The sequence below is a fragment of the Nothobranchius furzeri genome, chromosome 3, assembly GCF_043380555.1.
Source record: "Nothobranchius furzeri strain GRZ-AD chromosome 3, NfurGRZ-RIMD1, whole genome shotgun sequence".
In the NCBI taxonomy this organism is placed as follows: Eukaryota; Metazoa; Chordata; class Actinopteri; order Cyprinodontiformes; family Nothobranchiidae; genus Nothobranchius; species Nothobranchius furzeri.
This window is the reverse complement of record NC_091743.1, coordinates 47,339,467-47,472,027: the sequence shown is the minus strand read 5'-3', so window position 1 is coordinate 47,472,027 and position 132,561 is coordinate 47,339,467. Positions and strand designations below refer to the sequence as shown.

The following is a 132,561-nucleotide window of genomic DNA, read 5'->3' as shown; positions in this document are numbered from 1 at the left end:
TTTGAGAGGCTGGCTGGCTTTACTCTCTCTCTTGAATTAAAAAAGGCCATCTGCTGAAAAGGAAAGTGGAGATGAATGGAGAGAGGAGAGGCATTGTTTTTATTTGAAGTGAACGTGCAGACCCAATCCTGGGTGGGAGGTTGCATCTAAAGTGTAAATATTGCTCTCAGCAGCTGTCACTTATGCACACACACACACACACACACACACACACACACACACACACACACACACACACACACACACACACACACACACACACACACACACACACACACACACACACACACACACACAGCAAGAATATGGTGAAAGCCTAAACCTTCATTTTAAAGAATTGTTTTATCTGCTTAAAGTGGTGGTGGGTGGGTGGGGGGGGGGGGGGGGTGTGGGCTTCTAAATGATGTCAAACTTCTCCTTTAACTGTTTAAAAGTGTATAATTAGTTTCAGCCGGAAAACTCGTCACGACGCTCCGCTGACAGTGTATGCAGTCGTGGAGTAGTAGTAGTGGACAACGATGGAGGAATGGAGTCCACGTGAGTGACTGAGACCTCCTGTGGGAAGGCTGGATCAGGTGCCTTAGCCAGAAATCCTTTTGTCACCATTCTCTCTGGAGACTGTGGGTTTAAGTGCTTTACTGGTGCTGTTTCCAATTTGTGGATTTTATTTGTACCCCCACGGCTAAATTTTATTAATTGGGGTTTTATGATTTATGTGTTTCACCCAGCTGCAGAGCTGCGCTCCAACAAGAACACAACATTAAAACCTGCTTGCTTCTCCCTCACTTTGCCAGTGAGGCTGACTGTGCATTCACAGGAAGTAGGTGTGACTTCCCCATGTCTGTGCTGTGCAGAGGAGTTTCACTTGTTGACAAGCTGCTGAGGGAGCAAAAACAAAGGCTGCAATCTACACAATTCATTTTGTGGTGAACAAAGAGAGGCGTCTTTTAAGTTTACCTGACAAACCTGGAGCCTGAACGCACCGCATCGCTTATTCCTTACTGAAACCTGACGCTTTTCTGCAGCTTTAATGACGTCTTAGAGAACAACCGAACAACCAGGTCGAGAAACAACAGATACAAATTAAAAGTTGGCTCTTGCTGTGTTGAAGATACTATCTAAGCATTGCTTTAATTTGAAGGTTGATGCTCTCAGAAGACAGACAACACCTTTTCCTGCTGTCTGTTTGAGGTGGTCAGCTCACAAAGCAGGGGCTCCCAGTTCTCCCACTAGACAGAGCACCATGCATGATCGGGCTGGCTCACTTGTCCTGCTCCGTCTTCCACTTTCTCTTCATCCTTTCCATCTCCTGGCACGTTTCCATGGAAACAACAGTAGAAAGGGCGGGGGGTTGGAGGAAGACAGGGACAGAGAAATCCCAAAGAATGTGTTCTGCAGTCTGACTCCTGCTGAGAGCTTTGTATTGTTTTAATAGGTGAGGGAAAGAAATATGGGTGTTAATATCCCGCTGCTCTGTTTTCATAATCTCCCATCAGTACAGTTAATTACCACGATGTCAGTTATCGTGATGCACGTGTCAGCCTTCTTTACACGTGGAGATGATGGATATGGGACAGGTCCTTCCAACTCCATAATTTACTTGGATAAACTTCATCAAGTATAAACGCCACACTTAATTAAGCCTGTGGGATTTGTGGGACCCACACAAGCGTCTGCAAGCAGAAAAGCTCAGCAGATCAACAAGTAGAACTGTGCCTGGTACACACATCCCTTCAGCAACATTTACAAAACCACAAGTATGCCTGTGGACGTTAGAGCATGTGGTGATGATACTTCTACAGTCAAAAATCCCTGAGTATCTTTTTATGCATTAATACAGTTTACCATAGTAGTAAATGGCTTTAATGTAGTGTTACAATTTTACTGTAGTAGTAATAATAATAATAATGCATTGAACTTATGTAGCGCTTTTCTAGACACCCAAAGACGCTTTTCACACACTCTCACATTCACGCACTGCTAGTGATGGTAAGCTACTTGTAGCCACAGCCGCCCTGGGGAGGTCTGACAGAGGCGAGGCTGCCATTTGGCGCCGTCGGCCCCTCTGACCACCACTAACACAGGCAAGTTGGGTGAAGTGTCTTGCCCAAGCACACAACAGCAGGATACCCCTGGCGGGAGCTGGAATCAAGCCCATGACCCTCCGATCATGAGGCAACCTGCTCTACCACCTGAGCTACTGCTGCCCCAAGTATGCAATTTCCCCACAGCTTTATGGTTTTATCTTAATAGTACCAAAGTTTACTGTAGCTCTACACTTTTACTGTAGTATACTACTACAACTACTATGGTGTTCTGGTTTTACAGGAGTAGTATAACATTTTACCATAATTTTATGGTTTTGCCATACTAGTATGTGATTTTGCACTAGTTTTACAGCTTTAACATAATACTTTACAGTTTTACCGTTGCAGCATATGGTTTGACTGTTTTACCGCAGTACATAACTTTACTGTACTTTTATGGTTTTACAGTAGTAGTATACAGCTTTACCATAGCGTTACGGTTTTACCGTAGTAGTATATGACTTTACTGTACTTTTATGGTTTTACTGCAGTATACAGCTTTACCATAGATTTACGGTTTTACCGTAGTAGTACATGACTTTACTGTACTTTTATGCTTTTACCGCAGTAGTATACAGCTTTACCGTAGCTTTACGGTTTTACCGTAGTAGTACATGACTTTACAGTACTTTATGGTTTTACCGCAGTAGTATACAGCTTTACCGTAGCTTTACGGTTTTACCGTAGTAGTACATGACTTTACAGTACTTTTATGGTTTTACCGCAGTAGTATACAGCTTTACCGTAGCTTTACGGTTTTAACATAGTAGTACATGACTTCACAGTACTTTTATGGTTTTACCGCAGTAGTATACAGCTTTACCGTAGCTTTACGGTTTTACCGTAGTAGTACATGACTTTACTGTACTTTTATGGTTTTACTGCAGTATACAGCTTTACCATAGATTTACGGTTTTACCGTAGTAGTACATGACTTTACTGTACTTAATGGTTTTACCGCAGTAGTATACAGCTTTACCGTAGCTTTACGGTTTTACCGTAGTAGTATATGACTTTACTGTACTTTTATGGTTTGACCGCAGTAGTATACAGCTTTACCGTAGCTTTACGGTTTTACCGTAGTAGTATATAACTTTACTGTACTTTAATGGTTTTACCGCAGTAATATACAGCTTTATCGCAGCTTTACAGTTTTACCGTAGTAGTACATGCCTTTACTGTACTTTTATGGTTTTATCGCAGTAGTATACAGCTTTACTGTAGTAGTACATGACTTTACTGTACTTTTATGGTTTTACCGCAGTAGTATACAGCTTTACCATAGATTTACGGTTTTACCGTAGTAGTACATGCCTTTACTGTACTTTTATGGTTTTATCGCAGTAGTATACAGCTTTACTGTAGTAGTACATGACTTTACTGTACTTTTATGGTTTTACCGCAGTAGTATACAGCTTTACCGTAGCTTCACAGTTTAACCGTAGTAGTACATGAATGAACTGCATTGTTACGGTTTTACCATAGTAGGCAAAGCAGCTTTTATTTATAGAGCACATTTCAAACACAGAGGCAATTCAATGTGCTTCACAGTTATCATGACATGATTTAAAATACACATAGATAGAATTATAGCTTAGAGCTAAAGGAGAAGACAAAGTTACAGCGCAGATTACAGTGGAGATGACGCAGCATAAGAAGCAATACTTTTAAATAGCTGATGAGTACATTAGTGTTTTTAGTTTCGCTTTAAACAACTCTAGGGTTGGGGCAGATCTGGGGTCATGGGGAAGCTGATTCCACATGTGAGCAGCATAGTAACTAAATGCATCTCCACCATGTTTTGTTCTGACCTGTGGTTCTACCAGCTGATTGTATTTTGATCCCATGGCATTGAGTGATTTATAAACTAGTAGGAGCACTTTGAAATCTATTCTGTAGTTTACTGGTAACCAGTGTAGGGATCTAAGAACACGAGTGATGTGCTCCGTTCTCTTCGTTCTTGTTAAGACTCTGGCAGCAGCGTTCTGAACAAGCTGTCGTTGCTTCACAGGGTTTTTTTTTTTTTGAAAGAGCAGTTAGGAGACCGTTGCAGTGGTCCAGCTGACTAGAAATAAAAGCATGAATGATTTTCTCTATGTCTGGTCTGGTTATGAGACCTCTGACTCTTGATGTTTGATGAAGGTGATAAAACGCTGATTTAGTTATAGCCTTAATATGTCCAGAGAAGCTCATGTAAAGCAAGCTGAGTTATGTTGTCTGTGAGACGACAAGATCAATAGTAGTCTTACAGATGTTTATTAGTCTGTGAACAAAAGCTGCACTATGAAAAGCTCAACATCAGGAGCAGAAACAGGGGTTTTAATCAAATAGAGCCTGAAGCACTCATTTAGAAAGAGGTTAAAAAGGTCGGACCATCAACGTTTTATTACTAAATTCATCCCAGCCTACTTCTACTGTTAAAACACGTCAATCTTTATAAATAGGTTTTTAAAACATTTTAAAGCACGGAATAATGTATTAATTGGTACTAATTAGTAATTAGGTTCCATGATTAAAGCTGTATGTTTTCTCTTTGTGCCATTTGACTTTTTATAACAACTGTCCAACTAATCTGATTGCATTTACTGGGTCTGGTCTACTGGATTTATTGTTAATTAATGATAAATATTGTATAATTGTTTTTGGATTAGATTTGCTTACTTTGCTCAAAAATGTTTTTGTTTGGGAGATGGCAAAGCAGTTTAAGTCAAGTCAATGACAGATCGTACTCATAATAAAAAAGTACAATTCAGTCAGGCAAGTTTAAACCTCGTTTTAAATTTAAATCCGTTCATTCTAACATATTCACAAAGTCCAGCTCAGTTTATAAATGTCTGTCAAATGCCAATCAGCAATGAAGGACAATAAACAAGAATAAAACATCCCAGTTTTAACAGTACACCATGATGGTCATCAAACACGTCGTCAGTGAAGAACTCAGGTTCATCGGATATTTTGGGTCTTTGATCTTCGGACACCCTCACCTGGGCGACGCAGTCTGGGGTGATCAGCCTCCAACTCGTGTCCAAGCAGCACCCTACACCACGGATCACCTCTTTAGATCCACAGCCAAGATCATTTCTCTGCCACTTAGCCAATTTCTTTGGTGGCTTTCCTCTTCTGCAACCCTCTAATTCAAAGAAGTTTAGGTGAATGGTGCACTGATATTCCAGGGAATCCCCTTCAGCCAACCTTAATGAGTTCACAGTGGGCCTTCCACCCATTCCCTCTGCAGATATCAATGAGCTGCTGCTACTTTGCCTTTGTCTGCTCGTGGACCTCCTTGGTCCTGCCTTCCCAGGTGACTTTGAGCTTCATGAGTACTACCTTCTTAGATGATGATATTAAATTTACATCTGGTCTGAGCGTTGCAGTGGCAAATGTACTCTGGAGAAATCAATTGTGACCCAATCCCAGTACTCTCACTGCGCCCTACGGTCTTCAGCAAAGTGCACTTGGAGGAAATGTGCAGTTAGGCTTTGAGTGTGTTGTACATAAACGTGCAAACAATTACCGAACTGGGACAGGGGGCATTACGTCATTGGACGAAACTCATGCCGGTCGTTGTTTGTGCTACTTTAAAAAACTTTATTAACAAATAAACTAACTAACTAACTAACTAACTAACTAACTAACTAACTAACTAACTAACTAACTAACTAACTAACAATTTCTAGACAAATTTTACATTCATTACTGTTCACAAGAGCATGAATAAACAATTCACCACTTTTGTTAGAAAATGCATATTTTCTGAAAAGGCACTTCAGCCATTGCTCTGCTTTCTTCTCAGTGCAGCAATGTATTGTGGGTAATACTTAAGTCTGCATTGACGTGGATTTGGACAAAGTGCAGATCAAGGGTGAAAAAGGGACGTTGTCAACTTCCGCACTTGAGAATCGGGACACCCTACACACCGGGAATGTGCAATTGAAAGCCGTTAGGGTGGAAGTGCAAGTATTGGGATTGGGCCTGCCTCCACAAGTCCTCCTGGAGCAGCCAGTCTTAAGCTGAGGCTAGTATGTCTCTGCTGGTTTGGAGGTTTCTCTTCAGTCCAAACAAAGCATATGCTTGACTGGGAGTTGGTGCTTTGCCCGTTGTATCCCCAGATGGACTCCACTACTGCCTTCAGAACCTGGCTGTGATGCTACATATACCTTCCCTCTCCTAGGGCTTTCAGCTTAGTATGTGCCCAAGGGAACCTTGACTCGTTGGGCAGGTTGGATGGACTTTGCAAAACATCATATACTGATGTAGCCTCAAGAAATGGTCAGTTTTTCATCTGCAGTGTGACCTCTTCAGTATCTGGTCATTTGGAGACAGGAGTCTTAACTGGTGCCTTTAATCTGCAAGAAAGATACTGTTGCTTGACCAAGGTCTCTCTCCAGCTTCCTCTTATCTAAGACTGCTTTGCTTCACAGAACAAGAAGGATGAACTTTCATAATTAAATCATACAATGAAATGAATAATATGAGTTAACTAATCACATAATGAAATGGACAATATGGTTAAATGAAATGTTTTGATTAATCTGTGCTTAAATTACTGAAGTTGAAATGAATACTATTATTACATTGAAAGTTTAATAAGGATAAAATGAAATAGATGTCCCATATATTTAATCAGCGTATGTGACTGGACAAGACACACTCACCATACCTCTATGATGCAAGTTAAAGTTAACATCACTGCACATAGATATTTTCTTATCCACAAAATCAGCATCTTCAAATTGAGGGAGGTGTGCATCTGAGTTTGTTGGCAAAGCCCATTTTCATGGCAAGTTCTGATTTATCATTAAACCAAGATGTGGCCATTATTAAAACAGCATCACTTCCTGAGTGATTCAGTTGAGCCTAACTCTGACTGGCCACTGGAGGAAACTCTGCTCCCATCGCATCTTTTGACAAACTGTCAAAAACTGTTGCACGCTACAGCTGATACCGCAAACGGTTCCTTCAGAATAAAGCTGAACCAGCTCCAACTCCTTAAAGCTGGGCGTACACTGTGCGACTTTTTCACTCGTAGCACTCAGCTTCAGCTCAAACTGTACGACTTCCTCGCAGGGCAGATCTCACGAGTCATGCGCTCACACTGCACGACCCAGTTCTCGGATGCGACCTGACTGCTCACACTACGTCTGGTAGCAACACATCGGACCTAAAAATATGCTAAAAATAGCAGTTTTTACTCAACACGTCAGACTTTTTGTCTTGTTTTGCCTGTTGTCCTTCGGGAGTGCTGCAGGAGGACACACAGGGATTTATGGGGGTTGGATGAGGAAAACGAAATAAAGAAAGTAAATCTGTGTTTTGTGATCAGTTTAATTTGACATGAACACGACAAACACACTTTCTTGACAATCTTTGTGAGTAAAAAAAACGTGTAGAAACAAAAACGAACAACGTGTGTTATTAGGGAAATAGCGAGCGAGCGGTGTTGATGCAGGATTGCGCATGCGCCGTGAGCGGTTCTGATACATTTTGGGTCGCAGCTGCTCGCAGCGCCACTTCAACAGTGCGATACCCTCACGAGGGACGAGCAAAATATTAAACACGCCAGAAGTCCGTGCGAGCTCACGATTGCTGATCGGTAGCTGGTCACGTGGTGTTAATCGCCTCTCGTAACCCCCTGTACACTACACGACCGCTCGGCGCAAAACTCGCCCCAATCTCGTGGATTCTCGCACGAGTGGAAAATCGGCTCAAAAAAGTGAAAAAGTCACACAGTGTACGCCCGGCTTAAGAGTCCTCCATAGATGCAAATAACTACCTGTCGTGACCTGGAGACATCTCGAGACCGGTATAGTGGCACTGCGGTTTCTTCTACGGACTTCGGCACCTTTGGGGTCCACGGACTTCCACACATTCTGGATCTACCACGGGGGTCTCCGAGCTGGTACGTAGACTCGACAGATTGCATCTGATGTGGTTTTACAAACCATCACTTATAGTTTATAGCAGACCAAAGTCACTCCCAGTTTCTCCGGATACGAAGGTTCTGATAACATCACATCCACAGCTCACAATCCATCCACTTAGATCCATTCATCATATAAAGTTTCCTAGTCGTCATGTTTTTAATTGTTTAGAAATACATTTCTTACTTTTTATAAACTTGACTCTGTCTGAATTAATATGAAATATCTGACAATCCCTGAATAAACAAATAATTCTAAATCTTCTGGTTAAACATTCAAGACCAGTCAGACTGGATTTCCATATTTATATAGATATTCACATCATATTGGTCAAATGTAGTGTAGTATATTCAAATTCAAATTACAATTCAAAAATACTTTATTAATCCCAGAGAGAAATTAGAGTTTTGAGCTTAAAAAGCAACCAAAAATAAATACGTATGCTAACCCTACACTGACATGAGAAGAAACAGGAGTCTTACTGGTTCCCACCTCCAGATCTCTGTCCACGTGATTTTAGCGGCTGGTGATTGATCTCAGTTCTTCCCGGCCCTTGCTGACACATGCCCACTGTCCAGTTATAGCACTATTCCTCCACATCCAAACGGATTTCTTCCTAATTAAGGTACTGCTTTTCTTTTCTCTGGAGTCTGTCAAAGCGTGGTGTCCTGAGAGAAACCAGCCAAGCTCCACAAGGCCCACTTCACCACTGTGGCTCACCCTGGCCTCTGCTTGCTTTACTGCCTTCTGCACCCATTAATTCCATCCAGTCTTCATCATGATGCCTGCAGTCTTTGTAAAGCAACACCTCCCTGACTCTGGAGACAAACTCCTCTGTCAAACTTGAGCGTGTTGGTGCTACAAAGACTCTTTGACTGACTGAGCCAATAGATTTCTCCAACCCTTCCTTTCCTAAGAATTAATTTAATTTGTTAAGACAATTTTATTTATTTATGGGTTGCAGTCTGTGATTATTTACTGGACCAAACATCAGTTTCAAAGGTAATGGTGTCAAAGTAGTTTCCTGCGAAGAACAACAACAGATCTGGACGGTTGATCTCATTACATGCTAACGTAACGTGCTAACGAATTGTCCGGACCAACCAGAAACATCATCATGCCAACGTCCAGCCAGTCATGTAGCGTAACGTCATCAGCGAGCCCAGGGCCCTGAGCAGGTCTAGTACCTACAGTGAATGATATTCCATGGAAAAAGGTCTGGCTACTACCTAACAGGTAGATGATTAATAACAAAATAAAATAAATATCCTTTAAACTTCATCATAGATTCTATCCAGCTAAATCTTTTATTAAATCTAGATTCAAGAAAGATATTGACTTGAACTGTAGCTTCTGCAAGGCATGCCCTGAAACTGTTATTCATTTCTTTTGGCACTGCCTGACAGCTAAAACCTTTCGGCAGAAACTTTGGGATTTTATTCATGTCCATATTGTTACAAATTTAGTTAAATTTTGGGAGAATGTGCTGTTTGGTCTTTTTGAAACTGGTTTGAGCAAAAACTCTCTATACATGATTGACCTCTTAATTTTGATGGTGAAGTTTTACATCCACTGTTACAAATATTCTGGTAAAAAACCACGCTTTGCAGCATTCTTTAATACTTTCAAACAATGCATATTTTCTATTAATAGTTCTAAAAGGCAGAAGGCTCTTAAAACTATTAAACTATGTACATTTGTAAATGTTTTAATTGGAATATTAATACCCCTATAATGATCTAGCATTATTATTATTTTATTTTTTATTTTTTGTAATTCTTCTTCTTCTTAAACATTTTTTATAATGATCTTTCTATCTTCTTTTTTTCCACCCTCTTTTCCCTTTTAGGCATTATTCTAGATATAAGATTCACATTGTAACTGTTACCAAAGCTCAACTATGTGTATTTGTGAATAACTTCAATAAAAAATTAAAAAATTAAAAAAATGAAGGTCTAGTATCGACACCATCCAGAGGGATTGGAGGGCAGGATTCAGGGAGGAAACGTACACAAGTAATTAAATGAAAATGACCTGTAAAAAGGAGGCTTCTCGTTTCATTTTCAGATTGTTCTTCTTATAATAATAATAATAATAATAATAATAATAATAATAATAATAATAATAATAATAATAATAAATCTTTATTATGTATAAAAATGTTTATAACCCAAGAAATACATGAACACAGATTAATTGTTTTAAATAAGTGAATCTGTTGTAAATGCTAAGTCAGATCTAGTGTTTTTTTTATTTTTTACATAAAACTTCATTCTCGACTTTTTCACCCAACAGAGAAAATAAAAACACACAATCTAATCTATGAGTGTGTGTTCTACTGCTCCAGACAAATCACACCAGCTCAGTCGGCTGGGAGGAGAAATGGTGCATATTTCTGTTCTTTTTATCTGTATCTTTCCTCCGTTTTGTATGGAGTGTGTTTTTGTAGGTCAGTGAACAGGTAATGTGGTTTGACAAAGTGTTCCTCGGGGATGCGATTTGTTATCTCAGCAGACTTTTGGTGTAGCGGAGCATTGTCACGCGTGATTATAAAAGAGCTGTGCAATCATCCACCTTAGAGGAAACGTAAATGAGGCCACGCAGGTAAGAAAGCAGAGAGGAAAGAGTTCAGTGCACATGCTAAATGACAACGAAGATTTCCAAAACCATTGGGTGATTTCTTTGGTGATCTCTGTCCTCAAGCTCCAGTCAAAAGCTGAATAAGATCAAGATCACTCGCAACCGTCTCCAACATTACAACCGCACACAGCTTTAGTGGCGTGTGTCCTTGAGATGAAGTGGTAGTTACCAAACGAGCAGCCTTTGTTTGTCTTTCATTCAAAGACAAACAACTAAACAAACATTTATTTCCTTGTGCAGATGATGTCAAATGTTTCCCCAGAATGAGCTTGTCTCTGGCAGACACAATGCCTGCGAGACAAAGGGATCATTGTGCTTCAACTCCAAAGCTGCGACTGAATTTCTCTGTTTGATCTGCAGGCTGTAATCTACAAACGCTCAGAAGAGGAGAGGGATGAAGAGCACGGAGACGATGCTGTACATGGCCTCAGTCAGAATAAAAACACTGGAGCTCTGAGGTTTGCTGGAGCCGCTCCTTTGTTTGTGTGCTGCTGTCGTCATCCGAACCGAGCACGATCTACAGGCGGGACAGTTAGTTTTTGGCTCAGGGATATGTCACTGGGGAAGTCCCCCGCTTTGGGGGTACGCCCTGCGCCCCGACCCCTCTGGCTATCCCACCTCGGCCTGCTATGCTTGAGCGTGTCTCTGTTCGCCCAGGCTCCCCTGGGTTTGCCTGCGGTGCCCTACAACACAGACTCAAAGAGAGAGATCACCCTGGAGGGAGACTTGATGATTGGCGGCCTGTTCCCCGTGCACCAAAAGGGTGAGGGGATAGAAGACTGTGGGAAGATCAACTCTCAGAGGGGCATCCAGAGACTGGAAGCCATGTTGTTGGCTTTAGATGAAATCAACAAAGATGAGCGAATCCTTCCTGGGATCACACTGGGAGCCCACATACTGGACACCTGCTCCAAGGACACTTACGCTCTGGAGCAGTCTCTGGAGTTCGTCAGAGCGTCCCTCACTAAAGTGGACGACAGCGAGTACACCTGTCCTGATGGGTCCTACGCCATTCACGATGAGGTCCCTCTGGCTATCTCTGGGGTCATAGGCGGTTCTTACAGCGATGTCTCCATCCAGGTAAATCAAGTGTAGACTCTCTTTACCACATCTAAGTTTTCTTTCCATGATTTCCTGCTGTTAAAAGGCAGCTATGACACTACTGCTCACATGCGTGTCTGTGTGAACCAATTGGTGGACTTCAGGGAAACTTTCAGAAAGTCTGAATGAGCATCCACAACTGGCCCAGTCCCAATACTTGCGCTGCGCCCTACGGTCCTCAGGAAAGTGCACTTGTAGAAAGTGCGCAGTACATCTTTGATTGCGTAGAACGCAAGTGTGCAAAACAACTGCTGAATTGGGACAGGGAGCATTGCATCATCGACTGCAATGCATGCCGGGATGCTAGTCGCTGTGCTACTTTTAAAAATAAAAACAAACTTTCAAACAATTGCTGTCCACCTTAAATCTTTGTGTAAAACATTCAGAGCATGAATAAATATCATTAGTCATCCTAAAATGAACTACTTTCAACTGAAAATACATATTTTCAGGAAAGGTATTTGAGCCATTGCTCCGCCTTCTTCTCACAATTCCCACTCAGCAATGGGTTGTGGGTAGTACCCTTTGCCCAAGTGCGCATCGATGCAGACTTGGGAGAAGTGTGGATCATGGGTGCAAAAGGGGCGTTGTCAGCCTCCCCACTTGAGGATCGGGACACCCTACACACTCGTACCCCTGGAGGAAATTATAACGAAGGGCACAAAGGTGGAAGTGTGAGAATTGGGATTGGGCCACTCATTCACTTTTCGAGTCAACTCAATTCAAGATGGCTGCCACAGCAAACACACGATTAGCTGTGCCTTACTTAACTTAACTGCTACTAAGACAAAAATGTACGTATAGCTGAGAGTAATCCCCAGCACTAGGATCTAAGGGATTGTGCTACATTTTGTGTTATTTTCGTAACATATGATCAAAACGGCTGTACCTCCATCATTTCTCAGCGTAAGTTCTGGCTGGAAAGGGGTCAGGGAAAATAGAAGCTCTTAATGAGTTGCTCAGATTCATTGTGTCATATGAAGAACTTGCACAGTGTTCATTTTTCTCTGAACTGCCACAACAAGAGCCAGACAGAGAAAAGCACTCAGGCACAAGAGTGGGAGGGATGCACACTCATTTAACTGCCCACTTAGACCTGAACACCACATGCAATTACCCCTTGTGAGATCTTAACACCGGGGCTTAATGAGTATCGGTTCCACAAGTGGATCTGTTTACCTGAAGGCACAAATGCTTGGGTGATCTAATTTAGAGGATCTTTTACTCCTTCCCCAGTAATTCACACTTTAGCGGCGGTCCTGTCAGAGGGAGACAAGCTACAGATGTTGTGCTCAGGATGGGCTGACTGGATGTCTAGCGACAACGTGATTACGCTCCGCAGCAGAGCTCGTTTTGGCTCACTCGAGCTGATACAAGGAGATCTCAGCTAATTGGGCCCCCACATCTTCCAGCATCAGTGTAATTCCAAGTCGTTGTGAGGAAGAAGCTTGGTGTTCCTTGGAAATGTGATTTTGTAAATATCCACAACACTCATGCTCTGAATCATGAACGCCAAGTCATCGTTCTGACTCGGCCTGCCAGAGGACAGGGACTTGTTCCAGTGTGGTTCAGCTCACTTCAGATATGCAGGCTCAAGTGCAGATCCAAGATTATTTAAAGAAAAGAGCACTCTTCTGTCTTTCTAGAAATATAATTGGATTCAGATCACTGGTGAACTATAGATTCTGCAGCAACACCGCCTGCGGCAGTCCTCTTTTCCCAATCAGTACTTGTCACGTTTAGGAGAGGAGGTTGGACCCAGGATGCAGAAGTACCCAGAACGACTCAAAGGCAGGAGAGGTTTTAAGAAAAAACAATTCCTTTATTTCAGGAGGATGAGCTGAAACGTTCAAAGCACAAAATAAGCCCAACACTCAAAAACTTGAAAACTCAAAATTAACAAAGCTCACACACGAGCATGGACTCGGAGAGACTCGAGAGGGGAACGAACAACGCAACACATACGACAATGACCCAACAAACACTGAAGGACAAGACAGGCTTTTAACACAGAGGGAAGCCATCAGGGGAACAGGTGACAGGTGTGAGGAGTGAGGCCTAGAGGGAGGACAGGTGAAATCAATTAACTAAATGGGAAGGGAAAACCAAGCAGAGGGGAGGATAACATAACCTATAAAAACACTAAATGACTAAACCTAGAAACTAATAATGACAAGAGGAGTAAGGGAGACTATTTAACAAGTGGGGAAGGACACAAACACTAAAGGGAACTAATAAAATGAAAAGCTGAACCTATAGAAAATAAAACTACAGAGGGGTGACTAGGGGAGACCTGAGAAGGTGGGGAACACCAGGAGACACGTGAGGAGAACGCAGAGGACAAACAGGAGGGGGCTGGGGACCAACAGTACTTGCGTTTGCAGGATGGCAGGGGCATGCCTATTTACACTCTGCCAGCTGCAGATCAGTCATCATAATTACATTATTGATGAACATCAAATCAGGAAGATTATGCACAACCATAACTTAACGCTTTTTTTGGTCTGACAGGATCAGACCCACGTTTTTGATTTAAAGGGGAACTAGGCAGTTTTGGCTTACTTTTAGCACCCCCTAGTGTCAGTTTGTAGAACCAAAAGCAAAACTCCTCGCTTTGAGTTTGTCTTTTTAACCCCTTAATCCAACCGCTGAAATGTCTCCCCAGCCTTTCTCAGTGTCTACAGGACACTAAATTCAACCAATCCGCTGTGTTCATGATCTAAAACATGCAGGAAATGTGCTGGGAGGATCATTTTAACACAAACTGGCTCAAGAAAATGGTTTAAAAATATGAAAATGTTGCATAGTGTCTCTTTAAAACATGATCATGTAGTTTCTGTGGTTTTTATTACTTTGAATCGTGACCAACCCTGAGGACGAGCTGGCTTTGAAATAATATGTAAATGCTTCCCTTAAATGCATGTTCAGTAACCCTTGAATGTACCGGAGCTCGTTAAAAGCCACTGTTTACTGTAACTGTGACGGAACGGAAAGCCAAATGTACTGTACTGACATGAGCTGGCCAGATTGAGAGCTCCCTGGAAAATTTCCTAAGAGGAGGACTCACAGCGACCGGTAACAGGATTCCCATGGAAAGGCGACAGTTTGGAAATAAAGGATTTGATAAACGAGGTGTAATTTTAGCAGAACCCTGCATCTGGGGCTCCTTAGAGAGTGCCCTTGTCGTGTGGTAATTTATGGATGTGCTATTACCAGCCTGAGGTCTGCTCTAGCTTCTCACTGAATCGTCCTCACCCGTTGGAGTAAAGTCATCTTTCTCGCCACGAATAAGTCTCCGTGTTGTAATGAAGTTCAGTCACGGCAAGCTGTCGTGAATTTACTCACAACGGTAAAAACGCTAACTTCTTACCTTGCAAACGTTTGCAACGTGAACGGTGACCACACATAACAGTTCTCCTTATGCCTAATGTTTGGAGGATTTGCTGTGTAAGCAGTGCCCTTTAAAAAGGATGAGGTGTATCCATGTTGACATGTTACTGCCCTGTTGATGATGTTCTCACACAAAGATATGCATTTGGGGAAGGGTGTGTGTGTGTGTGTGGCATTTCTGGGCTGCCGCTGGATACCATTCTCCACATAATCTCTCTGTCCTTTGTAGCTGCCTGCTCGGTGTGTAATCTATAGTCTTTCAGACCTTTAGGGCGAGCCAGCTCAGCTGTGAGAAAGGTTAGCAAGTCTGCCCCTTGGTGACAAAGGCAGGTGGTTAACACAGATGTGTGTGTTTCAGCCCAAAGGCTAAGGCAGTTACAGGACATGTAATGATGTTACTCTAAAAGCCCACATCGGCCCAGTGACACGGCGGGGCACGGTGAACTGACGGGTGGTGAAAACGTCTAAAACTGTCACAATGAAGGACTGTGTTTCTGTGCTGCTGGTGTTGCGGTGTGACAATCACAGTTTTGAGGGTGGATCTGGCGTCGTGCCTGGCCTTGCTGGCGCTACTTGGGCGCATATTGAGTTAAGTGTGGAGGCGAAGTTCTGTGACGCTCTCGCAGGCTAATGCCCCCATCTTTCCCATCTGTGGTTGCAGCCGGTCTGTCTGGTAACTTGGAAGAGGTGTGCATGCGCGGCGGAGGATGTCGAGCGGTCGCGCAAGAGATCATTTTTCACAGTAACGCGAAGACGGCGACGGACGGAGAGAAACCGAGGAAGAGGGGAAGAGGATGGAGTGAGTCAGATGGCGTCAAAGCATTTGACAACCAAAGGCTGGATCTTTAACAGTTAGGCGGACGTCTGTGATGCCATCTGGGCGGTTCGAGTGCACGTGTGCAAAAAAAACTTGATGCGACTCAAGTACTCAGCCTTGAACATTTACCCCGTGGTTCATTTAAACAGCGGGTCGTCAGAGGAAAGTGAGTAATGACCTTGTGATGACAAGCTCACTACATTCAACGTCCTCATTCATGTGTGAAAACCTGGAGCACCAAAAACGTGTTCTCATGATGCAAATCTGAGCTGTAGGCACATCAAATATCACGACTAAACTTCCATAAAATGGGTGTCCTTACTGTGCAGGTTGGTTAGAACTGTACTGTTTTCTTTAACGAGCAGCAGAAACGTCTAGCCTCTGGATGGGCTGCTGTTAGCACACGGCCGGGACTCCACTAGTGTTGTTCTGACAGCTAAATATGGTTCACTGGGTAAAGAGGCTCCCCAGGCAAAATATGATAATCACCAGGGCGTGCAAGGAGAACAACACCTCTGGAATGTCAAACACTCAAATCCTCTAAAAGGAGCAATTGTGCGTCCCGAAACACGTGAAGGAACAACTGGAAAACAAAACGAATCCACAGTTCTTTTCAGAGCACCCCTCAGAAAATCAGACGCATGGTGAGTGGACTTGATGGCTGATTTTTACTGATCAACACGCTGAGCGGACACACGTTCAAACTGACGCGTGTCAGCATTTAAAGGCGTAATAAGAACGATCCGCGTGACTAAACTAAAATACGTGAGCAGAATGAAACTGTTTAACAGTTTTCTGTGCAGAAGCTGTCAGTCTGTGATGCGTAGGTGAGTCATACGCAGGGTTCAAACATAGACACACACGTGACAGGATTCAAGGCAGGAAGGAACAATACCGATGATTGGTCTGAGTAAAACCATGCAGTGACAATCAATTATTCATGCATAAAGTGAATAACGTGCTTTGAAATGGTAAATTATTGACAATGATTAGATTATTTGGTGGCTTGACAGAATCCAATATGTGTGGATTTCAAACAGATATCACATCCAACCCCACAATAAAAGTAAATCAATGAAAAACACGTTCCAATTATCAGACATGAGCTGAGGACTTTAGAAAAATTGCACCCCAAAACCATCACACTTTATATTTCTCCTGGTGGTTTGTAGCCAGGCTGTTTCAGATGCACACTGAAGCATCACAGAAAAGTGAACAACAGATGGTGAGTAACCAAAGCACGACTAGATGAGATGGTAAAAAACTACATTTTCTAATACAGGCTGTCTTCACACAGGGCTAAGACCTTGCTATGCTAAGGGGCCATAAGAACCTGGCGAGATTGTAGTGAAGTTGTAAAAGTCATGCTTTCCCTATTTTAGTTTTTTTAATGCAATTCTCTGCGACCCCCTCCCCCGTCAACGCCGTCATAATCCACCTCTGTGATAAATGACTATAACCTTGCTTTAGAAACTTGGTGCAAGCTCACACAAAATCACACATGGTGGGGAGCCCATGTTCTTCATATGTGCCTGCAGACCTGATGAAGGCTGCAGAGGTCATGCACATTCCCGCTATGTTTTTGTTCCATTTTAAATATCTCATTTTGTTTCTGGATTCCTGGCTTATTTTGTCTTTTTATTTCTTTTATCACTAAAGTTTATTCATCTTTTTTCCCCCAGTCTTCTGCTTGCTCGGTCTTGCATGTTTAGGTTTTCTTGAACTGTAACAAACAATTCCCATTTCCAGCCCATTAAAGCCACAGCCGAGCATCAGATATTAAGAGTGAACCCAACTGGATAGTGTAATAATCACCGTGTGTGCTGCATGTGCATGCACGTCCACTGCAGATGCCCGACGTTTCGCAGTGCTGCACCGGACCCGACATGTGTGATGGAGAGGAGATGAGGACTGCTGCTGTGGGAATTCTGTGTTACTGCTGTAGAAGAACACGGACACAGTCTTCCGGGAAGAACAGATGGGCTTTTCATGTAGAAAAAACATGACATTTCCACAAAGTAGGCCTGATATTTCTTGTGTCTGGTCACTGTGAAAGGGTTCTTCTAATGTTTCTGTGCATCTTTACCACTTGTTTCAACGGGCGTTAATCCGTTCTTGTATTAGTGGATAACACATACATGTGATGCTGAAATAAACACAATTTAGAAAACTGGAAAATGCTTGCAAAACACCAGTTTTAGCTGAATTTAATAATTCATGAAATAATTCTGATACATGCTGAATTTTGTTATTCTGAAGCCAGTTTGAGTCACTGTCATTACAGTATTAGGATGTATCAGTCATCTTGTCAATAGAATATGTACTAAGCTAACTATTGCTCTGTATGCATGGCAAAAATACAATTCAATTCAATTCAAGTTAATTTATATAGCGTCAAATCACAATAAGAGTCGTCTCAAGGCACTTCACATAATAAACATTCCAATACAGGTCAGTTCATTAAGCTAATCAGTAAAAAGTTTCCTATATAAGGAACCCAGCAAATTGCGTTGAGTCACTGACTAGTGTCAGAGACTATACAGCAATCCTCATACTAAGCAAGCATGCAGCGACAGTGGAGAGGAAAACTCCCTTTTAACAGGAAGAAACATCTAAAGGATCCTGGATCAGTATAAGCAGCCATCCACCACGACTCACTGGGGATCAAGAAGACACAGCAGACATACACACACACACACACACACACACACACACACACACACACGCACGCACGCACACACGCGCGTGCGCACACACACACGCACGTGTGCGCGCGCACACACACACACACACACCATATATACCAAGTAATGTTTCTATGGTTACATTGTGATTTCTTAGTAAATATTCTATTTGGCGAGAGAAAAACTTTATTGTATTTATCCTAGTGAATCTATAATTAAATGGGTAAACTAGTAGTAGCACATTCAATGTCAAAGAAAGTAAAAAGTTATTATCAGGAGCGGGAGAATGTTTAAGTGGTTAGCAACAGTGTTCAAGATGATGGCCCCCTCCATGAGGGCGCTACAACTCAGCAGAACATCATTGTAGCTTCTTCTGGGGAGAAAAACACTTAGAGAAAAAATAAACAGCTGAAATAGCAGGAAATAATACAGTTAAGAGAAAAATTGTAGAAGAAAGTAGTCGAGTGAGGAAAGTGGTCAGTGTGTCCTCCAGCGGTCTAAGCCTATAGCAGCATAACTACAGAGATAACTCTGGATAATCTTTCCTATTTAGATGGAGGCATGTTGGGGTCAGGGCAAGGGAGAGCCGTCTTTACCGACTGTACACTCCACCTCCCTGTACTCCCCCACTTGTCCAGATCTGGGCTAACATCAGATTTTAACCATAGGCCCTATCAAATAAAAATGTTTTAAGCCTAGTCTTAAAAGTAGACAAGGTGTCTGCCTCACGGACTAAAGCTGGGAGTTGGTTCCACAAGAGAGGAGCCTGATAACTAAAAGATGCCTCCCATCCTAATTTTAGATATTCTGGGAACCACCAGTAAACCTGCAGTCTGAGAGCGAAGTGCTCGGTTAGGAACATATGGAACAATCAGGTCACTGATGTATGATGGAGCTTGATTGTTAAGAGCTTTATATGTGAGAAGTAGGATCTTAAAATCTATTCTGAATTTAACAGGCAGCCAATGTAGGGAAGCTAAGACAGGAAAGATATGATCTCTCTTTTTAATTCTCATCAGAACTCTTAACTGCAGCATTTTGGACAAGCTGAAGACATTCAATGCTGATTTAGCATTAATAGGTTTTGAGGACAGAACAAAGGTCTGAAAACACAAATATCATGGGTTCATAATGAGATACCACTTCAAACATGCATGATGATTAACACAGCCCACATAAAATACAAGTGCATGGATTTTAGTAACTCTGACAAGGACCAATGAAAAATAGTTGCACATGAAACTAATAACCACATTTGATCTGTTTTTGCACATGATGCTAGTATTTTGTGCAGAATCAGATAAATGCAATGATCATTTAGTACAATCCAAAAGAGATGAAGGTTTGAAGATTTGCAAGTTGAAGGAGTGGAACACTGAAAAAAACATTTTAAAACTACTTTTCTAATTATAATCGGTCAATCTATGTTTTTTATGCAGGCTGAAAATGAAAATAGTCTCCTACAGCTATCTCCTGCATTAGCTTCTGATGAAAAATAGATGGTGAAACTCTAGGATTAGAAAAGCCTGACAGATCTACGTCACTGTCAATTAACATTCATGAACTTACCCATCTTGATTCACAACAGGAAAGGCTGTTGTTGGTTTAGCATCCAGGAAAGAGAACGTCCATGCTAATGGAAGCTAACCATTAGCATTAGCAACTCCACCACATGGTGAACCTCCTTCAGGCTTGTGTTATTTGTAGAGATAAAACATTAACATTGCAAGTTAGTGGTAGAGCAGCGTTGCTGGTATCAAATCTGAAGCGCAATGTCCAAATATCAGGAAGAAAGACTAAAAAACTTGCCATCTGAAGCTCCGCTGTGATGTGGCTCATTTCTGGTTCCTGGAAACGGTGCACTGGTATTAATTAATTATTAGTTAATGAAACGAGTGTCCCAAACCCTTAAGTTAAGTTAACTTGCTTCAAATTTGCAGGCTCATGCTGAAGGTCACGACATCAAGAGAAATGACTAAACAGCAGTGAGATGGTCGTCTTTATGCACGGCACATCTCTACCTTTCTCCTGATACCAGAATTATTCCTGAAGCTCTTCCCATTCTCGCCGATCTAATCTCCTTTGAACTCATCAAAGCGGGGATTATTTACAAAAAGAGAATATTTGCAATGAAGCGGCCGGTTGGCTGATTCTTCCCTTTGTAAAAATATATCATGATATTTGGCAAAGTCATTTTATCTGTCAAAACGACACAGTGATTTTGGAGGACTCCATTTCCATGTCCTCCAGTTGTGTTCACTCATATCAACCGGTGGTATTCAGACTCCATCTTCAGCATGTTGCTGATGGGCTCTGGCAGGATGGAGAGCTTTGGCCTTTCACATCAACCTTGTAGTCATGCATCTGAGCATTTCCAATGAGTCTGTTGTATCAGCGTCATGACTGTCACTTTGCTTTACAACCTTTCATAAGCCTGTAAGTGGATCAAAGCCTTATTTAATAAACCACAGAGGAATAATTCATTCACTTTGAAAGCCACTGAGATATTTATGCAGAACGGATGAATAGCTGGTTTACAAACACATTACCTCTGATATTATTGCAACATATATTTATTCTGAATGCTTCAGGTATTTAGTGAGGTTTAATATCAACTTGTGCACCTAAGATGGAAATGCTTTGACTTCGTTAAATAGACCCCCATAAAAACATTATCTTTAGATTCATATTGTCAGTGAGCTCTTTGTTGTTTTTCCTCATACAACGTATGTAAAACTGGACATTAAGTAGAAGGAATGGCTGTGTTCTTTCCCTTTGAAATGTTCACCATCCCAATGACACGTGACAGCACTATTTTTCCCATTCGTTCCCTTACAGACCTCCTTCACATGGGATCTCAACCCCACTAACCCTAAACCTCACGAACAACACAATCATTTAGAACCTGGATGCACAATGTCAATGTGAAATAATCTCCGTAATGAAGTTGCTACACTCTGAGTACACAACAGAAAGGTTTTTTTTTTATCTTCTGTCAGCATCCCTTATGCTCCTCTGCATCCTTGTTGCCCTCTATCCATCACCAGCATGTTCCTATGTACATCCTTCCATATGCTCCCTAAGTTGCACCATGACCTGTCCTTGTCAAGCTGCAGCTAGGTGCAAGGAGATCGTGCCATGGCCACATGATATCAACATGTCTTGGGGTCCGAGCCTAGACACAAGGTCATCATGGCCAGTCTGGCTTCTAAATCTTCACGGTTAACCGTCTCAGGCTCAAAATACGTTTTGATAAAAGGACGAACAACTAAGTCCTTCAGGGGTACTTCTGAGTTAAAAAATGCTCATGAAATACGTATGTGGAGTAACCAGGTAGGTAGGTTTTAATGTTGCAAATCTGCAACGCCTGCCTCCAGAGGGTTAATGTTCCCCGTACCCACCAAGACAACACAAAGACCATTCGTGTTTTGCGAATTTTTATGTCATATAAAGATTTCTGTCTCATGTGAAGAGTGCCTTAGCTTAGCTGCTTTTAAATTATATCATCCCTCACTGGTTTTTATTAGTTGTTCAAATTATTGCAAAACTGGGATGATGGAAGCAGAGGCGTTAAGGTCTTGTCTCGTAACTGGAGGGTTGTGGGATTAAGTTCTGCTCAGGCTGTTGCAGTTCTCGTGTCCTTGGGCAAGACACTTAAAGAGAGAATGTGTATTTTTACCGTTAATCTCTGGAAATATCCATCGAAATGTTGTTGAGAATGGATAAAACTGATGTCCAGTCGTTGAAAATTTCTTCGTAACAAATAACCATAAAAATCGGGTCTAAAGTACATAAGGTGCAGGTCTTGCGTCTTTGGGGGACGCCATATTAGACACCATGTTTCCTTCTGGCTGGCTCTGCGTGTTATGGGTTACTCCTCCTGATTGTTGTAATGCGTGTTTTTCTTTCTCTGTGTAGGTTGGCTGTGGCTCTTCCTGCTGTTCCTGCCCCTCTTTGGAGCATCAGGGAATGCCGCAGCTGACTGCAATTTCCTGATTGCCACACCATGTATTTAAGCAGCTGCTTCCTGTGCATGGTGTGGCGTTGTTGTGAAGAGTTTCTGGTGTTTAGAGCATAGCTTTGTTTCGAGTCTGTGGTAGTTTTGTTTTGTATTACCCGTGAAGTCCTTTTCCCACTTATGTGGTGACTTTTTGTTATTAAAAGTAATCAGTATCGGATCTGGTCATCCTGTCTCCTGCATTTGGGTTTATTCCTGTGTACCCTCGCGTGACATTACAACGCCACCATGACCAACCCAGCAGGAGGAATACCAGCTGCCAACGTTCCCTTACCTGGGTCAGATGAGGACGCGGCAAGTGGAGGTGAACTTGCTGTATTGGCTCGGGAGTTACGCGGCTGCCTGTCCGGAATGCAACAACTCCATGGACGCCTCTCTAGGCTGGAGCAGGCTCCCACTCCGCAGGCTCCCACTCCGCCTCGTCAGGTCCGCCTGGGTTCCCCCGAGCTCTTCAATGGCACTGCTGTGGACTGCCGGCCGTTCCTCGCCTCCTGCAGGCTGCATTTTGACTTTAACCCCGGTGAGTTCCCCTCTGAAGAAAGTAAAGTAGCCTTCGCCATGAGCTTTTTAACTGGACAAGCTAAGAGGTGGGGCCTGGCGGAATGGGACCGAGGCTCGGACCTCCGCCGCTCTTTTCGGGAATTCTCCCGCCAGCTGCTCATGGTGTTCGATCCATCCACTCCTCACCGAACTGCTGCTGCTGACTTACTCTGCCTTAGGCAGGGCGGACGTAGCGTCTCTGCCTATGCAGTGGAGTTCCGTACCTTGGTAGCTAACACTCGCTGGCCGGAAGAGGCGCAGATCGACGTCTTCCTTCGAGGTCTCTCCAGCACTCTGAAGGACGAGCTGGCTGCACGGGAGGTTCCGGAGGATCTGGAGGAGCTAATCGAGCTGGCTACCCGCATCGATCGTCGGAGGATGGAGCGAAGCAGAGAGGAACGCAGTCTACCGGATTTTAACCACGCACCCCTCAGGGCCTTGTCACAGCCTCCCGTCGCTCGTGAGGCTCCGTCTCCTGTGGAACCCATGCAGCTGGGAGTGGGACGGCTCCCCGCATCTGAACGACGGACACGGATGAGGGAGGGGCTGTGTCTGTACTGTGCTCGTCCCGGTCACCAGGTGCGTCACTGTCCGGGAAACGGGGGGGCTCACTAGCGGGGGGGCACCTAGTGAGTCAGTTTTCATCTTCCTCCCCACCCTCTCGACCCCCCGTCAATGTGCTGGTGACCTATGGCCAGATGCAGAATGCTTATGAGACTTTGATTGACTCTGGTTCAGATGGTGATCTGATATCCCAGGAAGTGGTAAGCGCACTTTTTATTCCAGTAATACCCTTATCCCCTGCCTTGCTCATCCGTGCCATAAACGGTTCCATCATCCACAGAGTAACAGCACGCACGGTTCCTATTAAGGTAACTGTTTCTGGAAACCATTCTGAACTTATGGATTTTTATGTGGTGGATTCCCTGAGGCCTCCGGTTATTTTAGGTTTTCCTTGATTGTGTAAACATTCTCCTCACATTGACTGGTGTTCAGGCCGTGTGCTCTCCTGGAGCTCTTTCTGTTTGCTGAACTGTTTAACGGCTGCTGCTACACGCTCCTCTGTCTCTAACCCTCCTGTTGAACCTCCAGACTTAAGTTCGGTGCCCCCCGAGTATGCAGACTTGGCCGCTGTGTTTTGAAAGGTGCGAGCCAAGGCCCTGCCCCCTCATCGTCCTTATGACTGCGCCATTGACCTCCTGCCTGGAACGCAGCCTCCTAAGGGCCACATCTACCCCCTCGCCATCCCTGAGCGTGCGGCCATGGAGGAGTACCTACAGGAGAGCCTGCAGGCTGGGATCATTCGCCCTTCCTCATCGCCAGCTGGGGCGGGATTCTTCTTTGTGGGCAAGCGGGATGGGGGCTTACGGCCCTGCATTGACTACAGAGGGCTGAATGGTATTACAGTCCGGAACACTTACCCTTTGCCTCTGTTACAGTCTGCTTTTGATCTTCTCAGGGGAGCTCAGATCTTCACAAAGCTGGACCTGCGGAGCGCTTACCATTTGGTTCGTATCCGTGAGGGAGATGAGTGGAAGACTGCTTTCAATACTCCCAATGGCCATTTTGAGTATTTGGTCATGCCGTTTGGTCTCACCAATGCGCCCGCAGTTTTCCAATGCCTCATAAATGACGTTCTCAAGGACATGATCAAAAAATTTGTGTTTGTTTATTTGGAAGATATCTTGATATTTTCCCCAGACCGAGACACTCATGTGCAGCACGTCAGAGCCGTATTGCAGCGTCTTCTCGAGAACCAGCTGTTCTGCAAGGCGGAGAAATGTGAGTTCCACACAACACAAACCAAGTTCCTTGGGCATGTGGTTTCTCCTGGTTCAGTGCAGATGGACGAGGCTAAGGTACAAGCTGTTCTCGATTGGCCTGTCCCCGCGGATCGTAAGCAACTCCAGCGCTTCTTGGGGTTTGCTAACTTCTACAGACGTTTCATCAAAGGGTTCAGTGGCGTGGCTGCACCTCTCCATAAACTCACCTCAGCTCAGGTACGTTTTGTCTGGGACGTTGGAGCCAATAGGGCTTTTACTGAGCTTAAAAGACGTTTCTCTACGGCTCCTATCCTGACACAGCCTGACCCCTCCAAACAGTTTATTGTGGAGGTCGATGCGTCTGAGTCTGGGGTGGGGGCCGTGTTGTCACAGAGAGCGTCTGATAACAAAGTTCATCCCTGCGCGTATTTCTCCTGCAAGCTCAATCCTGCAGAGAGAAACTACGACAGGGAACAGAGAATTGCTAGCTGTTAAGCTAGCCCTTGATGAATGGCGCCACTGGCTGGAGGGTGCAAGACAGCCTTTTCTGGTGTGGACAGACCACAAGAACCTAGAGTACATTCGCACGGCTAAGCGACTTAATCCACGCCAAGCCCGGTGGGCTCTGTTTTTTGACCGTTTCAACTTCACCCTCTCTTATCGCCCTGGCAGCAAAAACATCAAACCTGACGCCTTGTCCCGACAATATCAGCAGGACTGCAGGTCGACAGAGGTCCCGGGTACCACCACCATCGTTCCTCCTGTCCTGGTACTTGGGGCTAACCGCTGGGCCTTGGAACGTAGGGTCAAGTCTGCAGTGTCAGGCACGGTCCCAATCCCTGATGGATGCCCCCCTAACTGCTTGTTTGTACCTTTGAGTCTACGCCCCGCGGTGCTGAAGTGGGGGCACTCGTCACGCCTGGCTTGCCATCCCGGGATGACAAGGACTGCCTTCCTGGTGGCTCAGCGTTTCTGGTGGCCCACCATGTCCTCTGACATACGAGCTTTCGTCTCCTCGTGCCCTGTGTGTGCCAGTGCTAAAGTGCCCAGAACCCCTGCTGCAGGTCTCCTACAGCCTTTACCTATCCCCTCAAGACCATGGTCCCACATAGCCATGGACTTCATCACGGGTCTGCCCCGTTCAAGAGGTAACACTGTCATTCTGACTATCGTGGACAGGTTTTCGAAGTTGGTTCATGCTGTGCCCCTACAGAAACTGCCTTCGGCAAAACAACTGGCCGAGATAGTGGCACGACATGTGTTTCGACTGCACGGGCTTCCTGAGAACATTACCTCTGATCGGGGTCCACAGTTCTTGGCAGCATTCTGGAGGGAATTCTGCAAGCTCCTCGGGATAACGGTCAGTTTAAGTTCTGGTTTCCATCCTCAGACCAACGGGCAAGTGGAGCGGTTTAATCAGGACTTGGAGACCACCCTACGAGCTATGTGCTCTAAGAACCCCCCGACCTGGTCCTCACAGCTCCCTTGGGCAGAATATTCCCATAATTCTCTTGTGAACTCTACCAGTTTCTCCCCTTTTCAGGCTGCCTATGGTTATCAGCCCCCACTTTTCCCCCATCAGGAGAGGTCTGCATCGGCCTCCGGCCCCGCCGCGTTTGTACGACGCTGTCGGCGCACTTGGGTGGATTACCGCTCTCGTCTGGTCCAGAATCAGGAACGGTTCACCGCAGTGGCGAACCGTCGGAGATCAGCCACACCCGACTACAAGGTGGGAGACAAGGTTTGGCTTGCCTCGACAGATGTGCCATTGAAAGGGGGTTTGAGAAAGCTCCTTCCTCGGTACATCGGCCCCTATTCAGTGTCCAGGGTCATCAACCCGGTGGCGGTCAGGTTGGACCTTCCTCGCTCCCTGCGGATCCACCCTGTTTTCCACGTGAGCAAGCTTAAGCCCTTTGTGACTAGCCCCTTGCATCCGCCCCCTGCGGCTCCGCCTGCTCCTCGCCTTGTGGATGGTGGCCCGGTCTTCAAGGTGAACAAGCTCCTGGCCTCTCGGAGGGTGGGTCGGGGCATCCAGTACCTGGTGGATTGGGAGGGTTACGGCCCGGCGGACCGCCAGTGGGTCCCTGAACGCCACGTCCTGTGCCGTGACCTGATCACCCGTTTTCACCGGGACAACCCTGATCAGCCTCGTCGTCCGTCTGGAAGCCGGACCTTGTGAGGGGGGTTATGTTATGGGTTACTCCTCCTGATTGTTGTAATGCGTGTTTTTCTTTCTCTGTGTAGGTTGGCTGTGGCTCTTCCTGCTGTTCCTGCCCCTCTTTGGAGCATCAGGGAATGCCGCAGCTGACTGCAATTTCCTGATTGCCACACCATGTATTTAAGCAGCTGCTTCCTGTGCATGGTGTGGCGTTGTTGTGAAGAGTTTCTGGTGTTTAGAGCATAGCTTTGTTTCGAGTCTGTGGTAGTTTTGTTTTGTTTTACCCGTGAAGTCCTTTTCCCACTTATGTGGTGACTTTTTGTTATTAAAAGTAATCAGTATCGGATCTGGTCATCCTGTCTCCTGCATTTGGGTTTATTCCTGTGTACCCTCGCGTGACACTGCGTCCTGCGCCTGTTGATGACATCACGCAACATGATTGGCTGGACGTAAGACTTGCTGAAGTTACGCTACCACATTCAAAAACAGTAAGAAACACAAATTTAATAAACTCTTTCCAAAACATATGTAAAAGAATAGAATCAAAAAAGAAATGCAATATTTTTTGGCCGAGTGGTATTGCCGTAGTATGATGACGTCATCGGCAGGCACAGGACTCCGAGCAGATCCGGAAACTATGGCAAAAAACTACAATATGGCTTTGCATTCTTTTGATGGAATTAACTGAAGGACCATCAGAGACTGAGAAGAGGTTGCATGCTTTCTGCTCCACAGGTAACACTAACCAAAATATTTTTTAAAGAGCAAGTCACCCCCTACCAGAGTCTTACTCCACTCCCACTTCCTGTTTGAAAAATGCAACAAAGGCTGCTGCCTGGCAGACCGAGAGGGCGGAGTCGCTAACAAATACACACACACAGGCTCTCAACGAAATTGTGACATCATAATATACCAGCTAACATCATAGTGTACCTCTTAGCCAATAGCAACGACAGATTTAAATTCAAATGTAGTGCACAATTTTTACCTGAAGATGGTGCAACACTGACAGTTTTAGGCAGACTATTTAAACTTTAACTTAGATGCACCAAACTGCAAAAGTATTGACTACACGTGTCTACAGCACAATTAGACACTCGTTTTTATAGTTCATCAGCAAAAATAATGTTCATTTGTGGCTCTTCACCTCTTACATCAGGAAGAATCTGTGTGTTTCCAGCGTTATCTGTTCTTTCATAATCTGTTGTCGAATTGTGATTGGCAGAAGCTTTTCCGATTCGCACCTCACTTTTTTTTTACAGCAGCGACCCAAAACGATCTTCTAACACATGGATTTTCTGCTTCCTGATCATGTGACGTGTGACGTAAGCGGATGAAGATCGGCTTTAGAGCTGGGATGTTTTCACAGAGCGGGGAATCGTTCTGATGCCCACACAGTAAAAAAATGCAAATGATGACTTTAGTCTCCAATAGCAGTTGTAGTGTTGATAAACTACATATTTAGGAATTAAAGGCTGTTGCTATTCAGCTTATGTTTTAATTCCTAAGAGATCAAACATATTGACAAATGAAATTATATGCACACATGTATATAGATATCTATATATATAACGGATAGAATTTCATACACCAACTTGCTTGGCCTATGTGTAATCAAAAGATTAATATTTAATTTTAAAGATTTAATTTAATAGCAAACTTATTTGTTAATTCAGAAGATCTAAAGATCTTTGTTCGTTCAGTGATCAATATACACCACTCTGTTTATTTCAATGAAGTCAAGTTTAAAAAGTTAAGAAATTTATTACTAAATAATTTAAAACATGACAATTTAAAAATTTTTTTTTATAAAAGCTTTGGTATTAAATACTTGGGTATTAGATAGCAACCCTGTGAAGTGATGTTTGTTTGTGGGTGAATGCGTGATCAGAACATGTATCTTGGAGAGAGGAGTGCGTTCTGGGTGAAAAGGAATTTAGTGGTAGATAACTAAAGTTGTTCTTATTAAAGAGCATTCAGACGCAATCTTGTGTTCTACCTCACCGTTCAGACGACCCTCTGTCCAGATCAAGGGAGGTTGTTGATCAGCCTCTGGGTACCCAGTCCGGTAGGGAAGACCAGTGGTACCAACTCTCTGGTCCTAGAGATGCCACAGGCACACAGGTGTGGAATTGGTTTGTGTGTGAGCAGATTCTTAAGGAATCTGTTAGCGTCAGCTTTGTTCTGCAGGTGTCGTTTGTTGTGTCGTAGCAATTCTGCCAGCGTGACTGAGATTGCTTGTTGGTTAAAGAGCGTTGGGCGGCCGTCCCACTTCTCTAGAACTCACTCGCTAAATGCAGAGAGTTCTGTTTTATAAGACGGGCATTTCCTGGTCTACGAATCAGGTTTTGACAGGAAGATTTAACATACCTCAGAAACCTGCCTTCCCAAGACAGAAAGCTCTGGTGTTGTGGAAAACGTCATGTGAGTGCAGTTAACCTTAACCTGATTTACTGTGTCCTGCATGATTGTGTATAAGTGCACATGATCTTCTTGTCACTGTTAAACATTACTGATTATCATAAATAATTATTATTATTAACCAAAGAGTAATAATTCATTTCAGTAATCAAACACCGTTAAAATGAACCATGATGATTATTTATGAACATTGTAATAGACAGTGAAAAGAGTTTATTAAAAATGATTCTTTTAAATCTTGAAGTGTCCTTCGTCTTGCGGATGGAACAGCAGTCAGACAAAGGCAGTCAGATTAAAGGGGTGGTAGACCGACATTCAGTCTCCTGTGAAAGAAACACTGTAGATTGTCGTAGCAGCCAGGTCAAAGTGACCCAGGTTGTGTCTCTGACCTGAGGGTCAAGAATCAGGCCATTCAGTGATGCTACACAGTTAATGAGTTCAACTAGTGACAGTCACGGTGATATGGTGTAAAACCACCCTGAAATGTATGTACTGCCCCCTAGCGGCAGGAAATGACACACTGCCTCTTAAACCGCCTTGCCTGCTGGTGGTGGTTGGAGGGACCGGTGGTGCCAGCGTTCAGCAGTCTTGCTTCTGTCAATGCACCCCAGGGCAGCTGTGGCTACAATGTAGTTGATCGCCACCAGCATGTGAATTTGTGGATAACTGCCTTTGAAGTTAAGTGCCTTGGGGGTAGGGATGCACCGATGGATCGGCAATTGATCGTAATCGGCCGATAGCGCCCCTATCGGTTTTGATCGGAATTTTCAAAATAGATCAAAGCAAACCGATCAGGTAGGGTTGTCACGGTAACCAGTGTAGCGCTAAACCCCGGTAAAAAAAAAAAAAAAAAAAAGTTGACAATAATAACCGTCTTGTTTTTAAAAAACTATATTATCTTGGTGTGTTTACCGTGGCTGCGGTGTAGGCGCGGTGACCCTTACCAGCCACCGTATCATCTGCTGAAGTTGCCGGCGGCACATACACGCTTTGTTTACAACAAAACTTTCTTGAAGCTAAAGCTGAAATAATGGTCAAAGGAGGAGACGGCAGCGCTCAGGAGGACATTTATTATCCCTCAAAGAAGACAAAGTCGGAAGTACGGGCATATTTTAGATATTTGAAGAATGCCGAGGGAGTTTATAGAAGACGGACGGACGGCTATCCTGTTTGCAGCACGAGCAGAAAAAGTGTCTGTGAAAGGCAGCAACGCTTCTTATCTCATGACACATCTGCGTGACCATCACCCACAACTCTACAGTCAACGCAAGGCAAGTTAACGTTAGCGTTTTAGCTAAAATGCGTGATCCGAGGATTTGGGTTGAGGGAGAATGCAACGAGTCGCTATATAAAGCAGCCGCAGCGCCGCTACCTGCATATAAACCGTGTCGCGGACACCCCCATGTTGAAATGACGCTATGCATTACGGGGCTCCCAGGGGCAGATAAGAGTTGGTCTCTCTCCGAGAATAATTATGAATTTAACAATGATTACTGCCTGATGACATTTTCCCACATCTGCAAAGCTCACTGGAAGGACACAAACCGAGGACAATATTTTCCTGATATAGGGTTTATTACTCAAGTAAGGGTAAAAAAAAGTATCTGATTAGAAGGCTACTTGAGTACTGAGTATCATCTGATCTAATATTTTTAAATGATGACATCAAACAGACATAAAATACGAAGTTATGGGCAAATATTGGTATTTTAAAGACTAAAGGGGAAAAATGTAAACAAATAAACAACATAATTACAAAATAACACATTTTAGGCAAAATTTAGACACAAACTGAGGACAATATTTCCTGACATACAGGGTTTATTTAATTGTGTGAAAATGTAGCACGTTTAAAAAAAATACCGCGATAATGCCGAATACCGTGGTAATTTTGGTCACAATAACCGTGAGGTTAAATTTTCACACCGTGACAACCCTAATACAGACCATTTTAGATTAGGTTACATTTCCTTTATTCCCAGATTATGTAGTTTGTAGCACTCATTATAATGTTGTAGAAAATTTCTGGCCAATCCACGTGATCGGTATCGGTGATCGGTATCGGTGATCAGCATTCTTTGATATCGGTATCGGTGATCGGCAGCAAAAAACCTGATCGGTGCATCCCTACTTGGGGGGTTGTAGAACCCAAGAAGCCACTATAAGCCATTCACCATTTAATTTTACTGCTGCAATCCAAAAAAATTGTGTTGAGTGATATTTATTTTCTGTAAGATTAAAATCTGACAAGTTGACACATTTTGTAATTATTTTAACTTTCCCACCATGAGGTGGTTTTTTTTTTTCATTTTAAATTCAAATCCAACGAGGGCCTGACAGCTATCTGGGAACCAAACTATGGGAACAGAGAAAGTCCAAAGGCAGATCCATACTTCGCCCAAACACATAGATAAATTGATCCCAGAGAACATGGAATTCAGTTTGCTGTGGACATTGATTCCAGATGTTACCACATCGATTACCACAGGGACTCCCTTAGAAGACTAGCAGGTATGTACTATTCCTGAAGAAAGAGCAGTTTTACAGCAGGAGGAAAAGACTATTCCCTACTGACTACAGACATAATCAGCCGAACTAAACTTGACACTTCTTAAAAAATCTATAGCTTTGGAGCCTCTGAGACTCCACCATGTTCTCCTATTGTATAGAACAGAAAAATACACTGTTTAATAAGATATTTCCTATATTTACTTGACATTTTTACAATACAAAAAAATGTTTTCAGAGAAGTGTTTCGAACCAAAAGTTAGTTTGATAAAACAAACTCAGAAAAGCCGCACTACCCACACCTAACAGCCCCCGTCTCATCCCTCCTGTCCCACCTGCTCTTCATTATCTCATAACCAAACACAGACACGCATCACTTTGGTTTTTCTTCGGTGGTATGACTCTAAAACAATATCTGTAATGTGTAATCAGCTGTGCAAATAGGTTTTAAAATGAGATCTTTATTTATAAGAATCCCATAAAAAAGGAGAATCCAAGTAAACTGAGAATCATTTCATTTAAATCAACACTAATAAAGGTCATGAAAAAGACAGTACCTAATGATCTAGTTTGACCTTATCCGTGGTGCTTTTAGACACAAATTTGATTTCAATTAAAGTTTCAGGCAGGGGCAACTCTGGGGGGTTGTCCAGGGTGGGCTAGTGCCTCCCTCATGGCAAACTTGGGCCACTGCATTTATCAGAAGTTAAAAAGAGATGCTAAGGCAAACATTTTAATGTCAACACTGAGCTGGATAACTAAGGCTGCATTCCCACTGCAGATCATCATATTATAATAAGTATGTCTGCTATGTTGTGCATCTTTGACTTTTACTCCATCAGTATATGGGTGTTGCAGAGATCCAGAGATTCTGTTCCTGTGCACCTTGTTGTCAAAAATACCTCGACACTAAAACAGTTCTGGTCTGTTTCTAAACAACTTTTACTTCTAACGACCTGGATTCAAATCCCAAAAGAAACTTTTGTGTCTTCCTCGCAGCACAAACTCAGTCTTTTAGAAAAAGGAGAGACCAAATGTTCACACACTCCTTTTATAGCTGCAATTCTATTACTTCACCTATGCAAGCTTGTAAAGAACCTACTGTCAATGACGCAAATGTTTCAGGTTAAATAATCTAATAATTTACCTTTTAGCAAATAAAAGAGTGTTGCTTTGTATTTTTGTCTCATCAGCTAATAGCTGAATTTTAAGCAATATTTTCTTCACCAGACTTACAAAGTTACAAAAAAAAAAAAAAAAATACTTGTTTGTATCCTAAAAGGTTTCGCTGCAGTTAGAAAAGAAAAATGAGGATTTTAAAAATAAAAAGTATAAAAAATATGAAGATCTCCTAAATAAAAAAAGAAAAGATTTGTCATCAGTATCGCGTTCAAAGGAACTTTAACCTGGTTCAATGAAATGATTATGAAAAACATTCACTAGAATTTGTAAAATGTTAATTGTTGTGTCAGGAGGGATTATGTAATCTGAAGTAATCAGTGTTAATATTGCTGTTATTTTTTCCACCACCAGTTGTTCCTGTACGGGCTGAGAAAGGCTGTCAACACAGCTCAGAGAAGCACAACCATACGGTGATCCTGTCTGGATGGTCAGGCTTTCTCTGACTCCTTCTGAGGAAATCAACCTAGAACTCCTGTTGAAATAGTCTTGATGATCTATTTGTTTTAATTAAAGGGGCAATGTGTAGTTTTTATTGTTAATCTCTGGAATTATCAATCAAAAATGATGTTGAAAATGAATGAAATGATGTCCAGTTGTTGAAAACTATTGGCGGCTTCTTAACATATAACCATAAACATCAGGTCTAAAATACCTGGGAGTGGGTCTGTCTCTGGGCGACGCCACATTAGATGCCATATTTCCTTCTACGGGAGCACTTGAGGACAAAATGCATTTGTAACAAACGATTACAAAACTTTCACCATTGTTTTACACATTTACCTCTTCACTTATTGTCAGTGATGAAAGGGAGTCTGGTGTGCTTATTATTTTGCTGATGTTTGCACTCCCCAGGGCTTTTTGACCCTAACGGGCATCTGTTGCAACACAAAAATGCAGCTTGCTTGCAATAATTTAGGTATCTACTGCCCCCTATTGCCAGGAAAAATACACTCTGTCACTTTAACTACACCATAAATAAACTAAAAATAGCTCCACAGTCAATCAGGCACAATAGTTACTGTTTCATTAGTCCTTTTAATTGGAAACAGCCTCCCTGTTACTGAACATTTTCAAAAACACAGGTGATACTAAAATTGCAAATGAAAGGATTCTGCAGCCTGGGTTGAGCTACGTGTTTCAGGTAAAGCACAGCTAATGTTGGTGCTGCAGTCCGTGAGTGAGTGAGCTGAAATATCTAATAAATGGTACTTAAGACTCCAGACCACTGTTTTTTCATGGTTCAACTCACTGAAAACATCCTCAGAGTGGTTTGAGTCAATGCACAAGTAATGCAGCTCATTCGTTTGTTTAAAGAGCAAGTCACCCACAAATGAACTTTATTTTGCTGATAAATTATAAATGAGTGTGCTGTAGAAACGTGTAGTCAGTAATTTGGCACTTTAGTGCATCTTAGTGAAAATGTAAAAATTCTGCCTAAAACTGTCAGTGTTGTGCCATCTTCAGGTAAAAAATGTGCACCTCAATTTAAATCTGCCATCGCTATTGGCTAAGAGGTACACTATGATGTTGGCTGGTACATTATGATGTCACAATGTCATTGAGAGCCTATGTGTGTGTGTGTGTTAGCGGCTCCACCCTCTCTGTCTGCCAGACAACAGCATATGTTGCATTTTTCAAACAGGAAGTGGGGGTGGAGATAAGCCTGGGGCACACCGGAGGCGGACCCGTACTATTGATCATAAAATGTTCTAATAAATAGCGTACTTACACATTGTTAATGAATTAGAGTCTCACAAAACACGACAGCAAGTCTGATCACGTATTAACAATAGAGTCACTTCCAGCTTCCTGTTCTGAAGTGGGGCGTCCTGTGGGCCCCAGGCTTTAGACTCTGGTAGGGGGTGACTTGCTCTTTAATGCCGTTTTGCTTCACAAAAGTATATCACTGACTGAGTGGACCAATCTGTTCCTCTGTACCATCACATGCTGTCTGCTCAGAGAAAAACAAGTTTGAAAAAAGTAAAGAGGAAAAAGTGATGCTTTTCTTGATGCTTTGTCCCGATCAGACAATGACAGAGCAGCTCGATAAGAGGTATTTTTTAGAAGAGTCATTTAAATGAGATCTGGTTTTACCCAGAAGTCCTGCAGACTGGGTGATGTGGGAGATGTATCAAAGGAAACACGTCGGTTAAACGTTGGATCTCCTTTTGACTAAGATCTGTGATTTAACGTCAGACCTGAACTTACTTGGTTCGAGTTAAGCTTAGTGACCTGAAATGAAATGTAGTCATTTTAACAGTAACATGTCAACCTGCAGCTTTGGTCAGGGTGTGCAACTGAGTTACAAGCAGACAGAAGTAAAAATAACATATTAAGCTACTTTATTGTGTGAGGCCGGGCCTGGTTTGAAATCTCTTGACTTTTGAAGTTGGAATCCCAACTTTGGGGGATTTCTATTCCGTTTTTCCGACTGTAACTCAAAAATTCCAACTTCCAAGTGGAAATGAAATTCACCAACAGAGCAGGACATTAAAACTAATTAAATACTGTATGAGAAAAACACACACACAAAAAAAAATACACTGCACAATTTTACACAAGAATGCTTGTGTCAGATTTTTATGCAAAACATATTTTTGCATTTATTCACTGAAATGATGTGTTGGTCATTTTGTTTATTAGATCAAACTATTAAATGCTTATTAAAGATTTCCCTCAGATTTAGTTTCAGCAGGAAGCTTTTCCTACTGTAATTAACATTACAGTTAAACAGTTTTCTCCCAAGAAATATTCAGTTTTACATAAAAAAAGAAAACCTTGAAATAAAAATAACTTTAAAATGGGATTTTCCGTTCTAACCTTCTCATAAACGAGTCATTGGCATTCAGGAGTCAACTGAAGGTTTGTGTTGCTTTGAATTAAGAGACTAGCTTCCCTTTAGGCATCCACAAAAGTGCCTGAAGCAAAAACGAGTCCATAGCTTCTTCGCCTGTCACAACACAGGCACAACCTGTTCAGGAGAAAATGCAAAGTTTTAACATTCATGATACTTTGAATACTTTTCAATCCCCCTGCCCTATATATATATATATATATATATATATATATATATATATATATATATCTGTTGCAGACGTAAATTAAATTATCTAATCAGCTTCAAAGGTAGTTTTTTTTATTTCCAGCAGAGATATTTCACCAAGCACAACTGTTCCAGAAGGTTTGCCATCCAAATTTATTCCAATAAAGAGACAATTTGTTGCTACCTTTCCAGGTTTCCATAATGCCTTAGAACTGTTCAATCCAATTTTAGCAGTTTTAGCTTTAGTTTTAGTTGATTTATTTACTTTCACTTTATAAAGTTTCCACTTTATACTTTCATGATACTTTGAATCCTTTTCAATCCCCCTGCCCTGAACGTCCTCTGTCAGCTTTCTTCTCTTCAAGGCAGCAAAAACTTTAGGGAAAATTTTGGTTTTTGTAACAAATGTCTTTTATTGTTACGTGAGTATTCACCGTTTAGTTTTCTGTAGCATTCCACATCATGAATGATTAGGTAAATGAACCATCCCCAACAACGGTTTCAAGCAGGAGCACACCATTGAGTCAGCAGGAGGTTTAAGATCCAAAGCAGCCAGCAGGGATCCAATGAAGAAACGAGAGGCCAAATGGGGAGAGACTAATTGCCTCAGCGGGAGGAAAACAAGTAGTCTAGCTAGTTTCATTCATTTATTGAAAGATGCCCAAAACAATTCAGGCACACGTGCTTTCTGTATAACTTTTGTAACAGTGTCATGTTTCTATAATGAGATGACCTTAATGATGATTTGTTGCACCGGTGCAAAGACTGAGTTAAATACCAGATGTTTGTTTGTTTTCTCTCTATTGCAGGTGGCGAACCTGCTGCGGCTTTTCCAAATCCCTCAGATCAGCTACGCGTCTACGAGTGCTAAACTAAGTGACAAGACTCGCTATGACTACTTTGCCCGGACAGTGCCCCCTGACTTCTATCAGGCCAAGGCCATGGCAGAAATCCTGCGATACTTTAACTGGACCTACGTATCAACGGTCGCCTCGGAAGGCGACTACGGTGAAACTGGTATTGACGCCTTTCAGCAGGAGGCTCGTGCCCGTCAGATCTGCATTGCCACTTCAGCCAAGGTGAGCCGTTCGATGAGCCGTTCAATGAGTTACGAGAACGTGATCCGCTCCCTTCAGCAGAAATCCAACGCCAAGGTGGTGGTCTTGTTCACACGCAGCGAAGACGCCAGAGAGCTGCTGGTGGCAGCCAACCGCATGAACGTCTCCTTCACCTGGGTGGCCAGTGATGGCTGGGGAGCGCAGGAGAGCGTGGTGAGGGGAAGCGAATCGGTGGCCAACGGGGCTTTCACTATTGAACTCGCTTCTTATGAAATCCCTCAGTTTAATGATTACTTCACCGTGCTGCATCCGTACAACAACACCCGGAATCCCTGGTTCAGAGAATTTTGGGAAAACCAGTTCCAGTGCAGTCTCCATGACCTGGGCTGTGGAAAGCACTCCCTCCGTGAAGCTCCATTCCAACCAGAATCAAAGATCATGTTTGTGGTGAATGCTGTTTACGCTATGGCTAATGCCTTGCACAACATGAGACAGGCCTTGTGCCCCAACTCCACCAAGGTGTGCGAGGCTCTGATGCCTGGCAACGGCCGCAAGTTTTACAGGGACTACATCCTCAAAGTCAAGTTTGATGGTGAGTAAGGTCTCGTGCGTATGTAATGAACGTATTTTACATTTATTAATGCAAAAGTGAACCCTATCTATTTCTTTATTTAATATGCAAGAAACTAAAGTTCTCGTGAGGGATCTGTTTAAATGAATCGTGCCAATTTAAATGTTTAATTTGTGGAAAAGTAATTCTTCAGCTTTCTGCACTGCTGCTGCAGATTCCTTTAGAAACGATTCAGTTTATAAAAGTGTGTGAGTGGAGGAAATTACATTTGTTTTTCTCTTTTCTGCTCAAAGCGTCAACACAAAGAGTGAGCCGCTGTAACTCATCCTCACATCACTAATGGCAGACTTGCCAATTCAAATGCTCTCACTTTTGCTTATCCTTCGATTTATGGAAATACTGACATTTTCACTGATGGGAAGTAAAGGGGTCCACTGTGCTCTTATCCAGCTGTGCTTTTCTGTTCTTCACTATTTCTAAAAAGAAATAATCCCAATGGATTTAACTGTCTAGAGGCTTAAAAGAACTAGAGGTCATGAATTATCCTATCACAAGGTATCACAACACCCCAAGGAGCTACAAAGGTAGACCGACATGCTTTGTAGAAGTTTTCTTGTATGAATGAACATAATTACATGTGTCCTTGAACAATAAGTGAAAAATGAATGTGTGTGTTTTTATTGATCAGTGTTTAACCCGGAGCAGAAAGGTTATGTATAACACTTCCTGTCCTTCCCTTTCAGCACCCTTTCGACCCCCAGACACAGAGAATGTCGTCCGTTTTGATGCCTTTGGGGACAGCGTTGGCCGCTATAACATTTTCCACTACCACAAAGAGGGTGAACGCTATGTCTACCGCAGTGTGGGCTACTGGGCTCAAGGCCTGACCCTAAACACCAGCCTGATCCCCTGGGCTGGCCAAGTTGTGCCTACCTCTCAATGTAGTGACCCCTGTAGGAAGAATGAGGTGAAGAGTATGCAGCCAGGAGATGTGTGCTGCTGGATCTGCATCCCGTGTCAGCCCTACCAGTACCTGCACGACGAGTTCACCTGTGCTGACTGCAGCTTTGGACAGTGGCCTCTGGCTAATCTTACAGGCTGTTACGACCTGCCTGAGGAGTACATCCACTGGGAGGACGCCTGGGCTATTGGGCCTGTCACCATTTCCTGTCTAGGAATGATGAGCACACTATTCGTCATCGGCCTCTTCCTGAAACACAATCAGACACCTGTAGTAAAGGCCAGTGGACGGGAGCTCTCCTACATTCTTCTGCTGGGGGTGCTGATGTGCTACAGCATGACATTCATCTACATTGCCAAGCCTTCCACAGCAGTATGCACACTGCGTCGGTTAGGCTTAGGTACCTCGTTTGCTGTGTGCTACTCAGCTCTCCTCACCAAGACCAATCGCATCGCAAGGATTTTCAGTGGCGTGAAGGATGGAGCCCAGAGGCCTCGGTTTATCAGTCCTGCATCTCAGGTTGCTATTTGTGGTGCTCTGATCTCCTGCCAGCTAGTAGTTGTGGTGGTCTGGATGTTGGTAGAGGCTCCAGGCGTGAGAAAAGAAGTGAGTCCGGAGAAGAGAGATGTGGTCACCCTGAAGTGTAACAGCAAGGACTCCAGCATGCTCATGTCTCTCACCTACAACTGCATACTCATTATTCTCTGCACAGTCTACGCCTTCAAGACCCGCAAATGCCCGGAGAACTTCAACGAGGCTAAGTTCATTGGGTTTACCATGTATACCACCTGCATCATTTGGCTGGCTTTCCAACCCATTTTCTACGTTACTGCCAGTGACTACAGGGTAAGATAAATCCGTCTGCATCAGCGTTTTTCAAGAAGAAAACAAATACCGCAAGCACATCTTGTGATTATCATTTGTTATAAAGAATTTGTTCAGATGGTCGAGGGTTTCTAAAATCTGAGTAGAATGCATCCTTGTAGATCGTGACTTTCTCAGAGCTGGAGTGTGTGATTTGTATGCGTCAGTACGATGCCTGTTCAAAGTCTGCATGTTGAGTGTGTGTTGTGGCTGAGTGTGTTACTGATGAGTGCCAGAAGTGAGCAAAAACAGAAAGTCATTACCCAAAATATGTGGATTAATCATCCGCAAAAGTTTTGGCTCTACTGACAGCAACCAGTGATTGTGGCCTGCAAGTGTTCTGCGTGTGTGCTTTCATGAACCAGGAAACGGTTAAAGTCATCCCGACAAACACCAGACATGGTTATGAAAATGATACAACCAAGAGACAAAATTGTAAAGTTAAAGGCGCCGTAAGTAAAAAATCCCCAAACTGTCTAACGTCTCAATCATGTTGGGTGGAAAGTTACATTTAAACTCAACTATTCTGGTTGTTTTCAGTTCACGGGTTAAAGGTGGGAATTCAAAGGTGAAAGTCTAGTTTTTGCCTCTGTGTGTGTGTGTGTGTGTGTGTGTGTGTGTGTGTGTGTGTGTGTGTGTGTGTGTGTGTGTGTGTGTAGGTGTGTATGACTCATAGGAAGCAGCTTTGCATAAATAAGAGTTTAACGAAACAACTTAAATATGGTATATATACCATATACCATATATGGTATATTTAATAGTGATTTTAAGATAGAACAAGGACATGAAAAAAAAATACTAAGCCAGAGTAAATATCTAAACTAAACTGATAGAAGTGCACAGTAAAGGTTGGCCTCGGTAGCGAGGGGTTGTCCTCGGGGAGCTGACCAGCACGCAACAAGAACAAAACAGAATGGAGGAAACAGGCAGAGGAGCTTCCTGACACAGCTGCCTTTGCAGCAGCATGGAAACGGTGGGCAAGACCATGAGGGATGAGAGCACTGAACGTCTCTGTGTGCCCCTGTGCGTAGCTGTGTGGAATGGAGTGTGAAAGCCTGGGATGCTGAGTCCCAGCTGAGCTCCTTCCATCCTGGGACTCCAGCGATGCTCAGAGGCGCCCTTCCTCCAGTCACTTTCGGCAACACGACTCACAGGCTGAGTGGACTCATTAGATAGACGCAAAGATGAATAATTTACTGAAGCAACTCAGTTGGCAGAATGTCTCGTTTTTCACGTGCACTGACAGACAACCCGTGATCTCCTCGTTTTACACCACTTCTTAAACTGTTGTCCCAGCCTGATGCAAATCTTCAAACAGCTGTTGGACTGCAGTCGGCCCTGGGCTAAACACAGTCTACTGATCCATGAATAACGCTGTTGGTTACCATATTAAGGTGGCCCCCGCTTCCTCTGCCCTGACTGCTGGTCATTTCACATTTCCACCATGATTAGAGTTGATAGTACATCTATAAAATCACTGCATGAACTACAGCTAGTATAAACAGAAAATCTCAATCAAGATAGGTAAGAAAATCTTCTCTAGATCACAACAGCTTTACCTCACTTAAGGTTCATCTGGTGACACCAGAAATGGATTTTATCTAGAGAGATTAGTTGTGATCCATCATGTGGCAGTAAGGTTAGACAAGTCCTGCACGATAGATTCAGTTACATTTATGCCACAGAAGAAAGAGGAGTTTCATCTTGACTGAATTAATAAAACAAATGTTTGTAAAATACATCAGTGCATTGAGAAGTTGACATAAAACCAGGGACAGGTAGACACTGCAGCAGCCATCCTGTTCTTCATGCCCACTCCACAAACCTGGAGACATAACAGGCTCTCCTCCAAAGAAACCTCCCGTTAATTATTAAAACCACTTAACAGGTTCTTCCTGTGCAGGACTGTCCGGGGATCAACTTAAACCTAGTTAAGAATTAGCTCAACGACATTTACGTTTCTGGATTTTAGAACCGCGGGGATCAGTAAAGTGATTTGGTCATGATTGCTCAGTTAAACGGCAAAAACCCCCAAAGTCAAACAAGAAACTGCTTGTGTAGCTTGTGATGCATGTGGTGGTGGTGAGGCGGCTCCTAATGACAGAATCACGAATCACATATGACACAACCTAAGAGGAGGTAGGAAATTCAATTAAAGGTCTTCTTCACTGAGAAACAGTGGAACGGGGCCGCAGTAGTTCAGGTGTTAGAGCAGGTTGCCTCGTGATCAGAGGGTCATCGGTTCGATTCCAACTCCCGCCAGGGGTATTCTGCTGTTGTGTCCTTGGGCACGACACTTCACCCAACTTGCCTGTGTTAGTGGTGGTCAGAGGTAGCCTGGTAGCAATCTTTGGAATCTCATCTTAGACGGAGGCAGTAAAGACCCACATGGCAACACTAATGGATGCAAAAGGAGAGTTTTGCATAATCTAATCTTGCATAATAGCTAGATTAGTTACCTGCAAAGGCCTTTTTATCTAATATGTTTGCACCACAGATAGAAGATAACAGCCTGATGTAAAAGCCAGCTGACACAGACAAAATCACATAGAATTTTATTTACATATGTTTTATGTAAAGGCTAAACTGTCAGTGTTGCGCCCTCTTCAGGTAAAAACTGCTATTGCTATTGGCTAAGAGGTACACTATAACATTAGCTGGTACATTATGATGTCACAATGTCGTTGTGAGCCTGTGTGTGTGTGTGTGTGTGTGTGTGTGTGTGTGTGTGTGTGTGTGTGTGTGTGTGTGTGTGTGTGTGTGTGTGTGTTAACGGCGCTGCCCTCTCGCTTTGCCAGGCAACAGGATTTCTTGCTATTATCAAACAGGAGGTGGGAGTGGAGTAAGATTCTGATAGGAGGTGACTTGCTCTTTAAAAAAAACATACATTTAGGTCTGGGGGAGTCAAAGTCGAAAAGCAATCTCAGAAACAGTGTTCTAAGAACAGGGATTCCTGCAGCACAATCACAAAAAAATAACAAAGCGCTACAGAAAAAAATAGAAAATATACAAAAACTGTGAATAAACGATTCCTGCAGTCCTGTTATTCGTTACTTAGTTGAAATTTGTGTTTGTGGATGTAGCAACAAATTGCTCAGTGAATTCAGTTTAATTCAATCGAATAAGCTGCTTCTGTTCTCTTGCTGTTACTTAATGTTATCGTCATGGCAGAACAGTTTGTGTGCAGCACAACACTTGGTGCTCACACCATTTGAAATCCAACATTAACATTCAGGGCAATGGCAAACACCTGCTGTGTCTTGTGAAAAGAAAAAACCTGCTCTTGTCACATACCACACAACAGAGAGCTGAATCCTCTCATTAAGCGGGGCACAAAGAAGGCTGAGAAAGGCTTGGAAAAGACAGAGCAGGCTGGGTACAAACAGCACCGAGACGAGGCATGTTCATGGCTCTGCAGCTGATTGACAAGCAAATAAACACACTGCTTCCTTGTCTGGTTGATGGTAGCACCCTTCTGACTGCCTCCACTCTTACACCTGGCTTTGATTTTGAATTACAAAAGGTCTGTTGATGAAACATTTTCTCACTGCTAGAAATTGTTTCTTTAAAGAAAGAAAAGGCGACTCCAGTATTCTGCCACTGATGATAGGGCTCGTACAGATCCTTTACTCAGTAACTGTCTACACTATTAGTTTAGGGCTTAAATGCAGACATCTGGAACACATTATAGTGCCAGGTAATTTATTTGTGCATCTTTTTCACCATGCAGGTGCAGACTACCACCATGTGCATCTCTGTCAGTCTCAGCGGGTCAGTGGTGCTGGGCTGCCTCTTTGCTCCAAAAATCCACATCATTCTGTTCCAGCCACAGAAGAATGTCTGCACCCTCAGAGTGGCCACCACCCGCTTCAGCGTCAATACCGGCCCGGCCTCCAGCTTTTCTCAAGGTAACGCCTGATGTACAACACAGTTAAAGTTTCGGATACCAGCTTATTCAAAACTATTCATGAAATGTATCTTATTATAACAAGCAATGATTTTATTTTCTGTCAAAAAGGGTACGGAGAATTAATATCTTGCCTGTTCTAGATAGCTCTTGAACACCATTAAAGGAATGTTTTAAAATCATTTTCTTGAGCCAGTATGTGCTAAAACGACCCTTTACAGGGTTAATGAAAGGCCACCCAGCCGCTATCGCCCCCTGTGGTCAGAATATTCCACGGTCCCATCTGTTGGACTTAGAAATAATTGAGCTGACATACCTGGCGCTGCAGTCTGCTTCCAGCCCGTTTCTTGCATGTTTTAGATCATGAACACAGCTGATTTGTTTGATTTAGTGATGAATACTCCTGTAGACACTAAGGAAGTCTGGGGATAATTTTCAGCTGTTAGATTAAGGTGTTAAAAAGACAAACACACGGCAAAGAGATAGTAGATCCAAAAGCAAAACCTAACGGACACTAGGGGGTGCTAAAAGCAAGCCAAAACTGCCTAGTCTCCCTTTAATTGATTGATTGACAAGGTAACAGCAGTTAAAGTGGCTTACTTCCTTCTTTCAATTCAATTCAATTCAATTCAGTTCAATTCAATTCAATTCAATAATACTTTATTAATCCCAGAGGGAAATTAGAGTTTCAGTACACACATTTCTGAGATCAGACATACATACATCCATACATGACAAGAATTGGTGACTGTGGTCCTTCGCAACCCGAGTCACGCTACCGTAATAGATCAAGAGGGTTTATATGAGGATAGAGTCGGGGGGAGGGAGAAAAAGGCACTTCATAGCTACCCTCAACAGAGAAGGCAGCTTTGCTATGCAAAAAAACACCTCAGACAGATATGCACACACACTTCAGACATTACACAACAAGTGTCCTCTAGGTGGGGAGGTAGGGTTGGGACTCTCCTCACTTCAGTGCGTGCAGCTGCATGGAGCAGCACTTATCACCTCCATTTGGACAGGGGAGGGAGATTAATGGGTTGGAGAGCACAGTGACTCCTAGATACGGTTCCACAGCCTTCACCGGTCACAGTCCCACCCAGGCTGGGAGAGAGAGAAAGAGTTGCCTAGCGACTGCAGCATTCCACATTTCTTCTGAGGGGGGAGTTTACACTTCAGCCTCACCGGCTGCAAGGGCACCAGACTCGGATAGTAAGAATTGTTTTGGGTACAGACAAAGATAATTTCCTCTCTGCCTTAGAGTTCTTTTGGTCTACAACCCCTCTAGATCCAATAATGGCATAATTAATCAATCCCAATCCGTGCTGATCCGTCCACAACTCTGTCCTTGATGGAATCCACCTTTTGTGCCAGAGCCTGTATCTCAGCCAAAATTCCAAGCTTACGACTCATCTCGACAATTATATGAGTTTGTGCGTTCACAGCACGATGCATTCCATCTCTGAGTTTCGGGATTGAGCCAAAATTCCTCGAAAGCTCGTTAATTTTCCGGTAAGCCAGGTAACTGCTCAGGCCAAACAGCAGGAATCCTGACACCAAAACCATGAATATCCAGACATCTTCAGAATCCTCTACAGACAGTTGAGAGAGGCATATCAGGTTCCACTGTTTCCAGGAGTCCATGATATGCCCAGCTGGCTCTGTCCCAGAGGGGCATCCGGGAGCCCCTTCTCCTGTTCTCATCGTTGAAAAAATTTTGTCAATCGCATTGAGAGAACAGCTGACCAGATCCATTTTAATAATTTCCAGTTTCCAGAAAAAATGCAGAAAGCGCTGTGCACACAAGACAGGACAAAGAGCCTTGGGATAAGTGGGAGGGAGAGGAGAAAAAAGCGTCTGTACTCTCCAAGAGCCAGAAGAGAATGTGCTGTGCTTCGTTTAAATAATTATTTCAGTTCATGCAAACCTTTACAAAAACCTTTACACCACCAGTTATTTGTAGAGGAAATTAGCTCTTCTGGTTCAGTGTGTAGCACCTCTAGCTGGAATTTAAAAACACTGTAAAGGTTTAAACAATGTGAATGGACCTCTATGTCTTTTTCTGTTTAAAGACAACAGGAACTGGCTTCATAACCAACCTCACTGACAAGTCAATAACTTGCCTGTCCAATCAGAATTAATCTGGATTCCTCCAAACGTAGATTGTTTAAAGGTGTGGGACACATACAACTATCTTTTAATCAATATTTCTGATTAGAATTGGTCACTCTGAGTTTTTCATGCAGGCTCAACATGAAAATAGTCTCCTACACCTTTCTCCTGCATTAGCTTCTGATAGAAAATAGACGGGGAAACTGTAGGATTAGAAAATCCTCACAGATTTACGTCACACTGTCACTTAACATTCATGGACTCGCCTATCTTGACTCACGACGGACGGGGAAGGCAGACAATTTCTCCACTAGTTGAAGCTAACCGTTAGCGTTAGCAACTCTACCACACAGGAGAACTCTTCCAGGCTTCTGTTATTTGTGGAGATGAAACATCAACGTTGCAGAACAAATGGAGTCAGAGTCGTGTTACTGTTAGCCAATCAGAGAAGAGATGTCCAAATATCAGGAAATAAGACAAACCCTGTTGTCTGAAGCTCAGCTGTTATGTAGCTCACCCCCCACCCCCGTACAACTTACAAGACATTCATTTCCACTAGAAATAATTGCAAATGTATTGATTAAGTTAGTTTTCCACTCCTTTAAAAAGTTATCTACAACAGGTAAGATACTATTTATTAATACAGTACTTCCACAAATACCATTTTACCTATTTAAATTGCCTTAACATTCACTTTTTAGTGAAATTTATAGGATAAATTACTTGTATGATAGTAATAGTAACTACTTTAATAGCAATTTCTCAGGTTTAATTTCCTGTTGCTGTATTTTGCTGCAAATTTACCTGAGACACTGTGGCTTTTGGTTGTTATTAAGTTAAAGAAAATCGGAGAAAGGCTTTTATTTGTCGTTAAATATCAACAATTTGTGTTAAAATAAAATAAATATCCTGAAATGATTTGATGTTTTTCAGCATCAGCTTCCAACGTTGTTCCAACTGTTTGTAACGGCCGAGAGGTGGTGGACTCCACAACATCCTCCTTGTGAACGATCAGCTGGGCTCTTCTTTTAGTTGTAAACAGAGTAATGTAATCACTAGTCCTTAAACCGCGTCTCAGATCAGCAGGAGGTCACACAGACGATCGTCCTGACTTTGTTGTTCTCAGAGTGCTGTGAGTACAATGTCCCGATAAAGTTACTTTGTTCTTTGCCTCGTAGCATTTTATAAACGAGATGCCGATAAAATCGAATATAGCCCATGTTTTTGAAGATTCTACTTGCAACAATTGAGTAAATTATGGTAATTCTGTTCAATGTAATATATACAAGATGTTTTTAATGTAGACTCTTGGTGAACCAGTTTGTGCTTTCTTGTAATTTATGTAAATAAAATGTGTTTTTTATAAATATTAAAAAGACTTTGCTTATGAGTGTGTTACTTTGCATGTCATTACAGGATTTGCTCCAGAAAAACAATTAAAGGTTTGCTGATTTTGTTTAATTGTGTGAAGAAATTAGTCAGGTTTGCATTGTTTAATTCCACCCAAGCCTCCAGCAGAAACTAAATATCTTCAATATGCTAAATCAATGGGATGTAAACCTCTTTTTACACAACAACTCTCTAGTCCGCCCTAGTTCTGACCTGACTAGTGGTCTTTTTTAATGTCTAATTAATATTTAAAAACAGGGAAAGAAGAAGATCTAACCACACATTCTGCAAAATAATTCATGCAGAAGTCGCTGAACTTCTTCACAGAATACATTTTTATATATTTCAGTGCATCAAAGATCTGACATCTGTCCTTTGCGTTATTTAAGAGCTTAAACCCACACCACCAGCCAAAAGCAAACAGATCTAAAACAAAGCCATCAAAGAAAAACACACAGTAGTCAGAAGACTGAACAGCAGGGACTGATGCTGGGGAAAACAGAGTCAAGCAGCATCGTGGCTGCAGACAGCCACCTAGTGGCAATGTCGTTATCAGGATTCTAGTCTACCGTCAACAGGTTAAGGGTTTTACTTACAAGTGCAACATGTATACATATATAAAACCAGAGCTGTGTCATTAAACTACTTAAGTAGAGCTTCGTGTTGCAATACTGCAGTCATGGTCTAACTGGAGGTGCAGAGTTGTTATTGCTTAAATTTGCTAATACAGAAGTTCTAACTGGTCCTACTACCCTGGCCTGCCAGACTCCTCCTCTGTTTAACTCTGTGCAGGAGGAGTCTGGCAGGCCAGGATAACTACAGACATGGTTGGTATATCTGAGAGTCATCATGATGACATCAACGCACTGAATTTGACAAAAATTTATGAGAACAGATGTGAGAAAATATTCTTTGATGTTATATGCTCTTTGTTTTTTAATGTTCAGTGTGTTTTACAGACTGCAATATACAGTTATAACTATGCAATAAATAAGGCAAGCTGGAAAATAGAAATGCAAATGAAGCATAGGCTCCTCGGTGATGAACCATTTTTATAGCATAATTCACAACAAAGTGAAGTCGCAATAACAACGACTCTAAATCCGGATTAGAAGGCAGGGGCCAGACAAACCAGATTAATTCAAGACTTTTTGGATTTGTGACTGGGGAATAAAATACAAGGTGCATAATGTTGTTTATACTTGTATTAAATCTGTCACCAATAATACCCCTGATGCAAACAAACAGTTATTCAGCTAACAAATGAACATGTCTGCATGTACTTCTAACTATAGTGGGTAGAGAAAATGGAAATATACATTGTCGGCCAGTTTATTGGATGTATCCAATAATTACTAAGTTGGATCCCCTTTTACCTTCAGAACCTTCATTCATCACATCAAAGATGTTGCAGCTGAAGTCCAAACTCATCAGACCAGGACATGTTTCTCCAGTCTCTTCTGGTCCAGTTCTGGTGATCCTGTGATAATTGTAGCCTTAATTTCCTGTTATTAGCTGACAGGCGAGACACCTGGTGTGGTCTTCTGCTGCTGGAGTCCATCTGGAGCAGCTGTTATGGTTCATAGATGCTGTTGTGCAGATCTTGGATGACTACGGTGGTTACTTGAGCTAATGCCTTTCTATCTGGAACAATCCATCCATCCATTTTCTTCCGCTTATCCAAAGTCGGGTCACGGGGGCAACAGCCTAAGTTGGGAGGCACAGACTTCCCTCTCCCCAGCCGCTTGGGCCAGATCTTCCGGGGGAATCCCAAGGCGTTCCCTGACCAGCCGAGAGACACAGTCCCTCCAGCTTGTCCAGGGTCTTCCTTTAGATCTGGACATGCCTAGAAAACCTCACCAGGGGGGTGTCCAGGAGGCGTCCTAATCAGATGCCCGAGCCACCTGAATTGGCTCAACGAACAAGTCCTCTGACCTCAGCAAGACACACAGCATCTTTTTCTGATCATTCTCTGTAAACCAACCAAACCACCAGAGTCTCTCAGAATCCGATGGTCAGTTTGAACATCAGCAGATTGTCTTTTCCACACCTAGATTCCTAAACAAGCTGCTGCTTTGTGATCGGCTCATTGCATGTTTGAGTTAGCAGCACAAAAATGTATTTCAGTTGTGCAATACCAACTGTTCAAATGATGGACAAGGAAAAAGGTTAGTACCACGCAAGCATTGATCCTTATGTTCTCAATAATGCTTTACCTAACAAGGTCCACTGTGTGATTCCACCACTGAGAACAAACGCCCAACTGATGCAAGAAGACATCATAGAAACTAATGATTTTAGAAGGTACATTTTTACAGGAAGGAATAAAATCTGAAAAATGACAGCTGTTCTTATTTCTGTGATTTTGTTTGTACCACGGAGTTCGCTCTGTGAATGAACTGATCTATATAAATAACGCACAGCTATGACACCAACTCCAGCAAATACCCAGGTCCCAAAACCCCCACAGTGACGTTTCCGGCTAAGCTGGCTAGATGGCAGCATCGAGCTAGCTGCTAGCTTGGCTGTACCGACTCCAGCAGAAACCCTGCAGTCCCACTCCGTCCAGACTGTAAAGTTACCGCGGGCCTTGCTCAGCCTCCAGGAAGTGTCTAACTTCCGCAGATAGTAGAACCATACCTCTTTCTGTTGTTGCTAACATCAGTCACAGCTAAAGGACAAGTTCCCAGGAGCTAAAGCAGGTAAGGAGGCGCTGCTGCATATCTGAACATAGCCTTATTGAAACTGCAGACATGTATACTTATTGACCCGGCTGGGTTGTAATTGGGCGGAAGGCTCTTTTTATTCTCTCTTTATGTGACATGATCTTATTTGCATCATGGGGCTGCTTGACAGCCAGCCCAGGGCAAGTTGAGACATGGCCGCTGGTGTCTGGACACCATGCCGCTGCTCCTGAACACAACCCGTTTCTGTTCAGGTTTAACATCCATGGCACCGAAGAGAAAAGCTGCTGCTGCCAAGGCAGGAGGAAAGAAGGTGAAGGAAGAGCCGGAGGCTAAGCCCAAGGATGCCTTCACCTCTGCAAAGGAGGCCCTTCTGGCTGCTGGGCCACAAGTAAAAGGCAAAAGGAAAGTGGATGATCACTGTCCCCTGTCCTCCTCTGGAGAGGTTGTCCACTTATAATAAAGTTCTGGTCCTTTAGGGCCACTGCCTGCATGTCTCCCTGCACCAACACACCTGGTTTAAATCAGTGGGTGACGCAGAAGAGGTGACTGAACTGTTGAATCAGGTGTGTTGGAGCAGGGAAACAGCTAACACCTGCAGGACAGTGGCCCTCCAGGACCAGATTTGAACAGCCCTGCCTTATTTAATATATAATAATTAAACTTAGTTTTGATCAAACTTTCTCCACCAGGTTTACGAGGATTATGACTGCATGCTCAACCAGACCAACATAGGACACAACAACAATAAGTTTTACGTGATCCAAGTTATTAAAGCTAACAACCAATACTATTCATGGAACAGGTGGGGCAGAGTGGTAAGTTTATCGATTAATTTTCATCAGTTTTTGAAGTTGGCGTTAAATTACAATTGAATAATGAAGCTCTTGTTATCACAAGCATCTGGCGTCTTCTTTGCTGTGACCGGAAATGACGTAACCGGAAAAGCAAGACATAGGGTCATTTCCTTCGCCGGAAGTAGATTGGATTTGACGAGAAAAACCATACCTGTCTTTTTTTCTCTTCGATATGTATATAAACATATACATATCCAACAGAAATACGATACGGTGGGTCATTACCTTGACCAGAAGTCATTACTTTCACAGGAAGTAGTTTTTTTAAACAAAACTTACCGGAAAAAGCATTTTTTATTTCAGATTTTTTTTCTCTTCAAAATTGGACTGGCAAACTTTTAAATAACGTTGTTACCTACGTTGCATGAAAATTGAATATTAAATCCCTTTGTCCTTCAGACAGGGAATTTTTATGACAGTAGCACATTTATATATATAATAATTACAACAATAAAAGGCTGTAAAGTGAATACAAACATATGGAAAAAATGAGAACACATTAAACTAAGACTTTTCAAGATATGCAAACATGATAGTACTTGCTTAATATTCAGTTTTATAGTTAAGCCCAAGATGGAACTTTTGACCTACACCAATTGCTAAAGTACAGGACTCCCAGGAGCAGTGAAAAACACTTCAACAACACTCCTGTCTCACCAGCAACAAAAATTTGTTACAAAATATCAATAACACTGTCCTATATGTGTATCACAGCAGCTCATTGCCGTTGTTGTCGTCTTCTTCCTCCGCTTATCCGGGTCCGGGTCACGGGGGCAGCATCCCAACTAGGGAGCTCCAGACCGTCCTCTCCCCAGCCACCTCCACCAGCTCCTCCGGCAGGACCCCAAGGCGTTCCCGGACCAGATTGGAGATGTAACCTCTCCAACGTGTCCTGGGTCGACCCAGGGGCCTCCTGCCGGCAGGACATGCCCAAAACACCTCCCCGGGGAGGCGTCCAGGAGGAATCCTGACCAGATGCCCAAACCACCTCAACTGACTCCTTTCGATACGGAGGAGCAGCGGTTCTACTCCGAGTCCCTCCCGAATGTCCGAGCTCCTCACCCTATCTCTAAGGCTGAGCCCGGCCACCCTACGGAGGAAACTCATTTCGGCCGCTTGTATCAGCGATCTCGTTCTTTCGGTCATTACCCAAAGCTCATGACCATAGATGAGGATTGGGACGTAGATCGACCGGTAAATCGAGTGCCTGGCTTTCTGGCTCAGCTCCCTCTTCACCACGACAGATCGGCTCAGTGTCCGCATCACTGCAGATGCTGAACCAATCCGCTTGTCGATCTCCCGATCCCTCCTACCCTCACTCGTGAACAAGACCCCGAGATACTTAAACTCCTCCACTTGAGGTAGGACCTCTCCCCCGACCTGGAGTTCGCAAGCCACCCTTTTCCGGTCAAGAACCATGGTCTCAGATGAGGTGCTGATCCTCATCCCAGCCACTTCACACTCGGCCGCAAACCTACCTAGCAAGAGCTGAAGGTCAGAGCTGGATGAAGCTAGGAGGACCACATCATCCACAAAAAGCAGAGACGAGATTCTCCTGCCACCAAACTCGACACACTTCACACCACAGCTGTGCCTAGAAATTCTGTCCATAAAAGTGATGAACAGAACCGGTGACAAAGGGCAGCCCTGGCAGAGTCCAACCCTCACCGGGAACAGGTCCGACTTACTACCGGCTATGCGGACCAAACTCACGCTCCTCTGGTAAAGGGACTGAATGGCCCTTAACAGAAAGCCACCCACCCCATACTCCTGGAGCGTCCTCCACAGGGTGCCCCTGGGGACACGGTCATAAGCCTTCTCCAAATCCACAAAACACATGTGGATTGGTTGGGCAAACTCCCATGCCCCCTCCATCACCCTTGGAAGGGTATAGAGCTGGTCCACAGTTCCACGGCCAGGACGAAAACCACATTGCTCCTCCTCAATCTGAGATTCAACTATCGAACAGACCCTCCTCTCCAGTACCTTGGAGTAGACCTTTCCAGGGAGGCTGAGGAGTGTGATCCCCGTATAGTTGGAACACACCCTCAGGTCACCCTTCTTAAAGATGGGGACCACCACCCCGGTCTGCCACTCCACAGGAACTGCTCCCGATGACCATGCAATGTTGCAGAGACGTGTCAACCACGACAGTCCTACAACATCCATAGCCTTGAGATTAGGGCTGCTCAATTAATCAAATTTTAATCATGATTACGATCTGAGTTTTGAACGATTATTAAAATAAAACAAGCCGATTATTTGCTCCTCCCACTTGCGCTGCCCTGAGTTGCAAATGAAGCGCTCCTCCCACAGTGTTGCCAACTTATCGACTTGGACGCTATTTCTAACAGCGTTTCAGACCCCCTTCTTGACTTTTTAAATCTTAAAAGTTCCTAGCGAACACCTCAGAAACATCTCTGGTAACCCTTAGCTACTTTCTGGATAACTGTCGTTGACATTTCCTGCAGGTTAGCTAAACACTCCGCCTGCGCTCCCGACCGTTCTTCAGGACATTAGGAAAGGGAATGATGTAGTGATGTGTCAGCCGCTAAAGAAACAGCTCTCAGAGCCGGCTCCCAGTTGGAGTAACCAGAGTGAGTGACACACACACCGCACCTGCGGACTCCTGAGCCACTAAAAACGGCTAAATGTGCGCGTGTGGCATGCTAAACACACGTGCAGCTTGCCCCTGATTGCTGTGAGACCGGGTTGGAGGGTGGGGGGTGCAGCTGTGGTTGGGACAATTATTACATTAACTGATGGACTTGTAAATAAATAGTTTATAAATAAGGTAGAAATAAGTTCCTCACGCTGATAAATAATAACTAATCTCTCTGAGGACACGGTGCTAGTGCACGCTCCTACAGCACATTGACATGACTCAATAAATGTTATGCAACATTTTGTAAACATCAATTTATTTACATTTATTTGTTATAAATGCCACTGTATAATTCTTGCTGTCAGTATTTGCAAGATATTGGTATTTGGGTCTGTACTGGTTAGACTTAAATGAGTTAAACCAAGGTCTATAGCCCTTGGGTCATAGACTATGAGCTATAAGTATATTGGTATTTTTATACTGGGAATCAGGAGTTATTTTAGTGATCATCTTGTTTCTTATTTATTTTTGTCCTGATTGTGCCCTGAGCAATTTTATGACTGAATAAAAGCTAATAAAATCAACATAAATTGAAAAATCGTCCTAAATAATCGAGATCTCAGTTTCAGTCACAATAATCGTGATTATTATTTTTGCCATAATCGAGCAGCCCTACTTGAGATTCCCAGGACGAATCTTATCCGCCCCCGGGGCTCCGCCGCGGTGTAGTTGTTTGACTACCTCAGCAACTTCTGCCCCCGAGATTGGACAGTCCATCCCCAGGTCTCCCGGCTCTGGTTCCTCCTCGGAATACGCATAGGTGGGATTGAGGAGCTCCTCAAATTATTCCTTCCACCGTCCGACTATAACCCCAGTTGACGTCAGCAGCTCCCCATCCCCACTGTAAACAGTGTGAGCGAGTTGCTGCCTCCCTCTCCTGAGGCGCCGGACAGTTTGCCAGAACCTTTTTGGAGCTGATCGATAGTCTTTCTCCATGGCCTCACCAAACTCCTCCCACGCCCGAGATTTTGCCTCGGCAGCTGCCACTGCTGCACCCCGCTTGGCTATCCGGTACCTGTCTGCTGCCTCCGCAGCTCATTGCAACGGTAACTACTACAGCTGATAGCTATTTAGCTAATTAGTATTTCTGTATTATTTTGAGTGAAAGACAATAAAACAAACACTTAATTTCACAACCATTTTATTTAGGGTACAAACGAATTCGCTGAAGCATGGCTTTCTCAGCTGCATATCGATTCATCCCCTCCCATTTTTTCAACACCTGAAAAGCATGCACACAAGGATTAATTCATACTCTGTCAAATGTTTTCGAAAAGTAACTTGCATACCAATCACTGCTGAAGACTGCGTTGTACCTCTGGAACAAGGACATCAAACACCAAGTCCAGAAACTGGAACTCTCCCTTCATTATTAGTTTATCTATTCCTGAGCATGAACCAATCCACTCGGTCAGCTCGTCAACCTATAAAACACGTTAACATAAAAATGAACAAAACATTTCTCTCAGCATTAGGCAACATTTATTTACGATATCGTAAGTAAATGTTGCCTAATGCTGAGAGGAATGTTTTGTTTGTTGATAATAAATAAATAAATTAATTAATTAATGGACCCAGGTGGCCCACTGGCCATGCATCGAGATAAATAAATGTGATGCAGCTTATTGTAAGTCAGTATACATTTACCTGTGCATCAGCAAAGTGGAACTTCAGTGGCTTTAGTCTTTGCTTTAATTTAAGCGAGACACCTGGATTGTGCCTCTGATGCATGCAGCCAGACTTCACTGTACCGCTGCAGAGATCCTTATACAACGTCTGAGTAGAGACAAGAGTAAAAAATAAGCAACATTACTACAGAAAACAAGAGACTGCCTTATCCTTTGTCCAATTTTAGAGTCTTAATTTATTATACCTAAGCATTACCTTGATTTCACCATCTGAAATCACTGCCTGGTAGGGCTGCACAATATATCGAAAAATTATCGTCATCGCGATAACAGGACGTGCGATAGGCCCATCGCAAAACACGGCAAAAACGGCGATAAAAGTAACTTTCCTAACACTGGTGGCCAAAAGCAGCAACAGTCTTTTTTTTAACTCCAGCTGCTCGTTTGATCTCTGAGTCCTTCACGTCTTTCTAAAAGACAAACATTTAAAAAGTAAACACACGCCATTATTTGAGGCAAATATCAATACATCGTGGAATAAATGACCCTTAAGTTTTATTTATACGTTTTTATTTGTTGTGTACTATTTTACACTGGTGATTTGTTTTCTTCTGTTTCTCTGAATCCAGGGAGAAACGGGACAGAGCAAACTGTCTGACTTCAGTAAGCTGGAGACGGCCATCAAGGACTTTGAGAAGAAGTTCAAAGACAAGACCAAGAACAACTGGAGTGACCGGGCCGTCTTTGTTTCTCACTCTGGGAAGTACACGCTGATCGAGGTGGATGGAGAGCAGGACGCTGAGGTCAAGGTGATGTGAAACTTAGAGCAGCAATGGTGCGGAGGCCTTTATAATTTAGTGTGTTCTATAGCAGTAACGTTATGGGTTTACTCGTTGGCACTGCAGGTGGACAGTGTTGATGGAAAAGCAGTCAAAGTCTCTAGAAATGTCCAGCCTTGCACCCTCGACCAAGCCACGCAGAAGCTTATCACTCTTATCTTCAGCAACGACATGTTCAAAGAGGCGATGGAGTGTATGAACCTAGGTGGGTGTGTTTGAAACAAACAGGTTTCTGTAATGGTCCTAAAAGAGCTGCAGTGATGTGTAAATGATCAGCTAAAGGGCGAAGTCCGCATTTTCACGTCTTGTCTCGGCACGTAGAAGTGCAGGTTCTGGCCGGCATGTCGTACTTTCACCCATCTCTTCATTCATCACATTGCTGCCAAAGTAAACAAAGTATAACCGTAAATAAAGCTACTTCTCGCACATAAATAAACAAATAAACCATCTTTGTGTTTGTTCTTCGTCACACAGACGTCAAAAAGATGCCTTTGGGGAAGCTCAGTAAGGTGCAGATTGCAAAGGGCTTTGAGGTTCTGGAGGAGATTGAAGCAGCCATGACTCAAAAAACCGGAAAGAATCGCCTGGAAGAACTTTCATCAAAGTTCTTCACAACAATCCCACACAACTTTGGCAGAAACAGGCCGCCCACCATTAATGATAAAGAGATCATCGCAAAAAAGAAGGAGATGCTCATGGTGGGGTTCATTTTCATATAATTAAATGTATTTTCGGTCGTGGCCTTCACATTCTTAGTTTTACTCTTCTCTACGAAGGTGTTGGCAGACATAGAGCTGGCCCAGACTCTGAAGTCAGAGACCGAGAAGGCCGAGGAAGAGATGGTAGAGACGGTTCCTCATCGTCTCGACCAGGACTACGCGTCTCTCAAATGCAAGCTCAGTCTACTGGAGAAAAATACAGAAATGTTTAAGGTACCGAGTCTTGAGACTGGGGAAGATTTTGCACTTGAACTTGATGCTTTATTTATTTTTATTTTTTTTTTGAAGATCATACAGAAATACTTAAAAGAGACATCTGGTGATTATTTTAAACCACAAATCATCAACGTTTGGGAGGTCGATCGCAGTGCTGAGGTAGATGCTCTGTCTGTTAGTGTTAAAAATAACCCAGAGGACATGTGGACTAACACACGGCACGCTGCAGGGACAGCGCTTCAGTGAGAATGACGGTCTGGAGAACCGCCGGCTGCTGTGGCACGGCACTAACATAGCAGTGGTGGCAGCTATCCTGAAGAGCGGCTTGAGGATCATGCCCCATTCTGGAGGCCGTGTTGGCTGTGGGATCTACTTTGCATCTGAGAACTCCAAGTCTGCGTGTTATGGTGAGGCCTGGAGAAAATCATCTGGAATTTTATGTAAACATATTTTAAAGTCCTTATTCCAGGGTGTCCGCGGGTCCTTAAAAAGTCTTAAACTTGCTTTTCCGAATTTAAGGCCTTAAAAATCCTTAAAAATGTCAAATAATCCTTAATTACAGTTTCCAAAGGTCTTAAATTAAAGAACCAATAAACAAGATATTTTTATTTCCATGAAATTTTTGTGAGTTTCTAGTTAGTGTTCAGCATTTTATGTGTATCATATTTGCGTAAGTGGAACTGTACACTTTCAGTTGGTTGTGAAAGGGGGCTATTTTTAGATGAGCACATTAGCTGTTTAAGCTAGCAGGAGCTTGCACCATGGGGAAGTGCAAGTTTAATGGTAACTGGATGGCTAATCCCACGTTCGCAACATGGTTAGCACCGGTTTCATGCAATAGCTGGAAATTATAGCTTAAATGAAATTTTAAAAAAGCTTAAATTTGGTCAAAGTGGACTTAAAAAAGGTCTTAAAATGTCTTAAATTTGGCTCCATTAAACCTGCAGATACCCTGTTGTTCTGTTGTCTGTTTTTAGTGCGACCTTCAAAGAACACTGGAGTGATGTTTCTGAGTGAGGTGGCTCTTGGTAAGGAGTGCACCATCACCAAAGATGACTGTACCCTGAAGAAGGCCCCTGCAGGTTATGATAGTGTGGTGGCGCGAGGCCGGGTGGAACCAGGTACGGGACCCTTTCAGGGGTTTGAGCCCTTTGGCAGTCTGGGTTTATTATGCCTTTGCTCTAATGTGATTTCCTGTTTAGTTAAGTTTTCCCCCGTCTTGCATTCTCAGATCCGTCTAAGGACGTTGTCATCACTCTGGAGGGAAAAGAGGTCACTGTTCCTCAGGGGAAGCCCATAAATCAGCCCCAGTACTCAGACAGCTACTTCAGCAACAGCGAGTATCTCATCTACAAAGAGAGCCAGTGTCGCCTTCGCTACCTGCTGGAGCTGAAAATGCGCTGATGACCTCATCGACACCCGCGCAGGTTCATTAACGGTCCAGGCTCTAGATGCGGACGTCTCTACAGGAGTGCATGAATGCTTCGTTCTTTTCTGTGCCTTACACTCTTATGCACGTGTGGTAGAATGTATTGAAACGTACAATCTCCCTATTTTGACCATTCACTGTAATGCTGATGTTGGATTGTCTTACGATGTTTCGAAGTTTGGAGTTTTGCACACTTGGGTTTTTGAACTACAGTACGTGTCACTTTTGTTTGTGACTGAATTGTTATTTCCTTGCAAATCATGGAGCAGAGTCAGGTTTATGCAACCACTGGTGGTGGGGGTGGGGTGGGGGGGTCTGTGAATGCTAATGTCAAATTAAAAGAAAATTCTGTCAAGTTTCATATCTGGGACACTTTCTTAAACATGGTGGTGTGAGGGGTTGACGCCAGAAGAAGGCGCTTTTTTTCTAGATGAGTCTAGAAGTGTAGACGACTCAAAACCAGTTGGTTTGAAGATAATTACGTATTTAGAGATAATTTAGCAGCTGCTTAGACAGTAAGAGGGAGCTTATGAATGTGTGTTTGTGTTTACAGAAGTATGAAGCTGGTGTTTCAACACCTGTTAGAAGTCTGATGTTTACTTGAACTGTAAGAAGACTCCTGATGATCAGACCTAAATTACTAATATTACATTCAGACACAGGTTGTTTCAGACAAAGCCAGTAAGTAGAAGCCTTACTGGTCTTGGTCTTGATATCTTTGCACTAAAGCTGGATTAAATGAAGAAGCTTCAACACGTGTCTGTTTTCTGTCTTCATGTCATCTGAAGTTTTCTGCTGGTGCACACTTCCCACTGCAGGCACAGATATAGTTGATACTAGAAACTTTAATCCTCCATGATCTCCATCAGTATGTTGATGACAGAAATGTCACTTTAAGACATTTCTAGGTGTAACTTGATTGGGTAAAAATGTCTAATTATTGTTTGATTCTATGGAAATCCTGTAATTCTAAAATAACATTATTCTCTAAAAACACAAGAGAAAGTTACTAATAGTTAAGTCAACACTGCATTATTACCACTTTAGGAATCATCATTGTCCTTTAAAAGAATGACTTAAAATGCTAGAATTAGTACCCAGACCATATAGTCAGGATAAGCATGACCCAGGTGTGGGTGAATAAAAGTTTAGATGAGATAAAGTTAGGTTTAACATGTTTGGTGTGAACTAAATGAAATGTCTTTTGAAGCCATCCATCCATTTTTGTCCACTTATCTGGCGTCGGGTCGCGAGGCAGCAGCCTAATAAATCATCAGAATATTTCTTTTAGGTTTCCTCCCGGTTGGACGTGCCTGGAAAGCCTCACCAGGGAGGCGTCCAGGAGGCATCCTAACCAGATGCCCACGCCACCTCAACTGGCTCCTCTCGATGTGGAGGAGCAGCGGGTCTACTCCGAGCCCCTCCCGAATGACTGAGCTTCTCACCCTGTCTCTTAAGGGAGAGCCCAGCCACTCTGCGGAGAAAACTTATTTTGGCCGCTTGTATTCGTGATCTCATTCTTTCGGTCACTACCCAAAGCTCGTGACCACAGGTGAGGGTAGGAACGTAACTGACCGGTAAAACAAGAGCTTCACCTTCTGACTCAGCTCTCTCTTCACCACCACAGATGGTACAACGCCCGCAGACGCAGCACCAATCCGCCTGTCAATCTTGAACTCCGTCTTTTCCTCACTCGTGAACAAGACCCTGAGATACTTAAACTCCTCCACTTGGGGCAGGACCTCATCCCTGACCCAGAGAAGGCATTCTACCCCTTTCCATATCCAGACCATGGTCTCAGATTTAGAGGAGCTGATTCTCATCCCAGCTGCTTCACACTCAGCTGTGAACTGCTGCAGCAAAAGTCTTTGGAAGCAATTTGAAAAAAAAAAAAAAAAAGTTTTTACAAAACTTGGTGGGAGCAAAAAAGTAAAAGAACCTATTTACAAAATCCTCCTTATGACTAAAATGTGCATTTCAGTGTTTTCTAGAAATAGGCCTCTGGGGTTTGGTGGATGTTAGGACCCAGAGAAGACGGATCTAAAGAGGCACAGTGATGTGTGGTAAGGGAGAGAAAAAAAAAGACTCCAGTCCACACATTTGTTCTAAACAATGTGTGACAGTCACCGCCTCACACAGAGGACGGGACTGAGAGTGTTTCTGGAGGAGAGACAGAGTGAGGGGGTTTAACTTAGAACTGCAGGCCATGATGGAGTCACTCATCAGTAATCTACAGGATAAACTGTGCTAACACCACCATGATGTCTCTTCATGCTTGCGTTTAGAAGTTCAGTTGAATTTCCTCTGGATTTTGCTTAAATGAACATGAAGAATAAAAAACGGGTGGAACCAGGATTTAAAACCAGCCCAACAAGAAGTGAATCATGGGTAAGTCGGTTTCACGCTCCTCGGCGTTTTAATAGATGTGTTTCTGTTTTGATAAGACATGTATTCATGAAGTCAAATGTCATTGTTTTATTGCAAAAATGTAATAAAATACAGAATTTTAAACATATTACATAAACAGTTTTCAGCTGTTTGTGGAGTTTTCTAAATCTTCCTTGTGTTTCCCAAAGCCAAGTGGAAGACCTGTTTATCTTGCAGTGTTGATTAGCATGTAGTGTATCTGTTCATGACATTGTGCTACGCTATTAGGCTGACATTTAAATACTCAGTACATTTATTCTCCCATAATTAACCTTAAAATGATTAGTCATTTAGCGTGTAACATCACTAAAATGTATTTTTCTCCTCACAGGAAAGTCACTTATGAGTTCATCAGAGTTGAAAATGAAGGACAAGTTGAATAAATAATGGCTGATAAGACCGGTTCCATGGTCGTGTCTGTGCTAGACCAACCCGATCCCAATGCCACTACTTCCCTGTGGACTCCAAATCCCACAGTTCCTGCTGATGCAGGCATCGTCACAAGCTCCCAGTCCCAAGTCAAAGACCTGTTTGGGTTGTTCTGCATGGTGACCCTCAATCTCATTGCCCTGCTGGCCAACACTGGTGTGATGGTGGCCATTGCTCGAGCTCCTCACATGAAAAAGTTTGCGTTTGTGTGTCACCTTTGTGCCGTGGACCTGCTCTGTGCCATCCTCCTCATGCCTTTGGGTATCATTTCCAGCTCTCCGTTTTTTGGCACCATAGCGTTTACGGTTCTGGAGTGTCAGGTGTACATCTTTCTCAACGTTTTCCTCATCTGTCTTTCAATTCTCACCATCACAGCCATCAGCTTGGAGCGTTACTTCTACATTGTTCACCCAATGCGTTATGAAGTCAAGATGACCATCAACCTTGCCATTGGAGTAATGCTCCTAATCTGGATGAAGTCCCTACTCTTAGCTCTGGTCACGCTGTTTGGATGGCCGGCCTATGGACATCAGAGCTCCATCGCTGCAGGCCACTGTTCACTTCATGCCAGCCACAGTCACCTGAGAAAAGCGTTTGCTGTGCTCTTCGGTGTGGTTTGTTTCCTGGCTCCTGCAGTGGTCATCTTTAGCGTTTACTGTGCTGTCTACAAGGTGGCTCGTTCTGCTGCACTGCAGCAGGTCCTGCCTGTGCCAACGTGGGTCAACGCATGCCCTGCCAAAGATCGCTCGGACTCCATCAACAGCCAAACCACCATGATCACCACTATCCGTACTCTGCCACAGAGACTGTCCCCAGAGAGGGCCTTCAGTGGAGGAAAAGCAGCACTCACTTTGGTATTCATTGTGGGCCAGTTCTTGGTTTGCTGGTTACCTTATTTCATCTTCCACCTTCAGATGTCTCTGACCGGATCCATGCAAAGCCCTGGAGACTTAGAGGAGGCGGTCACCTGGCTCGCCTACGCGTCCTTCGCTGTTAACCCGTTCTTCTACGGCCTGTTGAATCAACAGATCAGAGACGAGCTGGTGAAGTTTCGAAGATGTTGCTTGACCCAACAAGTTGAGATGGGACCAGCCAGTCAAGAGGTCTCGTTTCAGGAAAACTTTCTTCAGTTCATTCATAGAACTGGCAGCGCAGCGGAAACACATTCCGGTTGTACTAACAATAGTCCAAGGAACACACTGGACCCGGCAAAGACAATTCCCGGACAAATACCAGAGCAGCATGCTTAGATTGAGACAAACTACGGAATACAGCCTTGGATTTGATAGATTATCTATCACATTAATATCTATTATGAAATGTTCTGTTGTATTTGTAGAATGGCTCCTGGGTTCATCTGTATTTGTTGTACTATTGGTTACTATACATAGTCGTATATTTGTAGGTATATGTCTCAGGTCTCCTTTCACTCACCTCCACATAGTACTCACCTCAACATTGATTGTTTACCTTAGTGCAAATTAGAAATGTTAGTCTTATCACGCCATAAAAAATAAACACAATGTTGTTTAAACTTCCATCCATCCATCCATCCATTGTCTGAACCCGCTTTGTCCACATGGGGTTGCGGGGGGCTGGTGCCTATCTCCAGCGGTCAATGGGCAATCAGGCGGGGTACACCCTGGACAGAGAGCCTGTCCATTGCAGGGCAACACAGAGGCACACAGGACAAACAACCACGCACGCACGCACGCACGCACGCACACACACACACACACACACACACACACACACAACTAAGGACAATTTAGACAGACCAATCAACCTAACAGTCATGGTTTTGGACTGTGGGGGGAGGCCGGAGTACCCGGAGAGAACCCACGCATGCACAGGGAGAACATGCAAACTCCATGCAGAAAGATCCCGGGCCGGGAAGCGAACCCAGGACCTTCTTGCTGCAAGGCAACAGCTCTAACCACTGAGCCACTGTGCAGCCCCTGTTTAAATTTCATAGAGATGAATATTATTCTGTAAATGCAGAATGCTAAATTCAAGGTTAATATAGGTGATCATTTTTCCTGGCTCACACCTGAAGCTAGGCGGGAGTTTCACTGGCTGTTGTTTATTTTTAAGTGTGTTCATTTGAATTTTCCTTCATACTTAACTACCACTGCCAGTACCATTTAGATCTCATTAACACAATCGCAGAATGCATCATGTTTCATTCGTCATCCCTTTCTCTAAATCGGAGTCAGGAATGCTGGCGTTTCCTGTCAAAGCACCAAGAGACTGGAATAATTAGCCTGTTTTCGTAAGAATCATCACTACAATTAGTCAGTTTAAAATCTCTTTGTATGAATATTTAATACCCATGTGTTCATTTATTTTTATTTTTCACTTTTATCTTTATTTTTTGTTTATCTTTTTATTTATTATATTTATTGTCATTATTATTAATATAATTTTTTTAAATATTTTTATTATTTGTATTATTCCTATTGTGGTTTCAATGTGTGGCATTGAATTACTTTTTGCTATCTTGATTTACTATTTGTTTTGATTTGTATAGAGGACCCACTTGGAAACTAGATGGTTCATCTCAAGTGGTTTGTCCTCTCGAAATATAAGTTAATAAATAAATGAATGAATATAAATAATGTAATATAAAAAACATTTTAAATACCAACAGCGGTAGTCATAGTGATTTATATATGGTTAGGCTTTAGACAAAGTGGCTGTAGTATGATCATAAAACATGTATAGGAACATAGGAGTTGTCCTGTAGCTGGTAAAGTGACTTATGGTTTGCTTTCTAAAGTTAAAGTACATCTTGTGTAATATAACAGCGTATTCATCTTGTGATCCTTTTTTCCCCCTTTTGTATCACAGCTGACCTTATTTTAATATCTGTAACCAAGGCCGGATTATAATATGGGCAAACTGGGCACAGGCCCAGGGGCCCACAGCCACAAGGGGGCCCACTCGAGCAGCAGCAGACCCTCATGCGCTCCGGAGCAAAAGTAATACTGAGGAGGCCGTTGTCCAGGGCAGACCCAAGTGTATTTTATTTACATTTTACAAAATTAAAATCTAGGCAGCACAAATCCATGCCTGCCGCTCCATCCAACACTCAACTCTCTCCAACAAACACAGAGCTGTATTTATAACAGGTGTGACTAATTGGATTAATCCTGAAACTCAGACACAGGTAAGTACAAAAAATACAATCTTTCAATACTCTTAAATTATACTTAAATCATCATCTCTAAGATCTCCTTAAATAATTACAATACAAAAATAGAAACATCCTTAATCAATCCTCAAAACATTCAATGAAACTAATCTGCATTCCTTAGAGCAATTTCACAGGTCACTCCTCCGATTCCTCCTGAATGGAATGCTCCGGAACCTTCTTTAGGTGCTCCAGCTCCCCGGGGACTCTTTTAGCTGGAACACTTCCAGAAGCACAAGGGAAATAGGTAAGTACAAACATTCAATCATTTATTTACCACTTTAAATCCTCAATATTCATACCAACTCTTCTTACAGGTCCAAATGCTTCACCCCTTCCAAATAAACATTAAAACAATCATTGAGCCTGGTTTCATTTATCCTTCAATCATAGCAAAAGCCTGTGTAACGGACTTGCTACATTACACTGATGCTTTTCGCTGCTGTGGAGCGGGGTGCGTCACCTGTTTTGTCCTCCGGAGACCCCCCCCCCCACACACACACACACACACACACTCGATTTTGATTGCTTGACGGTTGACTTAAAAAACAATTAAGTCATGCAGCCCTGAGGAGAGACGAGAAGGAAGGAGACAAACAAAAAACATGCAGATATTTATTCTTTGCAAACTTTTCAATAACTGTATAATCTTTTAAATAATCCTGCATTACTTTCTGTTGTACTTTGACAGTGGGATCACATTGTGCCCAGGGGCCCCTGCAACGATGATCCGGCCCTGGTAGTAACTTGTATGCATAAAAGTGCATATAGAAGGGAACTGCTATAGGAATAATAGACCAAGTTATGTATATATGTGTATGTGGGACTAGTTCAGAGCCGATACTCTACACGTTTGGCAGACATCTTGATGAACAGCACCCTCGCATTTCCCTCTTATAACTATATATATTTTTTATTTCTTTTAGTTCTCTGCCAGAAAAGCAACCATAAATTGTTGGTTTCTGTGTGAACCAGATATGCTGATGGATGGTTAATGTCATCTCTCTGTCGTCATGGTAATAGAGTGGGCCGGTGACTCGCATTGCAACGACACCCCTCAGACTTGATGCATGCTTTAGGCTTAGATCCTGATTGGAGTCTGCTTGCTCAGATGGAGTCAGATAGAAACTCATCTACATGTGAGCAACGGCTGGAGATAAACTGTTCCCGCTAATATGGACTCTAGTGACAGTAACCTCGACGCAACGAGGCAGAGATGGCGAGTTCACAGTGGAAATCATTACTGGATGTTGATCCAGCACCAAGAATGACAAAGTGCTGTTTTATGGCCACTCAGCAGTGTGACTGAAGTAAACACTGCTCCTGCATGACTGGTTTCACTCAGGGGAAGTGTTAAAGTGAACCTTACATCCAGTTGCTCAGATTAAATGTAATCACAAGATCAGACAGTGGTGTCTCCTGTAAAAGAGCTGATACTCAGTTTGATAAAGAGATTAAATGAACCTAAGTAGTTAGATTGTGGTTATCGCAGATGTTTCTATTGACTTGACCTAGTTTCATATCTTCAGTTTTCCATCTTGTTGAAAATAAAAACGAAGTGATAACACACTGAGCTGCATCGGGTCAGGAAACCTCATCGCCCAAAGGAGCACCAAACAAAAGGTTTTTATGAGACAATAGGGGGGTTCAGGCTCAGGACACGTTTTATTTGACAGATGTGAAACTTCCCCTAAAAAGTGCATCCAGATGCAGCCTTTTTAGATTTGCACATGTTTTTTGTTGTTGTTTTTTTTACCGTGTCCTGTCTGGCTGTGAAGCAAACAGAATTGATGTCTGAATGCTGGTAACAAGCCTTACAGATTTACTCTCAGGTGGAGCATCAAAGCGTCTGCTTTTAATGTCACGCCTGATACTTAAAACTTTATTGTTGTTGTTTTTGAATGCTTTGTAATTCCAACCAGACACGGAGTCAGAGGTGAAAGAGAAAGGAAAAGACAAAAGGTGGGGAGAAGGGGGGTGTTCCACAAAAATGAACAATAATTAACAAGAGTCTGCTTCTAGACCTGCAGAAAGAGAAAGAATAGAAGAAAAAAAATGGGACACACAACAATACATCAGGAACAAGCTATCACCGCGTCAACCTGATGGTGACATATAAAATCAACATTGTTCAACTGAAGAATCACGATAAGTCATAGTGCATGTAGTGGCAACGACAGCCTTAAGACATGTGTTGAACGTGCCCATACTTTGAGAGCGCCCATGTGCCCATACTTTGAGAGCGCCATGTGAGCACCTGTGTGTGTACACGCGCTTGTTTATGTATGGTTTCTCTATAGGAGTGTCCAATAGAGTGTGAGGGACCACAGATCCGCCCCCCAAAGATGCGTAGGAGACGGGGGGAGCTCCAAGTCCCAGAGATCCAGGCGCTGCCCCAGAACACAGGAACCCCAAGGAGACTGCAACCAGAAAGGCCCCCGCCCCCCTCGAGAGGCACAGAGGGTCGCCCCGGGGGGCCACAACCAGCAGCCGGCAGAGCCCCTGGAGATCTCAGCGGCAAGCCCACAGGCCCGCCCGAAGCCTCCCACCCCCTAGCCGGCCAAGCCCGGGACCCAGGGGCGACCACCCCCGCCGGGGACCCAGCAGAGCCCAGGGACCCAGACCCCACCAGGCAGCCACCGGGATTGACCAGGCAGGCGCCAAAGATCTTAAACCCCCTGACCCGGGAGCCACGACCACTCAGGCAGACCAAGGCACCACACCCCACACCAGGTGTGGCAGGGAGAGGGGAGACGAAGATCTATATCATAAAAAGAAGTCCCAAGAGAAGAGAGGAGTCAAAGGCCCCACCTGACATATACAGTCATACACAAACACAGTCACACACACAAAAAAAAAGAAGATTTGTACATGTTTCAGCCCTACAACTGTCTCTTCTGTTTAGTTGATTTTCTTCACTTTTTATGACACCAAAAGTCACTTCTCACCAGTGTTGGGCAAAGTAATTAGTTATAGTTACAAAAAACTTTTTCCCAAAAGTAATTGAGTTAGTAACTCAGCTACCACATTGTAAAAGTAACCAGTTACCTAGAAAACTAAGTGTAACGTTACTTTTATGTTCTGTAAGCAGTTGTGTTCTATAATATAATGCCAAATATTTATAATGATTTAATGATTCTTATTATCTGAAATGTTCGTTCAGTAAGAATGCTCTTATGGATATCTCAAAAGTTCATTTCTACAAGGAACAATAGAATTATCTGGAATACATATCCAGTCTGCCTAATAAATGTTAAAAGTCCAACTTGGGGTTTTTTAGGGATTCTGAGATATCTCAAACTTAATTCCTACTAGTGTGGTTTTATTATAGATATCCTTAAATATAATTTCTTCTAGTAACAATAGCTGTTGACGTCTTCATTTGCAACCCCTGGAGGGGTCCACCAGCAAAGATACACATAAAGGAAAATGCAATGCCAAGATTCTACAAACCAAGACCCGTACCTTACGCAATCAGGAAGAAAGTGGAGACCGAGCTGGAGAGACTCACAAAGCAAGGCATCATTGAACCAGTAAAGTTTTCGGAGTGGACGGCACCAATTGTTCCAGTATTAAAGCCAGATGATACTGTATGCATATGTGGTGACTACAAGCTAACAGTTAACCAAGTCTCAAAGCTGGAGCAGTATCCAATACAAAAGTTGGAGGATTTATTTGAAAAGTCGTTCTGGATAAAGGGTCAAAGTCATATGTCACCATTAACACACACAAAGGTTTGTTCCAAGTTAATCGTTTACCCATTGATGTTTCCTCTAGTCCAGCTATTTTCCAGAGAATAATGGAGGGACTGGTGGCAGGAATCCCAAATGTGGCTGTCTACTTGGACGACATCCTGCTGACGGGTAGGAACAACCGCAAACATCTGGAGACCTTGAACGAGGTGCTGAGGAGACTGCGAGAGGCAGGTCTGCGGGTGAGGCGGAGTAAATGTGCTTTCATGGAACAGGAAGCAGAGTTCCTGGTCTACAAGGTGGACGCATCAGGCCTCCACCCCCTGCCAAACAAGGTAAAAGCCATACAACAGGCACCTGCACCCACAAATGTTACAGAACTGAGGGCCTTCCTAGGCTTACTCAACTACTATAATAGGTTCCTACCAAACCTGTCAATGCTGTTAGCTCCTTTACATAAACTATTAAGGAAGGAGACACCGTGGACATGGCAGGAGGAACAGGACAGAGCATTTGAGCAGTCAAAGACACTAATGCAGTCATCAGATGTGTTGGTGCACTACGATAGTCACAAAGACTTAATACTGTCATGTGTTGCATCACCTTATGGGCAAGAGGCCGTGTTGGCACACTGCATGCCAGATGGACAAGAACGACCCATTGAGGTCATGTCACGAACCTTAACCACAGTAGAGTCAAACTATTCCCATCTAGACAAAGAGGGTTTAGCTGTGATTTATGGCATTAAGCGCTTCCATAAATACCTATATGGAAGGAAGTTTATTATTTACACAGATCATAAGCCATTGTTGTCACTGTTCAACGAGATGAGAACAGTGCCTCAGATGGTTTCTCCCCGCATCCAGCGATGGGCTTTAACATTGAGAGCTTATGAATATGAGATTGTTTATAAGTCAGGGAAACACCATGGCAACGAGGACACGCTGAGCCGACTACCTCTACCTTGGCATCCCAAGGAGGAGGAAACGGAGGACCGAGTTCTGATGATGGAGGTCATCACGCTGGTGTCAGCGAGGGAACTGAGCGGGTGGACACGCAAAGACCCTGTGCTGTCCAGTGTTCCAGTTGGTCCAGCGACTTTGTGCTAGTGTGACCTTTGCTCGGTTGCGTTTCCCTCTAGTGAGGTCACCTGTGATACTGAACACTCTTTCTGCAAAAGACTGAGAAGCTGGCATTGCCAATATATCTAATGCTAATGGTTTCAGGCTGTGTCACATTTTCCAAGCCAAAACTCCATTCCCGTTTCACAAGTGATGGACTGTGAGAGCTCTTCCTTACTGGCTTATCTGCTGTCTAACACTACACTTGGAAGACTTTGGTTTAGGCTTTGTTCCGAATTTGGAGAGACAAAACACGTCTGAGACCAACTCACCTCACACCGTCCAGAGTTTGTTCTTTAAAGCTTCTATTAAATCCACCGTGTTGACGTATTTTAACAAGTGTCCTCTACGCCGCATTTTTCGCTGCAGGATTTAAAGTTTACATTATGGAGCAAAAGTTCGGCAGACGCGTTTGTTTATATTTGGCCGCTGCATGCCGGTTGTGGGGAGGGAGGGGGGACTCGGTGCTGCACACAGACAGCTGGTGTGATCAGCTCTGAAAAGCTCCACGGCTAGTCCCGCTTGTTCAATTTGTTGATTGGTCCTTTTATTTGCTTCTTGCATCTTTCCTGTCTTCTGAACAATGTTCAGCATACCGCGCATACCTGCCCCTTTGTACTATTCGGGGTCTGTCTTCGCTCACGTCCCGCACGTTCACGGCACGTCACACCCCTTGTCTTCTACCACGTTCGTGTCTCACAACAACACAATAGGCGCACCGCACCATGGAGCGCCATGTAGAGCGTCATCGTGGATTTTCGTCTCGTCTTTCATTCGTTGACTAAAAGTTTCAATCAATTTAATGATCGTCTTCGTGTTTTTCCAAGCTTTAATTTTGGAATTTTGTTTCATTTTCGTCTGTAAATATATTTTCGTGACAAAAAAAAAGATGAAAATATGTTGTCAACAAAATTAACACTGATCCCAACACTGCTCCTGACACAAACACAAGCTCAGATGTTTTTGTTCTGTCGTTAGTTTAAGACTTTTGGTAAATGTTTTCATTCATTCACAGAAGAACAAAGCCAAAAATTAGCATGCTATTTTCATAAGATATGCATTCCACATCACACATTACTCAGCATCATAAAAGCTTACTCTAGAAATGTCTAAACTTTTATCTAAGTAAAGATTCTAAATCCTTTAATATGACTAATAATGAATAAATAAGGAACATACTCACATTTTAGGACATTTTTACATCATGACTCTTTATATCTTAGACTCATTGTTGTTAGAAAGTGTTGAGAAAGTTAAATACTTAGTGTCCGGCTCGAATCTGATCTTTCCTTTAATTATCACATCCAAACCATTACAGACAAGAACAACTTTCAGTTTAAATGGTTACATCAATCAGATAATTGCTTCGGTTTCAGAGTAAGACTTCACATTGCAACTCAACTTTTATTTCCAATCGTAGATTATGCAGATGTTGTTTACCAAAATGCTCCTACTTCCTGTCTCCATCATCTTGATGTTGCCCACAATATTGTGTACCGTTTAGTTCTGTGTTGCTCGTTTAATACACACCACTGTAACACGTACCAACGTCTGTCCTGGCTTCTTTTGCATGCTAGACGAAGGTTTCACTGGTTATAGTTTATTTTTAAATGTATATATTTTGATTTCCCATTGTATCTAAAACTGTATTTGGTTCCTATGACTGGCAGTGTAGGATCAGGAGTAATGAACACATTTATTTTATTGTTCCTTTATTTGTTTATTCAAAAACACGATTTATTTACATGTCGCATCTTTTGCAATTGTGTCTAGGTTTCTGCCTGTTATGTTAAAATCACTTCTAGGAAGCTAAGTCGTTTTCTCTTTTTTAATTGTTTATTGTTTATTTATTTTTAACTATCTCACTTTAGTAGATGTGTTGTTGTCAGAATTATTAATGCTTTTATTTAGTTCTGCTTTGATATTTGTTTTGAAGCCACTGGTAATTCAGCTGCCTTAAACTGTTTGTATTGAATGAGGAGCCTCTCGAGAACCAGATGGATCATCTCAGGGGGTTTCATCCCCAGGAAACACAAGGTAATAAATAAATATCTGGTGTATGAACCAAACTCCAAATATTTAGATGGTCACACACACGTCTGGAAATTTCCGGTAGACTTGATTCTGTGCTCTAATTAGAAAACGATAATACAGTTTTTCTGTGAACCATTAGTTCTTGACAAAGTAGACCCTAATAGCACCTCTTACCGCTGTGGATTATTGTGAGAAAACAGCTCAGTGCTTGCGTCTGACTCATCGACATACACACTGGAAAGCTGATGTAATTGTTGCTTTGTTTGGGGAAAACTAAAGTACAACGACATGGTTTGGCCAACAGAGGGAGCTATGTGTCAGTGAACTCCCATCTCCGGGGTGTGATGCCTGCTCTGTTTGTGGTCCTGCTCTCACATTTTCACATAAGCATCTTGGTTATTGATAAAGCAGCTGTATTATGTGTGGGATCCATGTTCAGTGTCCTTAAAGGAGAATCAGGACACATTAAAGGGCAAAACGTGAACTCACACAACGAGAAAATATTTAAGCAAAAAGCAAATGAAGCAAACGGTGGCATTGATGCACGAGGATCAGACATGAGATCTTTATGTTCCTACTATAACTGCATTAAACGCACAGTAGGTGTGATGCCCTAAGGACCACTCAAAGTGGAAATGTTAAAGATCTGCAATGTGAACAAGCTCTGATTCGCCGCAGATTTGGTTGAAGTGTTGTTTTAACGGCTGAACTCCACCAAATACTGTCTGTAGTAGCACTACACTAGTAAATGGATACAGACTGGTTGAGGCAGTGAATATGGACAGGAGGTTCTGGTCAGAGAACCAGGCGGACTAGAAGTATCTTCAGTGAATTTATTGGCGTTGACATTAAACAGCAGACTCTTGTAGCCGGAGTTGGATACATGTATGTATATGTGTCAATCAATCAATCAATCAATCATCAATCAATAACCAATCAATCAATCAATCAATCATCAACAATCAATCAGTCAAAGCTTTATTTATAAAGCGCCTTCCGCAACCCTGTCAGGAAGCCCAAGGCGCTGAACCATATGTGTGGTTTCTAGGAAGAAACAAAGTGACTTCCGTAAATTAAATAATCCAACAAAGACATGGCCAACACCCACTGCTAACTAAACAAATTATCAACCGATACTCGTGTAACTGAAGGTACGTTACCAACTTAGCATGGAACTCATAAGGCTAGCTTTAGCATTAGCAACTAACGGCAGTCATTTAAACACTAATAAACATGCTAATGAATAACAACTGCGACTGACGGGCTACCAAACATGAAATAAACTAGCGAACATAAATATAACATCAATATTCGCCTTTAGTACTCACTTTTATATCCGTCACACACAACATACAAAAGGTCCCACAATGGAGCTCTAAAATTGAGTCAAACCCGGAAGTACCAAAAATTGCAGTTCCACCCTCATCCGCTGGGGGCTGGTGTCAGAAGCGAGCAAATCCTCATTGACTCCCATGTTAAAAATACCAATTTCACAGCAGAAATAAACATGTTTACAGCCTGGTACCAGAACATGTTTTTGGTTTAAATGATCTAGTTTACACTCATGACAACTCTGAGGGGGGTGAATTTTTTTCTCACTCTTCTGTTTAAGTGTATTAAAAGCCTAAAATTCTGTATAATTAATGAGCATCTGACCCACGTGACCACAGAGCTAGCTCCGTGGAAAGGCCGCTGTAGAGCCTCGGTCTGGCTTGGAAACTACTCCGGCATTTTGAGTCTCTGTTTGTGTATTGTTTTTTTGGATATTTTTTGTGCAATTGTTAGACAAAATGGCTTGCTGTGGCATTAATTGCACTAATAGAGCGTCCAAGGAGTCTCCACTTCATTTTTTTCGGTAAGTAAAATTATATTTATGTATTTTAGGTCACTGTCGAGCTGAGCTTAGATTTTAACATGTACTGTTTAACCATGAAATTTAAATGTAATAGGGTAAAAACCCAGTGCATTTAACATAATGCTGCACTTTAGAAAACGGGTTGAAATAACATGTTGGTGGAGCTGGGTTCCGACTATCAGCTGGTGGAGCTCTCGGGAGACCGATGTTTTCCACCCGTTTCTTCCCTCCCTGCAGCTCGGCTCATCTCTGTCTGATCGCGGCTTCTGTCTGCCGCGCGGGCTGCCGACTTGTGGAGCTCTGGGATGGAAACCTTTCCACCCGGTATTCTCCAGCGGCAGCTCTGCGCATCTCAGACCGCAGAGGCGCTTGTCTGCTGTGCGGCTGCCAGCTTGTGGAGCTCTTGGAGACCTCTGTGTTCCACCCGGTTTTACCCAGCGGTCAGCCCGGCGTATCTCTGACTCAGAAGCTCTGGTGTTGTGCACAGTTAACTCCGGTTGTAGCTAGGTTGCTACCTCCATTAGCTTAGCTCCCACCTCCGCATTAGCTTTGGGTTAGCCAGGGTTAGCTTCAGGTTAGCTTGTAGCTAGTTCGACCAGGTGTCGTCAGTTGATCCCAGCCTTACAGCCCCACCCTCAGCTCCTCCTCTCTTCCCTTTTATGGAATTGTCTGGGCTTGACGGAATCTGTGACACGGTCAAAATGGCGGTGGTGGCCACCTCCCATTTGGCCTCAAAAAAGTGATATTGGAGCCTATGGAAAGGAGATGTCCATACATTAATGTCGATGAACATACACAACGTTAAACCGGAAGTATGTCCGTCATAAATTAAGGCACGGTCTGGAAACACTGAACAAACATTAGTTCCCCTCTGCGGAATATTAGTTCAGCTACGGTCTTTTGGACACTGTCAGAGTCCTTATGATGAAAGGACTGCATCAGGGTTGGTTTCATCTCATACAGGTGTAAATGAGCCAGTTTGAGTTGTGTACCTCTCAAAGACATCCTCAGAAAGAGTCATTGGTCTAGTATGTTCCACCTGGGTGTCAGGGAGAGCCCGATGGCCTCGAGGCTGCAGCTCATCCTCCGTGTTTCCCATCGACATCCAAGCAGAGACGCAGGTCAGCTGAGTGGAAATGGAGGAGAGGAGAATAAACGGCACAAACCCATCAGAGGAACTGGTGGAAGTGAAGGTGGAGGAACACTCTGAGGATCTGGTTTTCACTCACACTGATAAGAGGCCTCCCTTTCACGACAGGGATCCCAGAAGAGTCAACAGCAATCTGAAGGTACAAATTCTGTGTTATGAAGCTAACCAATGAGAAGCGGTCAGGGTGTGAGCTGGGGTGCACTTTATTATCTCAGCCCCATAAAACACATCTGCTGCCACTGTTTCCAGATCTGGGCTAAACTAAAGTGCTGTCTTGATCTCAGTGGAAGTCAGTAACTTTTATCAATTATTAGATCGAAAAGAGAATAAAAGTCTTTTCTGCACACTGCTAACCTGAAGTGGACAGTTCCTACCGGGTCCTTATAGAGAAAACAGTAAATGAATGTTTCACCTGTGCAAGATGGATCCCTGCAGGAAAAGTTCTGATAGTGCTTCTCTCTCTCTCTCTCTCTCTCTCTCTCTCTCTCTCTCTCTCTCTCTCTCTCTCTCTCTCTCTCTCTCTCTCTCTCTCTCTCTCTCTCTCTCTCTCTCTCTCTCTCTCTCTCTCTGTGTGTATGTGTTTTTGTACATGCGTGTGTATGTGTGTTTATGTGTGTTTTTGTACATGCGTGTGTGTTTATGTGTGTTTTTGTATATGCGTGTGTGTGTATGTGTGTGCGTGTGTGTTTATGTGTGTTTTTCCACATGCGGGTGTGTATGTGCATGCGTGTGTGTTTATGTGTGTTTGTATGCATGCGTATGTGTGTGCATTTCTGTGTTTGTGTGCATGCATGTTTGTGAATGTGTGTGCGTACGTGTGTGTTTATGTGTGTGTGTGTGTATGTGTTTTTGTGTGCATGTGTGTGTGTGTGTGTGTGTTTATGTGTGTTTGTGTGCATGTGTGTGTGTGCATGCATGTATGTCCATAGATGCATGTGTGTATGCTTGTATGTTTGTGCATGCATGCCTGTGTGTGCGTTCATGCATCGTGTGTATGGATATGTGTGTTTGTGTGTGTGTGTGCGTCTGTGTGCATACATGCGCGTGTGTACGCATGTGCGTGTGAGTGTGTGCATTTGTGTGTGTGCTTGCATGTGTGTGTGTGAATGCGTGTGTATGCATGCATGTGTGTGTGTCTTGAGGTCATGTTTGAGGATGTGATAGCAGAACGTTGGTTACGTATTGTAACCCCAGATTCTATGAGTCTAGTCGCAGCCCTTAAGCGAGCTGCTATTGGAAGGATGATCTCCGCATCAGCCAATCATGAAGAGCTTAAATGTACGCCCACCAATAGTGGGCCCCCTCGTGGTATATAACCGCAGTGACCCCACTGCTCGCCTCCAATGGCTCTTATTCCATCATAACCAGTGGGGCCAAGTGGCTTAAGGGCTGCGACTAGACTCATAGAATCTGGGGTTACAATACGTAACCAACGTTCTATTTCGTCTAGTCTTAGCCCTTAAGCTAGCTGCTATTGGAATAAAGCGCAGCTGGATGGGTTTACGCCCCACTGGTTAACACAACCAATGGGCACACCCAATCAATCTCCTTTAGTGAGGGACGTTCAGCCTCAGACCAGGCTTAAAGACTGAGGCAGCCACGATAAGAGAGGGGCCCTCACTAAAAAAACATCATCCACGAGAGGATGAAATCCATCTCAGCAAGGCCAATGAGGTGCCATAAGCATTCATTCAGCCTGCTGGGGTCCAAGCACTGAACGAGTGATGGAACCTGAAGACACATCTCGTAAATAATAACGAGTAAAGGAACAGGATGAAGCCCATGAAGCAGCCTGACAAATGTCCTCCATCGACACACCACTGTGGAGCGCCATCGAAGAGGAAATCCCCCTGGCTGAGTGATCCCTGAGTGCCTCAGGGGGATCCCGCCCTGATGATGTGTAAGCGAGGGAAATGGCTTCACACAGCCAGTGCGAAAGACTCTGGGTCGACAGCGCCTGACCAAGGGAAGACTCCCTGTAGTGCACAAACAGGTTTTGTGAACGACGAATCTCCGAAGTGCGTGACACATACCGTACAAGCGCGCGCACCGGGCAGAGAAGGTGAGAAGCCGCTTCCTCCTCAGAATTATGGGGAGGAGGAAAAAGTCCAGCCAATGAAATTGACCTGGATTTGAAGGAAGCATTAATGCTTTTGGGCACAAAGGCTGGATTGGGGCATGAAACAGCAGACCCGCCATCTTCCCGGATCCTGAGGCATGCGGGAGCCACTGAAAGGGCGGTCAGGTCACTCACTCTCTTGACTGATGCTAGCGCTAGCAGCAATGCAGTTTTAAGTGACAGGAACTTGAGTGAGACCTGGTCCAAGGGATCAAATGGGGCTTTGGATAAGCCGTGCAGAACCACCGTTAGATCCCACTGGGGAAAAAGCGGGCGGGACACAGGTCTGTTCCTCCTGACACCTTTTAGAATACGTTTTGTGAGGGGATGATTGAAAACAGATCTATCTCCAAACCCTTGGTGACAGGATGAGATAGCTGCAGCATATGTTTTAATAGTGCTGAATGCGAGGCCCCTGTCCATCAGTATCTGCAGAAACGATAGGACATCCGCCAGCTGGCAGGAGAGCGCTTGAACATTCCGCTCTGTGCACCATTTCTGGAAAGCTGCCCATTTAGCAGCGTAAGACGCAATGGTAGAGGGCGCCCGCGCACTCTGAATCGTGGCGACCACATCATGCGGCAGCCCAGAAGCCTCTAAGTGTGACCGCTCAGCGGCCAGACCCACAACCGTTGGCCTATTTCCGGAGGATGTTTGATTATTCCATCCGCCTGGAGAAGGGCGTCCGCCCTCCACGGGAGCCTCCACGGGGAGCCGGACACTAGCGCTTGCAGGTCCGGAAACCATGACGCGGACAAGCGCCTGGGAGCCACCAGAATCACCGAGAGCCGTTCCGACCGAATTCGGTCTAAGAGACGGGGAATCAGAGGGACTGGTGGAAACGCATAAAGGAGCGTTCGAGGCCAGGGCTGGTGTGAGAAGGCGTCCGCCCCGAGCGGAGGTCCGTCCCGGGGACTCAGGGAAAACCACAGGCGACACTGAGCGTTTTCGCGAGCCGCAAACAGATCCACAGACGGTTCCCCGAACCTGATCCAGATCTGTGATATCAGTGCGGGATGCAGACGCCAGTCGGAGTCGCGGGGTCCCCCTCTCCACAGGATGTCTGCCGCTACATTCAGGACCCCCGGAATGTAGATGGCTCTGATGGACAGCAGTTGGACATGTGTCCAACACAGTAAATCTGTGGCGACACGCAACAGAGGGAGGGATCGAACTCCCCCTTGGCGATTTATGTAGGCTGCCGCCACCTGGTTGTCTGTGTGAACTTCGACATGACGGCCCTCGAGAAGGGCAGCAAAGTGTCTGATCACATTCCTCACTGTCATAAGCTCCAACACATTTATGTGCTCGTGCCTGTGGGAGGGCCAGCGATCTGCCACCGTATGGGACAAGCACGTGCCCCCCATCCCAACAGTGACACATCCGTAAACACAGATACGTGTGACGCAGGACGTCCGATGGGAACCCCGCGTGAGAGGATGCAGGGGTTCCCCCAGTGAGCAAGGTCCCCGCCCACTGAAGGGGGAATCCTCAACATACGTCTCTTCTGACGTATCGGGTGCACCCGGAGGCGGGTGAACCAACGTTGCAAGCGCCTCGTGTGCAGCAAGCCTAGCGGCACCACCGAATGGGCTGCGGACATCATGCCCAGGAGTTTCATGACTAACAGGGCTCTCACGATCTTGCGGGGTTGTACACGGGAGATCACCGTGGAGAGATCTGCCGCTCTTGCAGGCGACAAACGTGCTCTCATTAGGGAGGCGTCCAACTCCACCCCGAGATACACAATCGACTGGGATGGAAGAACGGAGCTCTTTTCCCAGTTTATAGAAAACCCCAGGGTCGACAGATGCTCTGTCAACCTCCTGGTTTGCTGTGACGCCTCGTCCTTGGACCGAGCGCACAGGAGAAGATCGTCCAAGTAAAATAAAACCCTCATTCCCTCCGTGCGCAGTGGCTGCAGCGCAGTCTCCAGACATTTGGAGAAGGTGCGCGGGGCTAGCGAGTAGCCGAAAGGGAGGCGATTGAACTGATATTGAACTCCCTTGAACGAAAAACGCAGAAACTTCCGGTGATTTGGAATTACTGGTATGTGGAAGTATGCGTCTTTCAGGTCTATTGACGTGAACCAATCCCCGGGGCGCACATATTCCAGGACTTGTCTCATCGTTAACATGCGGAAATGCATAACTGCTATGGAGCAGTTGAACAGGGACAGGTCGAGAATCGGCCTCATTCCTCCCGACTTCTTCGGTACTATGAAGTAGCGGGAGTAGAAGCTCGAGAGCTCTTGTCCGCGAGGGACTCGTGAAATAGCGTCCTTGGACAGAAGTTCCCGCAACTCCAGCTCTAGGGCCTGAGACTGTACTTGCGATGTGAACGTCGTCTCCACGATCCCGTTGAAGGGAGGTGGAGTGGCCTGAAAATGAAGTGTGTGACCGCAATGAATGGTGTCCGAAATCCATTTGCTCATGATACAAAGGCGGCGCCACTCGTGCGCGCGTTCCGACAGTGGATGCGTGTGCGCGGTCACGTGAGCAACGACTGAGGGTTGTGCATGCGCCCTTACCGCCGTCGCCCGTACCAGAGAACTGGGGGCGACCCATGGAGGGCTGCGCTCGAAAGGGCGAGTGCGAAACAGCTGGAACAGGCTGGTCCACACCACGGAGCGTGGAGTCCGAGAGTGAAGGACGAGTGGGAGCCGAGCCTGTGCACGGGGGCGACAGAGTGCTAGCGGATGAAGCCGCGCACTGTGCCGCCGCGCGTGGTCGAGACAGCGACCTGACATCTCGCCCCACCCGACGATGTGGTGAGAGCTGGGAGAGTTGGGCCCGGCCGGATGCTGGGGCCGGAGCGCAAATGGAGCGCACCCTTACGGTTGGCCGTATATTATGACTGATTGCAGGAACATGTATGCGTGCAGCAGTGCTTGGTGTGGGGAACATGTGTGAGAACTCGGCAGAGGATTCTGCGGAGGACTGTAGGATTGTGCTCTTTGAGTGACATGTTTTGGGTTTTATTTCAAAACCAACATCAACATCATTACAATCATGTAAACACACATTCCCCCCAAAGAGTCACTTCCGTGGCTGCTTTTGGCGAGGCTCGTGCACCTGGGACTGCCAAGACGGCGTCTGCTGGCCCCGCCGGAACCGTTGCCCGCCATCTCGCTGGTCCCGCTGATGTGGAGCCGAAGCGGGAGGCCGGCTCCGTGGAGCGGACGGTGCAGCTGGGCGTTTGAAGCTTCCGCGCCGTTCGTCCCATCCTCTGGCAGAACGGCCGGAGTGCGAGGCTGACCGAGGGTGAACCAGGTCTCGTACCATAGCCGATAGTTCGGCCGTCTTCTGAGCCCTCTCAATGACGCCCTTAAGATGGGGACCAAACAGAACATCGGTGGTGATGGGGCCGTCCAGCATCTCCCTTTGCAGATGTTCCGGAATGGAGGGCGGGGCCTTGAGCCAGATCGCTCGCTGGATGAGGGTCTGCCAGGCAGCGATGCGAGCAGAACCGGTGAGCACAGCAGCACACAAATTGAGGATAGCATCAGCAGTCTTAGTAATGACGGCTTTCGACTCCTCGGGGGCTTCCAGCTCCTCCATCATCCTCGAGACGCCGAAGGCAAGGAGGGCGATGTTATTCCCTGCAGCGCCGGTCTGAAAGGCACACTGATGTGCGCGGTCGGTGAGCCGCGTCAACAGCTGGTCATGTTTTGAAGCGGGAACAGCTCGCGGGCCAGCGAGGTGGTTCTTGGCGCCAAACAGCGAGGCCAAGTCCGGCTCTAGCGGAGGAACGGACGGCCAGCCTTGGTCGGAAAACCCCTCGACCTTGGTGATGGGCGCATAGGTGGAGACTGGCGCCTTGAGCTTGGCAGGCTCGGAGAAGGCGGCAGACCAGCAGCTCATAGCAGCGGGAAAGCGCGGCCAAATAGGGTCTAGACAGCGTGTCTGAGTTGCCCCGAAGATTCCCGCCAAATCATCCGCTTCAGGCGGGGCTGGTTCTGGCACAGCTAGCCCCTTGTGGGCTGCTGCCGCAGAAATGATGGCGGGCAGCTCCTGGAGCAGTGCTCTTACTGCTGGCAGGGAGGAGCGAGAAGCCACTGGGGCAGAAGGACCCGCTGGGCGGAGCTCATCGACCTCCGTTATGTCTAGGAGGGATGCCGCCTCGTCGTAGTTCTCGCTGTCGGTGACGTCATCCAGCCGGTTGAAGCCAGCCGGCTCCTGACCGGCGTCGAAGAAATCCAACGCCTTGTCCAGTGGGTACGAGTCAGCCACCGGAAATTCTTCGTCGGCGGCGGGAGTGAAGTACTCGACCCGGCGAATCTTCTCTGCCACGGGCAGAGCGGCACAGAACGGGCACGAGGCCTGCGGGGTCAAGGCCAGGCCAGCGTGGTGAGCCCCGAGACAGACCTCACACTTAGCGTGCAGGTCTCCACTGGAAATGGAGCCCGACTGGCAGGTCGGGCAGGGTCTGGCGTCGCTGGACATGGCTGGTAAGTCTTCTCGGATAATCTTGCTCTTTCTGGATAAATTTGCTCTCAGCTTGGCATGAAGAGAAAAAGGAGGCGAGCAGTGGGGTCACTGCGGTTATATACCACGAGGGGGCCCACTATTGGTGGGCGTACATTTAAGCTCTTCATGATTGGCTGATGCGGAGATCATCCTTCCAATAGCAGCTCGCTTAAGGGCTAAGACTAGACGAAATAGAATCTCCCTCTGTGAGGAGCTTTGACAGAGTGCGGCTGTGGAGCCACGCCCTCTTTGAGGTGTCCAGACTAGGGGTTGTACGAACTAGTCGACTAGTCGACTAGTCGACTTCACGGCTCTGTAGTGACTTTTTATGCCTGTCATCAACTAGTCGCTGTCACGTGATAATGACTGACAAGATGCAGTCCTCGGAAAAGACAGCAGGTGATGAGCCCCTGCGCGTCTGGATCGAGGCGGAGGCGACGCGCTGTGCGGTACTGACACCGGCGGTAAAACGGAAATTTAACCAAACTGTGACCTTTTCCCTCTTGCAATTTAACCTTCCCCTCACCCCATCCTAATCTTAACCAGTTTGCGCATGCAAAGCTCTGATCGTTGACGCGCTCCAGACATTGCGTCCTGAGCACCGCCAAATCAGGTGTCACCACCTCAAAAACAAATTAAACACGCGATCATTCATGTCGGCTCATTTCCTTTCATGTTTTCTGTCTGTTATTTGTGCCTGATGCATTTCGCTGCTGCGGAGCGAGGCTCTTCACCTGTTGTCCTCCGGTGACGCACCCCCAAGATTCCACTATCTCCACTCCGCTCCGCTCCGGCATGAACTCCGCAGCAAAAACGGTCCCGTTGTAGTCGGCCGGCGAGCAGCGGCACTCCGCTGTTTTTGCGGTCGGTAGATCTTTTAGAACTGCAGTTCAAAGGTAACTCATAAGGTGAATATATATGAACCCAGGTAGCAGTTTCTCTTTAGGATTGAGAGGAGATGCAGGAAGATAATAAACAGACAGGACAGAAAAATAGTCAAATAAAAACAAGTTACTTTTTGTACCTGCTGGTTGCAACAAACAGACACCACTGAAGGTAATCAGAAGTGAGGAACAGAAAATGAAATAATTATTTTAATGTTTAGAGCAGCAGGAACTCCGAGAGGCTGCAGGCGCATCAGTGAGTTTGCGGCTGCTGCGCAGGGGGAGGGGGGAGAGGACTGAAGTAGGATGCAGAAACTACCGTTGTTAAAAGAGATGTGTTTACTTAGAAAATGTGGGCGCAATTTTAATTGTCAAAAACTCCAGCGAACCTACCGACCGACACCCCCCCCCCCCCCCCCCCCCCCGCCGCTTCCGGCGTACGACGTCATCAACGACTAGTCGAAGTCGACTCGACTTTCATTACTTGACTGTCGACTTTAAAAAAAATAAAGTCGTGCAGGCCCTAGTCCAGACTGTGGTCCTACCGCCTCATCTCGCTGCTGCTGGCGGTGCCGGTGTCCCTGGCAGCAGGACTCCTCTTCGCAGTGCTCAGCTGCCTTCACATCTGGTGTGAAACAGTTCAGACTAGAATATTAATGGGAGACAGGATCATTTTCTGAGAGTGATAATTAGATTCTATTTCATGTATTTTTTCACCCCCTGAGGGACTCTGTTAGTGATGTTTTAATGCTGTTTATTCAATTAGCTGATGTTCTTCCCTCCCCCTTCTGTCCTTCCAGGCTAATCATGCCCTGCGTGCAGCTCCTTCTCATCAACATGTGATGGATTCACACGGTGTGGGCCACCATACTGAACATTTTTATCACTCCTTTATCAGTTTTGGAAAGTGCTGTAACCTAATCACCATCCATCTGCTCACTAACCAAAACATGCAGAAGCAAATGTTTTAGACCGGCAGCAAATAAGTGGTTTAAACAGAAGCGACAAGCGCTGATGGATTGCTCACCGTCTCCTGTGAGAGAGCTTGCATTGTTTATGACCATTTTAGTGTTTTTTGTGCACCTGTCATGAAATTTGGCATGCTGACATGTTCATCAGGTTTTCCAGTTTGCAGTGACAATGATGTATAGGCGTCCTAACCCACCTATAAAGGAGCAGCAGAACAAGTGTACAGAGCACACATACAACAAGATACACAGCAAGAAGCAGGACAGTTTATGCATGTATTTGGAAAATGGGGGGGGGGGGGGGGGGGGGGTAGCAAAACACCTGAAGACCCACAGGATGGATTACATCTTTTTCAGTTCTCAAAGTCAAACACTGCCTTTAAAGCAATTCCATGCTATTGTATAATTTAGTGATGAATCCCTCCTGCAGACACTAAGGAAGGCTGGGGAGACATTTAAGGTGTTAAAAAGACGAACATATGGTGAGGAAATTGGTTTTGCTTTTTGTTTTACAAATGGACACTAGGGGGTGCTAAAAGCAAGTCAAAACTGCCTGGTTTCCCTTTGAGTGAGCCACATTTTTTTTCAGTCAATTCGTTCTGTTGGCCGAAAATCTCATGAACACATCTGAATGAAACTCATCTGCAAACGATCATGTGTAATCGGACTTTGGCGGACCCAAAGGAGCTAAAACTCAGTCGGTGTCACAGTTACTGAGACAACGTCCTGTTTAGAATGAGAGGAGGTCTTTCACAATGTTATTTTCAAGATTAGGCCCACACAACTGTAAGCCCATCGTTTTTCAACTAAAGGTCTTGGTTAAAGGGACAATGTGTCGTTTTTATCGAAAATCTCTGGAAATATCCATCAAAATGTTGAAAATGAATTAAAAGATGCTCATTTTCTGGAAAAAAAATGTCGGCTTCATTACATATAACCATAAAAATCAGGTCTAAAACACATGTGAGTGGGTCTAAGTCTGTGGGCAATGCCATATTATGGTGCGTACACATTAGCGTCGGCATGGTCGGGGTTTGGTCGGGCTGGATGGCGTGAGTTCGGTCTCGAACAGGTGGTGTAGTGTTCACATATAAATCCGAGGGACTTCTCAGGAATGAGGAAATCGCTGAGCCTGTGGGCGGCGCTTAATACGCAGGGGAAAATCTGCGGCGTCCTCCATTATAAGGTAAACAAAGGCAGACATGAGCTGTGTTGCTTTTGGAGATTGTGAACCACATTATTTTATTAATTTGCTGTGTGTGTCCTCATATTCTTGTGCCACAAACACACACACACACTGATTTATCCCCTTAGCAGCTGTCTTCTCACCTGGGCAAGAGCTCCGATGCAGAGAACTGGCATACACACACACACACACACCCACACCCACACACACCCCCCCCCCCCACACACACACACACACACACACACACACACACACGCACACACACACACGCACACACACACACACACACACACACACACACACACACCCCACCCCCCACCCCACACTCACACACACACACACACACACACACACACACGCACACACACACACACGCACACACACACACACACACACACACACACACACAGTCACGAGTCACGAGCCGAGGTGAGTGCTCCTCCTCAAATAAACCATCTTTGAGGTTCTTTTCCCACAGGTGAGGAGTGGAGGGGACATCAGCTGCGATGGATTCGTAATCAGGTGTCCTGGCATAAAGGAAGGATGGAGACACCACTTGACGCCGGATGATTGCTACAGTTTGGTTAGCTCCAGCCACTCATACTCGTTTGTCTAGTTCGAAAGTTCTCGTGTTTTTGGATGACATTGGATTTACTTTGTAATTTTTGACTTTGGACCCTCGTCTGCTTTGCCCTGTCTAGGACATCCTCTACTACCTCCACAACCTTCGCCGCCAGAGACCCCTGAACCCTCAGGACCACGTCCCATCCTCCTCCACGGCACCTGTCCCATCTCCTCTCCGCTGCCTCACCCACCTCGCTCACCAGGACCCCCTCCCTCGCTCACTTCGGCTCGCCACGATCCCCTTCGGTCTCAGGATCTCTACTCTGGACTATTATCTACAGTCATCAACTCTCTGGACTTCCCAGTGCATCTTCTTTTCCCGTTTTGTAATAAAGAGACTTTATTTTTACTCACCTCAGCAGTCGTGTTGATTCTGTATGTCTTGGGCTAAACGCCTCCCGCAAGTCATGACAAGAAATCCCTCTCTTGACGTGGTGGAAGGTTATTTTTGGGTTAGGACACAAACAAAGACAGGAACTGGCAGTTTTAAAGCACATCAGTAATTAAGGTGATGTTCAAGGAGACTTACACGAGTGGAAAACAGTCCTCCAGTCCAGCTGTTGAGTTCAGTTCCAGCTCAGATGTTCACTTCCAGAAAAATGACAGCTTGTTTGGTTGAAATGGTTCCTTCTGAACCAGACATCAGCTGAGACTGTGGCCAAAAGCATCAGCACGCTGCTCCATACAGCTGCAGTCATAAGTGATGCGTCCAGACAAACAGGAAGATGTGACCAGTACTTTGCTTTACTAACCACGGTTTGTCCAAGTGTCTTTTATTTCTGGATCACAGACCATTTTTCCTGATGAGTAAAATCATAACTATTCCTTACAGACTGTGTGTGTGCATCATTTGCAGACGAGTGTTTTTGTTGCCAAATGGCAAAATATCTCTTCAAACTATGGTGGCTTAATGTTTATGTTTATGTTTATTTAGCAGACGCTTTTGTCCAAAGCGACTTACAAGTGATAATCGGCATATTGCCCTTGAGGCTAACAACAACAATAACAACAACAACATTGACATCAGTCATGGAGAGTAGGGAACAAGGAGTGGACAGTAGAGAGGGGGGACGGGTGCAGGCAGGGTGCTAGTTAAGAAGATGCTCTCTGAAAAGCAGGGTCTTCAGGAGTTTCTTGAAAATTGAAAAGGAAGCCGCTGTTCTGGTAGTGCTTGGAAGGTCATTCCACATTTGTGGAACGATGCATGAGAAGAGTCTGGATTGTCCTGAGCGTGGTGTAGGCACTGCTAGGCAATGATCCTGTGATGACCGGAGCGGCCGGGCCGAGATGTAAGCCTTTGCAAGAGGATTCAGGTAGATGGGAGCCGTACCATCTCGGACCTTGTATGCTAGTGTTAGCAATTTGAATTTGATGGGTGCTGCTAGCGGTAGCCAGTGGAGCTCAATGAACAGAGGTGTGACGTGTGCTCTTTTTGGCTGATTGAAGACCAGACGCGCCGCTGCGTTCTGGACCATTTGAAGAGGTCTCACAGAACAGCCTGGAAGACCAGTTAGAAGGGCATTGAGTAATCGAGGCGGGAGATGACAGTAGATTGCACCAGGAGCTGGGTGGCATGTTGTGTTAGGTATGGTCTGATCTTTCGTATGTTATGCAGCGCAAAGCGGCATGAACGAGCAACAGAGGCAACATGATCTTTAAAGGTCAAACTGCCTTTGAAGGAGCCAGAGATAGGAAGTCATTTCGGATTGAGATATTGTGCTGTATGGATGGTTTTGCTGGCATGACAAGTAGTTCAGTTTTAGAGAGGTTGAGTTGGAGATGGTGGGATTTCATCCATTTTGATATGTCAGAGAGACAGTTTGATATTCGTGCAGAGACAGTGTGGTCATCCGGTGGAAATGACAGATAGAGCTGGGTGTCGTCTGCATAGCAGTGGTAGGAGAAGCCATGAGATCGAATGATCTCACCCAGTGAGGTGGTGTATATGGCAAAGAGAAGAGGTCCTAGTACTGAGCCCTGGGGGACTCCTGTGGCAAGATGGTGCACGGTAGAGGATTATCCAAGCCAAGATGCACTGAATGATCATCCTGTTAGGTACGATTCAAACCAGGCGTGTGCTTTCTCTGTGATCCCCATGCTAGCGAGTGTGGACAAAAGGAAGCCATGGTTGACAGTGTCAAATGCAGCCGATAAGTCAAGCAGGATAAGCACTGAGGATTTGTCTGTCGCTCTAGCTTCTTTTAAGGATTCAGTCACTGCTAACAGAGCAGTTTCAGTGGAGTGGCCCTTTTTGAACCCAGATTGGTAAGGGTCAAGCAGACAGTTTTGTGAGAGATATTCTGTGATCCGCTTGAAAGCCACCCCTTCAATGGTTTTGGACAGAAAAGGGAGGAGAGAGATAGGTCGGTAGTTCTCCACATGATTTGGAGGAAGAGATGGGTTTTTTTAGCAGCGGTTTAACCTGAGCATTCTTGAGAGAGGTGGGAAATGTACCGGATGTCAGTGATGCATTGATCACATGTGTGACTGCTGCGGCTACTGTAGGAGCAATAGCTTGGAGCAGCTTAGTCGGAATGGGGTCAAGTCATGTAGTAGGGCAGCTGCACATGAGAAGCTTGGACACACAGTTCTCAGTGACACGGCAAAAAGAGGAAAATGAAGCAGTAGGGCTTGAGATGGTTGGGCTTGAAGGAGTTTGTGGTAGTGAATGTTCAGGAGTGGCCAGTTGACTAAACTGTTTGCTTATAGCTGCCACTTTGTCAGTGAAAAATGAGGCAAAGGTTTCAGCTGATAGATTGTTTGTAGGAGGTGGAGATGGAGGGGTGAGCAGAGTTTTGAATGTTGGAAATAGTTTCTGAGAGTCAGTAGAACTGAGAATTTTGTCAGTGTAGAAAGCTTTCTTTGCATCAGTGATGCTGGCAGAGAATGAAGACAGTAATTCCTGAAATTTCAATAGATCACCAGGATCTTTTGTTTTGCACCTTTCCCCTTCCACAGCTCTAAGATTGGTGAGTAGAGACCGGAGGGTATCATTTAGCCAAGGGTGCGACTGAGAGGATCTAGCAGGTCTAGTGGCTAAAGGGCACAAGTTGTTAAGACAAGAGCAGAGTGTGGAGCAGATTGACTCGGTGGCTTCATTCACTTCATAAGCAGAGAATGTGCTGGGAGATGGAAGAGTGGAGGCAACAAGAGAGGAGAAGTAGTTGGGTGCCAGATTGCGGAGGTTGCGGCGGAATGAGACCATTGGGGAGGAAGCAGTGGACCTCCCTTGTAGAGTCGTGCTGAAACGGATGAAGTAATGATCAGAAAGATGCAGCGGTGTGACAGAGATTGTGTCCATGGCACAGTTTCTGGTGAAAATGAGGTCAAGTGCTTTTCCAGCTTTGTGAGTTGGAGGACTTTGTACTAGTTTTAGATCAAATGATGACATTAGTGACAGGAAGCCTGATGAGCTGGGATTGTCCAGGTGAATATTCATGTCTCCAAGGACCATTGTGGGACAGTCGAGCTCAGGAATGGAGGAAAGCAGGGTGTCGAGTTCATCAAGAAAGTCTCAGAGTTGACCTGGTTGTCGATATATGGCAACCAAAAAGAATTATTTCGGTACAGTTACCTGGATGGCATGGTATTCAAAGGAGTTGTATTTAGTGATGGGTAGCAACTGACTGTATATCCATTTATTGGAAATTAACATGCCCGTTCCACCACCTCGGCCAGATGCACGAGAAGTGTGGGAGAAAGTGTGGCTAACTGAGAGAGCAGATGGGGTAGCATTGTCACATGGTTTGATCCAGGTCTCAGTGAGAGCCAGTGCATCAAGTGACAGGTGGTTTGCTGTAATGAAGTCAGCTTTGTTTACAGCTGATTGGCAGTTCCACAGTCCCACAGACAGGTGAGTGTCTTCGGGGGGAGTTGGTTTTAGCGAGCTGAGGTTTTGAAGGTTGCGAAAGCGGTTTGCTGTGTGTGACCTTCCTCTGAAGCTAGTGATCACAGGTAAAGGATAATGGCACATTTAGCTAGGTGTTGATGGAGCAGCGTCAGGGTCAAGTTTGTTTGCTCTGTGGACACGCGCAGGTAGACACGTATGTCTTTACCTCGGAGTGTCTTACACCAGAGGGGCTGAGACACAAGGGCTGACGCTTCAGTTATGCCACCAAACTTATGCTGTGCTACTAGTTGGAAAAAGGTGTTCATGCAGCAGCTGATTGCAATGGTTGAGACCTAGATCACCTGCTGAGTGCTTTCAGGGAGGGCAGAAACAGCTCGTTTACAGTCCCTGATTGCACTTATTATTTTCACTTGGCCCAAACCGGAGCTACTAGACAACAGGATAACCCACAGATGAGTTTCCTTCTCTTTTCCCAATGGAAGATAGTGCAAAGCAAAAGTTTAAGAAGACAAAAACAGGCACTAACAGACACTCAAGGCCCTTCGGTGCAGATTCAAGTCTTAACTATTAGTCTGAAGGTTTTTTCTTTCCTCGCGTGGTGAAAAAAAACAGGTTCTTGGTTTCCTGATGTTTCTGACGTCTCTGAGTTGTTTATGTTTACTCTGGAAGCTCCTTCGGATTATTCACATTGATTGTGCAACAAAGATGGAGAAAGATGCAAATTCATGTCTTCAGACTCTTCAGTCATCTCACACGATGGTGTAGAAATGAAAATCCTCCTCACATCTGTTGCTCCCTGGAGACCGGGCCTTTTGAGGATACCGCGCTTTTGTATCAAATCACGATTACATCAATCGTTTTACCTTATCAGTAGCCCAAAAAGGCCCTCATTACACCATTAGAAGAATCCGTTGCATCACACCTGGAATACGGACATGGATCAAAATGAAAAAGGAATGAAACACAGAAAAGAATGAACGGACTTATTTGGGTTTGCACAAGTGAGACATTTTTATTGTGATCAATTTGAGAAACTCATGAATTGAAGGTAATTTGCAGAGCAGTAAATATTTATTGTTGATCAAAAGATGGACTCTTCTAAATAATTAGTGCGTAACGAGCCGATCGCTGCGAAGAGGCACACCCAACATCGCTCTTTGCCTGACTAACTCAGGTCAGCGATATCCCCCACCCATAACATCTACTCCAGCTCTGAGAGCTCCATGTGTGTGCCTACATTTAACGATAGGTAAGGGCTAGCACCGTCTCAGCTGGCTGCACTGACATCCATGAAAAACCGAGGTATGCCCATGAGCTATTTCTGTCCGTCTGCCTCCATTCCAAACTGGTTTTCCTCTCTCCCCTGCCTCTCTGAGAATAGACGTCTAATTGACCTGCACCCAGGCACATGCACTCTGATGTCATTCCACCGCCGTTCCCTCGGCTCTGAGACAGGGGAATGCCAATCCCGTACTTCCCTTACACCCAACTGATTTAGATAAATACTAGCAGGGAGTCTCTACGAACCTTAAGGCCTCCTTTCACATGATCGTTTCCCCTCTAGCCCTCTTTAGCTTGCAGCTCTCCCTCTGTGAGAGTTTGTTTATGCTGCCCGCTGCTATGGAAAGCAATGACTGATAGCGGCAACTGTGAAGCCTAAATAAAGCCATGTGAGTTTTATTTTGGAGGACTATTGAGTTTTATGTGTGCTCCTTTACTAAACGTGAAGGCCAAGAATTTGTGTCATCTTTGGTTTGTTGGGGAAAAGTTCATTTTAAAGGTGTGGTTCACTGAAAAAACATTTTGAATGATTATTTCTGAGTTTTTCATGCAGGCTGAACATGAAAATAGTCTCCTACACCTATCTCCTGCAATAGCTTCTGATAGAAAATAGACAATGAAACTAGAAAAGGCTGACAGATCTATGTCACACTGTGAATTAGCCTTCATAGACGCACCCATCTTGACTCATGACGGGGGAAGGCTGTTGTTGGTTTAATGTCCAGAAATCAGCAGTGGACGTCTCGACTAGTTTAAGCTAACTATTAGCATTAGCAACTCCACCACACAGCGGAAGCTCCTTCAGGCTTGTGTTATTGGACTCAGGGGTTTCCTTTAAAAAGTAGCTGAAAACCTGTTCAGGCTGGTTTTTGTGTGACCTTCATCACCAACCTCTCCTTATTCTGCAATTTTTACTAAATTCCTGCTTTTCCGGGAACTGCTGATTTCCCTCTTCCTTATTCATTTTCTCTCTCTCTTTCCTCACACTTTAAATCAAACGTTTTTTATTTGTTCTCATTTTTATGAATAAAAAAAAGCTTTTTATTTTTAAACTTTTTGTTCTTGTGAAGCACCTTGTGCTTTTTATCTTGAGAGGCATTATATAAAAGATTGTTTTCTTTCTTTCTTTTCTTATTTGTGGAGATGAAACATCCCTGTTGAAAGTCAGTGGTAGAGTCACGTTGCTGTTATCCAATCAGAGGAGAGATGTCCAAGTATCAGGAAACAAGACTCCAAAACCTGCCGTCTGAAGTTCCACTGTCATGTGGGCAACTTTTAGGTCAGAGAAATGGTGCACCAGTATATTTCTTTACCCGAGAATGACTCACAAGGCATTAATTCCTACTGCAAATGCATTGATTAAACAAATAACCTGCTCCCTGAAGATGCCTGAGTCACATTATTGTTCCTAGTTGTGCAGTAAGGATACCGCAAAGTGAGCAATTTGGGTGAATTACAATATTTTATTCTATTGTGTTTGAGTTCCTGAAGGAATTTTCCTTTTTAGAGTTTTGTTTATACATAAACCCAACAGACAGAACATCTAAATGAATGATAATCCAGTAAGACATGATTCTGTAAAGCCTGTAAGGCCATGCCAGTCTGAGTGTGATCTCCCTGATTGGTTTGCCACAATGTAAACACTCAGTTTAGCTCTAAGTTGGGTCCAAACTGAAGATGACGAGGGTGTGTTAGTGTGGAAGTTAGTGACACCGTGCAAACCCAGCCCTAGCTAGCTCAGCAGCTCCATGTGAAATGTGACACAGACCCAGGTTCCTCTATGGAGCATTCCTTTTCTGTCCTTGGTCATTACATTATGATCATGTGAACATCTGTTTATTTATTTTTTTATATTTCTTTACTGAGGGTGTGTGTGTGTGTGTGTGTGTGTGTGTGTGTGCGTGTGCGTGTGCGTGCGCGTGCGCGTGCGCGCGCGTGTGTGTGTGTGTGTGTGTGTGTGTGTGTGTGTGTGTGTGTGTGTGTGTGTGTGTGTGTGTGCAGGGTGGGGATAGGGCTTGCAGCAGCTGTCTCTTGGCATGCCAGCAGGAGCGTCACAGTCTTGTTACAGGGTGTGTGTGTGTGTGTGTGTGTGTGTGTGTGTGTGTGTGTGTGTGTGTGTGTGTGTGTGTGTGTGTGTGTGTGTGTGTGTGTGTGTGTGTGTGTGTGTGTGTGTGTGTGTGTGTGTGTGTGTGCGCATGAACAGAGACTGTCCACCAAGGTTTATCCTCTGTGAGTTTGACTCGATCCAGACCAGCAGCCCCACCATGGCAGACCAGTACCAGTACAACGCCAACGAGGAGAAGATTGTGAAGGACAGCCACACTAAAGAGATCGATCTAATCAACAGAGACCCCAAGCAGATCAATGAGGACGTGGTGAAGGTTTGTGCGGAAGGACTCTAAACTTTTCTCTTTTCCACTGGACACTTTTGGAATGCATCGTTGTGTGTGTGAAAACAGCTGAAAACAGCATAACTGGGTTCTGGGATTACAAGCATGGGGACAGTTTATTGTACTGACTGATATTTCTTTAAATAGACCAGGAGCTATACCCGTTGCTAACGCAGAGCCCAACGTTTATTTTAGGAATCTGTTAGGGAGTTAGGATGGTCCACTCTTTACTACTTTTTTCTTTGCCACTGTTTATTTTCTGATTGTTGCCATGGAGAATATGAATATTTAAATTGTATCTGGACATCTGATATTCAGATGTACGACCATTTTTTCATAAATGTATTTATTTTTTCCCACAAATAGAATGAAGTATTAAATTGAGGTTTGTTTGAACAAAGACTTGAACTATGACATTATTTTTACATTTCTTTTAATGTTTTTTATCTTTAGACTATTAGTACCTTACATTTTCTTTTAATTGTAGTTGCTCCAAATAATAATTAAATGTTTATTTTTTTGTGGACATTGTAGGGTTAAAGACAAGCCTCTGTTTTGAGAAATAGAGATGATTCTGGCCAGACTGGCATGCTAACAGCTAGTCTAAACAGACCCATATTTACAGATTTCTTTATCTCTTTAATCAAATAATTCATAAACATTTAAACTGCAAATATAAAATGTTAATTTCTGTAGATTTTTATGATCAGCACTACTACAAAAGCATGTCCCCACCCGCTCCCTTCCCTCTGTTGACCAGGAATATTGGTGCTCCCTCGCCCTAGGTGCAAACCGGGGGGAGATCGTGCATTTGCGGTCCTTGCTCTGACTTTGTGGAACGGTCTAACTTTGACTGTTAGACTGGCGTCTTCCTTCCAGATATTAAGTCACGTCTGAAGGCCCATTATCACTGGGGTCTGCAACTTTGTCTTGATTTAAATTGTTTAATCGTTGTTTTATTTAATCTGTTTCATGCTGTTTTTATTGTGTTTTATTTTTCAATCTTTTGTTGTTTTTATTAATGCGACTGCATGATCAGCAGTAGATGTGAACTTCCTGTGCAGCCTTGCGAACTTCCTACAGGAACAACAGAATGTTTCTGTTAGAATAATCCTGTAATGTGATACTTGACATTTAAAAACGTTTATAAAACAACGTTTCATTCCTCAAGCTTTAATCCTTTATGTAACTCAAATCAGCCATTAGCTTATTTATTCATCCCTGATCTCTGTTTCTCTAAACTGAAGCTCTTTACGGGTCACGACCTTTCTATGGAAAACTGACTTCAAAACATCCAAATGCAAGCCTTTCCCCCAGCTCTGGACCATTTTGTCTAAAGATGTTAGTTTTGAAAAGTTTGTTTCCATCTCAGATGAAGCTGAATGAGATCCAGTCATTCAGGGGGAAAGCAGAAGCAAGCATCGTTTATTTCAGCCTGCCTCTCACTGCTGCTCGTACTGAACAAATCCGCTGGTCTGGATGCGGAGAAAAGGTTTTACATGTGCATCATGTCGGCTGGCGGATCTCTGAAGCTACAATTAGTAGCCGAGCCTCAGCAGAGATTGTAACAGCCTAGTTTTTCAGAAGGACCGGGTGGTGCATAAAGAAATCCTGAGCACAGACTGGAACGCTGTAGAATGTCCCTCATGAATTTTACATGAGAGCTACCTTTGATTTTAATAAAAAGCTGGAGATGAGGGTTTCTGACTGATCTGGATGCAGCGTTAAATGCCATTTCACCACTTTGACGCCGCATGAATTGAACAGAATTAATGTTTCTCTGCATAAATTTACCTTTGAACTCGTTGCAGCTTTCCAACGCACGAACGTCACGCTTATAGGAGAGGTGTGATGTAGGGAGAGGGCTGAAAGCTGTGCATGTGCACTAATGAATGCTTCTGTTCACTTAGGTGGAGTTTGAGGATGTGATTGCAGAGCCTGATGGGACACACAGCATGGATGGAGTGTGGAAGCTCAGCTACACCACCTTCACCGTGTCAAAGTACTGGTGCTACCGCGTCTTATCCGCCGTCTTTGGAATCCCAGTGGCTCTGCTGTGGGGCTTCCTGTTCGCCTGCATCTCCTTCTGCCACATCTGGGCCGTGGTTCCCTGCATCAAGAGCTGTGTGATTGAGTCCCAGTGCCTCAGCCGCATCTACTCCCTCTGCATTCAGACCTTCTGTGATCCCTTCTTTGAAGCTCTGGGCAAGGTTTTCAGTAGTGTGCGTGTAGCTCTGCGCAAAGAAGCCTAAGAACTCCTGCAGCACGGTTTAAAGAGTGATCAGATGGGGTGTGGTGTCTTTTTATACATCAAACCAGTCCTGACTCATCCTCCTCCCACTGCAGCACACTATTTCTCCACCCTCCTGACTTCCACTCAGAGATCTGAAGCCTGACGCGCCCACCGTGCATTCTGCTACCAGAAGCGCTGTGACAGCTGCAGCAGGCGGTGTGGTGACAGCTCCGGTACTTCCAGGCCTTCCTCACTGAGGAAGAGAAGGCCGAGTGTCACCAGAAGACTCTGAGTGTTCACGGTTCATAGTTTACCCCAAAAGCTACTCACTCAAGAGAAGAAAGATCTCATAATGCTCGTGTGGATGATGGCAGCTGCATGCATTAACCTCTGTAAGTTTAGAGCTTGTTCTGATGTTAATCACCTTTATTTTATGAATGAAATAGATTGAATTTGTCTCACTTTGCTTCTAGAGTTTCTATAAAACATTACCTGATAAAACTGATGAGTTTCTGCAACAACAGCGAGCCGCACAGGTGATCTTTGTCCTTTCGGTGTGATCAGTAGAGTTTTAAAACACCCTCTAGGTTGAGATTTGCACCTGCAAGCAATTACGTAACCGCTGATGGAATAATGTAAAACGTAGTTTTACAGTGTTGATTTGAATAAAGTAATATAAAATGTTAAGTGAATATCTCCAAAAAACACAAGAAATTAAACAAAAATGCTAAAAATGGCATTCAGTACGAACTGTGTGGTGTTTGGATGAAGCACCTCCATCCTGGAAGCTCTGCTCGGTGAGTTGTGACCCTAGAGGATGCTGTTGTGTATCTTTGAAGTGCCTTTATCTTTTAAACTCTTGTTGTAACTCTGCTGTTTTATTTCCCTCACAGCTTCAGACAGTCCGTTTATATTCTGCTCAGGAAAAGACACACTCTGTTCAAGTTTGGATTTCTATTAAAATAACATCAATAAAGAAGCAAAAGCTGTGGTTAGATGTCATTTAAACAGTCGCACACCAGAAAAATCTTCAAACTGGTCGCTGTAGTAGCTCTGGGAGAGTTTAGCCTGTAGCTGTGCAGCTTTTCTCCATCATTCTTTTCATTAAAAAGTCAAAGGTCAATGCATCCAAAACATTTACCTCAAGTTAGAGTTAATAAAGTTCAAAATGTTGTTTCAGTTTTTGTTTCAGATTCTATCGTTTTATAATTTTTCAACAAAAATATCCACAGAAACTAAGATTTATAATTTTGGAATGGCGATCTTCAGTCACATTTGCAACATTTTGATTTATTAAAGTGACATTGTGTATTTTTCCTGGCTATAGGGGGCGGTAGATACCTAAATCATTGCAAGCAAGAAGTATTTTTGTGTTGGAGTAAAGCCTGACTTATACTTCTCCGTCAGCTCCACGAGGGAGAGACACGCACACATAGACGGAGGCGTTTTGCTTTCGGACTTCCCCATCTCCTGGGAAGTGCTGCAAAGCAATTCCCTGCCAGGACAACAGAGGGCGTAGCGCTGTTCTGTGGTATCCTGTCATGTATCCGGTCCAAGATAGTGCATTTACAGTTGTGTTTATATTATGTTTTTGTATTTAAAGGGACTTGACGGAGTTTTGAATTTTTATGTTAGCGATTGCCCCCTCAGGCCAAATGCGTAACGGCAGCTTCAATAGGAGGCTCGTGCACGAGGCGTGCATGCTGTACGTGCACACTCCTTAACAAAAAAAAACTGCTGAGACAGTCCCTTGTGTGTGTGTGTGTGGGGGGGGGGGGGGGGGGGGGGGGGGCCCGGAGGACAGAGGACAGGGGAACGTGCAGCTAATTAATTAAATAATTTGGTTCTGTACCTTTCTCTTCAGCACAGCCGACAAAGGTTTATGATGGGTCAGTCCTCCTGCATGCTCAGATCATTCCCTTCCCTTGTTTGAAAAATTGTTCCAAAATGAAAGTTGAACCCACATCTTTTTTATCTGTGAATTCAATGCCGTTCAGCGAGTCTCAGATAAAAATTTGGGCATCTTACTGTAAAAAAATGTACCATTAATGTAAAAAAGAAACTCTAAAACAACTATGTTCGCATCCAGAATCAAACCGGGTCTTCTGCACAAAAGCCCACAGTCTAATTAGACAAGCTAAAGCACCAGCGATGTCTTCTGTATCTGTAACATTTATATTCTTGATGACAGCTGAAACAACGTTCAAAGAACGGTTCGGAGGGTGATGCCTGAGCGTGAACGCGCATGAAGCAGCCTGCTCGACCCGAGCATCTCTCTTTTTCTGTGATTTTACAGAAAAACAGGCAATCACAGTAAAAATGCCAGGGCTCATTCTACAGGACCAGGGCATTGCAGGAGAATGTATGAAGAAGAAATGTATTATTTCTATACATGTTTTGCCTGTCAAACTTCCATAATGCCCCTTTGAGAGACTTTTCAACAAGGACACATTTTTCCATCATTCTCCTGCTCCTCTTCATGCGCTCGCCACCTCTAAACCTACATTTCCCGTCATTTCTGTCCATGAATAAAAGGCTCTCTGCACTCCTCCAGTCATAGGTGAATAAAACTTTCATATTTTTAGAGGTTTTCCGCGTGGTATTCTTTAAGCCTGCCGCCAGAAATCCTGGGCTCTCTTAATGTTTTTGAGGGTGCAATGGCGGTTCTGTAGACGACAGCTGCATCCTGGCCAATCACAAGCTTGCATTCTCTGTCTCGTCGGACAAATGTTTAGAAAAGAGAGCTCGACTCAGTCAGTCCTTGCGAGGGCTCTCCAGCAGGCTCGCAAGAATGGATAATGGCGTTGCGTGTCTCCGTCTCGACATAGACGGAGAAGTATAAATGAAGCTTACAGACCTTACCAACGGATGCCCATTAGGGTCAAAAACCCTTGGGGAGTGCAAACTTCAGCAAAATGATGAGCACATCAGACTCCCTTTCATCACTGGCAGCAAGTGAAGAGGTAAATGTGTAAAACAACAATGTGTATGAATGGGGTAAGTTTTGTAACCATTTGTTACAAATCAGTAAATGCGTTTTGTCCTCATGGGTTCCCGTAGAAGAAAACATGGCGCCTAATATGGCGTCGCCCAGAGACAGACCCACTCCTACGTGTTTTAGACCTGAATTTTATGGTTATATGTTAAGAAGCTGCCAATATTTTTCAACAACTGGGCATCATTTAATTCATTTTTAACAACATTTTGATGGATGTTTCCAGAGATCAATGGTCAAAACTACACATCGTCCCTTTGAGTAAATTATAATTGATTTAATAATTTTATTTAGTGGCTTTAACATTTATGTCTTGATTAAAGAAGATAAATGTATAGTTTGTGTTAACGTGGATGTGATTTATTAAGGGGGTTGCCAAGGCCCCCCTGGCCATCCCGTGGGGGCACCACTGCATTTAAAAACAACAATTAAGAGTAAAAATGGAGTTTTATTAGTTTGATATCTTTTCATCACTTTCAAATGAAATTAATTAAATCTCCTTATGAAATCAGAGCTGACATTTAAAGTTTGTTTTGAAAAGGTGTTAACCTTTGGTCGGATATTTATAACTAGCGAGGTGTTATTTTGTGTGGCAGGATGAAAATGTCTTCTTTCATTCAATGGATCTGATGTTTTGTCCTTAAATGAGATTTTAAACAGCAGAATGCAGAAATGATATGGATATCGTAGAATATACTACACGCAAAGATATAGAAGTGTAGAATGATTCTGCAGAAACGCAGAAATGGAGCCTTTGACTGAGTGAATCAGGCTGTCGACTCTACAGTGATGCAATATTTTATTATCTGCAAAACATGAATAATCGGAAAACAGCTTCACCACAAAATTCACAAGAATATCAAATCAAATCTTGAAAGATTTGTTAATAATTATGGGATTTTTGTGCCTCTCAACTCCAGAACCTTCTTCTTAGTAAAGACTCCTGAATTCTACAAAGAAAACAACCAAATTAATACTTTGAATTTGTATCTTTTGCAGCTAAAAATACTAAAGATACTTCTTAAACTTTTGTCTAGCGGCAGATAAAAACGTCCTTGCAAAAAGCACGATAAGGATGAACCCTTCATAGCAGAACTGTTTAAATAGGACATGACAAGAAGCCAACACAAGGAGAATTACGGTATTTATTATCCAGGTTTTGTTTTCTCTCCCCTCTTGGTGTCACCAGGAAGAATAAATGTATTTAAAAACCCACAGATGGCCTCTGATTAAACAGCCACCTGACCCACATGATCACGTTTCCCTTTATTGTCCTGCAGACACACTTGCTTCGACTCACCTTCTGGAACAGGAGCCTCGTTAGTCCCCAAATGGAGCCGCAACAGAAACACAGCGTGCTCTCAGAAATTCACCTGGACCCAGAACTTCCTCAGTGCAGAAGGTGTTTATTTTCAAATCTGGAGGTAAAAGCTGGCCAGGAGAGCTTCAGCTTAGTGTAAATAATAGCCAGAACATGTTGTTGCTTACCGTTTTATTTGTTTTTAGCCAAATGTTCAGTGACAGGCTCAACATTTCACGCTTAACGAGATCCGGCATCACAGTTAATGTGTGCAGTTATGTAACGAGAACAGCCTCATCTGAACAACTAAAATCATTGATTTAATAAACTTCATCAAAAGTGTTCTACAGTGCAATAAAAGTTTTCAAAGACCCTTTAGGTAATGCTTGATGCACAGCAAGAAGTATTTTACATTTAAACTAAGACACGTGCAAAAAGAAACTCATTAGTCCTTAATTATCTTGTTAGAATTAAGATTTTAGCTTCACAGTTCAGTTTTGACTTAACGCTGAAATATAAAAGCTTGTGGGGTTTTTGTTTCCCCCCAAAACAGCCAGCACAGCAGCCAGGGGTGTTGGGGGGCGTTGGGAACCAGCATTGAGCGGGGGGGGGGGGGGGGGGGGCTGGGGGGGGGCTCATGTGGTGGATGTCTGCGTGATGCTCCTCTGGCTGCTGGTGCTCTTTATGGCGAAGGTGGAGGAGTTGCTCTTGTGGCTGGAGTCAAAGTCTCGCTCACAGCGGCACTGGGAGGACTTGAGGTAGCGGGTGGAACAGCACAGGAAGTTCTGCCTCAGGTCGTGGAAGAGATGTCCAGCGAAGCACATGTAGATCCAGGGGTTGCAGCAGCTGTTGAGACTGGCCAGCAGCATGGAGATGATGAAGGGCATGGCTGGATGGGAGAGGAGAAAGGGAGGGCTGTCACACAGCATTCAGAAACCACAACAATAACTATTAGATATCTTTGGTGTACTCTTACTGTGTCTAGTTTCTAATTCCATTTTTGGTTCTTTTTTAAAACAAAAAAAAAAAAGAACCAAAAATGGAATTAATAACTATTAGAATCTCATTAGAGCTGCTTTAGATGCTGATGGCTGTGGGATGATGGCTTTATTTTATTTAGTCTAATAAATAAACCAAAAGATCCTAATAAAGGTTGAAACATGGAGCACAACACCAAAGCGACATCTTGTGTGTGGAGGTTGTAGTTGCAACAATAGAACAAGGTTTCCAACCGTCGGGATTCCAGGTTTTCTGTCGATACGTGACGTTTTTTTACTTGGGTCCATCTGCTGTAGGCTTCACCTAAACTCCCTCTGGTTTTAGATCTTTTATGGTCGCTTCTTTTCTGAGAAGAATAACAACATCTTCTGGGCTTAGAAGCAGCTGCTTTATTTGCTGGGTCCACCATTTTCCACCGGGCCGTCCTCGCTGTGCTGAGAGGTCTGTTTGACAACCCACAACGGTGCCCTCTACTGGCTGGTAGATGTAAACATAAACCCAGTGATGTGCCCGTCAAAATAAATATTTGATAATCTTTTTGTTAATATAAATCTTTTAAAGGAAATGCTGTTCCTTCTTTCAGCACACCTCTAATCACCCCGTGGATATATTATTTTATAAAAATTATATCTTGTTATTAAATTGTTCCATGTTCAACCTTTGGGTTCATATTTCAAACACGCGTTTTATTAAATGTTGTACGCCTCATTTAATCTGAGTTTAATCTTGCTGTAATCCTCTGAGGATCCTTCACCTTTAACCCAACACACTACCCTGTTCTAAAAGCAGATGTGTGAACTCGTCACAGACGGGAAACAAGGGATGGAACAAACGATGCTTCAGCTCCATTAAGAGTCCCTCAATAATAACAAGTGAGAAGAAAAACAGGACTCCATTAAAAGTGGGCTGTACCTGTCATCAACGCGCTTTTCTCTTTAAGAGGAGGCATTAATGGACATAAATGAATCATATTAACTGTGATCCTAATGTGTCTTGTTGGTTTCTAACATCATAAGTAACAACCAACATAAACAGAACATTCTCTGCCGTGCATTACAATTACATAACCAACTATTCTGTAACTTTATTATTATTATTATTATTATTATTATTATTATTATTATTATTATTGTGTTGAGGACACCAGGTAAGTGAAAATACAGACCAATGAAAGAAAAGCAGCTCGTGCTTCTGTTCGTCTTGTTTCTGTTAAAGTTGAATGTCCCTTTAGGATTAATAAAGTTTTGTGACTTTGAATTTAATGATGTTTGACTAGTTTGTGACATATTTACTCAGTCAGCCATGTTGGAAGACACGTTCACAACATAGACAAGAATACGTAGACACCCCATTGGGCGTTGGAGTGCGTAACAGCGTTGCCGCCATATTGGACGGGTCTCCTCACTCTCCAAAGTTAACGCAGAGTGAGCAACTATGCCCGTTTTGTGCAGCCTACGCTTACAACTGGGATAGTGGGATTGAAGAGAAGGAGGAGGAGGAGGCACTACCCTGTGAGAGACTCCTGTCACGGCTCGGTGCGAATGACTTTTTTTGCCTCTGTTTGATAAGATGTTTGATGTTTTTGTACACCTGTTTTAGACCACGTACGTTTAACTGGATGCTTGGAACTAACACGCTGTATGTGGCCATTTCTTGGCTCCTGATTACGAGTTTTACCCCGCTAAATGGACTCTGCACACAGACAACTCAGCCTCTCCCCACTTACCCAGGAAGGCTTGTCTACTCGCGGGGAGGCCTCCTGGCGCTAAATCGAGCACACCCGGGGACTGCTCAGTCCCACCTCCCTTCAAGGAATATTATACCACTGGAGTTACTTCGGGGGAGACGACGGCGGCACACATGCAGGAAAAGAGGATCAAGAGGAGGCATACGGAACCGAATGAGGAGAAGAGGTAGTAGGCTTCCGCTACCGGCTATCGCACTGTCAAATGTGCGCTCCCTACGCAACAAAAGTGATGAACTTTCAACACTTCTGAAGTATGATCAGGACTACAAACAGACCAGCTTCTACTGTTTCACAGAGACCTGGCTCTCAGCATACGCTGACTTCCAGCTGGAGGGATATAACATCATTCGTCTTGACAGAGACGCAACCAAAACAAGGAAGATGATTGGGGGCGGCCTCTGCATGGCTGTCAACAGCAGGTGGGCAACCAACTACACAATAAGAGAGACTGAGAACTGTGAACATTACAAACTTTTAACAGTGTCTTTTAGACCACCCTACCTCCCACGTGAGTTTACTCAAATCACTGTCATCATGGTCTATGTGCCGGGCCCTGATTTTAACTTAGCTGCTGACGCCATGGCAGATAGTTTTAACAGGGCTGTCAACAGAACCGGAGATCAGCCAGTATTTCTTTTGGGAGACTTTAATAAATGCGACATCACAACATATTTACCTAATCTAGGGCAATATGTCACAACAGCCACAAGAGGGAGCAAGATACTAGACCAGTGTTATGGCAACATCCCAAATGCATACATCTCAAAGTCACATCCACCTCTTGGTAGATCAGACCACAATGTAATCTTACTACTACCAAAATACAGATCACAACTGAAGATAGGGGAAGTGGTAACAAAAAATATCCAAGTTTGGAACGAGGATTCGAGTGAAGCATTAAAGGGCTGTTTTGAAATGACCGATTGGGACGTATTCTTTAATGACAGTGGAAACAATCTGAACACGCTGACAGATGTAATGACCTCATACATTCTCTTTTGCGAAGAAATAGTCACCACTACCAAGCAAATAAAAATACACCCAAACAACAAAAAGTGGATCACAAAGGAACTTAAAATGTGCCTCGTGGAGAAGAAACGGGCCTTGCTTCAGAAGGACCATGAGCATGTGAGGGTGCTGGAGAAAGACTTTCAGAGGAAAGCCATCCTTGCAAAAAGGAAACAAACACAGAATGTGGAGCACCAACTCACATCTGGGAATGCTCGTAAGGCATGGCAGGGCCTGAACATCATGATGGGAAGAGACCCTGAGATCCCGCAAGTCAACTGCCATGGCTCCATCTCGTTGGCAGAACAGCTGAACGTCTTTTTTGCCCGCTTCAACGGTGGTTTCCCCCCCAGCCTCACTGAACCAGCGCTAACATCAGCGAGGAGGAGGTCACCACCATCCTGCGCTGCATCGACCCATACAAGAGCTCTGGCCCTGATGGGCTCCGTGGCAGGGTTCTGAAAGAATGCTCCACCCAGCTAGGTGGGGTACTCACCAGACTCTTCCAGCTCCTTCTGGACTTTGGCTGCGTTCCAGAGCAATGGAAAGAATCTGTGATAATTCCGATCCCCAAGAAAGCTCATGCAAAAGAACTGGGGGACTTTAGACCTGCGGCCCTTACATCAGTTCTGTGCAAGTGCATGGAAAGGGTAGTGGGGGGACACTTGACAAAATTCATCTCGGACCAGCTGGATCCCCTACAGTTTGCTTACAAGGCAAAATGTGGTGTAGAGGATGCAAGGCTCACACTTCTAAATGCTGTCACTAAACACATGGACTCTACACAACCATACACAAGAATCTTCTTCATGGATTTTTCTTCTGCATTTAATACAGTAGACACCAACATTTTGCTGGAACAGCTTTCAGATCTCAATCTCCACACCACGCTGCTTTTATGGATCCACAACTTTTTGAAAGACAGGCCACAACAAGTGTTTTTAAGAGGATTAAAATCCACGAAAAGTGTCATTAGCATTGGACTGCCACAAGGCTGTGTTTTGTCTCCAGTGCTTTTCTCAGTCTACACAAACAACATCCGGTGCCATAGTGAGAGAATGGCCCTGTATAAGTATGCAGATGACATGGCACCGGTGGCATCAGTGAAGACATCGGAGGACCTGTCTAAATATCAGCAGGCGGTCAGCAATCTGGTCCAGACATTTGAAGACTTTCACCTGGGGCTGAATATCTTAAAAACTAAAGAAATGTGCTGTGGGGCAGTCAGTGAGGCAGAAACATCCCTGTTCAAACCCCTCAGCATACAGGGTCAGCCTGTGGAGCAGGTTCAGTAATTCAGGTATCTGGGAACAGAAATTGATGACCACCTGTCCTTTGCAAACCACAGCAACGGTGTCTACAAGAAAGCACTGCAAAGACTCCACCTGCTAAGGAAGCTAAAGCTTGGGTTATGCTTGACGCATTCACTTTCCACGCGGTGATGCGGCTCGCGGATGAAACGCGCTTCACAACTCGCAGCTTTTATGGTTCATGCGGCTTGTCTCTGCGGTGAGCCAATATTCTCCCAAACTGTAGGGGGCAGCATGGAGCTCTACGGCATGCATCCAACACTACACCATAGTAGAAGTAGAAATTACTGTTTACAACATGGCATTTCAGCATTTTTAACAGCGTGCTCGTCTTTTCCGACAGTGCGAGCTATTTCTCTCCAAGAATTATTAACAACATGTTGATCACGGTGATCTCTGAGAGCTGAATCATACAAATGTCTGTATTTACGAACCTCTGCCATACTAGTTCTTGCCGGTCCGCCATGTTTTTCCGCGTCCGTCCGTCCGCGTGGTTAGAAATTTTCCGAGGTGCGCGTTGCGAAAATTCTGGGCCGTGCGGAGGCGCGGTGGAGGGGCGTGGTTGTTAAAATGACGCAAAATGATGCAACTTTTCCGCGCAGAGCCATGCGGACCTCGCGAACGCGTCAAGCATAAACCAACCTTAAGAGCACTCAGTGTGAACAAGGACATCCTAACAACTGTATATAAATCACTGATTGAATCCATTCTAACTTTCAATATTACAGCTTGGTATAACTTTCTTACAGTTAAAAACAAAACACAACTCTCTCGCATTGTTAAATTAGGCAGCAAAATTACAGGTTCACCTCAGATCCCGCTTTCTTCACGAGAGAGCAGCGCATAGGAAGGCTACCCTGATCAGTGCAGACTCAACCCATCCATTGAACCCACATTTTCAGCTACTTCCATCGGGAAGGAGCTTCAGGGTTCCATTGGCCAAGAAAGGTGTCTATAAGAAATCATTTGTTCCCACCACATTTACAATTTTGATTTCTAAAGTTTTTTTTACGACGATAACATTCTAATACCTTTTAATTGTCTTTTTATATATTTGTGTGAATGCGATATGGATTGTATTGTAAGGTGAGCCATGTCATAGGCAAATTTCTGCCTCTATTCAAGGTGGACAATAAAGTTTATCTATCTATACTATTGAAAACAGATCAGGTGGGATTACTAGTGACTTTTCCAGCCTACCTGATGGGATTTTATATTTTAATTTATTTTGTAAAAAATATATTAAAATTTAAATCATCATGCCATACCATGTGGCTGGTGTTGTGAAAAAACTTGATATAATGTGTTTTTAGTTGGGTAAGCACCTTCCTCAGTAGAAATGAAAGCACTGGGGGCGAATGGAGACCCATCTAAGATGTTAGCTGGTCATTACAGCAGCTCCAATTGACCCTTTGCACCGACGTCACCTAATCACATGGGTCCACCATGGTGGACGGCAAAAGCATGTAAACAGTGAGCGACACGATTACTAAACAAAGGGAAAAGTAGAGCCTGAAATTGTTTTTGCGATCAAAACAAAAACAAAACTCCTCCAGCATTCTTTCAACTAGTTTGTGTCCAGTTCAGTTATCAGAAGAAGTAGCACATCTAGCTGGGGCTCATAGAGAGCGGTATGTTAACTAGCTTACCAACGTTAACTTACGTTCTCTCTGCAGCTGTTCACCGATGTAAACATGTTGCTGACTTTAGCTAAATTCACCCCTCTGGATTTATAACATTATGTTATAAACAGCGTTTCACTTTACACCAAAGCTGATTTATAAAAAGTCCGGATCCCTACCAGCTTCTGTTGCTGGTGGTGTTACCGGGTTCAGCTGCCGCTCTCACACCGGAATGAGAAGATCTCTGAACGCCGACGCTCATATAAATAAATAACGTAATTTTAACACACGTAATCATACATCGGAGCTTTAATATTGTTAATAATTGTCTCGCTTTACACTACAGTGCACGGAGCGCAGCCTCCGTGGTGAAATACCCATCCATCAGGATTATCAATAACTTGTATAAACACATCACATTTATCCCTGTCCCTGTCTTACTCGTGAAATAAATGAACGTTAATCTGACCAGGTAAAAACATGTTCACTGCTAATCTGAGGCCTGCTAGTCCGCTTGATTGATCGCTGCAGTTCATCTCCGTCCTCAGTCTCCATCAAAGTTATTAAAAAGAAAAAATGAGTTGAGTTTACATCCTTGTCTGTTAGTGCAGCCGACCACGCAGCAAGCTAAAACCATTTTACTGTCAAATCAACTAAATAAAAGTGATAAAAAGCTACAAACTGGCTTGTTTTGACTACCTTCACTGGAGTTTCTACGGGTGTAAACGGTCTTTTTGCCGTCCATCATGGCGAAGGAGGCGGTCACATGAGTGACGTGACGTCACGTGCAAAGGGTCAATAGGCAGCGCCAGTCCACGGAGCGTCTATGTATATAAGTCTGTTGTCCACCATCATTCCTAATGACATGTTAGTAGCAGAGGGAGCTTGTTCAGCTGAGACAGACTTCATTTATATTCACACTTAGTCAGGATCTGTGAGCAGAAACAGAAACGTTACCAACCGTAACACTAGAAGTCCCAGAGAAGGGTCATTTAACATTTCTACCTTTGGAACCCAGAGATGGGTCGAGTGACCTGAAGGATTTTAGCTAACATTGTGTAATGAGTTGTGAACAGCCACTTCTGTTTTGTAAATAAGGTTTTCCAGGTCCAGCTGTGAACAAAGACCAGAAGCATTTGTGTCTGCATTAAGTCAAGAGGACTGAAATGTCAGCATGAGAAATATACAAAAGAACAACTGTTATTTGTTTCCATGTTTTTATTTTTGTCATAAAAATTATACAAATAATACAAGAAATAAAACAATTTCACACATATTTACACTAAGCTGCAGTGGGGGGCTGTGTGTGTGTGTGTGTGTGTGTGTGTGTGTGTGTGTGTGTGTGTGTGTGTGTGTGTGTGTGTGTGTGTGTGTGTGTGTGTGTGTGTGTGTGTGTGTGTGTGTGTGTGTGTGTGTGTGTGTGTGTGTGTGTGTGAGTGAGTGAGTGGCATCAGCACTCTCTCAGCAGTCCGTCTGCACTGTGGGAACATACCTGGCACTGCCAGGGTATGACTCTGGTACATTTGCCACATGTATATTTGTAGCAGTCAGCACATCTCACAGTTGCACAATTGTTTGTGCAACGATGGTTGACCTGACACTTTGCCCTTTTGCCAGGGCTGGGTGTGGAAAGTTTTTGCCGAAGCAGTTTCTCCTTGCGTGCCTTCTTCTCACTCACATGACCGTCACCCAACTGTTTTGCAAGCTCAACCAGGAAGTTCACCCGTCTCTCCTGCACCCCAATGCATGCCTGATAAAGCACATGTGCATTCAGTGCTGCCATGTCAATCATGTTTTAGAACACGGCGACTGGCCATCTCTGTGTTCCTGCACTCACGCTGTACTCCCCCACCATTTGGTCCATCACATCCACACCGCACTTTGTGACCGTGTTTGGCTTCCTTTTGGTGGTATCTTCAGTCTCAACCTTGCTGTGCAAGCTGCTGAGAACGTAAACGGTCTTCTTCCGTTTGGGCGCATAAACTGTCAGTGTGGCACCAGTGGTTGAAAACACCTGAGTGGTGAATTCAGTGCGGTCCATCTGTCTAGCGGATTGAGGAATACCCCGGCGACTTTTGTTGACTGTGCCGAGGATAGTGGTTTTCCGGCTAAGCAGTCGTTGCGCAAGTGACAGTGATGTAAAGAAATTGTCTGTGGTTACAGTTCTGCCCTTGTCCATGAATGGTTCCATTAGCCTCATCACTACACTCTCAGACAGTCTCTCCCCACTGGGATGACTAGGGTCCTTGCCAAGATATGGGAGGACATTGCAGATGTACTTTGATTTCAAGTCGCAAGCCACCCAAAACTTGATGGCAAACTTGTCCGGTTTTGTTGCAATGTATTGTGGGAAACAGCAGCGAGTCTTTGACGGGAAAAGCTGTTCATCAATAGTGATGTGTTGACCAGGGTTGTAGGATGCGATGCAGTTGGTGACAAACGATCCCCACACGTCGGAGATTGCAGCAAACTTATTGGTCTCCGCTCGCTCACTGCATGTGAACATGTCATCAAAGCGTAAGTGTCGCATGATGTCTTGGAAGCGGTTTCGGGCTATAGTTGCAATGATCCTTGGGTTTGCCAGGTTTGCTGACCAGCTGTCACGTAGTGATGGAACCTTGGTCACCCCCCGCAAGATAATGACTGCAATAAATACCATTAGTTCAGGGAGATCCAAGAACCAGTCCACCTGCTCTGTGTGACGTGCATGCTGAGTAGTCCATTCTTGAATGGTTCGAAGCATGTCAAGAGTGCTAAAACAGAGGAAGCTCTGAAGGCGACTCCAGATACATCGTTTGGCCTTAGCCGGTGGCTCTCCAGTTGTGGCGTAAGGTTCTATTGGAGTGATATGGAGACATGTCCCCACTTGTTTTTCACACCACACAGTGCCATCTTTTGAGGTCTCTGTCAGCGCACTCCCCAACCGAGCTCTCTTTTTTGGTAGAGGAGTATCCTCATCTGCAAGATAAACAATTTTAAATTAACTTTTTGTTTGGTTCTAAATAAAAAGAGATAGGCAGGAAATGAAAATAGGTAGTTTGAGAAATCTAACCTGAAGACAGCTCAGAGTCCGAATCTGGTTGAAGGACTATGTCTTCTCCATCTGAGTAACAAGGGTTGGCCTTGCTCACGATCAGTTCCAATGCCTGTTGAGTGGTTAGCCCAAGCCCCCACAATGGAGCTCTAAAATTGAGTCAAACCCAGAAGTACCAAAAATTGCAGTTCCACCCTCATCCGCTGGGGGCTGGTGTCAGAAGCGAGCAAATCCTCATTGACTCCCATGTTAAAAATACCAATTTCACAGCAGAAATAAACATGTTTACAGTCTGGTACCAAAACATGTTTTTGGTTTAAATTATCTAGTTTACACTCATGACAACTCTGAAGGGGGTGAATTTTTTTCTCACTCTTCTGTTTAAGTGTACTAAAAGCCTAAAATTCTGTATAATAAATGAGCATCAGACCCACGTGACCACAGAGCTAGCTCCGTGGAAAGGCCGCTGTAGAGCCTCGGCCTGGCTTGGAAACTGTTCCGGGATTTTGAGTCTCTGTATTTGTGTATTCTTCTTTGGATATTTTTAGTGCAATTGTTGGACAAAATGACTTGCTGTGGCATTAATTGCACCAATAGAGCGTCCAAGGAGTCTCCACTTCATTTTTTTTGGTAAGTAAAATTATATTTATGTATTTTAGGTCACTGCCGAGCTGAGCTTAGATTTTAACATGTACTGTTTAACCATGAAATTTAAATGTAATAGGGTAAAACCCAGTGCATTTAACATAATGCTGCACTTTAGAAAATGGGTTGAAATATAACATGTTGGTGGAGCTGGGTTCCGACTATCAGCTTGTGGAGCTTTCGGGAGACCTCTGTGTTCCACCCAGTTTTACCCAGCAGTCAGCCCGGCGTATCTCTGACTCAGAAGCTCTGGTGTTGAGCACAGTTAACTCCGGTTGTAGCTAGGTTGCTACCTCCGTTAGCTTAGCTCCCACCTCCGTGTTAGCTTTGGGTTAGCCAGGGTTAGCTTCGGGTTAGCTTGTAGCTAGTTCGACCGGGTGTCGTCAGTTGATCCCAGCCTTACAGCCCCACCCTCAGCTCCACCTCTCTTCCCTTTTGTGGAATTGTCTGGGCTTGACGGAACCTGTGACACGGTCAAAATGGCGGTGGTGGCGCCATTTGGCCTCAAAAACGTGATATCGGAGCCTATGGAAAGGAGATGTCCAGTATATTTATGTAGATGGGTTAGCCTCCTCTGCATTGTTTTTCTTGTCAACAAAATAGGTGAAGCAGTCACCTATTTATCCTCCACAGCACAAAAGGCTGCATGCAAATTTCTGTAGCTGTTGCTCAGGACGGCCCTGCAAAAAACACAGCTGGGGGATGGGCAGGCACTCTCAGGAGCAGCTTACACTCAGTCATTTTGAACCAACTTATCCCCAAATTTTGAACAAGTTTAAGTTGATTTATAGTTTGTTTTTTCAATTAGTTTGGCTCATTTCTCGAAACTAAGATGACATTCTCAAAATTCAAGGTGTATCTGGCAAAATCCTCTATATGGTTTAGTGAAGCACCATGGAACCGCAGCAAAATGTCATATCTCTACCAAAACAGGTCACTCATGTTTAAAAAGTGAAAACTTCTCTCATGTTTTCATGTCTCATGTTTCTAGTCCTCTCACATTTGGCAAAATGACCTGGATAATGCGGCACAACATCATGTGACTTTTGTGTGAATTCACCCCCCCCCCCCCCCTGCTGATTCCTCTGGCAATGGCCACATTTACAAATGAAGGGATGCTAATTGGAGCTATCAGAGTCATCAGTGTGGACGTGTGGACTAAAGGGTCTTTTGACCCTGCTTCAGGACTTCAGGGGGGATGTTGAAATTCTTGGGACTTCTAAAAACAATCGTGTGAGCTGTTTTTATTTTCATTTGAGAAGATGATGAAGGTGGAGATGATCCAAGAGCTGCTTCTGGCCCTTGGGTTGTGTGTGTTTTAAATTCAGGTTGTTGCTTTGTGGTTTTGCTCATTTCTTCTATATTGAAATACGCTCAGATTGGACGTTCTAATGAAGGCTGCATCTTTACCCAGAGGCTTTCTGAATCGGCCTTATTGGAGACAAAACGATCTCCACCTCTCCACCTCCCAACCCCCTAATCGGTAGATAGAGTAGACATAAAACAAGAAGATGCTGACCGGCTGCAGCAGCATGAGTCCTGTAAACATGTCTGAACGTGAGAGGATTGTGGCGATACGTTACACCGGTGAACCGGATGTGCAGGATGACATTTACACTGCCAACTCCACTGTCCACCTGACATTTGGCAAATGAGTTTTGGCTCGTGTAATTGGTTTGTATCCTGTGTTTGACCTCGAATTATAGGTTGCTAATCTGTAGAGTTATTTTCCAGTTTCCTGTCCCTTCTTATCGGGGCTGTCGCTGAGATCTTAATACAACCTGGTGTAAAATGATCATTCTAAGGGTCAGGCTGGGGGAGACATTCAGTGCTTCCTATTTCACAGAGTCATAGGTTTTATAATCCACCTCTGGAATGTAGTGCAAGGGGCACGGTGCTAAAGATCAACTGACAGTTATCGGGAATTTATTATCAGAGCAGAGGAGAGTGCAGGCTGGAGCTAATTTGAATAATGGGAGCACCATCATGAGGAGAGCTGCTGATTTGGCTCTTGGTGTCCTTCACTGGGGAGTGATAGATCACACAGCAAATGAAACGACAGGCTAATCACCCCCCCCGAGGGGTACATCAGTACGGCTGTGAGAGCTGGTGCTGACCCGAGCCACCGGCTCCAGCTCAGCACATCCTTAACTCTGACTCTCGTTCAGGATGGTCCACACGCATTAGCTGGTTGAACTTCTCACACAGCTGGCCGTTAGTAATCCAGGACGCGGGGACTGAACTCGGAGCGTCGTGTTCGTCAAGCTCTTGATGAAAATCAACACACAAGGTGTGAGTCAGCTCTGAGGCCATCCGGGAGATGTTTCCTTCTTCTTCACTCAGTTTCTCCTTCTCTTTGGAATTTGTGTGAGTCAAGGATTAACCTTCATCTGTTCATTTGTCCACCCTGTAATGAAATGTGAAATCACCCGTCCCGGACCTGGAGGACAACAAAGCCTGTCCCCGTCTTCTGACGTTTTCAGAAATCTTTCTGACAAGTTTGATCAGGAAATTAATACTTCCTGAATCTGTCCCCCTAAATCTATCCTCCTGAATCTTTCTCCCTGAGTCTGTCCTCCTGGATCTGTCCCCTGAGTCTGTCCTCCTGGATCTGTCCCCTGAGTCTGTCCTCCTGAATCTTTCCCCCTGAGTCTGTCCCCCTGAGTCTGTCCTGCTCAACCCTCAAGAGCCCAAGCCTTTTAAAATAGAAAGCAGGAATAAATACATAAACTAATTAGGAAATAATGAAATAATATAAAACAAAGAAGTAAAATAATTTTGATTTATGTGGAGATAGGATGTCACTGGGAAATGGTCTGTGACACCAGTGTCCCCACGTGTCCACAATCTGTCTCATCATCGCAGAGTTACACCAGCTCATGTATCCAGGAGGACCTCAGGGAACTTCGACTGGATGTGATGAATCTTTCATATATATAACTTCTGTTGGAACTCTTCAAACTGTTTGTTTTTAACCTGACCAAAGCGTTCATCTGATCTGTGAAGGTTTTCTTTGCAAAAAGTCGTTTTTTTTTTTTCAAATGAACCATCAAGTTTAAACATGTAATTTTATTTCTCAGTTTGCTGTAAAGAGACTCAACAGACTCTAACAGAGGTCTTTCCTCTTGGATGAGCTTCATTTTCCTATCACTGACTCTGTTATCTGCTCACCCAGCTCTCCTTCTGTACACAAACACCTGCACGTGTCACAGACGTCAGCCTCCTCCCTGCAGCCTCAGCAGCAGGAAACAGATTGATCACCTTCTTTTCTATTCATCCTCTGGAAGGCCTTTAGCTTGTTTCTCATCTCTAACTCTGAGCGCACGGCAGAGAGAGGAGAAGCGTCACAGCCGATCAGCTCCTCATCACGCATGTGTCGCTCCCTGTAACACATCAGTGTGGCTGACACCTTAGCGTAAAGTGTTGGTTTACGCTAAACAGTCGTTAGAGGGATCAGTTTTACAGAAATCCAATAAAGGAAAACATCTTCCCCCTGGGTTTGGTTACAGAAATGTTTCTGCTCCGAAACCAACAATAATGATTATTTTTAGGCTGAAAGGAGGAAATCTGAAAAACTGTTTATTTACCTTATAATGTTCAGTAGCCTACCTCTGCAAAACGCAAATAAATAAATAAATATTTTAATTCATATTAATTTATTCACTTCTAAAATTTTTAAATGAGGTCATAAGAGCAGATGTAAACCAGCCAGAGTCGCAGGCGCGCAGATAGGGTGGGGGACGGGGGGGGGGGGGGGGATCTGTCCCCCCCAGATTCAGATCGACCCCGATCCGTCCCCCCCAACTAAGGCCAGAAAGAAAACAAAATCAGAGGTTAAGTGCTTGAAGCTCCTTTTTCCAATTTCATTGAATGCAGCATGATGAAAACAAACACTGACTCTAGAGGCACAAAAGTGGTTGCTGTTAGGATGCAGGATGAAGCGAAAAAGGCGTATTTAAAAAAGACCAACAGTGTAAGTAGGCGGGACCGATCTGTCCGTTTATGCATGTTGGTTCTAGTTTCAGTACATTGTTGTCAGTGTTGGGACTTACTCGTTAAAATCGCCAAAGCCTCATTGCTGACTTTAACAAGTCTCATCTACAAATACGATCCCTCGTGAAGTTACTACTTTACACCAGAAGATAGTGGAGATGTTTAACCTTCAGGCTGAGCAAAGTTTGGAAGATTTGAGTTTGAAAAACGTCTCCCGCCGAGAGGCTCGCAGTCGGGGAGAGGAGGAGAGGTGCGCGACATGAAGAGCGCAAATATTAGATAAAACGTATAATTGCCGGCAGGTCTGGTCTTTGTTGACTGATCACTTTGTCTGGTAATGACTGACTCTGATTATGAAGCAGAATATTGACTCTGATGAAGAAATTCACTCATCCAGGCAGAACGATTTACGCTGCTCCAGCATCAGACAGCTGGTGCTGCACGAGAAGTGTGTGGAGTTTACAAGCTCCAAACGTTGGGTTTGATGTTGGTTTAACCTTCTCTGGGACGTGATGGATGTAGAAATGATGGTAAAAACACCGCTAACGTGACAGACGTAGCGACAATGTAAAAAATAAAAGCTGTAAAAAGGGGCAGATGCCGATGCGTTATGTATGGAAGTCAAGTGTGCCACATAATCATTAAAAAAAGCTAAATATCAAATTTAAAAAGAGATTTGTATATTCATATATAAATAAAAACTTTCTAAATGTAATGAAAATTTCTAAATAACATAAAATACGAAGGAACATCTGTTGGTCAGGCTGATGGGAACCACTGCTCTAAGTGATAAGTGAATTTCATTTTTTAAATATATTTTATGAGCAGTTTTTTAGGGCTTTTATGATTTCTGTAAAGATTAGTATGCTGAAAATCAGTTAATGTTTTGCATAAAGCATGAGGTTTTGGTTAGTAATTGATTGGGAGAATAATGACTGATTTGGATAGTGTTGATCAGGCAGAGCTTTGTTACCAGCGTTCCACTGCATAATGGCTTCAAACACGTATATAAAAGTGTTAGTTTTTACGTAAACCATTGGATGAAATTACGCAAACTGACTGAGCTCTAGTTAAGGCGCTTGCAATAGTTTGTGTACGTGCGTGTGTGTATGTGTTTGGGCGAGGGTACATTGGAACTTTGTCCCCCCCAGTTTGAAAATCCTATCTGCGCCCCTGCAGAGCCGTCCGGCACAGGGAAGTCTTTGCAAGGTGTGTCCAGTTCTGAGCAGAGGAGGCTGCTGGTCACTGGTTGAATGTCAGCACCCCCCCCCCACACACACACACACACACACACACAAAGGCACTAGGGCTGCTTGATGCGCGGTGATTTGATTAATGATTAGCCATCAATGGGTCTCTGCAGCGCTAGGATGCTCAGAAGAAAGTTGCCTCTGCAGCTTTTGAATACTCAATCAATACCATTGAGTACAAAACCCGCCGCAGAGTAAAAAATAGGAAATTAATCTGCTTGAAAAATACTTTTCAGATGAATTGTTTGGAGATGACACTGCCCAGCATGAAATCCAGATGTTACCACAGAATCAACAACCTGAGGTGGATAATAAGTGCGCACCACCTTGTTTTTGTCCCATCGTGTCTCTTCCACTGGGTGACAAAAGCCTTCAGTTTCGTCGTTTCCAAATGCGTAACGAAGCGCGCAACCGTGGCGCGCTTGTTATAATAAACCTGAATTCAGCCTACCTTCACGGGGCGCAGCTGGATCCCATGCAGACCACATCTGGACAGAGAAGAACGGGGTCCAGCAGACGATGTATGCCACGACAATGACAAAAGTCATTTTCACCGTGGTGATCTTCGCCTTGGAGATGAGCCTCACGCTGCTCACGCGCGCCAGCGTGTTGCTTTTGCAGGTTTTGGGCGTGAGGTTGATGCACTGCTCACGTCTGGTTTTCAGTTTAAAGTTTTGCCATATTTTGAAGCTAATCAAGCCGTAGCAGATGCTCAGAATGGCCACGGGGATGATGTAGATGGTGAGGCTGATCCACGTGATGTAAGCTTTGGCTCCCCAAGGTTTCACAAAGTCGCCCCAGCAGTCGTACACCCCGGACCCAAACGGACCGACCTCTCTCAGCGAGAAGATGAACATCTGCGGGATGCTGAAGAGCAGGCTCAGCATCCAGGAGGAAACCACGTAGAAGCGATCCTTCCCTCTGTGCAGAGACCGCAGAGGCTGACAAATAGCCAGACATCTGTCCACAGACATTAAAACTAACATGTAAGTGGAGGCAAACATCCCCACGACCTGCAGATATTTCACCAACCTGCACAAGATGTCCGGCCCGTAGAAGCGGAAGGTAATGTCCCAGATAAGTTGGGGGAGAACTTGAAATATGGCCACGACCAGGTCAGCGATGCTCAGGTGCTTCATGAAGTAATACATGCGAGACTGACTGTGTTTGGTGGTGTGGATGGCCAGCAGGACGCACAGGTTCCCCGCCAGCGCCAGAAACAGCACCAGAGCGAGCACCGTCACCTCCACCTTCGCCACCTCCTCGTTCCGCTTCAGGGGGTTGGTCTGGTTCAGCCCGGCGGTCCCGTTGAGAAGACTCGAGTTCCTCCAGGAGTCGTTGAGCTGCCACATGTCACTTTCATTTGAGAGACTTTCCATTGCCGCAGTATTGTCCTCTGCAGATGCGCGCGCGGAGATGGCGAGGTCCCGCTGTGGTTACCTGGAGTGTTTCCTCGCGTCCTCACTGGTGCCAAGACGGAGGGTGCAACATGATCAGGCTCAGCTTGAGTCTCCCAGTTGATAAGAGAAGGGATGGACGAGGACTTGGACGTCACCCATGCTCCGAGAAAGCAGAGAGAAAAGAACAAACCTGTCTGCCCATCTGAGAAAATGGATCAAGTAGTTTAGATAAAAACAACAAACAAGGACTGCTCTTCTCTAAACTGCTCTCACAAATAAAAAGGTTCAAACAGGAAAGGATAAGAAAAGCTGCAGCTCCAACATCTTCCGTGGTTAGAGTCAGAATGGCCAGCAGCATGGCGCACGAGAGCCCCTGATGTAAGGTCCTCACTTGCGTAGCGGTCTTTCTCATGTCCACCACTTGGTGGCATGTGTGCTTCCCAATCAAACGAGATTATTGAAATCAGGATTAAAATAGCCATGCAGAAAACAAACAAGAAGCAGAATATTATGAGATTTATTTATTTGTTTTATTTGGATCCCCATTAGCTGCCACAGCAGTGGTTGATAGTCTTCATGTGGTTCATTGTTTCAAAATACAAAATACATTTAGCAATACGATTAAAACCTTAAAAAATATTACTTTTACAGTTTTAAAAGCTGTAAAGGCCAACCGATACACTGGACAACCTGCTGTCTGCTCACCGTGAGAACTAAACTATAACAGACCATGCTTTCTATGCAGGAGCCTTTTTTATGTCTTCTTAAAAGTGCTCCGATTTTGGATTTCCCTAACACTACCTGGGAGTGAATTCCACTCAACAGTCCCTCCATACAGAAACGTTTTCTTCATAAAATTACTTCCAGGTCTCGGGACTATAACCTTGTTATTGCTTAGTCATGTTATGTGCTCAAGGCGTTATCCACTAAGTAATATTATTTCTTAAAAATGATGTAGTTATATTAGTCGTAACTTTTTGCATAAACATCAGAAGGCTGTATTCTGCTTTTGCCTCCACAGTTAACCATGACAATTAGAGATGCATCTCGTGCACATTAGTTCGAAGAGGACAGTTCAAAACCACTCTGGCTGCTCTGTTCTGAGCCATTTGTGGTTTTATTAGATGCTCCTGGGCTGCACTGAACCAAACTACTGTACAATACTGTAAATGAGATAAAACAAGACTTTGAACAACATTTATCAAAACAGTGGGTGAACAATATGCAGATACGGCCCATCATACTGACTGCGTGGTGATGCGACCAGGACTATAAGTTCTCTAATCTAACGCCCAACACTTGGTGACCTGCTCCACCCCCTCAATGTGCAGATTTAGTGAGGTAGTCATCTTCACCCAGTCCTCTGCTGTGTTTAGCTGTAGACACTCATTCAGTTCAGGTATTATTGACGCAGCAATGAAGAGAGTGACGTCATCAGCATACATGACCACACCAGCGTTTTCATCAGCATATGGAAGATCATTTATACATATTGAAAATAAAAGTGGCCTTGTGATAGACCACATGATTATGCAATACTATCAGACAGGCCGCCATAGAAAAAAACTACAGACCTATTTGACAGATAAAAAAAACGTTGATTTGGGGGTGACTTGCTCTTTAAATTGACAGTTTTTCCCCTTACATTATATTATGGTTTACACAAGTCACTGACAGTCATTTCCATGTGGGATCTTAATTGTTGAGTTTTTTTGTGAAAAAATTGTGAAAATAATTAGCATTATCATGTGGTCTAGTAATAAATTGTCCCTCATTTTCCACACATTTTGGAGATGATTTGGCCTTTTGCATGTTCAATATTTTCCCACAGTTTTTACTATAATTAGAGTTATGGATTTATCTTTAAAATAATCTTTTTGCTGCGATTTAGTTTTGTGATCTCATTTCTCTTTTTCTTGGTCTGACCTTATTTCTCAATGAACAGTAAGTGTTCCTGTCTACAGAACACCCTGAGTTTTGAGCAATGGCTTTAGCGTTGTCCCTTAGAAGCATCAGAGATCTCCACTCGCTATCCAACCAAGGTGCGTTGTTATTTTACATGGAGCTTTCCACCAATTTCATTAGTCTATCCGTGAAAATGTTGAGAGACATTTACATTTTGTTCCTCGCAAACATTTGAACATCATTTATCATTAATGTCAAATGTGAATAAATCAGGATTACATATTTTTTAAAGACCTACAACGAGGCTGTCATGTTGTGGGCTAGGTGCTTAACCCAGGACATGAAAACCAGGCAAGTAAACAGAGTAAAATATTTTATTAAATGAAGCTAAGGAAAAACTAAGGGGGCTGCTCCAGAAAAGCAGGAACAGGAACGGACCGGAAATCAAAACAAAAGAATAAACAATCGTGAATACGAGGCGGAACCAGAGGACCAAGAGAATTATACGTTTGGTGTTTGAATTGCTCTTACGGTCTTAAACCAGTTCTTAGCGGTGGTGGAATGGGTGAAGTTCAGTGGAGGAGAGGCGGCAGGTCCGATGGTTGTAGAGGAGGTGGACAGGAGAAGGTTGTGTGAGTCCAGGGTGTAGGTTGGCAGGCAGAGCGATGGAGAGTGGAGGCCAGATGATCCTGAGCGATGGGACGAGGAAAACAACTCCAGACGTGGTTAGAGGATGTGAGGCGCGATACTAGAAACAAGAGCATACAGGATCTCATAGAACAAGTTTGTTGGAAGATCAGGTAATGTACTGGGCTAGAAGCTACCCTGGTGAGAGTATCAACCGGCGCTGGAGTTGTGTCACACCGCTCCTGAAATCCCCTGGCCCTCTGATTAGCGGAATCAGGATCAGATGGAGCTCGTGCCACGCCCACCTGCAACACAAACAGCTGACTGCCAGGTTACCTCACCTGCTGATAGAGGCAGACCGTGACAGAGGCCTATAACAGCAACAGGCTTACAATGAGACATTTGGATCTGTAGCCATTAGGGATGGGAGAGTAACTCGTTTTTTAGATGCATCGAGATGCGAACATGAACGATTATCAATCGATTAAAAAAAAAGTAAAAAATCGATTTTATTAATGACGAGGCGCTAAAAGTGGAACTCAGCTAAAAGGAAGTCTGGTGCTTGGACGGAAAGGTTACAGTATGGACAGGACAACATGGCTGACTTAGGAATACGGCCAGCACCGCCAACATTAAAAGTAAGCGTATGGAATTACGTTGGTTTTTATGAGTTTGAGGGGAAAAGGGACCTGGACAAAAGCCACATGGTGTTCACGTTGTGAAAACAAAACTGAAATATTTTGGAAACACAACAAACATGAGAAACCACGTTGATCGTTTTCACCCGGAGGAGGAGAAAAAGACGCCGGTAGCTGCGACTGCCGTCACCAACCAGAGAACTATGGAGCAGGTGTTGTTAAAATTTCCACCAAACTCTGAAAAGGCGAACAGAATTACAATAGCAAGTTTTATTGCGAGAGATTTGCGTCCATACGCAATTTTTTTCCTGTTTTATGCATTTATTTATACATTTAGTTGAAGTTCTTGTCAAGGGTATTTATACTCAAAATGTTGTTGTCTAATCACATTTACATTTAGAAAAAGAACAGTTATTCATGTTCAAATGAATTGGACATCCAGCATTATTTTGTTGGGAAGCTGTTAATGACAACACTTCTTTTCTTTAAAACATTGCACTGATACTCATGTTAATAAAAGATACTGGAAGTAAATGAATGTTTCATCATTACAAATGTTTTTCACGTAATCACTTGGCAGCCAGGTGAGGGAGGAGAAAGACGCATCAATAATCGTAGCTCCCTGAATCGTAATTGAATCGAATCGTGATGTTCCTGAAGATTCCCACCCCCCAGTAGCCACATTATTTCAACATCAGCTCACATTTGATCATTTCTTAGCAGGACTGCACAATTGTGTTCCATGTATAGCTACACCCCCACCATATTTATCCCTATCTCTCCTGTAGAGGTTATAGACATCGATTGCTAAGACAGTTATCAAAAAGTTTGTCCAGATGTGTTTCTGACTGTGCTGAAACATGGATGATCTCTTTTTGGCACATTCTAGTCATCTCACCAATCTTACTTCTAAGGCTGCATATAATTAAGTGGCCGAGGATTAGGCCCTTTTTAGAGAAACTTAACATGATTTTTGACTGTTGATGGAGTCGGGGCTGTGACATCATCAACATGGCGCCTGTCTGAAGCTGTGATAAATGTGGGGATGCATTTATGTGCACATAAAATATTTGAGCCATGAGTTTTTTTTTTTTCTTTTTCGGGGAAGCTCTAAAAGCTCTGTGAACACTTCCTAGAAAATCACCCTCGGTGCAGCGAACATGTGCTTTTTACTGCTCATATCAGAAGGCCTCTCAAACCAGAAGCCCCTGCCTGCTTTCAGCTTTAGTAAAGTCTTATTGATCTTTAGAGGACATAAACTGTTGGACGCCCGGAGAATAAAACAATAAAGTTTTCTATTGATTTTGTTTCAGCGGAGTCGGAGAGGAGCGAGCCTGGGTGTTTTTCATCTGTTCATAATTAATATTCTACTGATGAAAATCAATTTGGGAGGAGATCACCTTTGGTCTTCGACACACGTGGAGAGGACGTTTGATTTTTACATTTTATGGAGGTGTGTGATTCCTCTGAAGACATTGTCCAAGTGCAGCAAAGTCTGAAAGCATTTTCTCAAAGCAGGTGAAGTGTGACCTGGATGTTGATGTGAACATAAAAACCTCATTCTCAGGGTTCTCTCTGTGTGTTTTTATTAACATATCAAGAAATTATTCTGTAAATAAAATTCTTATCCTTTGCTGAAGGAATGCTCACCACTTTTAATGCCAAAGTTTAAAACTAAGACCATTATTTATGTAACCTGTTCACACCTTTACTGCATGGTTGAACGGATGTTGTGTCATCATGCCCCGTTCCTCCCCATCCATAGTGTTGAGGCCAGGGAAGTATTCCAGAAAGCGAGTTTAGAACATCGGGGATCTCCTGATAAATCCCCGCATGACGAAGTGCTCCCCGGTGTTGTGCCATAAATCGATTGGCTGCCAAAAAATGATTAGCCACCGCGGGATCGCGCACGGTTAGGGTAATTGCATTTCTAGACAAAATTCCCCAGGATTTCGCCTTAAAACTCGGCATATCTAGCAATATGGACATTGAGAAAGCAGGGATAACCTCGTCCGGTACTTAAACAGATGTTTATCGCGGATATTAGTTTTTTCCAGTTCGGAAGTTGTTTTAAGTGTTGCTATTTGTCTTAAACGTTCACAATGAGGATATATTAATCCTTTTTGCAATATTTGCGATTGAAAGATGGTTTGTGGTAAGAACTGGCTTTCTTTATGTTACAGCCTTGATACTAAAAAATAAATAAACAGTATAAAATGGCACCCTGTACTGAATGTAAAGTCAAACGTTGTATAAATGGATATAAACAATTCTCCAGCGATTTGATTTTTCCCCTTCCTTTCTTTAGTCCACTTGACATGGAGCCACGGTTAACTAGTTTGGGGCACATTTTTACTTGAAAAATAGTATTTAAACTGATCAAGCTTTGGCTTTAATGACACTGTGTAGGTTACTATCTATACATTACGTTGCTCTATTTAAAAGTAACAAGATAAAAGCACTTCAGCACATAAAATTAAGATTGTCACTTGCCAAATAGTGACTATACCCTCCTGTTTACCTATAAGAAACGCCTCAAAATATCTTTAAATTCTTTACTGATGATTTAATTGTAGACAACAAAAATGGCATTTTACTTGCCAAAAAGTGATTGAATCGCTCAGATTTTCATGGAGGCTAAATTGACCAAATAAGGGTTTTATGTATTATCTGTTTATGTTATTGTACTCATATCTACTGTATAATCGTAAACGCCCCAAAAATGGCAAAAAAAAAAAAAAAAGATAATTTCCCTTGCCAAAAATTAATTACAGTGTTCTGGTCACATGTAAAGGGTTAAATTTACCTAAATATTACTTTATTTATTATCTCTTGATGTTATTAGTCCCATCACAGGATGCTGGGTCTCTTCTACATTCGTAAACACCCCCAAAATGGCAAATAATGATCATTTCCCTTGCCATAAATTGATTACAGTGTCCTTATAGGTAAGCAGGAGGGTATAGTCTCTATTTGGCAAGTGACAATCTTAATTTTATGTGCTGAAGTGCTTTTATCTTGTTACTTTTAAATAGAGCAAAGTAATGTGTAGATAGTAACCTACACAGTTTCATTGTAAAGCCAAAGCTTGATCAGTTTAAATACTATTTTTCTAGTAAAAATGTGTCCCAAACTAGTTAACCGTGGCTCCATGTCAAGTGGACTAAAGAAAGGAAGGGGAAAAAATCAAATCGCTGGAGAATTGTTTATTTCCATTTATACAAGGTTTGACTTTACATTCAATACAGGGCGCCATTTTACATTGTTTATTTATTTTTTAGTATCAAGGCTGTAACATAAAGAAAGCCAGTTCTTACCACAAACCGTCTTTCAATCGCAAATATTGCAAAAAGGATTAACATATCCTCATTGTGAACGTTTAAGAAAAATAGTAACATTTAAAACAACTTCCGAACAGGATAAAACTAATATCCGTGATAAACATCTGTTTAAGTACCGGACGAGGTTATCTCTGCTTTCTCAATGTCCATATTGCTAGATATGCTGAGTTTTAAGGTGAAATCCTGGGGAATTTTGTCTAGAAATGCAATTGCCCTAACCGTGCGCGATCCCGCGGTGGCTAATCATTTTTTGGCAGCCAGTCGATTTATGGCACAACACCAGCTCCACGAACGATTCTCAGGTGGATTAAATTCCCTCTAATCCAAGCGAGGAGCGTCAGGCTAGGCTAACGCGTGTCCATAGGCAGCCCTGTTAATCGATGCTAGATAAATGAGAATGGAAGGAACGGCCAGAGCCTCATTCTTCATCCAGACTGAGCAATACTCATTCATTCATGCCTACCAGGACTACAACGATATCAGACTAAAATAGAGACCATGAGCTGTTTGAATAAAGCTGTATAGCTGGTGCTATTTAGTTAGAACGCATTTCCATGGCAATGCGTGAATTCCGCTTCAGCTCTTGTTTTTCCACATATTTTATTCAAGTTTTCATCATTTATGAGTCGTTTTCATGTTCTGCTCCAGTCTGGATGTTTAGAGACTCGAGGACTTTGTTTTTGCTGAGCTGCTGTGAGTTTTTTAGAATATACGTTCATGGTGGTCATGTGACCCTAAAGTTAACGCTGTAAATCATTTGTTACAAATATACATTTAGCGCATATGTTAAACACCGAGGACAAAACATCACGTATGTCATTTAAATCAAATAATACCGTGTTTGACTCGTGTGACCAGAGGAACTCTATAGTCACATTAACAAAGTTCTGTGCTTTATAGATGATACTTACACACTAGCATCGACTCCACTCTGTCCGCCCCAGCCTGGCCTCGTTCCTTCCACACTGCCTTAGGAATGCGGACATGACACACAACTTTATTTTTTTTCACATGCAGGACCGAGTCTCGAAACACACATTGTGAGGAGGCGTGCCGGGTGTCGTAGCACTCTGTTGTGACCTATGTTTTACATTGTTTTAACATATAGGAAAACACGTAATTGTGAAGGTGTGGCAGATTGTTTTTAGCTCTGGTGCACCGCCACAATCATTTACATGTAGAGGAAAACCTGCCCATGTGACACATTACACTAAATTATAATCTATATTAACACAGCAGCATGCAGCACTGGCTGCTAGCATTACACCAGACATGAATAGCTTATGTAGTGCTAGCAAACAGGATGAACAGGTGGGAGAATGTGTTGCAGTAATAGATCCCACTACAACACATAGGTGTTGATCCTCCATCTTCTTCTTTACCCCTCAGAGCCTGAGGGGGCACAGCGGAATGCAGGCTAAAATTCCGCCCAGTGGCTTTGTGACATCACCACCTGGGCGGAATTTTAGACAGCATTGTTTTTGTCTGCTACTGATTCACATGCTTCTTTGAGCTTAATTTTCTTTAGATAGATCTTTGGATATCCACTTCACTATGTGAATGTGTGTGTGTGTGAATGGATGAATGATACACCCAGATTAGTGACTAGCTCTTTATAAAAGGGGCCAGCGAAGAGCGGTAAACTTCCTGTGTAAATGACCTCTATGTTTACTTGCATGTTACTTTCATTTTGAAAGCTTCTGGATGTGTTTCACACTGCTTTGTGCTTGAATTGCTGTCTGGCACGATCTATACGTGTTTTGGAAGCGTAGCGTGTAAAATGTAGACTTGAAACGTAATGATAGCGTTCCCTCGCTTCTGGGGCATGTCCAAGTCATACTTGCAGTCATCCACTATATCGGTGGCTGGCTGGCTGGCTAACTAACTAACTAACTAACTAACTAACTAACTAACTAACTAAAGACACGTGGTGATAGGGCCTTTGCTGTGGCAGGTCCTAAGCTTTGGAACGAGCTTCCTCTTAACATAAGGCCTCTGTGGCGGTTTTTAAGGCAAGGCTAAAAACCTACTTTTATGATCTGTCTTTTAACCTTTCTAACTAGTTTTATTGTTTTACTTATAGCGATTTGTGCACTCACTGTATTTTTATCTGTATCTTGTGATACAATGTTTTTATTTTCTGGACTTAATGTTTTATGTTTTTTACTTGATCAGTGTAGCGCCTTGGTGGCATCTTTTTGCCTGTAAGGCGCGATTTACAAATAAAGTAGATTTAACTAACAACTAACTAACTAACTAACTAACTAACTCACTCACTCACTCACTCACTCACTCACTCACTCACTCACTCACTCACTAACTAACTAACTAAACCGTGTTGTGACCACACCAAAAACAAGCCTGTTCTGATATATAATTTGTAGGGGTGCATGCTGCTGTTCGAGCCTCATAACTAAGTAAAGACAAAATTAAATAAACCTTGGAGTGACGATGGCGTCCGTGACGTTTCATTTCATCGAAGGGACTTGCAGTAGTCTAGACGATGTGTTTTGGAAGCGTAGCGTGAACACGTAGCGTGAACAAACACATCAGTGATGATTTGGGAGTGATAAAATGCACTTCTCACGGCCGAGCTGGTTGTTTTCATGTGACATTTGTGGGGGTGCAGGCTGCCGTTTGAGTCTTATAAGTAAAAAAAATGGAAAATAAATCTTTTGGTGATGTTAGGGTGCCCTTTCAGGGGATTCGGTGACTTCTTTAGCACTGGTTAAACTTGAGGTCAGCTCACGGTTGAAACAGTTTCCTGCCCAAAACGGAAGAATTAACAGGTGTGATCCTCTTGTGGATAAACTTCTTGTCTTCTGCACATGTGGCTTGCTTTGGGGTCATGAACCGTTCACACTGGAGAGCGTTTGATGTCTTATTTCAGTCATAGTGTGAACGGCCACACAAAAAAATCAGATTTACTCAAAAAATCGGAATAGCGCATTAAGGCCTGCAGTGTGAAAGTAGCCTAAGCCTCTGGGTGACGCCATGTTTCCTTTTGCGTGAGCCTATGAGGACGAAAACCATTTACTGATTTGTAAAAAGCAGTTACAAAATCTTCACTATTTATAAACATTGTTTTACACATTTACCTCTTTACTTGTTGCCATTGATGAAAGGGAGTCTGATGTGCTTGTTAGTTTTCTGAAGGTTGAACTATCTGATGAATTACTTGTTAAAAAATTTGCCCTCTCAGGGGTTTTTGACCCTAATAGTCATCTGTTGGCAAGGTTGTATTCAAGCACAAAAATATAGCTTGTCGCTCTGTGTTTCTCTGTTTGAGGAGATTCGACTATGAGCTGTTGTTCGAATTTTTATACAGCTTCTTACATGAAGGGGTGAGAAACTGGCATGAGATCAAAGTGAAATGAGATTCTTAGGAATAAAGCACAAAAACATTATGATTAAACCGGCCGCGATTAAAACGAAAATTGCCACTCTTGAAATAATTTCCAAATGCTTTTTTCTAAACTCTGTCATTTTTAATAAATGACTAGCTAATAGGACCTCAATTTGTTCTGCTGTGACTTTATCATTTAAACGAACCACATTTCTAAGCTTTGCACAAGGTATTTCTTTCTGCACTTCTAAAAACAAATAACGGTAACTATATTTATCAAGCGTTGAAGTCAGAAGTAGTGGATTGGTTTTGCTTGCTTTTTGTATTGCATGAAAAACAATCTGGTTGATAAAACGTTTTTCTCTGTCTGAAAGGTTTTCCTTATTTTCTATTGCAGAAAAGTGATGGAGAAGACTAATCAACATTGTCTCTGTAAATTTCCAACAGAAGTCATCAGGACGCTTTTGATGAGATAAATGATGCCTAATTAGAGGTGGACTTTCCCCTCTTACTGTAGGCATAACTGGAGGTAGCCCTGGATAAGAGAAGAAAAAAAATGGTGTATGGGTCTAAGCTTTGTGTTTCTTTTCTATGAAAATCTAATCAAACTGTATATTCTACAAATCTTCGACGCAGGCTTTTGTTCAGAATACTCCGGCAGTACTGTAATCTAAAAAACACTTAGTGAACTACTGGTTTTCACCAACCCAGAACCAGAGTTGTGGCTTGACAAACAGCAGTAGAGAGAGTAGAGAAGTTTGATCTAAAGGCAACCGAAGAAAAGCTTCCTGCACAAGTGAAGGCCAAGTGTCAGAAAGAAAGAGAGATCTGAAGTGTGTCAGTCGATGTCTGGACCTGAAGTGAAGGCAGCCGCAGAGAACACTTGTGGTGTGACTGCCCTTTGTGATGTCATTCAAATGGAATCTATGGAATTAATATAGTCTGTTGTTATTGCATTCATTGTTATTACATCCATTATTATTACATTGTTATTACATCCATTATTATTACATTGTTATTACATCCATTGTTATTACATTGTTATTACATCACAAAGGGTACATCACTGCTTTGGATGTAATGCAGCAGCAGTCATGCAGTTGTTTTCCACCTGGGGAGTTTTCAGACACTAATGCAGCTCGAACGGCTCTGTGCACCCCCACAAATGATACATCAAAACGACCGGCTCGGCTGTGGGAAGTGTGATATGACTTCAAGTTGGGGTGATCACCCCAACATCACCCAAATTTCATTAGTTTATGACGATCACCCTGAAATCACCCCACAATAATGAGGTTGGGCCTCCTTAATGCATGGCCACTTTAAAATTTCTACAGGAATATTTTCTAGTTGATAAATAAAAAAATCTTTCAGCAAGTTCAGCTTTAATTTTCAGCAAATAATGGCCAATTTGCATATCAGCAAAAATTCTAACATAATTTAAAATCAGCAAACAATATTGCATTTTTTAGATTTGTGATAGCTGAAGTTTTTGAAGCTTATTTATTTATCCCATAATAGTTAATTTATTATAATAAACACAGCGTGGCTTTGGGGGAATTCAATGATCTTAAAATGCAGCTTGAGGATCAAATCAGTGTTGGCAGTGAGCTGGCCTCCAGTTTAACCCTCTGGAGGCAGGCGTTACAGATTTGCAACGTAAAAACCTACCTACCTGGTTTCTCCACATACATATTTCATGAGTATTTTTTAACTCAGAAGTACCCCTGAAGGACTTAGTTGCTCGTCCTTTTATCAAAACTTATTTTGAGCCAGAGAGGGTTAACCAGTGCTACGGAAGTTACTGAATCAGTGGAGCAAAAGCTGGATGAATATACTATGGAGCGGAGGTTAGCAATCATGAAAGCCCCGATCCTCCAAGGGCTCTAGAAAACAATAGCTGAACATTTGTTGATTCATTCATTTGAAATTATGTATTCTTTTTTCTTGTTGTGTTTATATTTACATTTGAATTATTGTATATATTAAATTTACACAAAACACACCAAAAACTGAGAATTCTTTCTTGTTCTTCTTATGCATCTCCCCACACTCTCTTCCTCCTGTAAACCCATCACGTGTTTGGAAACGTAAACTCTATACTCTAATCCTAATCCTTTGACATCCAGTACAGCTTGTGATAACTCACTTTACAACCAACTTGCAGTATTACATTTCCCAGACACCAGCTGTGTGTTCTGTATTGTGTTTTTATTTCATACAAATTTTTATTCATTGTACTAACTGTCCTTGTGATCGGCCAGACTTTGCATGAAAATAGTAGAAATTCAATGTAACTATTCTTTACCATAAAAACTGGTTTCAGTTTTACATTTTTTTAAGGAATTTAGTCTCGAATAAAAGAAAATCACATTTCTGTCCTCTTAAACAGTGAACAACCGTGTTACGCATACATCACTCAACGACGTCTTAGGGCAGCTGCTGGCACTAGTCGTGATTGGTGTGCTCAGTGATTATGGAAATTTGTGCTCACAGCCGCAGTAAAAAGTCTGAGCCATAGTTCCGAGTCCTACATGCATTTTTAACTAATATAGGTTTGATCTAAAATAATAATCTACACATTCCATCTGGAACCTATCGGTTCTTCTGGACTTCCAACGATTCCTTGGGCTGAGGTGGCCGTGCGTCTCGGCCCCCTCGGGAGATGGGAGCATGCTGCCGCCTGTGTGTAGCAGCTGTTCCCGGCCGAGAGACAGGAGATGCCGGGTGCCCACATTGCAGTGATGAAGCAGCAAATTCGGAGATCTCTGATCGCAGGGCCGCCGCTGTTAAAGGGAGAGGCACGTTACTGAAACTCGGGAAGCCTCCCTGCAGCAGTGACCTCGCAAATCTTTGACCACAGTGAACCAGCGAAGCCCCGGAGCCTCAGCTAGCTAGCTTTGGTCAATTTACATAGCTTGAGTTTCGGTGCCCAGCCAGCCCCACTAACAAGTTATGCTTCAACCCATCTTTGATCAAGCATTCTTATGTTAAATGTACAGCATTTGCCCCCCATTCAACCAGCAAAATAATGATGTATTAGTACAATCGATACCACAGCTTGCCCTCTTTGTCCAACTATTTCCATGTCTAACATCCAAACACACAGAGGACACAACTAAGTTCAGAGAGTCAAAATGGCTCAACGTCTATTAACGCGAGGCTGAGACCTTCCACGGAGCTAGCTTTGACCCTCCCTGTCAATCAAGTCTAGTTGTTCGTAATTTTAAGAATTTAATTCCACTTCAACACAAGTTGCAAAAAAATTCACCCCCCTCAGAGTTGTCATGAATGTTAACTAGATCCATCAAAACTCAAATGGTTTGTTGAACTAGGCTGTAAGCGTGTTTATTTCTGCTGTGAAATGGGCATTTTGAACACGGGAGTCAATGAGGATTTGCACACTTCTGGTGGAACTGCAATATTTAGAAATTCAGTGTTGGGATCAGTTCTGGGTGTCCTCGGTTTCTGCTTGGCTGGCATGTACAGTTATAGGAATGGAATGCAACCCCTTTTGTGTTGCATCAAACATACAACAGGACAGCAGTAGCTCAGGAGGCAGAGCAAGTTGTCCAGTAATCTGAAGGTTGCAGGTTCAATTCCAGCTCCAACCAGTGAATGCTGCTGTTGTGTCCTTGGGCAAGACATGTAACCCAGGTTGTCTGCTGGTGGTTAGGGTCAGGTGCTCAGCATGCAGCTGTGGCTACATCGTAGCTCATCATCACCAACGTGAGAATGGGTGAATGACTGATTGTGTTGTGAAGAGACTTGGGGGGGTTGTAGAATCAGAAGAAGGTGCTATAAAAACAGGCCAGTTACCATGAAAAGCTTTATTCTGCATGCATTTGTACAAGTACCTAAATGAGAAGCATCTTAACATCTCAGGGATTATTTGATATATTGTTATATATTATATATTGTTTGAGGAGAATTTGTTATTTAATGTTTTTTAGGGAAAATTCTTTAGTAATAACCACTCATGCACTCTTGCAGCATAAGGCTTTATGATCAGTCTGACCTTATTCCTCTCATGTTTTCATCTTCTTTTTGTTCAACCTGAAATACTGTTGGCATCCTGCCAACCTCCCAGCAAACAAACCCGTTTCGGGTCACCGAGGACTGTGTCTGGGTAGTGTGGGCAGGGCAGACCTACACTCACCACAGGATTCACACACAAGGATCTTGTGTATGGATGCATGAATGGGGCCCATATATTGTTTCCCACGTGGGCCTCTTTTAGATTGAGTTAATGGCAACCCAGAGATGGATCTGCCCAAATCCATCCCATGCAGGGCCCTTGTGGGGGTGCCCTGTGCCAGCCTAATGGATGTTTGCATTTGCGCGTTAATTGTGTTTATGTCTGTGGGGACCCCATGTGGCCAAGTTGGTGTCAGCCCATGTTGGGAATCTGGCAGTTTAGTGATCATATGTCACTCATCAGAACAGAAATAGGATTTAGAGCTAAAAAAAAACTGCTGCACATTGGAACTATGATGAAAAACCTCAACATTTTCACAGTAAGTTAAGAATTTCCTTTGGTGACAATCAGCTCAAATAAAAGAGAAAACCCAGCATGCAAAACAATGGAGAAAAGAACAATAAACCTTGTGTGGCAAATGATGTAAAATCTGTGAGAATCAACAACTAGAAATGAATAATTTACAGAAACTACTAAAAATTTATGTGTTTATTCAGATGAGCACTCTAAAAACCACACAGTACATCATTTAAAATCAAAATGTCATTTATTTAGATTCAGTATGAATTCCAGTCCAAAACCTAGTCACTGGATTTTGTAAATGTGTCGTTTTTTATAGTTTCTTGGAGAGCACCATTGTGTACTAACTAATAATGAGAAACAAATGTTAATGAATCCCTAAGACCTGACAAATGAGCAATACAGATATCAACAGATCAGATGAGAAAAACTGTTTATTTTCCCAAGTGGCTGGGAAGAGGGATGCCTGGGTGTCTCTGCATAGGATCCTAAAGGTTAGGGTTGGATCTTAAAAAGAGACGACATATAATATAGCCACTTAAGGAAAATAGATTTTTAAAAATATTTGTGCATTGAATAAAATAAAACAAAAATATAATATACCTTATGCTAGTTCTCCTAATAGCCTAGTGTTATAATTAGTAACTCAGGATGTGGAGCTGGCTGTCCTGTCATCAGAAGATTGTGGGAGGCAGCTCCTGCCAGGGAATTCTGCTGTTGTGTCCTTGAGCAAGAAATTTCACCCAACTTGCCCAGGTTTGTGGTAGTCAGAATGGCACCCTCACCTCTGTCAGACTACCCAGGGACAGCTGTGGCTACACCCCAACAGAGCAGTGTGTGAATCTGTGAATGGGTGAATAATGGAAAGTACTTTGGGTGTCTTGAAAAGCACTTTATAGGTCGAATTCATTATTATTAGGCCCGAGCAGCGAAAGCGCTGCAAAGGCCTATTGTGTCTGCTCTGTTTATATTTCTTCCGCCAAGTAAATTGGCTTTTTAGAGGCCTTAACATACCCGAAAACGCAGGAATTTTTGCACACATGTCAGGCGTGGTGTAAAATTTTGTATTTTAAAGGTCCCAAAAAAGTCGCAATAAAGCTAGCGAAAATTACCCTCTCCGTAATACTTTGTCGTACAGTTATGAAATTTTGTACACTTGTAGTAATCAACAGTCCACACAGAAAAGTCTCTTGCAACCATGGTCAACATCAAACAGGATGTCAGCCATTTTGGTTTGAAGTGGTGATTTTGGCCCCGTTTTGGTCGTTTCCAGGGTCCGCTTCTGATTGATTTACTCGATCATTTTTCATACGATCGTCTCGAAAGTTGTGGAAAACTGCTCAGAAGGGATGGGCGATCAAATAGAAAAAATAAAACTGACTTTTTGTATATGCTGAGGGGGCTTGGCAAGGCCTCGAAGTTCGACTACTCGCCAAAAAAATATAAACGGCTGTAACTTCATACTTGAATAGAGTAGTTACAAAAATTTCTGTGGTCATTCGACATCCAGCCACAAACTAAATTGAATGGTCGGATGATGACATCACACAAGCCCCGCCCCGTCAGGACCAAAACGGTCAAGTTTTACTGTGATAGGTCCCAAATCGCCCCATTTCACTTAATCACCACAGATTTGTAGCTGGTAACTCAAGACAAGTGGGGGTTGCTTGGCGTCACTTATGGGAGTTTTCAAAAGAGGGTGGGGCTGCGGCGGCACGGCGAAGTCAGGCGTACCGCCATGGTCATATGTTTGCCTCCCATTTAGTCATTTCTAAAGATAGCGCACAAAACTTCTGGTGAGTGATCCTAGTCTGGCCCCCCAAAAAAATCTGATGTGAAAATCTGGTGGGCGTGGCCTATTTTCTTAAATAGCGCCCCCTAAAACCATTAAAACTGTCAGCCCCAAGCCGTGCTTTGACTGAGGATTACGAAATTTCGTACACTAATGTAGTGTTTTAGGACCTACAAAAAAGTCTCTTGGAGCCAAGTGCAAAGTCACACAGGAGGTCGGCCATTTTGGTCCAAGTACTCGATTTAATGGTTTTCGCACACGTCATTTGGAGAGTGATGCCCCGTCACCCTTTTCACCGATCACCTTCAAACTTCTGCTATATACTCTTAAGACATAGGGGAAAAATTCAACCGCTGGATTTTCCAAAAGTTGAAAGGTGTGGGCGTGGCTTAGCCTCAAACTTTGACCTGTCTCCACCCCACTCTTTTTTTCACAGCTCCCTATAGGACTCCCTTCCCCCAATCACCAGCAATCTCTGGCAAATAGCAGTAGACAAGTTGCGGTCACTTGGTCTCCAGTACTGGCAGGTTTCAAAAAAAGGCGGGGCTTTGGGAGCATGGCGAAATTCGCCACCACACCATGGAACTATGTTTGCCTCTCATTTCCTCAGTTAAGATATCGCCACAAAATTTCTGGTGAGTGATCATTTCTATTGGGGGTCAGAAAGGTTGGTAGGTGTGGCCTATTTTCCGAAATAGCGCCCCCTAGGACCATTAAAACTCTCAGCCCCAAGCCATGCTTTGACTGAGGATTACAAAAATTGGTACACTAATGTAGTGTCTCAGGACCTACAAAAAAGTCTCTTGGAGCCAGGCCAAAGTCGCACAGGAAGTCGGCCATTTTGGTCCAAGTACTCGATTTAGTGGTTTTCGCACACGTTGTTTGGAGAGTGATGCCCCGTGGCCCTTTTCAACGATCGCCTTCAAACTTCTGCTATATACTCTTAAGACATATGGGAAAAAATTCAACCATCCAATTTTTCAAAAAAATGAAAGGTGTGGGTGTGGCTAAGCCTCACACATTGACTTTTCGCT

General features: G+C 43.7%; 6 protein-coding genes across 9 annotated transcripts; 5 read left to right on the top strand and 1 right to left on the bottom strand.

The window, feature by feature from the left end:
• The first annotated feature begins 11,010 nt into the window (after positions 1–11,010).
• Positions 11,011–46,910, top strand: grm2a (glutamate receptor, metabotropic 2a). Of its 2 annotated transcripts, XM_054749150.2 has the most exons (6): positions 11,067–11,728; positions 37,083–37,923; positions 38,646–39,469; positions 39,576–39,709; positions 43,458–43,635; positions 46,680–46,910. In XM_054749150.2, the coding sequence occupies exons 1-6, from the start codon at positions 11,201–11,203 to the stop codon at positions 46,776–46,778; spliced, it is 2,604 nt and encodes an 867-aa protein (XP_054605125.2). In that variant the 5' UTR covers positions 11,067–11,200; the 3' UTR covers positions 46,779–46,910. The 2 variants fall into 2 exon arrangements, with proteins under 2 accessions (XP_015815300.1, XP_054605125.2); XM_015959814.3 differs by having other exon boundaries at positions 11,011–11,728; positions 38,646–39,709; positions 46,680–46,900.
• A 2,793-nt stretch (positions 46,911–49,703) lies between these two features.
• On the top strand, positions 49,704–58,290 carry parp3 (poly (ADP-ribose) polymerase family, member 3). The gene is made up of 11 exons (XM_015959816.3): positions 49,704–49,837; positions 50,074–50,264; positions 50,512–50,637; positions 55,599–55,778; positions 55,875–56,013; positions 56,283–56,506; positions 56,585–56,740; positions 56,816–56,902; positions 56,973–57,150; positions 57,721–57,864; positions 57,975–58,290. The coding sequence occupies exons 2-11, from the start codon at positions 50,085–50,087 to the stop codon at positions 58,145–58,147; spliced, it is 1,587 nt and encodes a 528-aa protein (XP_015815302.1). The 5' UTR covers positions 49,704–49,837; positions 50,074–50,084; the 3' UTR covers positions 58,148–58,290.
• A 2,131-nt stretch (positions 58,291–60,421) lies between these two features.
• gpr61l (G protein-coupled receptor 61-like) lies at positions 60,422–62,416 on the top strand. Its single transcript, XM_015959818.3, has 2 exons — positions 60,422–60,560; positions 60,931–62,416. The coding sequence occupies exon 2, from the start codon at positions 60,986–60,988 to the stop codon at positions 62,276–62,278; it is 1,293 nt and encodes a 430-aa protein (XP_015815304.1). The 5' UTR covers positions 60,422–60,560; positions 60,931–60,985; the 3' UTR covers positions 62,279–62,416.
• Positions 62,417–73,999: 11,583 nt separating this feature from the next.
• On the top strand, positions 74,000–83,662 carry LOC107385917 (caveolin-2). The gene is given in 7 exon segments (XM_070549791.1): positions 74,000–74,212; positions 75,216–75,243; positions 80,857–80,917; positions 82,066–82,173; positions 82,346–82,437; positions 82,440–82,457; positions 83,586–83,662. Coding segments are annotated over 7 exon segments (537 nt in total). The 5' UTR covers positions 74,000–74,059.
• Positions 83,663–91,575: 7,913 nt separating this feature from the next.
• On the top strand, positions 91,576–94,823 carry cav3 (caveolin 3). The gene is made up of 2 exons (XM_015959819.3): positions 91,576–91,835; positions 93,755–94,823. The coding sequence occupies exons 1-2, from the start codon at positions 91,650–91,652 to the stop codon at positions 94,094–94,096; spliced, it is 528 nt and encodes a 175-aa protein (XP_015815305.1). The 5' UTR covers positions 91,576–91,649; the 3' UTR covers positions 94,097–94,823.
• A 4,166-nt stretch (positions 94,824–98,989) lies between these two features.
• On the bottom strand, positions 98,990–115,772 carry oxtra (oxytocin receptor a). Of its 3 annotated transcripts, none has more exons than XM_070549854.1 (3): positions 115,013–115,772; positions 114,432–114,940; positions 98,990–99,261 (listed from the first exon to the last, which is right to left on the bottom strand). In XM_070549854.1, exons 1-3 carry the CDS (start codon positions 115,357–115,359, stop codon positions 99,008–99,010), a joined length of 1,110 nt encoding a protein of 369 aa, XP_070405955.1. In that variant the 5' UTR covers positions 115,360–115,772; the 3' UTR covers positions 98,990–99,007. The 3 variants fall into 3 exon arrangements, with proteins under 3 accessions (XP_070405955.1, XP_070405956.1, XP_070405954.1); XM_070549855.1 differs by having other exon boundaries at positions 114,432–114,901; XM_070549853.1 differs by having other exon boundaries at positions 114,432–115,772.
• Positions 115,773–132,561: the final 16,789 nt, after the last annotated feature.

Excerpts from the sequence above, each read along its gene's own strand:
- grm2a (XM_015959814.3), top strand. The coding sequence starts at position 11,201 with ATGTCACTGGGGAAGTCCCCCGCTTTGGGGGTACGCCCTGCGCCCCGA. Across the intron at positions 11,729-37,082 it reads ACAGCGATGTCTCCATCCAG|GTGGCGAACCTGCTGCGGCT; the intron begins GTAAATCAAGTG and ends TCTCTATTGCAG. Across the intron at positions 39,710-43,457 it reads TTACTGCCAGTGACTACAGG|GTGCAGACTACCACCATGTG; the intron begins GTAAGATAAATC and ends TTCACCATGCAG.
- parp3 (XM_015959816.3), top strand. The coding sequence starts at position 50,085 with ATGGCACCGAAGAGAAAAGCTGCTGCTGCCAAGGCAGGAGGAAAGAAG. Across the intron at positions 55,779-55,874 it reads AGCAGGACGCTGAGGTCAAG|GTGGACAGTGTTGATGGAAA; the intron begins GTGATGTGAAAC and ends TTGGCACTGCAG. Across the intron at positions 56,741-56,815 it reads AAAATACAGAAATGTTTAAG|ATCATACAGAAATACTTAAA; the intron begins GTACCGAGTCTT and ends TTTTTTTTGAAG.
- gpr61l (XM_015959818.3), top strand. The coding sequence starts at position 60,986 with ATGGCTGATAAGACCGGTTCCATGGTCGTGTCTGTGCTAGACCAACCC.
- cav3 (XM_015959819.3), top strand. The coding sequence starts at position 91,650 with ATGAACAGAGACTGTCCACCAAGGTTTATCCTCTGTGAGTTTGACTCG. Across the intron at positions 91,836-93,754 it reads TCAATGAGGACGTGGTGAAG|GTGGAGTTTGAGGATGTGAT; the intron begins GTTTGTGCGGAA and ends CTGTTCACTTAG.
- oxtra (XM_070549853.1), bottom strand. The coding sequence starts at position 115,359 with ATGGAAAGTCTCTCAAATGAAAGTGACATGTGGCAGCTCAACGACTCC. Across the intron at positions 99,262-114,431 it reads TCCAGCTGCGCCCCGTGAAG|CCATGCCCTTCATCATCTCC; the intron begins GTAGGCTGAATT and ends TCTCCCATCCAG.